The sequence below is a fragment of the Cervus canadensis genome, chromosome 9 (assembly GCF_019320065.1).
Source record: "Cervus canadensis isolate Bull #8, Minnesota chromosome 9, ASM1932006v1, whole genome shotgun sequence".
NCBI lineage: Eukaryota > Metazoa > Chordata > Mammalia > Artiodactyla > Cervidae > Cervus > Cervus canadensis.
Genome location: NC_057394.1, coordinates 48,784,719 through 48,928,897, shown reverse-complemented (window position 1 = coordinate 48,928,897; position 144,179 = coordinate 48,784,719).

The following is a 144,179-nucleotide window of genomic DNA, read 5'->3' as shown; positions in this document are numbered from 1 at the left end:
ACAGAATCATCATCAAGGGACTAATCAAAGAAGATATAAAACATGTAATTATATATGCACCCAATCCCAAGGAAAATTTGGCCTTGGAGTACATGATGAATCAGGGCAAAGGTTAACAGAGTTTTGCCAAGAGAATGCACTAGTCATAGCAAGCACCCTCTTCCAACAACACAAGAGAAGACTACACATGAACGTCATTAGATGGTCAATACTGAAATCAGATTAATCATATTCTCTGCAGCCAAAGATGGAGAAGCTCTACACAGTCAGGAAAAACAAGACTGGGAGCTGACTTTGGCTCAGAACATGATCTCTTTATCGCAAAATGCAAACTTAAATTGAAGAAAATAGGGAAAACCACTAGATCATTCAGGTATGATCTAAATCAAATCCCTTATGATTATATAGTGAAAGTGACAAGGAGGTTCAAGGGATTAGATCTGATAGACAGAGTGCCTGAAGAACAATGGAGGTTCAGGACATTGTACAGGAAGCAGTGATCAAAAACATCCCCAAGAAAAGAAATGTAAAAAGGCAAACTGGAAAAAAAAAAAAAAAGGCAAACTGGTTGTCTGAGGTGGCCTTACAAACAGATGAGAAAAGAAGAGAAGCTAAAGATAAAGGAGAAAAGGAAAGATACACCAATTTGAAGGCAGAGTTCCAAAGAATAGCAAGGAGATATATGAAAGCCTTCCTCAGTGACCCAAAGAAATAGAGGAGAACAAAAGAATGGGAAAAACTAGAGATCTCTTCAAGAAAATTAGAGATACCAAAGGGACATTTCATGCAAAGATAGGCTCAATAAAGGACATAAATGGTATGGACCTAATAGAAGCAGAAGATAAGAAGAGGTGGCAAGAGTACACAGAATTATACAAAAAAGATCTTCATGGCCCAGATTATCATGAAGGTGTTATCACTCACCTAGAGCCAGACATCCTGGAATGCAAAGTCAAGTGGGTCTTAGGAAGCAGCACTACAAACAAAGCTAGTGGAATGATGGAATTTCAGTTGAGCTATTTCAAATCCTGAAAGATGATGCAGTGAGAATGTTGCACTCAATATGCCAGCAAATTTGGAAAACTCAACAGTGGCCACAGGACTTAGAAAGGTCAGTTTTCATTCCAATCCCAAAGAAAGGCAATGTCAAAGAATGCTCAAACTACAGAACAATTGCACTCAACTCACATGCTAGCAAAGTAATGCTCAAAATTCTCCGATCCAAGCATCAACAGCATATGAACTGTGAACTTACAAATGTTCAAGTTCAATTTAGAAAAGGCAGAGGAACCAGAGATCAAACTGCCAACATCCATTGGATCATCAAAAAAAATAAAATAAATAAATAAATAAATAAATAAATTAAAAAAAATTAAAAACAAAACAAAACAAGAGAGATACAGAAAAACATCCACTTCTGCTTTATTGACTATGCCAAAACCTTTGGCTGTGACTGGATCACAACAGACTGTGGAAAATTCTTAAAGTGATGGAAAAACCAGACATCTTGACCTGCCTCCTTAGAAATCTGTATGCAGGTCAAGAAGCAACAGTTAGAATTGGACGTGGAACAATAGACTGGCACGTCTGGTGCACGTCAAAGCTAAATATTGTCACCCTGCTTATTCAGCTTATTCAGCTTATATGCAGAGTACATCACTGGAAATGCTGGGCTGGATGAATAACAAGCTGGAATCAAGGTTTCTGGGAGAAATATCAATCACCTCAGATATGCAGATGACACCACATTTATGGCAGAAAGTGAAGAAGAACTGAAGTGTCTCTTGATGAAAGTGAAAGAGGAGGGTGAAAAAGCTGGCTTAAAACTCAACATTCAAAAAACGAAGATAATGGTATCCGATTCCATCACTTCATGGCAAATAGATGGGGAAACAATGGAAAAAGTGACAGAATTTTTTGGACTCCAATATGACTGCAGATGGAGACTGCAGCCAGGAAATTAAAAGACACTAGCTCCTTGGAAGAAAAACTATGAACAACCTAGACAGTATATTGAAAAGCAGGGACATTACTTTGCCAACAAAAGTCCCTCTAGTCAAAGCTGTGGTTTTTCCAGTAGTCATGTATGTATGTGTGTGTTTGACTATAAAGAAAGTGTAATGCCAAAGAATTGATGCTTTTGATCTGTGGTGTGGGAGAAGACTCTTGAGAGTGCCTTGGACTGCAGGGTAATCAAACCAGCCAATCCTAAAGTAATCAGTCCTTTATATTCATTGGAAAGACTGATACTGAAGCTGAAACTCCAATGCCTTGGCCTCCTGATGTGAGGAACTGACTCATTGGAAAAGACCCTGATGCTTGGAAAGATTGAAGGCAGGAGAAGGGAATTACAGGGGATTAGATGGCAGAATGGCATGACTGACTCGATGGACATGAGTTTGGGCAAGCTCTGGATGTTTGTGATGGACAGCAAAGCCTGGCATGCTGCATTCCATGGGATCACAAAGAGTTAGACTTGACCAAACCACTGAACCAAACTGATGTACCCAATATAGGAGCATCTCAATATATAAGGCAAATGCTGACAGCCATAAGATAGAAACTGACTCTAACACAATAGTGGGGCCTTTAGCACCCCACTTACACCAGTAAACTGATCTTCCAAAAAGAAAGTTAATCTTTTTAGGAAACCCAATCTTAAATTAATCTTTAAAGGAAACCCAATCCTTAAATGACACATTAGACAAGATAGACTTTAATTGATATTTACAGGACATACCATCTGAAAACAATAAAATACACTTTCTTCTCAAGTGTTCAGGTAATATTCTCCCAACAAGATCATATTTTCACTCACAAATCAAGTCTGAATAGACTTAAGAAAACTGAAATCATATCAAACACCTTTTTCTTATAATAATGCTATAAGATTAGGAATCAATTTCAGGGGAAAAAAAAAAAAACTCATGGTAAAAATCACAAAGACACTGAGGCTAAAGAGTATTTTACAAAATAACCAAGATGTCATTTAAGGAATCAAACAGGAAATTTAAAAAAATATCTAGAAACAAATGGTGATTAATTCAAGATAACTGAAATCTATGGGATGCAGCAAAATCTTCCCTTATCAAAGGGAAGTTCATAGTAATACAACTTTACCTCAAGAAAACTCTCAAACACATAGCTTAATGAGATGAGAAAGATAATAGTAGAAATAAATGAAATAGAAATGTAGAGAACAATAGCAAAGATCAATGAACTAAAAGCTAGTTTTTTGGAAAGATTAAAAAAAATTGAATCTTTAGCCAGTGTCATCAGGGAAAAAAGGGAGATGATTCAAATCGGTAAAATTAGAAGTGAAATAAAGGGAAATTATAACTGACACCACAGATATACAAAGGATCATTATCATTTACCACATACAACTATATGCCAATAAAATGCACAACCTAGAAAAAATAGAAAATTCTTAGAAAGTTATAATACAACTTTCTAAGACTGAACCAGGAAGAAATAGAAGATATAAACAGACCCACAGGTATTGAAATTGAAACTCTGATTAAAAATCTTCCAACAAACAAAATCCAGGGCCAGATGGCTTCATAGCTGAATTCTATAGAACATTTAAAGAAGAGTTAATGTCTTATGAAAATTCCAAAATATAGCAGAGGGAGGAATACTCTCAAGCTCATTCTATGAGGCTATCATCACCCTGATACCAAAACAAGATAGAGATATCACAAAAAATAAAATTAGAGGCCAATATCACTTATGCATATGGACACAGAAACCTCAACAAAACACAAGCAAACAGAACACAACAACACATTAAAAAAGTCATGCACTATGATCAAGTGGAATTTATCTCAAGGATGCAAGGATTCTTCAATTTACCCAAATCAAACAATCATATTAACAAATTGAAATAACAACAAATTGAAACAAACCACATGATAATCTCAACAGATGCAGAAAAATCTTTTGATAAAATTTACCACTGATGAGATTGAAAACTTTCTTGAAAGTGGGCATAGAAGGAACCTACCTCAACATAATAAAGGCCATAACAAATCCACAGCAAACATTATTCCCAATGATGGAAAACTAAAAGAATTACTTCTAAGTTCAGGAAGAAGACAAGAGTGCCCACTCATCACTGTTATTCAATATAGTTTTGGAAGTCCTAACATGGTAATCAGATAATAAAAATATATAAAAGGAATACAAATTTGAAAAGAAGAAGAAAATTGTAAATGTTTGCAGATGACATGATATCATACATAGAAAATCTGAAAGAGGCCACTAGAAAGCTCCTAGAGTGTATCAATGAACTTGTTGAAGTGGCAGGATACAAAATCAATACATAGAAATGTCTTTCATTCCTTTAGACTAAAAATGAAAGATTAGAAAGAAAAATTAAGGAAGCAATTCCATTTTCCAGTGAAACAAAAGGAATAAAATACCTAGGAATAAACATACCTTAGGAGATAAAAGACCTGTACTCAGAAAACTATAAGATACTGATGAAAGAAATGAAATATGATAGAAACCAATGGAGAGATATACTGTGTCTTTGGATTAGAAGAATCAATATTGTGAAAATGACTATACTACCCAAAGGAATCAACACATTGTATGCAATCCCTATTAAACTACCAAAGGCAATTTTCACCTAATTAGGAAACAAAAAATCACTTTGTATGGAAACACGAAAGATCTCAAGTAGCCAAAGCAAGCTTTACAAAGAAAAATAGAAATATAAGAATCATGCTCTCTGAAATCTGGTTATACTACAAAGCTATAGGATTTAAAACATTATGGCAATGCCACAAGAAAAGAAATATAGACTAATGAAACAGGATAAAAAGTCCAGACATAAACCCACATAACTATGGTCATATAATCTATGACAAAAGAGGCAAAATTATGCAATGGAGCAAAACACTTTTCAAAACGTGGTACTGGGTAAACTGGATGGCTAAATGTAGAAAAGTGAATTAAAACACTCCATAATGTCATACAGAAAGATAAATTCAAAATTAATTACAGAAAAAAATGTAAGCCTGGGCACTATAAAAGTACTAGAAGAAAATATAGGTAGAAACTTTTTAGCATAAATCACATGAAGATCTTTCCTGTTATCCACCTCCTAGAGTAATGAAATAAAAAGAAAAATAGGCAAAAATGACCTAATAAAATTTAAAACCTTTTGTACAGCAAAGGTAACTATCAACAGAATGAAAAAGAAAGCCCATAGAATGATAGAAAATATTTGAAAATAAAGTGACAAATGATGGATTAATCTCCAAAATATACAAACAGTTCATGTGGTTCAATATAAACAAACAAACAAACAAACACCCAATGAAAAAATGTAGAGAAGATCTAAATATACATTTCTCCAAAGAAGACATACAGATGGTTAAAAAGTACATGAAATGACAATCAACATTGCTAATTATTAGATAAATGCAAATCAGAACTACAATGAGAGCACCACACACAATTCAGAATGGATATCATCAAAAATTTTACAAACAATAAATGCTGGAAAGGGTGTGGAGAAAAAGGAACACTCATCCAATGTTCATGGGAATGTAAATTGGTACAGTCACTGTGGAGAATAATATAGAGTTTCCTTAGAAAATTAAAAATAGAGTTACAATATGAGCTAGCAATCCCACTCTTAGGCATATATCCAGAGAAAATCACAGTTTAAAAAATACATGGCACTTCAGTGTTTATTGTAGTACTATTTGCAGTAGCTGGCCTTCCCACCTGGTGCTAGTGGTAAAAAGTCCATCTGCCAATGCAGGAGGCATAAGAGATGCTGGTTCACTCCCTGGATTGGGAAGATCACCTGGAGGAGGGCACAGCAATCCACTCTAGTATTCTTGCCTGGAGAATTCCATGGACAAAGGAGCCTGAAAATCTACAGTATATGGGGTCTCAATGAGACCAAAAGATTCACACACACACACACACACACACACACACACACACACACCAGTAGCCAGGGAGCAACCTAAATGCCCATCAACAAAGAAATGAATAAAGAAGATGTGGTACATCAATACAATGAAATATTACTCAGCAATAAAAAAGAACAAAATAATTTAATTTGCAACAACATGCATGGACCTACAGATTGTCATACTGAATGAAATACGTCAGAGAAGGTGAAACATCACATGATATCATTTATATGTGGAATCGATAAAAATGACATCATGAATTTATTTACAAAAAGGAGTCACAGATTTAGAAAACAAGCTTACGGTTACCAGCTGATTTGGGGGAGGGTTTAATTGGGAGGTTAGAATTGACATATACACCCTACTATACATAGACTAGATAACTAATAAAAACATAATGTATGGAACAGGAAACTATTCAATACTCTGTAATGGCCAATATGGGAAAAGTATCTAAAAGAGAAGTGGATATATTTCTTTTTGTTGATTCACTGATTCACTTTGTTGTACTAATATATTATACTATATTGTATATTACACATGTATATATGTATATTATACTATGTACATTAACTATATTCCAAGAAAAAAGTTTAAAGAGTGATGACCAATTGTAAGTCCAAGTTTTAGAAATGAAAATAAATAAATGACAGATATTTTCCCCCTCCAAAAGATGTGAGAAGGCTTTCTGCACATCTTCTCTGCAAATCATTTAATAGTATCTAGTTCTTGCTTTTGAAATTTTATAATTAGACTTAAAATATTTTTGAGAAGTTCATTTTTCCTTTTGGGAAACCAGGACCCAGCATATGAAATTCAGTTTCTTTTAGTCAATATCACATAATAATTAAGCTGCTCAACTCACTCTGTTTTAGTTCTCCTAGAAATCTTTGCTTACAAGGGGAGGTTAAGTTTTATAAAGGTTTACTGAAAGGAATACTAAACTGGTATAAAGTTGATTTATTTATTTTTATATAATTTTAAACTTACTACCCTATGCAATCTTTAGGGGTACTGTGTGGTACTGATCTTTGTGTGGAAATAACACCTCATACTGTGAATCCACAAGGCCATAGGAGAATATAATTCTCAATATCTTTTCAAGTGTAATTAACTTCTTCTCTGGTTCAAACTTCTTCAGTTAAAGCAATATTTACATCCATGAAATATAAAACTTTATACCCATTTGTTAAAGTAATCTAATAGCATTATGTTAATATAGCTCACTGGTTATTATGGTGTGTATGTCATGTAAAGAAGACCTTCAGCTTCAACATAATGAGTCTTTGTTCACTTGGTTTTCAAATGTCCTGTCAGTTTTGCTTTGATAACAGAAGAATGCAGAATGCTCATTTTGTCGTTGACAGCTGTTGTTGTTCAGTTGCTCAGTAATGTTCAACTCTCTGTAGTCGCATGGTCTGCAGCATGCCAAACTTCCCTGTCATTCACTATCTCCCTGAGTTTGCACAAATTCATGTTCATTGAGTTGATGATGCCATCCAACCTTCTCATCCTCTGTCGCCCTCTTCTCCTCCATCCCTCAAACTTTCCCAGCACCAGGGTCTTTTCCAAAGACTTGGTTCTTAACATCATGTGGCTAAAGTATTGAAGCTTCATCTTCAGCATCAGTCCTTCCAATGAGTGTTCAGGGTTGATTTCCTTTATGATTGACTGGGTTGATCTCCTTGCTGTCCATTGCACTCTCAGGAGTTTTCTCCAACACTACAGTTCCAAAGTCTCAATTCTTTGGCACTCAATACTCTATATGGTCCAACCCACACTTTCACATCTGTACATGACTACTGGAAAAACCATGCTGAGAAAGGTCCATCTAGTCAAAGCTTCGGTTTTTCTAGTAGTCATGTATGGATGTAAGAGTTGGACTATAAAGAAAGCTGAGAACCAAAGAACTGATGCTTTCTAACTGTGGTGTTGGAGAAGACTCTTGAGAGTCCTTTGGACTGCAAGTCAATCCTAAAGGAAATCAGTCCTGAATATTCATTGGAAGGATTGATGCTGAGGCTGACACTCCAATACTTTGACCACCTGATGCAAAGAGCTAACTCATTGGAAAAGACCCTCATGCTGGGAAAGATTGAAGGCAGGAGGAGAAGGGGACGGAAGAGGATGAGATGGTTGGATGGCATCACCAACTCGATGGACATGAGTTTGAGCAAGCTTTGGGAATTGGTGATGCAGAGGGAAGTCTGGCATGCTGCTGTCCATGTGCTCACAGAGAGTCGGACATAATTGAGCAACTGAACTGAACTGAACTGAACTGGAAAAATCATAGCTTTGACTAGACAGACCCTTCTCAGCAAAGTGATGTCTCTGCTTTTTAATATGCTGTCTAGATTTGTCATAGCTTTTCTTCCAGGGAGCAAGGATCTTTTAATTACATGGTTGCAGTCACCGTCTGCAGTGATTTTGGAGTGCAGGAAAATAAAGTCTGTCACTGTTTCCATTTTCCCCCATATATTTGCCATGCAGTGATGGGACTGGATGCCATGATCTTAGTTTTTTGAACATTGATAGTAGGCTATGGTGGAGTGAAGATCTTTACATTCTATGGAAAAGAAGTCATATACTGTACTGACATAACAAGATCCCATTATACAGAACCTTGTACAAAGAGTGTACATGTTCCTAATATCCTACACAAAAAGTCCTGAGGTTAAAACAGGCATCCTAATGTCTAATAAATGCATAATAAAATTGCCTCAAAGGTAAATTTATTAAGATAACTCTGAGACTTGAAATGCATTCAATATACCTTAAGAAAATATAATTTATTTTCCAGAAAATCAAGAAAGCCTACATATATTAATGGGCTTTCCTGGTGGCTCTGATGGTAACAAATCTGACTGCCATGTGGGAGACCCGGGTTTGATCTCTGGGTTGGGAAGATCCCTTGGAGGAGGGCATGAAAACTCATTCCAATATTATTGCCCGGAGAATTCCCATGGAAAAAGGATCCATGGGTTCACAAAGAGTCAAGCATGACTGAGTGACTAAGCACAACACAGAACATATATTATTAATAATTACTGCCTATGAGAATTAACAGAAATAATAATAGGTTTCTAAGTTTTTAAAAATTTGTGCTATAGGTGCATGTTCATTAAAAATTTGTATTTCTTCAAGCTTAAAATATTTTAAATATGACCCAATTATTCTACACCTTTATCCTACAAAAATATTTGCCATTTTCTCTAGAATTTAGCATTTTAAATCTTTCAGAAAATTGTTGATTAGCTTTATAAGTTAAATTGAACAGTTTTTTAATTAACTAATTTTAATTGAAGGATAATTGCTTTATAGAATTTTGCTGTTTTCTGTCAAACCTCAACATGAATCAGCCATAGATACACATATATCCCCTCTTGAAGCTCCCTCCCATCTCCCTCCTCATCCCATACCTCTAGGTTGATACAGAGCCCCTGTTTGAGTTTCCTGAGCCATACAGCAAATTCCTGTTGGCTATCTATTTTACAAATGGTAATGTAAGTTTCCATGTTACTCTTTGCATGCATCTCACCATCTCCTCCCCTCTCCTCATGTCCATAAGTCTATTCCCTATGCCAGTTTTTCCATTGTTGCCATGTGAATAAATTCTTCAGTATCTTTTCTCTAGATTCTGTATATATGTGTTAGAATATGGTATTTATCTTTCTCTTTCTGACTCACTTCACTCTGTATAGTAGGTTCTAGGTTCATCCACTTCATTAAAACTGACTTAAATATGTTTCTTTTTATGGTGGAGTAATATTCCATTGTGTATCTGTACCACAACTTTATTCATTCATCTGTTTATGGACATGTAAGTTGCTTCCATGTTCTAGCTATTGTAAATAGTGCTGCAATGAACAATGGAGTATATGTGTCTCTTTCAATTTTTATTTCCTCGGGGTATATGCCTATGAGTGGGATTGCTGGGTCACATGGTTGTTTTATTACTAGTTTTTAAAGAAATTTCCATACCATCTTCCATAGTGGCTGTATCAATTTACATTCCCACCAACAGTGCAAGAGTTTTCCCTTTTCTCCACACCCCTTCCAGCATTTATTGTTTGTAGACTTTTTGATGAGGGCCATTCTGACTGGTGTGAGGTGATATCTCATTGTAGCTTTGATTTGTATTTCTCTAATAATGAGCAATGTTGAGCATCCTTACATGTGTTTGTTAGCCATCTGTATGTCTTCTTTGGAGAAATGTCTGTTAAGCTCTTTTCCCCACTTTTTGATTGGGTTGTTTGTTTTTCTGGTATTGAGTTGTATGAGCTGCTTGTATATTTGGAAACTAATCCTTTGTCAGTTTCATTTGCTATTATTTTCTCCCATTCTGAGGGCTGTCTTTTCATCTTGCTTATAGTTTCCTTTGCATGCAAAAGCTTTTAAGTTTAATCAGGTTTCACTTGTTTATTTTTGTTTTTATTTCCATTACTCCAGGAGGTGGGCCATAGAGGCTCTTGCTATGATTTATGGCATCAATTATTCTGCCTATGTTTTCCTCTAAGAGCTTTATAGCTTCTGGTCTTACATTTATGTCTTTAATCCATTTTCAGTTTATTTTTGTGTATGGTGTTAGGATCTGTTCTAATTTCATTATTTTACACGAAGTTGTTCAGTTTTCCCAGCACCATTTATCAAAGAGGCTGTCTTTGCCCCATTGTATATTCTTGCACCCTTTGTCAAAAATAAGGTGCCCATAGGGGCATAGGTTTATTTCTGGGCTTTCTATCTTGTTCCATTGGTCTATATTTCTGTTTTTGTGCCAGTACCATACTGTTTTAATGACTGTGGCTTTGTAGTATAACCTGAAGTCAGGAAGCTTGATTCCTCCAGTTCCATTCTTCTTTCTTAAGACTGCTTTGGCTTTTCAGGGTCTTTTGTGTTTCCATATGAATCATGAATTTTTTTGTTCTAGTTCTGTGAAAAATGCCATTGGTAATTTGATAGGGATTGCATTAAATCTGTAGGTTGCATTTTGTAGGAAAATCACTTTCACAATATTCATTCTTCCTACCCAGGAACATGAATTATCTCTCCACTTGTTTATATAATCTTTGATTTCTTTCATTAGTGTCTTATAATTTTCAGTATGTAGTTCTTTTGTCTCCTTAGGTAAGTTTATTCCTAGATGTTTAATTCTTTTTGTTGCAATGGTGAATGGGATTGAGTCCTTTATTGCTCTTTCTGAATTTTCATTGTTAGTATATAGAAATACAAGTTATTTCTGTGTATTGATTTTGTATCCTGCAACTTTGCTAAATTCACTGATTAGGTCTAATAATTTTCTGATACTATCTTTAGGGCTTTATATGTATGGTATCATGCCATCTGCAAAGATGGGAGCTTTAGTTCTGGTTTTCCAATCTGGATTCTTTTTGTTTCTTTTTCTTCTCTGATTGCTGTAGCTAGGAATTTCAGAACTATGTTGAATAATAGTGATGAAAGTTTACACCCCTGTCTTATTTCTAATCTTAGGGGGAATGCTTTCAGTTTTTCACCATTAAGAATAACGTTTGCTGTAGGCTTATCATATATGGCTTTTGCTATGTTGAGGTAGGTTCCTTCTATGCCCAATTTTTGAAAAGCTTTAATCACAAATAGGTCCTGGATTTTGTCAAAGGCTTTTTCTTTGTCTGTTGAGATGATCATATGGTTTTTATCTTTCAGTGTGTTAATATGATGTATCACATTGATTGTTTTTTGTATATCAAAGAATCCTTGCACACATGGAATAAACCCAACTTGATCATGGTGTATGAGCTTTTTGATGTGTTGCTGAATTGTTTTTGCTAAAATATTGCTGAGGATTTTTGCATCTATGTTCATCAGTGAAATTGGCCTGTAGTGTGTGTGTGTGTGTGTGTGTGTGTGGTCTTTGTCTGATTTTGTTATCAGGGTGATGGTGTCCTCGTGAACGAGTTTGGAAGTGTTCCTTCTTCTGCAATTTTTTGAAAGAGTTTTAGAAGGATAGTCATTAGCTCTTCCCTAAATGTTTGATAGAATTCTCCTGTGAAGCCATCTGGCCCTGGGCTTTTGTTTTTTGGGAGATTTTTGACCACAGCTTCAGTTTCAGTGCTTATAATTGGGTTATTCATACTTTCTATTTCTTACTGGTTCAGTCTTAGAAGATTGAACTTTTCTAAGAATCTGTCCATTTCTTCAGGTTATCTATTCTATTGCCATAGTTGTTCATAATAGTCTTTATAGTCCTTTGCATTTCTGCATTGTCTGTTGTAACCTCTCCTGTTTCATTTCTAATTTTGTTGATTTGATCATTCTCTTTGTTTTTCTTGATGATGCTGGCTAAGGGTTTGTCAATTTTGTTTATCTTCTCAAAGAACCAGCTTTCAGTTTTATTAATCTATACTATTGTTTCTTTCATTTCTTTCCCATTTATTTCTGCTCAGATCTTTATGATTTCTTTTCTTCTACCAATTTTCATGTTTTTTTTTTTCTTCCTCTTTTTCCAGTTGCCTTAGGTATAAAATTAGGTTGTTTATTGGATGTTTTTCTTGTTTCTTGAGGGAGGATTGTTTTGCTATAAACTTCCCTCTTAGAACTGCGTTTGCTGCATCTGGTAGGTTTTGAATTGTTGTGTTTTCATTGTCGTTTGTTTCTATAAATTTTTTGATTTCACTTTTGATTTCTTCAGTAACCTGTTCATTACTTAGAAACACGTTGTTTAATCTCTGTGTGTCTGCGTTTCTTACAGCTTTTTTCTTGTAATTGATATCTAGCCTCATAGCATTGTTGTTGGAAACGATGCTTGATGTACTTTCAATTTTCCCAAATTTACTGAGGTTTGATTTGTGACCCAAGATGTGCTCTATCCTGAAGAATGTTCCATGTCCACTTGAGAAGAAGGTGTGTTCTTCTGTGTTTGGATGGAGTTTCCTGAAGACATCAATGAGATCCATCTCATCTAATGTATCATTTAAGACTTGTGTTTCCTTATTAATTTTCTGTTTTGATGATCTGTCCATTGGTGGTTGGGGTGTTAAAATCTCCTACCATTATTGTGTTACTGTCAGTTTCTCCTTTTATGTCTGTTAGTGTTTGTCTTATGTATTGAGGTTCTCCTATATTGGGTGCATAGATAATCACAATTGTTTTGACTTCTCTGGGATTGATCCCTTGATCATTCTATATTGTCTTTCCTTATCAGTTGTAATTGTCTTTATTTTTAAGGTCTACTTTGTCTGATATGAGGATTGCTACTCCAGTTTTCTTTTGCTTTCCATCTGCATGGAATATATTTTTCCATCCTCTCACTTTCAGTCTAAGTGTGTCTTGAGGTTTGAAGTGGGTTTCTTGTAGACAGCATTTATATGGGTCTTGTTTTTGTATCTATTCAGCCAGTCTGTGTCTTTTGGTTGGAGGATTTAATCCACTTACATTTAAAGTCATTATTGGTATGTATGTTCCTATTGCCATTTTCTTAATTGTTTGGAGTTGATTTTGTAGATCTTTTTTCTTCTGTTGTATTTCTTGACTATATAAGTCCCTTTAACATTTGTTGTAAAGCTGGTTTGGTGGTACTGAATTCTCTTAACTTTTGCTTGTCTGAAAAGCCTTTTATTTCTCCATCAATTTTGAATGAGATCCTTGCTGGGTACAGTAACCTTGGTTGTAGATCCTTTCAGTGCTTTCAATATATCCTCGATTCCCTTTTGGCCTACAGAGTTTCTGCTGAAAGATCAGCTCTTAAGCATATGGGGTTTCCCTTGTATGTTACTTTTTGCTTCACCTTTGCTGCTTTTTAATATTCTTTCTAGAGTATTTTTAATTTCAATAATTGTGTTGTCTCTGTATGCTTATTCTTTAATTATAGGTCTTTGTTAATTGATTCTTTCCCTTTCTCCATTTCATTTTCAAGATTTTTGATCATCTTTATTATCATTATTCTAAATTCTTTTTCAGAATAATTTTCCTATTTCCTCTTCATTTATTTGGACTTTTGTGTTTCTAGTTTTTTTCCTTCATTTGTATAGTATTTCTCTGCCTTTTCATTTTCTTTCTTTTTTTTTTTTTATTTTATTTAAGTAATTTTGTTTGAGGTCTCCTTTTCCAGAAGGTTGAGTTCTTTCTTCTTTTTGATTTCTGCCCTCCTAAGGTTGGTTCAGTGGTTTGTGTGAGCTTCCTATAGGGTGAGATTTATGCTGAGTTTTTGTTCATTTGTTTGTTTTTCCTCTGATGGGTAAAGCTGAGTGATGTGGTACTCCTGTCTGCTGATGACTGGGTTTCTATTTTTGTTTTGTTTGTTGTTTAAATGAGGCATCCTGCACATGATGCTACTGCTGGTTGGGTGATGCTTTGTCTTATATTCAAGTGGTTTTCTTTCTGTGAGTTCTCACTACTTGATACTCCCTAGGGCTAATTCTCTGGAAGCCTAGGGTCTTGGAGTCAGTGCTCCCACTCCAAAAAGTCAGTGTTTGATATCTGGTCAGGAATAAAGATTCCATAATTTTTTTATTATGGCATTAAGTGAGATTAAAAGAAATATCCAAAAATGAGCAATGAAAGATGATCTCCAGACAAATGGCAGTTACAAAATCAGGAAAATAATAATGAAAATAATGGGATACATACATATACATATAAACCCATGAGCAAAGTGAAAGCAGTTCAACAAAAATAAAGTACAGTAGATTGATCTGGTGAACAAATGAAATAAAAAAATTATATTTATCAGTTAAGAACAAAACTAACTTATGCACAAACTGGAAAACAAAACTAAAACAAGGTACCAAGTGGGGAATAAAGTAATGAAAACAAAGCTAACAAATATGTTGAGAGGAAAGGAAAGAAAGAAAAGAAAGAAGGAATAGATGTGCAAAGTTAAATAGAGGTAGATGAAGAAGATTTATATACATTAACAATTAACTGCAAGGGGAAAAAAACAGCAGGAAAGGCAAATAGAGTAATAAATGTAGAAAAAATATAATAGGTTAAAAAATTAAAACTATAAAAAAGAGGAAAGAGAAAAAAATGGAAGAAGAAAGAAAAAAGAAGAAGAAGAAAAAAAAAAGGGAAACTCCACAGAACTGCAAAAGCCCAAGGTAGAGGCAGAGGTTTATGACAACAATAAAAAATGTGACTGACGAAGGAAAAAAAAAAAAAGCAGCTCAAAAAGTTTATTTCTTAGGGCCAATAAGATTGACAACCACAACAGAGGAGGGGAAAAAGGAAAAAAAAAAAAAAAAAAAACAAAATCCAAAAGAATCTACAGAACAAGTCAAAAAATAAGAATAATAAATGTTTTTCTTGAGTCTCTGTTGTCAGAGTCCTTTCCCTCACTGGGAATCACAGTCCAACTTGCCTCCCTAGGATGCCCTCCTACACTGTCCTGATCTCTGGACCTGCTGTGGAGGCTGCTCAGATTCTAATCTGGTCCTACTCCTGTGTGTTCTTGCCTCCAATGTCCACAGCTTTTGCATTTTCCTTTGTGGGAGCTCTCAATGGCTTTTTATATATTCCATTGACACAAAGTCTGCTTAGTTGATTGTGTGGATTTAATCTGCAGATTGTACAGCTAGTGGGAAGGTTTTGGGTCTTCTTCCTTAGCCACACTACCCTTGGGTTTCAATTTTGTTTTTTTTTTTTTCCAATTTTGGTTTTATTTCTACCTCTACATATGGGTTGTCCATTGGGGTTTAGCTCCTGAAGCTGCCCTGGAGGGCTTGGGTTTGCTCCTGTGAAGGCCAGGTGTGGAAGCGGTGCAGCTGCTTGGTTGCAGGGGTTCTGGCAGCACCAGGTACTCAGGGGGCCAGCGGCTAGGGCAGCAGGAAATATAGTGCTCTAGAAGGGTATGGCAACCAGTATTGGCCAATACACTCCAGTATTCTTGCCTGGAGAGCCCCCTCTCTGACGGAGAAGCCTGGCAGGCCATAGTCTACAGGGTCACAAAGAGTTGAACAGGACCGAAGTGATCCTGCACTCATAAACACAAGACTTTTTTTTTTTCTTTTGCCTGTGGCAGCTCTGCCCCAGTGAGAGTTGAGAGTGAGGGTGGTGCAGCTGCTTGGCTTGCAGGGACCTGGTGGCGCAAAAGTGTTCAGGAACAAACTGCCTCCGTGGCTGAAGTTATGGCCCTACCAGGTCTTTTTTCCAGCCTCTTGTAGCTGGCAATCAGAAGGCCTTTTTGGCCAGTCTTTCTCCAAAGCTCAGCCCGTTCAGGCATTTAGAGGGATCCATTGCCTGGGGTCCTTCTCTGTTAGTTAGCACATCAGGTACATAGAAGGGCCCCCCTGACTGGGGTCCTACTCTGTAGATCTGAGCATCAGGCATCCAAAGTGGAACCCTGGGTGGGGTCCTACTCTGTAGTTCAGTGAGTAAAGGGTTTGATAGGCCAGCCTTTCTGTCGTTTAGCTGCTGATGCTGGCGATGCTGGTGTGTGGGGAGAGAGAGGCTATGGTGATGGCTCCACCTGCTATGCATGACTCAGCAATATTGCCTTGCTTCCATGGCTGCCTGGCTTTCCTCCACAAGCATTTCCCACCATTATCTCCTCCCTCACATCCCCTCGATCCATCTCTTCACAGTCAATAGCAATCCTGAACTGGGTTTGCTCCACAATCCCTAAACTCCAGCTCCGAGCCGCTGCCCCTTCCAGGAGACCCGCATCCCTGCCTGACATATGTATGGCTACGGCAAGGACTGTCTGACTCTCATTCCATTTAGGCTGCCACAGATCAGCTGTTTCACTCTCGGCCTTAAATGTTTCTCCTCTGACTCAGACAATTGACCCGCTGTGGAGATTGGACCCCTGCTTCAGTTCCCTCCACCCACTGAGGGCAGGTCCAGTCCTACTAATACTCCTGTTTTTTCCCCCTAGTTCCTTTGTCCTACCAAGTTTTTCATGGTTATATGTATTCTTTCCCACTGGTCAGGTCCTCCTGTCTGCTCTCAGCTGGTTTCTGCATGCACTTCTGTGTCTGAAGATGTATTCTTGATGTATCCGTGGAGAGAAATGTACTCCACACCCACCTACCCCCTGTCATCTTGTTCTCCTCTCAAGTTGAACAGTTTTTTGAAGTTAAATCACATTTTATATCACAGTAAGAAAAAAATAATTTTTGAAACAGTTATGGTGGAGAATTTAGAGTAAAATAATTTTGTTATTTTGTTTCATTTTTCTTTTAAAATATCATTGAGATCAAATATTTTTCTGCTATATTCTTTTAGGCAAGAATACACAGCATCTTGGATCAAGATTGCTGGGAGAAATATCAATAACCTCAGATACACAGATGACGCCACCCTTGAGGCAGAAAACAATGAAGAATTAAAGAGCCTCTTGATGGAAGTGAAAGAGAAGAGTTAAAAGTTGGCTTAAACTCAACATTCAGGAAACTAAGATGATGGCAGCTGGTCCCATCACTTCATGGAGAATAAATGGGGAAACAGTGAAAACAGTGACAGACTTGATTTTGGGGGGGGGTTTCCAAAATCAGTGCATTTGGTGATTGCAGCTGTGAAATTAAAAGATGCTTGCTCCTTGGAATAAAAGCCATGACCAACCTAGATGGCATATCAAAAAGCAGATACATTACTTTGCTGACAAAGATCCGTCTAGCCAAAGCTATGTTTTTTCCAGTAGTCACGTATGGATGTGAGAGTTGAATGATAAAGAAAGCTGTGCGCCAAAGGATTGATGCTTTTGAACTATGGTGTTGGATAAATCCTTGATATTCCCTTGGACTAAAAGGAGATCCAACCAGTCCATCCTAAAGGAAATCATTCCTGAATATTCATTGAAAGGACTGATGCTGAAGCTCTAATGTTTTGGCCACCTGATGCGAAGAACTGACTCATTTGAAAAGATCCTGATACTGGGAAAGATTGAAGGTGGGAGGAAAAGAGGGCAACAGAGAATGAGATGGTTAGATGGCATCACCGACTCAATGGACATTAGTTTGAGCAAGTTTTGGTGATGGACAGGGAAGCCTGGTGTACTACAGTCCATGGGTTGCAGAGTCGGACACGACTGAGAGACCGAACTGAACTGAACTGAACACAACAGCAGTCAAGGCCAACTTAAACTTCACAGAAATATATTAATTTGTAGAACAAAACATAAAATGTATAATTGTTTAATAGGTATTTTAATAAGCACTGCTTTGTTTCTCTTCTGTAAGCATACCCAGAAGGTCTTATCCTATTGTAACTAGAGCTGCAGTGTCTATTTCCAACACAGGCTTAAATAGCTGTTTGATGTTTGTACAAACTGCTTTTCAGGGACATGTTGCTTGTCTTCCTGTCATCTCAGGTACACAAACATACCTGCCACTCATATATGCAGAATTCAAAAGTGAAGAAGACAATGCACAGAGTAAGCTTGGGCTGACTCTTGGCCAATAGTAATGATAAGCTGATAAATAGATCCCCTTTTCCATGCCTCCACCCTGCTCCACTCTTGTGATCTGAAACAACATTGACAAATAGACTATTGCTGCTGCTGCTGCTAAGTTGCTTCAGTCGTGTCCGACTCTGTGTGACCCTATAGATGGCAGACCACCAGGCTCCTCCGTCCATGGGACTTTCCAGGCAAGAGTACTGGAGTGAGTTCCCATTTCCTTCTCCAACAAATAGACTATTTACAGAAAAGCTTATTATAGGTGCTATTTTTGGCGGGAACTCAGGTTAAGGTAATAAATGTGGTGTAAGTGAAAGTTGCTCAGTCATGTCTGACTCTTTGTGACTCCATGGACTACACAGTGCATAGAATTCTCTAGGCCAGAATACTGGAGTGGGCAGCCTTTCCCTTCTCCCGGGGATCTTCCCAACCCAGGGATTGAACCCAGGTCTCCTGCATTGCAGGCGAATTCTTTACCAGTTGAGCCACAAAGGAAGCCTAATAAACATGGTAAATACCTACAAATAACAGACATTTAGAAAGGGGTTGTGGAGCTAAACTACCCCGCAGTCAAACAGCAGTAGCAGTTCTTGAGAGAAGTGATTTCTGGCAGAAAGTAACATGACATAAGTATGCATATATTCACTTGTGGTTGATTTGGAATGTAGGTCTTGTTCAGTCCCTAAGTCTGGTCCAACTATTTGAGACTCTGTGGAGTGCAACATGACAGGTTTTCCTGTCCTTCACCATCACCTGGAGCTTGCTCAAACTCATTTCCATTGAGTCAGTGATGCCATCCAACCATCTCATCCTCTGTCATCCCCTTCTCCTCCTGCCTTCAGTCTTTCCCAGCATCATGGTCTTTTCCAATGAGTTGACTCTTTGCATCAGATGGCCAAAGTATTGGAGTTTCAGATTCAGCATCAATCCTTCCAACGATTAGCCAGGGTTGATATCCTTTAAGATTGACTGATTTGGTCTCCTGGAAGTCCAAGGGACTCTCAACGGTTTTTCCAGCACCACAATGTGAAAGCATCAGTTTTTCAGTTCTCAGCCTTCTTTATGGTCCAACTCTCACATCCATACATGACTACTGGAAAAACCATAGCTTTGGCTATATGGACCTTTTTCAGAAAAATGATGTCCCTACTTTTTTAATAGGCTGTCTCAGTTTGTCATAGTTTTCCTTCCAAGAAACAACCATCTTCATAGCTTCAGTCACCATCAATAGTGAGTTTGGAGCACTCTCCCCCCACCTCCCCACCAAATAAAATGTGTTACTGCTTCTACTTTTTCCCCTCCTGTTTGCTATGAAATGATGGGACCAGATGCTATGATCTTAATTTTTTTCAATGTTGAGTTTTAAACCAGCTTTTTAATTCTCTTCTTTCACACTCATTAAGAGGTTCTTTAGTTCCTCTTCACTTTCTGTCTTTCCCAGGGTGATGATATACATCTCTGGGAGAGTGTCCCATATTGATACACTCTCCAATATCCAACTTTATATTTTGGTTCTCTTGACCCTCCACCCTCTTATTGCATTCCTATATGTGCTCTCTTGGCTTCAGTTGATACATGTTGATTTATTCTGTAGCTTTTTTTTTTTGGCATTTGGTTTCTTTCTTCCTTAGTAGAAGCACTTCTCCAACCATACTGAGATTGTCCTTGGCCAAGAGAGAAAATGGGAATAAATCTAAGGGAAGTTCATGTTTCTTTTTAGGGCAGATGATTCTTCATCATGTTGAAGCAAGGGTCTAGGATGGTTCTGGTCTTTAACAGGAAAGAGTGAGCCATTTTAACACTTTAAGAGGGATCAGAAAAGTCTGAAATTTGATGGTTTTGAATGAAATAATTCCAATTTTTAAGGTCCCATTCATTTGTATTCAGGACTCTGATCTTGTTGTGAAAATACTTGATTGCGATGAGAATTCAAATATCAGTGGAGCACTACTGCTTCCATATTTATGGTCTGAGTTTGATTTCATGTTTTTTAGGCCCTCAGATACAGGAAATTAAATTAACTTTATAAGCTGTCAAGGAATACCATTTATTTTCACACTTCACATTAAGTCAGCCTTTAACTGACTTTTCATTATGCATGGAGGGCATCCAACGATATCATACTGTTTTGTATCCTCAGAGCTATTACTTACCCCCTACCAATCAAATGCATAAAATATTACATCCATTAGTTCTATTCACATGAATCCCATTCAAGTTTAACACAAGGAAAATTTTAACAGTTTCTCTGTTGTACAATTCTGAGGGCTTTCATAATACCACCTACTAATGGTGATTAAGTATTCTACATCAGAAGTCTGGCAAGTCATACAGACTTCTGGATCTCCCATTTAAATTTGCATTCTGCAATCATTCAGGACCAAATGTCTCAAGTTTGTTTCCATGACAACAGATTTGGAGCTGGTTACTTGTATATAGGAAGTTTACTTGGGTTTCCATGGTTGCTTAGATGGTAAAGAATCTGTCTGCAATGCAGGTGACCTGGTTTCATTCCCTAGGTCAGGAAGATCTCCTGGAGAAGGCAATGGCAACCTACTCCAGTATTCTTGCCTGGAGAATTCCACAGACAGAGAAGGATGGTAGGCTACTGTGCATGAGGTTGCAGAGTGGTAGACTTAGGAATCACACTTTTGAGAAAGTGAGTAAAGCAAGGTGAACAGAGGGAAAAGTGAAAAGGGATCTGGTTGCAAGAGTCCTCAGCCTATTCTGTAGGGACATCTGGACTTGGAATTACCCTTCAGAGTTGTCCTGAATTGAGCAAAGGGGATGAAACTTTGATCACCCATAAAAAATGGTCTTTAGATACAGGCTGTTCCTGACAAAAGGGCATAAATTTGGGTAAGAAAACAACACTCAATCAAGAACAATTCCCAAGGTGGAAGTCCACTGTGAGCCTTCAGAAGCCATAACTTTCTACAGCTTAGGAATGTGCAACTTAATGTTGAAGGCAAATTGCAGTATATTTCATAAAGGGAAAGCTAATTAACAAGCACTGTACTTTGGCTAAAAATCTTTCCTTAGGATTCATTCAATTAAAACTAAAAAAAAAAAAAAAAAAAAAATAGTATACTGTCCTACTAAGAGAATGGGTTTTAGAACAAATACCTAATTATTTAACCTTGAACAAAATTAGTTTCTCCAAAAGTTCTCTATTTATAAAACAGTGATAATGAGATTCCATATAAAAAAGAATGGTTTTGAAGATTAATTACATAATGCTAATAAAGTTATAAGGAATGTGCTTACTATATAACTTAGTGTGTAGCAAGTGTGTGATAGTTGTATGTGTGTAACAAGTATGTGATAGTTGCTACACACACTATCAGTATGTGATAGTTACTTTAGGTTTATTATTATTTCTTTATATGTGAGTTGGGATTTTAGCCTTTTTCTGGCTAATTTTTCTAGTGCTTTGAAATGACAAAATATTAAATATAAAAGAGCAAATAGCAAGTACATAAATGAATGAAACTTCCTTAAATACCCTAGCATAAAATGCTACCAAGAACTTTGTATTTCTCCCCTGAGTAGAATTCTTCTCTTTTTCACAAAGAAGTTATAATATCAAACATTAAATTAAAACTTTGAGACATGCATTTAGGCTTTACTTGAACCACTGGTTATAATAACCCAGTTAAAATGACTGGTTGTAATTTGACCAACAGGAAACCCGGTTGGCTTATGAAAGCAGTAGAGCAATGTCCAAGGCATGGTAGAAAAAACAACACAAAAAATGGTCTAGAAAATATAGTGGTAGAAAAGTTAGAAGAGGGAAGACATATATACCTTAAATTTTCAAAAAAGAACACTTCAATGAAGAGGAAGAATAAAATGAAAAAAGGAGGAAGAAAGAGAAGCAGAAAGAGATGAGAGAAGATATGAGAGAAGAGGCAGATAGATGGAAGGAGGGAAGAAGAAAAGAAAGAAGGAAAAGGAAAGCAGAATGTGAGGATATCATTGGTTCAAACTACAAAAGAGGAAGGGTTGTCTGTTTTTCATTTTCTGATGATGCTAAAGCCATTGACTGTGTGGGTCACAACAAAAATGTGGAAAATTCTTAAAGAGATGGGAATACCAGGCCAACTTACATGCTCCTGAGAAACAGTTTGTAGGTCAAAAGTAACATTTAGAGCCCGACATGGAACAACAGACTGGTTTCAAATTGAGGGAGGAATACATTAAGGCTGTATATTGTCACCTGCTTATTTTACTTATATGCAGTGTATGATATGCAAAATGCTGGGTTGGATGACTCATAAGCTGAAATCAAGATTGCCAGGAGAAATATCAACAACCTCAGACATGCAGATGATACCACTTTAATGGCATAAAACAAAGATGAACTAAAGAGTCTCTTGATGAGGGTAAAAGAGAGAGTGCAAAAGCTGGCTTAAAATTCAACATTGAAAAAATTAAGATCATGGCATCCAGTCCCATCACTTCATGGCAAACACATGGGGAAAATATGGAAACAGTGAAAGATATTATTTTCCTGGGCTTCAAAATCACTGAGGATGGTGACTGTGGTCATGAAATTAGAAGATATGTGCTTCTTGGAAGAAAAGCTATGACAAACCTAGACAGCATATTAAAAACAGAGACATCACTTTGCTGACAAAGATTCATCTAGTCAAACTTAGGGTTTTTCCAGTAGTCATGTACAGATGTAAGAGTTGGCCCATAAAGAAGGCTGAGTGCCAAAGAATTGGCATTTGGTGCTGAAGAAGACTCTTGAGACTCCATTGGACAGCCAGGAAATCAAACCAGTCAATCTTAAAGGAAATCAACCCTGAATATTCATTGGAAGGACTAATGCTGAAGATGAACCTGCCATACTTTGGCCACCTGAGGCAAAGAGCCAACTCATTGGAAAAAAACCTTGATGCTGGGTGAGATTGAGGGCAAGAGAAGAAAGGGCTGACAGAAGATGAGATGATTGGATGGCATCACTGATTCAGTGGATATGAATTTGAGCAAACTCTGGGAAACAGTGAAGGACAGGGAAGTCTGGTGTGCTTCAGTTCATGGGTTCACAGAGTTAGACATGACTTAGCTACTGAACAACAACAATTATTAAGTCACAGACTATGTATGATTCTTTATTTTTTGGTCTGAGCATTCCAATTCTTCAAAAAGTTGAGAATATCCTATCTTCTACCTGAAATACTTCTTGTCATAAATTTTAATTTTCTCATTCAATGTTCCTTACTTCATTTGTGTAAGAGAGAGAAGGGTAGAAGGGGAAAGAGAGAGTGAGAGATCCTGAATTCCTAACGTGAAGGTCAAAGATCTTAGAATATTTAGTAAAGATTATCTAATATCTGTTAGAGACACAGACTCACCAGGCACTTTCCACCATTGCTAGTGAATGGCAGTAGGTCTTTAGATCCTTCAGTGAGGAACTCTATTATTGTCATCTTCTTGAGATGACTCTCCTATTTAGTTAATGCTCTGCATGACTGCTACTGAACTTCTATCTCTCACAACTTAATGTAACATCTAAGACAGGCAATTTATAAGGGTAATTTTTCTACTATCTAGTGTACCTATAAATAATAAAGGAAAAGGAGATAACACAGTGGGTGTTTACAGTAAATAAAAGTGGAAGGTTATTAATTGAATACTTCTTATGAGCCAAGAACTCTACATATGCTCCTCTTTTAATTAATGCAAAATTCCTATTGTATAACCGTTAGTTGGTAAAGGAAAATGCACTGAAAAATTACTGAATTTCAACACAGAATTCAAATCTATTTTATTTATAAATTTGACTATTTGGTCATAATTTTTCAAATACTCATGATAGTGTAATTTTAGGGAGATATAACATTTTTTCTTTCTTTTTTTTTTCACTTCCCTCTTTTTCTTTATTTGTGATATCTGTGAACCAAGAATGCTTTTGGAGATGTTAAATTCATTAAATAAGGAGGACATTATACTGAAATGATTCTAATGCCTTGGTAGCCTATGTAAGTCAACTGAAGCCTTACCCAGTCAATTCCTATAAATGCACTTCTATCTGAGAAAAATTTTTTTTCTCCCAATTATTTTTATTAGTTGGAGGCTAATTACTTTACAATATTGTAGTGGTTTTTGCCATATATTGACATGAATCAGCCATGGATTTACATGTGTTCCCCATCCTGAACCCCCTTCCCACCTCCCTCCCCATCCCATCCCTCTGGGTCATCCCAGTGCACCAGCCCCGAGCACTTGTCTCATGCATCCAGCCTGGACTGGTGATCTGTTTCACAGTTGATAATATACATGTTTCGATGCTGTTCTTTCAAATCATCCCACCCTCGCCTTCTTCCATAGAGTCCAAAAGTCTGTTCTATACATCTGTGTCTCTTTTTCTGTCTTGCATATAGGGTTATCATTACCATCTTTCTAAATTCCATATATATGCATTAGTATACTGTATTGGTCTTTATCTTTCTGGCTTACTTCACTTTGTATAATGGGCTCCAGTTTCATCCACCTCATTAGATCTGATTCTTTTTAACGGCTGAATAATATTCCATTGTGTATATGTACCACAGCTTTCTTATCCATTCATCTGCTGATGGGGATCTAGGTTGCTTCCATGTCCTGGCTATTATAAACAGTGCTGTGATGAACATTGGGGTACACGTGTTTCTTTCAGATCTGGTTTCCTCAGTGTGTATGCCCAGGAGTGGGATTGCTGGGTCATACGGCATCTCCTTTCCCCCACAAAATGTCCTTCCCTTCTTCTTGAGTATTAACTATTATCATTCAAGATTCATGAGAAATATTCTATCCTTTTATCTTCTTTTGATCCTGAAACCCCAATATTGCTATTAGTTGTTTGCTGTGTGCCTTATCATCCTAAGTATATCCTTAGAAAAGAACATATTGCATTCTTTTGTATATTTTCACCTCCCTTTGACTAGAATAAATCCTTAGGATCAGTACTGTATCACAGTATTGTTACAATCCTACAACTGTAATGTATAGATTACACAAAATTATTTCAGTTATAATCATGTAAATAAAGGAAATAATTTATTTCCAGCATTTTTAAACACAACTTTGAAAAGCCTTATACTATTAAAAAGTTTTATGTTTTTTATTTGAAGTGAAGTGAAGTGAAAGTTGCTCAGTCATGTCTGACTCTTTGTGACCCCATGGACTGCACAGTCCATGGAATTCTCCAGGCCAGAATACTGGAGTGGGTAGCCTTTCCCTTCTCCAGGGGATCTTCCCAACCCAGAGATTGAACCAAGATCTCTCTCATTGCAGGCAGATTCTTTATGAGCTGAGTCACAAGGGAAGCCCAATATTTTTACTTAAAGCAGTATAATTCTTGGAGAAATAAAATTAAAATATAAGACTATATGTTGCAATTTTTAATGTCTTATGTGAGATATGAGATCTTAGAAAACCTCCTAGAACTAATAAAAAAAAAAAGTTCTGCTCATCATTGGGGATTAGAATGCAAAAATAGGAAGTCAAGAGATACCTGGAGTAACAGGCAAGTTTGGCCTTGGAGAACAAAATGAAGCAGGAAAAACCTAACAATTCTGCCAAGAAAATGCACTGGTCATAGCAAATATTCTTTTTCAACAACACAAGTGAGGACTTTACACATGGAAATCACCAAATGGTCAATACCAATTTCAAATTGATTACATCCTTTGTATGTATTTGTGTCATATACCTAGGATGAAGAAGCTGCATACAATCAAAAAAAAAAAAAAAAAAAGACAGACTTGGAGCTGACTGTGGCTCACATCAACAGCTTCTCATAGCAAAATTCAGTCTTAAACTAAAGAAAGCAGGGAAAGCCATTAGGCCAGTCAGGTATGACTTAAATCAAATATCCTATGAATATTAATATCAATAACTACAGATATGCAGATGACACCACCCTTATGGAAGAAAGTGAAGAAGAACTAAAGAGCCTCTTGATGAAAGTGAAAGAGCAGAGTGAAAAAGCTGGGTTAAAACTCAGCATTTAAAAAACGAAGATCACAGCATCCAGTCCCATCACTTCATGGCAAATAGATGGGGAAACAGTGACAAACTTTATTTTTGGGGACTCCAAAATCACTGCAGATGGTGACTGCAGCCATGAAATTAAAAGATGCTTGCTACTTGGAAGAAAAGATATGACCAACCTAGACAGCATATTAAAATACAGAAACATCACTTTACCAATAAAGGTCCATCTAGTCAAAGCTATGATTTTTCCAGTAGTCATGCATGGATGTGAGAGTTGAACTATAAAGAAAGCTGAATGCCCAAGAATTGATGCTTTTGAACTGTGGTGTTGGAGAAGACTCTTGAGAGTCCCTTGGACTGCAAGGAGATCCAACCAGTCCATCCTAAAGGAAATCAGTCCAGAATGTTCACTGGAAGGACTGATGCTGAGGCTGAAACTCCAATACTTTGGCCACATGATGTGAAGAATGACTTTTTGGAAAAGACCCTCATGCTGGGAAAAATTGAAGGCAGGAAGAAAAGGGGATGACAGAGGATGAAATGGTTGGATGGCATCAGTGACTCGATGGACATTAGTTTGAGCAAGCTTTGGGAGTTGGTGATGGACAGAGAAGCTTGACTTGCTGCATTTCATGGGGTCGCAAAGAGTTGGACACGACTGAGAGACTGATGAGAGACTCATGAATATGCAGTGGAGGTAACACACAGATTCAGGGGATTAGATCTAGTAAACACTGTGCACAAAGAACTATGGACAGAGGTCCATAATATTGTATAGGAGGCAGCAAACAAAATCATCCCAAAGGAAAAAAAAAAGCAAGAATACAAAGTGGCTATCTGAGGAGGCCTTACAAATAGCTAAAGAAAGAAAAGAAGCAAAAAGGGTGAAAGGGAAAGATATATTCAACTAAGCACAAAATTCTGAAGAACAGCATGGAGAGACAGAAGGCCTTTTGCAATGAACCATGTATAAAACTATAAGAAAACAATGGAAGGGGAAAGACTAAAGATCTCTTCAGGAAAATTGTACATATCAAGGGAACACAGATGGCCCACAGATGGTGACAATAAAGGACAGAAACAGTAGAGACCTAGTAGATGCTGAAGAGATCAAGAAGAGATGGAAAGAACCCATGGAAGAACTGTACAAAAAAATATCTTAATTAGCTGGATTACTGTGATGGTGTGGTCAGCCATCCAGAGCCAGACATTCTGGAGAGTGAAGTCAAGTGAACCTTAGGAAGCACAACTGTTAATTAAGCTAGTGGATGCAAAGGAATTAAAGTAGAACTATTAGAAACCATAAAGGATGATGCCATTAAGGTTTTGCATTTAATATGTCAGCAAACCTGGAAGACCCAGCAGTGGCCACAGGACTGGAAAAGGTCAATCCTCATTCCAATTCCCAAGAAGGGTAGCACTAAAGAATGCACTAACCGTTAGATAATTGCACTCATCTCCCATGCTAGTAAGGTCATGCTTAAAATCTTACATGATTGGCTTCATCATTATGTAAACCAAGAGCTTTCAGATGTCCAAGCTGGGTTTAGAAAAGGAGAAGGAACCAGAAATCAAATTGCCAACATCTGCTGGATCAAAGACAAAGTTAGGGAATGCCAGAAAAACAACTATCTCTGTTTCATCAGTTGCACCAAAGCCTAAAAAGAAAAATTGCACCAAAGCCTTTTTGACTGTGTGGATCATAACAAACTGTGGAAAGCTCTTAAAGAGATGGGAATACCAGATCATCTTACCTGTCTCCTGAGAAACCTGTATGCGGGTCAAGAAGCAACAGTTAAAACCCTGTATGGAACAACTGATTGATTCAAGATTGAGGAAGCAGTATGACAGGGATATCTGCTGTCACCCTGTCTGTTTAATCTATACACTGAGCACATCATGAGAAATGCCAGGCTGGATGACTTACAAGCTGGAATCAACATGGGCAAGAAAAACATCAACAACATCAGGTATGCTTATGATACAACTCCAATGCAAAAGAAAAAAGGAACAAATTAGCCTCTTGATGAGGGTCAAGGAAGAGAATGAAAGAGCTGGCCTAAGACTAAATATTAAAAAAAAACCAAAAAACAAAAAACTAACATCATGGCATCTGTCCCCATTACTTCATGGAAAATAAAAGGGGAAAAGGTGGAATTAGTGGAAGATTTCCTCTTCTTGGATATAAAATCACTGAAGATGGTGAATGCAGCCATTAAATCAGCATATGATTGCTTCTTGGCAGGAAAGCTATGACAAACATAGACAGTGTGTTGAAAAGCAGAGACAATACTCAACTGGCAAAGGTCCATAGAGTCAAGGCTACAGTCTTCCCAGTGGTCACGAACAGTTGTGAGAGCTGGATCATAAAGAAGGCAGAATGCCAAAGAATTGATGCCTTTGAACTATGGTGCTGGAGAAGACTCCTGAAAGTTCCTTGGACAGCAAGGGGATCAAACCAGTCAATCTTGTGGAAAATCAACCCTAAGTACTCCTTGGAAGGACTGATGCTGAAGTTTAAGCTCCAATATTGTGGTCATCTGATGTAAACAGCTGACTTATTGGAAAATTCCTGATGCTGGGAAAGATTATGGGCAGCAGAAGAAGTGGGTGTCAGAGAATGAGATGGCTGGATAGCATCACTGATGCAATGGAAATGAACTTGGGCAAACTTTGGGAGATAGTGAGGGACAGGGAGGCCTGGTATGCATCTATGGGGTCACAGAGTGGAACACAACTGGGTGACTGAACCCCATATGACAACAACATATGGGGTATTTCTTGAAATATATAGCTCTTCTTGAAATATATAGCTCTTCTTTTCTGAAAATTATCAACTGATATTTAGCATATTATTATGAATACTTGCATAGGTACCCATCATTGTTAAAATATTTCTAAAAATTTAAATGACTATGAAACAGAAAACCTGCCTTTATGATAATTTCTAAAACACATGTTTTTTCCTGCCATTATATTTGCTTCCTGAAAATTCAAAGTAGACTCTCTGATTATTTTTATATGTATTATTTCATCAGTGAAATGTTTGCAAATGAAGTGCAGCACTGATAAATAACACAAGATACAGGATTTGTGGAACACTGAACTGTAAAACGTAAAACTTGTAAAAATGGTTTTGTGGGGAAAATTGTGTCCATATTCCATCTTACCTGAAGCTCTTTTTAGCAAGACTTTCTTTTATTACCATGCAATTCACCAAGCATGAGTAATTTCCACAACAATTCTTTTATCCAGTGGCAACATAAACACTAACACTTTCTGAAATAAAGGAGTTGGAATACTATAGTTGCTTCATTCAAGCAGCTATCTTTAAGGTTGTCAGCATTTCCATTCTATACCCAGTTTCTTGAAGTTTATAATTTGCAGTAAAACCTAACCCTTGGGTTGAATCTTTACTTACAGAGGTAGTTTGCAGTGCAACTTATGGAGATATAGCTGCAAGACACCCCATTTCTGTTAATAGAAGCCGGGTCATGAATCGCTTCCTGGCACATTGAACAGATTTATCCTGTAACTTACCTATGGGGAGAAAATTATGTTTTATCAAAATGGGAGAAATATTTCAGTTTGATTTTAGTAAAGTTATAAAGTGCAATACCTATTCCATCAGGTATACATTTTTAATAGTTTCTGAACTTACAGAAAAACACTTCTTTTTTTCTCCAAGAGTGACCTTGACAAAAGTTAGTTCTACTCATATATAATTAAATGTAAGCTCACATTTTTCTCTTTCAAGCATACTAAAGTATTTTCTTTCTTGAAAATATCACTTAAAGCTAAAATATTTAATATTTTTGATAGTATTGGTAAAATTAGTAATTGATTGTGAATACATCACAGTTTTTCCTACAGTATTCATGAATTCCATTTATGCCCCATACTTATTTGCTGGTAATTACTTTTTAGTAAATAAATATTAAAAAAAAAAGGACAAAATTACAACATTTATGGAAAGTTTTAAATATCATGAAATAATTACTGTATTAATTAGATAATTTTATGCTATCACTTATATAAGCAAATTTATACAAAACTGAAATTTTAAGGTTATTATTTAGGTCCTCTTTTACGTTTTTAACTCACACAATTTGGTGTCATTACTCAGTCCATTCATTTCAGTCTCTCAGTCGGGTCTGACTCTTTGCGACCCCATGAACCACAGCATATCAGGCCTCCCTGTCCATCACCAACTCCCGGAGTTTATTCACTCCATAAACCTCATAAATTCAATGAGACTCTGTTAGCACATGTTCTGAAAAAATAAAAGAGAGATGCTAAAATCAATTAAATCAATGATCTTTGAATTAAAGATAGGCTATAGAAATAAATTATAATGGACCAACTCTCCATCTGTTCCTACATCTACCATAAACACTCGTAAAATATAGTATAACTGACAAATGAATCATAATACAAATACTAACACTAGATAAGCAGAAAACAGAGTGAATGAAATTGTTTAAGGTTTAAAAAACACATATGCATGTTTAATGTTTAATGGGCTTCCCCAGTAACTCAGACGGTAAAGCGTCTGCCTGCAATGAGGGAGACCTGGGTTCGATCCCTAGGTCGGGAAGATCCCCTGGAGAAGAAAATGGCAACCCACTCCGGTACTCTTGCCTGGAAAAGTCCATGGATGGAAGAGCCTGGTAAGCTACAGTCCATGGGATCGCAAAGAGTCAGACATGACTGAGCAACTTCACTGGTTCACTTGAAATGGTGCTGGGTCTTTCAGCCTTCACCTATTCTATGCATGTTTAATATAAATTTCAGTATTATAAGCAAATAATATTTTGTTTTCAATGAGCAAGTTTAAATGAGCTCTATATAGTGATAATTTTAGTTGTCACCATTAAAGAAACTAAATGCAGTGTATATTGAGAGTTTTGCTTTTGAACGATGTTGGATATTTTTATTTTTATACAAATATCATCTACATATAATTTTTAAAAACATAGATTTAAATGGAAAATTATTTAAATTTAGGTTTTGCATGCTTTGTTATCAATAGGTGAGTAGAGACTTATAGATAAGGAGAGGTTCACTTAATGAGGTTAAGAAATATGGACTATCTTTTGAATTTTAAATTAAAGTTAAGGACAGCATTTACTCATATGTGACCTTTTTTTAACATATCCTTTCTAAATCAATTCAAAATTTTACAATCTTGGAAAAAATAGAGTAATGATTACAAATGCATTGATATTTACTTCAACTCTATGACCAACAAGTTTGCTGACTTTAGGAAGAAGGGAGATAATATTATACTATCAGAAGAGTACATGTTGATATATAGAAAATCAAGAACAAGCACTGGTAGTTTTCTTTGTTTTGCAAATTTCAAATTAATATTTATTCTAACTCCTCACCACGATTTATTTTCTTGGCTTTAGAAAAGTTCTTATGATGAATAATAGATTCAACAAGATGCACTGATAAACAAGAGAAACTTTAAATATGCCAGAAGCCAGAGGAGGCTATTTGAATGTATATTTCAGTCACATGGTTTCTTTTAGATATTCAAACTAAATAAGGAATTGATTTTAGAACTATTTACATAGAATAGGCAGATTACAGTAGAGGGTAGAGAACAGCTTGGAAATATTATTTACTTTTGTCTCGCTCAAAGTTAAATAATGTGATGAGTGACTCTCCTGGCTATTTAAATGTCAGTTAAGTCAACCTGTTCTGAATGTCTTCAAATTGGGTTTGATGCAACTTAATGTCCATAAGAGTGTATCGATATTTGCCTTTAAGTGTTTGCCCATAAAGATAGCTTTCAGAATTATCATTGGCTTTTTACTGTGTTAAATGGGCTAGACTGACATAATTTCTAAGAACACTCTTACAGGTATGTTTCTGGATAGAGGGTGCCAGAGAAATACTATGTATTAGATTTAGAGAACAATAGTGAAATATCAGCTATATTGTTTTTACACTTGAAAGATTGACATATGGTCACCTGAAGCTGTTGCAGGTCACACATATCTCCTGGTTCATATAGCAGTACAACTAAGTCCATAGGTGATCCATTATGCCCTAGAACCTCTTTACCTTTTGTGATTACTGGGCCAGGTCATGTGCTTAGCTTTATGATGAAGGGCTCCAGGTTCCCAAATGGACACTGCATCAGCAAATTTGGAGTCAATGAGAGACTCACAAGTGTGATGTAAGATCATCCTTATGTGTCTTTCTTTATATCTGTCTTCCCTTCTGATTTATCTGCCTTGAGAATTCAAGACTCATCATCAGACACAAAGAGAAGAGTTCTATGTAGAGATGGGTAAGTAAGTGTGTGTGTATTTGTTTATGTGTTTTCTGTGCAGAGGTACACTTTCTCTTACTGAACCCTTATTGATATAAATTCAAACAACAATTACACAAGATATTATCCACTTTACTGAAAGACATCATAAAACCCATTAAAAATGGAAAATAGATTGTGTACCAATAGCTAAAAAAACCTTATTAATCATTAGGGGACTGCAAGTTAAAACCAGAATGACCCATCAGTTCACACCCATTGGAGTATCTAAAATTAAAAAAAAAAATGATAAATATTGTTCAAGGTCAAATATTGTTGCTGAACCACGCAAGATGCCGGGATTTGTGGCCTCTGAAGGAGAAAAATTCAATCCGGGGTCAGAGACAAGGCATGATCGCTTGGAGCTTTTGTGTAATAAAGTTTTATAAAAGCATAAAAGAGATAGAGAAAGCTTCAGACCTAGACATCAGAAGGGGACAGAAGAGTGCCCCCTTGCTAGTGTTAGCAATGGAGTTATATACCTTTTAGTTAGTTATTACAATTAATCAAAAGAATGGAGGTTGTAAAGATCTTACTAGACCCATTCCCATAATTTACATTTTAAGATGACAGGATTAGCCAGAAGGTTTTCAGGATGGAGAAGCTGTCCTCAAGCAGGATACATTGTTGTTGTATAATCCCTAGTACAGAGTTTAAACTGAGCTGTGTAATTGGCTAAAACTAGTGTGATCACTCACCTAGAGCCAGACATCCTGGAATGTGAAGTCAGGTGGGCCTTAGAAAGCATCACTACAAACAAAGCTAGTGAAGGTGATGGAATTCCAGTTGAGCTATTTCAAATCCTGAAAGATGATGCTGTGAAAGTGCTGCACTCAATATGCCAGCAAATTTGAAAAACTCAGCAGTGGCCACAGCACTCGAAAAGGTCAGTTTTCATTCAAATCCCAAAGAAAGGCAATCCAAAAGAATGTTCAAACTACCACACAATTGCACTCATCTCACATGCTAGTAAAGTAATGCTCAAAATTCTCCAAGCCAGGCTTCAGCAATATGTGAACCGTGAACTTTCAGATGTTCAAGCTGGTTTTAGAAAAGGCAGAGGAACCAGAGATCAAATTGCCAACATCCGCTGGATCATCAAAAAAGCAAGAGAGTTCCAGAAAAACACCTATTTCTGCTTTATTGAATATTCCAAAGCCTTTGACTGTGTGGATCACAATAAACTGTTGAAAATTCTGAAAGAGATGGGCATACCAGAACACCTGACCTGCCTCTTGAGAACCTTGTATGCAAGTCAGGAAGCAACAGTTAGAACTGGACAGGGAACAATAGACTGGTTTCAAATAGAAAAAGGAGTACGTCAAGGCTGTATATTGTCACCTTGCTTATTTAACTTATATACAGAGTACATCATGAGAAACTCTGGGCTGGAAAAAGCACAAGCTGGAATCAAGATTGCCGGGAGAAATATCAGTAACCTCAGATATGCAGATGACACCACCCTTATGGCAGAAAGTGAAGAGGAACTAAAGAGCCTGTTGATGAAAGTGAAAGAGGAGAGTGAAAAAGTTGGCTTAAAGCTCAACATTCAGAAAACTAAGATCATGGCATCTGGTCCCATCACCTCATGGGAAATAGATGGGGAAACAGTGGAAACAGTGTCAGACTTTATTTTTTTCGGCTCCAGAATCACTGCAGATGGTGACTGCAGCCATGAAATTAAAAGACGCTTACTCCTTGGAAGGAAAGTTATGATCAACCTAGATAGCATATTAAAAAGCAGAGACATTACTTTGCCAACAAAGGTCCGTCTAGTCAAAGCTATGGTTTTTCCAGTGGTCATGTATGGATGTGAGAGTTGGACTGTGAAGAAAGCTGAGTGCTGAAAAGTTGATGCTTTTGAACTGTGGTATTGGAGAAGACTCTTGAGAATCCCTTGGACTGCAAGGAGATCCAACCAGTCCATCCTAAAGGCGATCAGTCCTGGGTGTTCATTGGAAGGACTGATGCTGAAGCTGAAACTCCAATACTTTGGTCACCTGATGTGAAGAGCTGACTGATTGGAAAAGACCCTGATGCTGGGAGGGATTGGGGGCAGGAGGAGAAGGGGACGAGAGAGTATGAGATGGCTGGATGGCATCACTGACTCGATGGACATGAGTTTGAGTAAACTCCAGGAGTTGGTGATGGACAGGGAGGACTGCCATGCTGAGACTCATGGGGTTGCAGAGTTGGACATGACTGAGCGACTGAACTGAACTGAACTGAAGGAATGTAGACCAAAAAATGTTCATTGTTTCCTCCTCCTTGAGAATTCCAGGCCCCCCTCTCTTTGGCGACCCCTGGACTTCTTATCAAATCCTTCCTAGGAATTGACTTTCTCAAAGTTATATAGAAGTTGGAATCCTCATACATTGTTGATGTGATTGTAAAATGGTGTAATCCTTTTGAAAAACAGTAGCAGTTTCTAGAAGATAATTAAATATAGTTACTATAAGACCCAGAAATTCCACTCTTAGGCATATAATCAGGATAAATAAAATTATAAGCTACTGGAAAACTTGTATAGGAATTCCATAGCACTTTTCATAATAGCTAGAAAGTAGCAATAATCTAAATGTCCATCAGCTGATTAGTGGATGAATAAAATGTGGTATGTTCATATAAGTAATATTATTTGTTAATAAAACAGAAGGGAAATTGTGGTATATACTGTAAGATAAAACAACTGAGAGAAACCAGTCAAAGAAAATGAGATACTTTATGATCACACTTATGTGGAATTTCCACAGTGGGTAAATGCTGAGACAGAAAGTAAGTTAGTGGTTGACTGGAATCAGAGTAGGGTAAAGTAGGGGCAGTGCACATGATGAATGGTTTCTAATATGTATAGTGTTTCTTTTCAGAGTGTTGAAATTATTCTAGTATAGATTTTTGTGATAATTGTACAATTCTGTGAAATAAGAAATACTAATTGTATGCTTTATACAGGGGAGTCCATGAAATATGATATGAATCTCAATAAAGCTCTAAAAAGAGTTCTATGTTTCTTTATCGGTCTCAAGGTAATTATGCTAAGTTAAAAGAAAAATAGCTAGATGAAGATGTCGCCTTCTCCTCATGTGTACTCAGTCTTATCCGACTCTTTGCGACCTCATGGACTATAGCCCACCAGGCTCCTCTGTCCATGGAATTATCCAGGCAATAATACTGAAGTGAGTTGCCATTTCCTATTCCAAGTGATCTTCCCAATCCAGGGATGAAACCCGGATCTCTTCATCTCCTATATTGGCAGAAAGATTACCATTGTGCCACTTGGGAATCCCCAGATAAAGATTACCTAGTTGACAATTCCATTCACACAGAATTCATGAAAATGCATAACTAATCTAGTAACATGAAACAGGTCAGTGGTTTCCTATGGATGAGGAAGAGGCAGTAAGGTGCAGGAGGAATTACAAAGGGCACAAGGAAATTTCGAAGGTGATGGATATACTTATTATTTTGATTGTGTTAAAGGTTTCATAATTTTGTACAAGTTCCAAAATATATGTCAAAATATACACATGTAAACTTTAAATATTTTAATTGTGCAGTTTATTATATGTGTCAATTAGAACACAAAAAATTGCTAAAATTGTATTTTAATTGTAATGTTACACTTGACCACTATACAAAATTATTTTTTCTAGAGATAAAAAGCTTCAAAATACACATAATTTAAGAATGTTGTTTGCATGGAGAAACTATAAATAGGTAAAACTATATCTTGTATGGTTTATCAAATCTTATCTTTTACCATTTTGTCATACTGTACAAATATTATGTATTATGCACATACTGTACATATGCATACACACAGTACAATGCACACATATTATTTGTGTGTGTGTTAATTCTATATTCATTTTGAGTTGTCAATATTCATTGATACGAGTATACAACTCTAGAGAGAACTATACTACCAAATCTCTGTTTAAAAATACTACGGTAATTTGGGCATAAGCAAATTTATTAACGCAACACTCCTTGTCTCTACTTCTGTCTCCACATCCCTGTCTCTACTGTGCATTCTAGATATTTTTGTCATTGGAAGAATCCTCCATACACTAATGCACTTCTCAGACTTCCCCTTCCTGTTTGCTATATTCTCTTCTTTGTGTACTTTGTGACTCAAAGGAATACGATAAATTAACCTGGCTTTGGTACAATTTTGGAATTAATTTAGAACCCAAAAGAGGAAAATACATAGACATCTGCATCATCTGATAAATATAAAACATGATAAACTTGTAGGCAAGTGGATTCAAAACATTGACTCTCAGAATTAGACAGAGAGCACAACTTACTGCAACAGTTCTGAAAAGCTTAAACCAAATGCAATGAAGGACTCAGATTTTTTTTTTTTTTTCCAGGAATATCAGCTCTTAAGAGAAAGGGGAGAGAAAAGTAAAGGGTATGGCAAGCATTTCCTTTCTCTCCTAAATTCACCACTGTTACTTTGGACAGCCTGTGTAAGCACACAGCCAGTGACCAGGAGTGTTTTACTAATAGTTGTCCCTTTACACTGAAGATGGAATTCACTGGGATGCAGTACTGGGGATATGAGATATTTGCTTTTGATTATTTATATGGTCTTGGTGAGAAATTTGAGTTAATTATCTGAGAGGGAGAGGCTAGAGAAGGAAGACACTGTCCTCTTGGGAAACAGGAGAGAAAGTTGTAGGATTTGTTTTCTGTTGCCGCATAACAAATTACTATATAGTTAGTTGTTTAATACCATGAACATTATTTCATAGTTTCCATGACTCAAGAGTTCAGGCACAGTTTAGCAGGATTCTCTGTTCAGTGTTTCATGATGAATTAAAAGTCAGCTCATTAGAGGTCTTAATCATATCAGCAATAAATTCCTCATTTTTCCATATAATATAACATAGTTAGCGAATGAGAACTACGTTATTTACAGATCATACTCATACACAAGGGGGGTGGAATTTATGCAAGATAAGTATGCTAGTAAATGAGAATCTTGGAATCAACCAGAAAATTCTGCCCACCATGTGTGAAATTCTTATTGTGGCTCTTAAAAAACTTTAAACTCACATCTTATCACCATTCCCTCAAGACGTTTTGATCTACTATTCTTTCTGTGTCTCTAACAGGTCAAGTTTAATTTGACCCCTAGTGCCATAGGAATTTCTTTTCTCTACCTAAAAATATTCTTCCTACAACATGCATATCTTTACCTTTTCTTTTACTATTGTAAAAGAAAATCAAAGAAAATCTTCTCAAAAATCATATTTCAAGGGGCTGTTGCTGATTAACTAATTAAAAAAAATTCGGTCACTCCTTCTCTCTCTTTATTATGTGTTATATGTACCATTTCCTGAAACTATATAACATTATGCTACATTATATTGTATTATATCTCATTGCATTATGTTATTCATTAGCTAGGATACTGTATGCCTCCTCTTCTGCAGCATAATCTCCATTAGAGAAAGGACCTTTCTATATTGTTGATAACTATATACTTAGCACAGAATCAGGGGCTTCCCTGTTAGCTCAATTGGTAAAGAATCTACCTGAAATGCAGGAGACTCCAGTTCAGTTCTTGGGTCTGGAAGATCCCTTGAAGAAAGGATAGGCTATCCACTCCATTTCTTGCACTTCACTTGTGGCTCAACTGTTAAAGAATCCGCCTGCAATGCAGGAGACCTGGGATTGATCCCTGGGTTGGGAAGATCCTGTGGAGAAGGGAAAGACTACTGGCCACTCCAGTATTCTGGCCTAGAGAATTCCATGGACTGTATAGTCCATGGGGTCACAAAGAGTTGGATACGATTTCGTGACTTTCACTTTCAATTAGCACAAAATCAGCACTGATAAATATATGCAAAATAAAGAAAGGAAAGAAAGAAGGACAATATGGTAGGAAGAAGGGAAAATTATTTTTAAAGGGATATTTAATCATATGATTCCATAATTACATCATTTTATGGCATGTCATATTGTACAGATTAAACTACAGGAGTATTTATAGCAGTAAAGTTAAAAAAAAATGTTTTTGTCTAACTCCTATGGTTTTTTTCTTACAATTATTTTACCTGTACTCTGAACTAGAGCAGTGAAATGTGTCATAGCACAAACCGCATTCTGTACTGTAAAATGTATCTTTTCCCTAGTTAATGTATTTACCCTATACAGCTCACCTGTAATTCATCATTTAATGAAAGCTGAATTTACTTTAAAACTTATAGCTAAAAACATAATCCTCATATTTATTTATGTAGTAAATTCAACAAAGCCTAATACTTGAGTTAAACATATTTTATCATTTTATCATTCTAAATTGCATACGGACCAAGGTAAATTGGACATGGTCAAGAAGGAGATGGAAAGGCTAAACATTGACATCTTATGAATCAGTGAAGTAAAATGGATAGGAATGGGTAAATTTTATTTCAGTTCAGTTCAGTCACTCAGTCCTCTCTGACTCTTTGCATCCCCATGGACTGCAGCATGCCAGGCTTCCCTGTCTATCACCAATTTCCAAAGCTTGCTCAGACTAATGTCCGTTAAGTCTGTGATGCCATCCAACCATCTCATCCTCTGTCATCCCCTTCTCCTCCTGCCTTCAGTCGTTCCCAGCATCAGGGTCTTTTCCAATGAATCAGTTCTTCACATCAGGTGTCCAAAATATTGGAGCTTCAGTTTTAGCATCAGTCCTTCCAATGAATATTAAGGACTAATTTCCTTTAGGACTGATTGGTTTGAATTCCTTGCAGGCCAAGGAACTCTCAAGAGTCTTCTCCAACACCACAGCTCATAAGCATCAATTCTTCAGTATTCAGCTTTCTTTGCAGTCCAACTCTCACATCCATACATGACTACAGGAAAGACCACAGCTTTGACTAACTAGATGGACCTTTGTCATCAGAGTAATGTCTCTGCTTTTTTTAATATGCTGTCTAAGTTGGTCATAGCTTTTCTTCTAAGGAGCAAGTGTCTTAATTTTATGGCTACCGTCTCTATCTGCAGTGATTTTGGTGCCCAAGAAAAAAAAGTCTGTCACTATTTCTATTGTTTCACCATCTATTTGCCATGGAGTGATGGCAGATGCCATGATCTTAGTTTTTTGAATGTTGGGTTTTAAGCCAGCTTTTTCACTCTCCTCTTTCACTTTCATCAACAGGCTCTTCAATTCCTCTTCACTTTCTGCCATAAGGGTGGTGTCATCTGCATATCTGAGGTTATTGATATTTCTCCCAGCAATCTTGATTCCAGCTTGTGCTTCATCCAGCCTGGCATTGTTCTTGAGGTACTTTGCATATAAGTTAAACAGGAAGAGTGACAATATACGGCCTTGATGTACTCCTTTCCCAATTTGGAACCAGTCCATTGTTCTATGATCAGTTCTAACCGTTGCTTCTTGACCTGCATACAGATTTCTCAGGAGGCAGGTAAGGTTGTCTGGTATTCCAGTCTCTTTAAGAATTTTCCACAATTTGTTTTGATCCACACAGTCAAAGGTTTTGGCATAATCAATAAAGCAGAAGTAAATGTTTTTTCCTGGAACTCTCTTGCTTTTTCTATGATCGAATGGATGTTGGCAATTTCATCTCTGACTCCTCTGCCTTTTCTAAATCTAGCTTGAACAGCTGGAAGTTCACAGTTCATGGACTGTTGACACCTGGCTTGGAGAATTTTGATTTAGACAATTTTTATTGTCTAATTAAAAAGAGATTTTGACATATTTTATTTGTCTAATAAAATTTATCTAATAGAAACATTTTATTTGTCTAATAAAAAAACAAGGTTTAAACAAATTTTATTTAGACAATTATTATATCTACTTCTGTGGCTAAGAATCCCTTACAAGAAATGGAGTAGCCCTGAGAGTCAGCAAAAGAGTCTGAAATACAGTATTTGGGTGCACTGTCAAAAATGTCAGAATGATCTCAGTTTGTTCCAAGAAAAACCATTCAGCATCACAGTAATCCAAGTTAGCAACCCAACCAGTGGTGCTGAAGAAGCCGAAGGTAACTGATTCTATGAAAAAGTCCAAGAACTTCTAGAACTAACACCAAAGAGGTTGGGGGGAAAGATGTCCTTTTAATCATAGGGGATTGGAATGAAAAAGTAGGAAGTCAAGAGATATCCAAAGTAACAGGCTATTTTGGCCTTGGAGTACAAAATGAAGAGGGCAATGGCTAGCAGATTTTTCTCAAGAGAACACACTGGTCTTACCAAACACCCTTTTCCAACAATAAAATAGATAACTTTACACATGGGCACCACAAGATGGTCAATACAAAAGTCAGGTTGATTATGATCTTTGTGTCTGAAGGTGGAGAAACTCTATACAGTCAGTAAAAAAAAAAAAAAAAAAAAAAAGACTTGGAGCTGACTATGGATCAGATCACAAGGTCTTTATTAAAATTCATTTTAGAGTGATTCAAAATCATTCTTTAAGAAAGTAGAGAAAACCACTAAGCCATCCAGGTATGGTCTACAATAGAGGTGACAAGTAGATTTAAAGGATTATATCTGGTAGACAGAGTGACTGAAAAACTGTGAACAGAGATTCCTAACATTGTATAGGAGGTAATGATCAAAAGACTCATGAGGAAAAATAAATACAAGTAGGCAACATGGTTGCCTGAGGAGGCTTTATAAATAGCTGAGAAAAGAAGATAACAAAAAGGCAAGGGAGAAAAGCAAAGATACTGGTCCCTCTGCCACCTTCTCTTTGCCAAGCTCATCCCCACCATCTGAATGCAGAGTTCCAGAAAATAGCGAGGAGAGATAAGAAGGTCTTATTAAATGAACAATGAAAAGAAATAGAAGGAAACAATAGAGCAGGAAAGGCTAGAGATCTCCTAAAGAAAATTGGAGCTATTAAGGCATAATTACATTAAAAGATGGGCATGATAAAGGATATAAATGGTAAAGGCCTAACAGAAGCAGAAGTGCTTACAAAGAGGTAGTTTTGTGCTACCTTGTGTGAGCTTTGTGCTTACAAAGAATACACAGAAGATCTATACAAATAGGTATTAATGATTGGGATAACCATGATGGTATGGTTACTCACCTAGAGCCAGACATCCCGGGGCATGAAGTCAAGTGGGCATTAGTCAGCATTACTATGAACAGAGCTAGTGGAAGTGATGAAATTCCAGCTAAGATATTTAAAATCCTAAAAGGTGATGCTATGAAAGTACTGCACTCCATATGTCAGCAAATTTGGAAAACTCAGCAGTGGACACAAAACTGGAAAAAGACATTTTTCATTCCAGTTTCAAAGATGGGCAATGCCATAAAATGTTCAAACTACCATACAATTACATTCCTTTCACACACTAGTAAGGTTATGCTCAAAATTGTTCAAGCTGGACATCAGCAGTATGTGAACCAAGAACCTCCAGATATACAAGTTGGTTTTCAAAGAGGCAGAGAAATCAGGGATCAAATTCCCAACATTCATTGGATCATGTGGAAAAAAAGAGAGTACTAGAAAAAATGTACTTCTGCTTTATTGACTAGGCTAAAGCATTTGACTATATGGATCACAACAAGCTGTGAAAAATTCTTAAGAGATGGGGGTACCAGAGCACCTTACCTGTCTCCTGAGAAACCTGTATGCAGGTCAAGAAGCAACAGTTAAAACCAGACATGGAAGATATGAGTGGTTTAAAATTGGGAAAGGAGTGCAAACTTTGGGAGATAGTGGAGGACAAAGGAGTCTGGCATGCTACAGTCCATGAGGTCACAAAGAGTGGAACACATCTTACCAATTGATAAACAATAACAAAAAAGCTGCCTATTTAACTTCTATGCAGAGTACATCATGGGAAATTCCAGGCTGGATGAATCACAAGCTGAAATCAAGAATGCCAGGAGAAATATCAACAACCTCAGATAGATGACAGCATTCTAATGGTAGAAATTGAAGAGGAAACGAAGAGTCTCTTCATGAAGGTGAAAAAGGAAATTGAAAAAGTTGGCCTGAAGTTCATCATTAAAAAAAAACACTAAAACACTAAAATCATGGTATCCAGTCCCATCACTTCAACTAGAAGGGGAACTAGAAGGGGAACTAGAAGGGGAAAAAGTGTGAGCAATGACAGATATTATTTTCCTGGGCTCCAAAATCACTGCAGATTGTGATTGTAGCCATGAAATTAAGACACTTGCTTAAGTGTCTTAAGGAGAGCTATGACAAACCTAAACAGCATATTAAAAAGCAGAGACATCACTGCTGACGAAGGTCCGGATAGTCAAAGCTACTGTTTTTCCATTAGTCATGTATGGATGTGAGAGTTGGTCCATAAAGAAGGTTGTGTGCTAAAGAATTGATGCTTTCACATTGTGGTGCTGGAGAAGATTTTTTAGAGTCCCTTGGACTGGAAGGAGATCAAGCCAATCAATTCTCAAAGCAATCAACCATGTATATTCACGAGAAGTTCTGTTTCTGAAGCTGAAGTTCCAAGACTTTGGTCACCTGATGCGAAGAGCTGATTCATTGAAAAAGACTGAGATGCTGGAAAGATTGACAGCTAAAGGAGAAGGGGATGTCAGAAGGTGAGATGGTTAGATAGAATTAGTGACTCAATTGACGTGAATTTGAGCAAACATTGGGAGATAGTGGAGGACAAAGGAGTCTGGCATGCTACAGTCCATGAGGTCACAAGGAGTGGAACACATCTTACCAATTGATAAACGATAACAACAACAAACAAGGTATGAGATTCCCTATTGTACTATCTCCTTGTTAACATTTGGCATTGTCAGGATTATCAGCCATTCTATTTTTGTAGCAATGTATCATTGTGATTTTAACTTGCATTTCTCTAAATTCTAATGATATCTTTAATATGTATATTTACCATCCATATATTATTGGTGAGGAAGCAATGTATTTTCTGAATTAATCTTCCCACCAGGGTTCTTCCCTCATGGCTCAGATGGTAAAGAGTCGGCCTGCAAGGCTGGAGACCTGGGTTTGATCCCTGGGTTGGGAAGATCTGGAGAAGGAAATGGCAACCCACTCCAGTATTCTTGCCTGGAGAATCCCACAGACAGAAAAGTCCCAGTCTTGGTGAGCCCTAGTCTGTGGGGTCATAAAGAGTTGGACATGACTGAGGGACTAATGCTTACTTACTAACTGAATTAATTATAAACATATTGTTTATTTCATTATGAAGTTTTGAGAATATACATTCCTAAAAAAGCCCTTTATCAAATTTGTCACTTGTAAAATTTTCTGTTAGCCATTGTACTGTGTTTTCATCTTCTTCTCAGCATATTAAAAAAATATATTGCAATATTGTTGCTTTACAATGTTATGCTAATTTCTGCTGTACAGCATAGCCAATCAGTTATATATATATACATATGCCCCCTCTATTTTAAGGTTTTCTTCTCATTTCCCATTTTGATCACCACAGAGCACTGAGTAGAGTTCCCTAGGCTATACATTGAGTTCTCAATAGTTGTTATTTTATTCTCAATAGATGTCAGTCTCACATTCATCCTACTCCCTTCCTGCTGGTATCCATGTTTGCTCCCTGTATCTGTATTTCTGTTTCTGCTTTGCAAATAAGTTCATCTGTACCATTTTTCTGGATTCTAACTATTGGTGATATTATGTAATATTTGTTTTCTCTTTCTGACCTACTTCACTCAGAAGGGCAGCCTCTAGGTCTATCCATGTCTCTACAAATGGAATTATTTTGTTCCTTTTTATGGCTTAATGATATTCCATTGTCTATATCTACCATATCTTCATCTCCTCCTCTGTTGATGGGCACTTATGTTGCTTCCAACTCTTGGCTATTGTAAATACTACTGCATTGAAAACTGGGGTGCAGCTATCTTTTTATGTTTTTCCCTGGGTATATATATGCTCAGGAATGGAATTGCTGAGTCATATGGTAGTTCTATTTCTAGCTTTTTGAGGAACATTCACACTGCTCCCCGTGGTGATTTTACCAAGCATTTGGAGAGAGCTAACTTCTATATTTCTCAAACTTTTCCCAAAAAATTGCTAAGGCAGGAACACTCCCAAGATCATTCTATGAGGCCACCATTACACTGATATCAAAACAAGACAAATATATCACACAAAAAAAGAATAGGCCACTACAATATTGTAAAGTAATTAGCCTCCAACTAATTAAAAAAATGAAGAAAAAAACAAAAACAAACAAACAAAAAAGGAATAAACTGATAGTATTTCAAAAAAAAAAAAAAAGAATAGGCCAATATCACTGATGAACATGGATGCAAAATTCTTCAGCAAAATACAGCAAATGAAATCCAACAACCAATGAAAGAATCATACACCTTGATCAAGTGTGTTTTATTTCAAGGATGCAAGGATATTTCAATATATGCAAGCTAGTTAATGTGATACACCATATTAACAAATTGAAACATTAAAAAAAAAACCCATACAATAATCTCAATAGATGCAGAAATAGCTTTAGACAAAATTCAAAGCCTATTTATGTTAAAACTCCCCAGAAAGTGGGCAGAGAAGTAACCTACCTCAGTATAATGGGCTTCACTTGTGGCTCAGTGGTAAAGAATCCACCTGTCAAGCAAGAGATATAGGTTTGACCCTGGGTTGGAAAGATCTCCTGGAGAAGAAAATGGCAACCCATTCCAGTATTCTCGCCTGAGAAATCTGATTTACACAGGAGCCTATTGATCTATAGGTTCATGGAGTCATAAAAGTGTCAGACACAATTGAGTGACTAAACAATAGCAACAACCTCAAAGGTCATATATGACAAATCCGCAGCAAGCATTATTCTCAATGGTGAAAAATTGAAAGCATTACCTCTAAGATCAGGAACAAGACATGGGTGTCCATTCTCACCACTATTATTCAATATGGTTTTAGAAGTCCTAGCCATGGCAGTCAGAGAAGAAAAAGAAAACGAGTATAGATTAAAAAAGAAGTAAAACTTTCAGTGTTTGTAGATGACCTGATACTATAGATAGGAGATCTGAAGAGGCAACCAGAAAACTAGAGTTTATCAATGAATTTGTTTAAGTTACAGGATACAAAATTAAGACACAGAAATCTCTCTCATTCTTATAGAATAAAAATGAAAGATCAGAAAGAGAAATTACAGAAGCAATTACATTTACCATTGCAGCAAAAAGAATAAATCACCTAGGAATAAACCTACCTTAGGAAACAAAAGACTTGTACTAAGGAAACTACGAGATTGATGAAAGAAATCAAAATGACACAAATGGATGGAGATATACACCATGGTTTTGGATTGGAAAAATAAATCTTATGAAAATGACTATACTACTCAAAGCAATCTGCAGATTAAATGCAATGTCTATCAGATTATAATGGCATTTTTAATATGAAAAAATGTATTTATTTGAAATATGTATCAGTTGGTTTTCATAATGAATTTTCTAGCCACAAATATTTAAATCAGATTGAGCTTAAAAGGAAAATAAAAACTATATATATAGTTTTGTATAGTTTTGTATAGAATATATACATTTTATACAGTTTTTATCAACTTTTCCCCAATATATCTTCAAGTAATTCTTTCAAGTTCCCATCAGATTAATTAACATATTTTTCACAGTCGTACTCTGTCACTTCAGGTATACTTTAGCTGATGTAAGACTGTGGTGCACCTGCTTATTCTAAGAAGAAATGAAAAACCAATGCCATTTTTCAGAGTTAGAACAAAAAATTTACATTTTTGTATGGAAATACAAAAGACCCCAAAGGGTCAAAGTAATCTTGAGAAAGAGAAATGGAGCTGGAGCAATCAAGCTCCTTGACTTCAGACTATACTAAAAAGCTACAGTCATCAAGACAGTACAGCACTGACACAAAAACAAAAATATGGGTCTTTGGAATAGTATATTAAAAAGCCCCGAGATTAACCCACCCATCTTTGGTCACGTAATCTATGACAAATGAGTCCGTAATATGCAATGAAGAAAAGACAGTCTCTTCATTAAATAGTACTGGGGAAACTGGAAAATATGTAAAAATACTAGATAGGAACGCTCCCTAACACTATAGTGAAATTGTTAGTCACTGAGTCATGTCCAACTCTTTGTGACCCTATGGACTGTAGCCTGCTAGACTCCTCTGCCCATAGAACTATCCAGGCAAGAATATTGGAGCAGGTAGCCATTCCTTTCTCCAAGGGATCTTGCCAACCTAAGGATCAAAGCCAGGTCTCCTGCATTGCGGGCAGATTATTTACCAGTGGAGCAGCCTACCCTTAACACTGGAGCTGGTAGCCATTCCTCTCTCCAGGGGAACTTCCCAACCCAGGAATAAAACCTCTGTCTCTTCCCTAAAACCATACACAAAGATAAGCTCAAGGTCTTTTGTGTTTCAATCGCACTTTTTAAATTGAAACAAGTATACTATCAAGGGTGAAACAGATCACCAGCCCAGATTGTATACATGAGACAAGTGCTCAGGGCTGGTGCACAGGGAAGACCCAGAGGGATGGGATGGAGAGGGAGGCGGGAGGGAGGATCGAGATGGGGAACACATGTAAATCCATGGCTGATTAATGTCAATGTATGGCAAAAACCACTACAATATTATAAAGTAATTAGCCTCCAACTAATAAAAATAAATGAAAAAAAATTCTTTTTAGGATAAGCAGGTGCACCACGGTCTTGTATCAGCTAAAATATATCTGAAGTGACCAAGTACTAGGCTGTGAAAAATGTGCTAATGAATTTAATGGGTATTTGAAAGAATTACTTGAAGATATATTGGGGAAAAATTTATGATAAAAACTGTATAGAATGTCAGTTTCTTAGTTTCCTTTTAAGCTTAATCTGATTTGAATATTTGTGGTTAAAAAGTTCATTATGAAAACCAACTGATAGTAAAGACCTAGATGCAAGTTCAGAAATTACATAACTCTTAAAGGAAAGCATAGGCAGAACACTCTTTGACATAACTGCAGGATGTTCCTTTTCAACCTACTTCCTATAGTAATGGAAATTAAAAAAAAATTGGGACCTAGGTAAACTTAAATATTTTTTTTTTAATAGCAAAGAAAACTATAAATAAGATGAAAAGACAACCCTCAGAATGGGAGAAAATAACTGCAAATAAAACAGTTGACAAATCATTAATCTCCAAAATATTCAAGTAGCACATGTGGCTTCATATCACAAAAACAAGCAAGCAACCCAATCAAAAAGTGGGAGGAAGACCTAAACATACTGTTCTCCAAGTAACACGTACAGGTGACCAACAAACACGTGAAAAAATGCTCAACAGTTTTCATTATTAGAGAAATGCAAATCAAAACCACAATGAGATATCACCTCACACCAATCAGAATGACCATCACCAAATAGTGTTCAAACAATAAATGCTGGAGAGGATGTAGAGAAAAGGAAATTTGAATGCACTGTTGGTGGGAATGTAAATTTATAGATCACTATGGAGAACAGCATGGAGATTCCTTAAATAAACTGGGAATAAAACTACCATATGACCTAGCAATCCAACTACTAGGCATATACCCTGAGAAAACTATAAATCAAAATTGTAATGCAAGTAAGAATGTAAATAAAATAAAACAATATTTAGGAATTCTGTCTCTAATGAAATACAAAATAATAATATAAACTAGTATTATGTATAATAATAACACTTATTTTGTGTATTATATGTTGTTAATAGACTTTTATTATGAAGAATTTGGAGGCTGAAAAAAAGAATAAAATATACTTAACTTAGTATGATCCACATTGGAAGTATATAGTAATGTGTTAAATGACCATAATTTTTACTATTTGAGAAAAAGGAGCAAATTTTGATCATTCTTTATCTTTACAGTATAATGGCATAAGTCCTGTTGGAGTTCACCTTTACCCCTACCGTAAAGCCTATAGCATTCCTTAGAGGTTGCAAACTCTAGGACTGGGCTCCCTCAGACCAAACTACACAGAGAGAGTACAGCCTCATCCATCAGCAGAAAATTGCATTAAAGATTCACTGAGCATCGCCCTGCCATCAGTGCAACACCCAGTTTTCCTCACAGTCAGTTCTTCCCATCAGGAAGCTTCCACAAGCCTCTTATCTTCATCCACCAGAGGGCAGATGGAATGAAAACCTCATCACAGAATATTACCAAAAATGATTGCATGGATCACAGCCTTGTGTAACTCAATGAGACTATGAGCCAAGCTGTGTAGGGCCACCTGAGATGGATGGGTCATGGTGGAAAACTCTGACAAAATGTGATCCACTGGAGAAGAGACTGGCAAACCACTTCAGCATTCTTGCCTTGATAACCCGGTGAACAGTATGAAAAGGCACAAAGATATGACATGGAAAGATGAAGCCCCCAGGCCTTTAAGTGTCTGATATGCTATGGAGCAAAGTGGAGAAATAACTCCAGATGGAATGAAGAGGTGAATCCAAAGTAGAAACGATGCCCAATTGCAGATGAATCTGATGGTAAAAGTAAAGCCTGATGCTATAAAGAACGGTATTGCATATGAACCTGGAATGTTAGGTCCATTAATCAGGGTAAATTTAAAGTGGTGAAACAGGAGATGGCAAGAGTGAACATTGGCATTGTAGAAATCAGTGAACTAAAATGGATGGGAATGGGTGAATTTAATTCAGGTGACCATTATATCTACTACTGTGGGCAAGAACTGCTTAGAAGAAATGGAGTAGAATCATAGTCATCAAAAGATCCTGAAATGCAGTACTTGGGTGCAACCTCAAAAACAGATTGAACTCGGTCTATTTCTAAGGCAAACCATTCAACACTACAGTAATTTATGTCCCAAACACTAATGCCAAAGAAGATGAAGTTGAATAGTCCTGTGAAGAACTACAAGTCTTTCAAGAACCAACAGCAGTAAAAGATGTTTTTTTCATCACAAGGGAATGGAATGAAAAAGTAGGAAGTCAAGAGATAGCTGGAATAACAAGCATGTTTGGTCTTGGAGTACAAAATGAAGCAGGGCAAAGGCTAAGGGAGAATTTTGCCAAGAGAACACACTGGTCATAGCAATGCCCTCTTCCAGTAACACAAGAAACGATTCTACAAATGGACATAGCTGAAATTTCGGTCAATACCCAAATCGGATTGATTATATTCTTTGTGGCTGGAGATGGAGAAGCTGTATACAATCAGCAAAAAGAAGACTGGGAGCTGATTGTGGCTCACATCATGAGTTCCTTATTGCAAAATTCAGATGTAAATTGAAGGAAATATGGAAAACCACTAGGTATGACTTAAATCAAATCCCTTATGAATATACAGTGGAGGTGACAAATAGATTCAAAGAATTAGATCTTATAGGCAGAGTGTCTGAAGAACTTTCAATGGAAGTTCATAACACTGTACAGGAGGTGGAGACCAAAACCATTCCCAAGAGAAAGAAATGCAAGAAGGCAAAATGTTTGTCTGAGGAGGGCTTACAAACCTGAGAAATGGACAGAAGTGAAAGTCAAAGGAGAAAAGGAACGATGTACCCATCTGAATGCAGACTACCAAAGAGTAGCAAAGAGAGATTAGAAAGCCTTCTTAAGTGAACAATGCAAAAAAATAGATCACAATAGAATGAGAAACAATAGAGATATATTCAGGAAAATTAGAGATACCAAAGGAATATTTCATGCAAAAATGGGTGCAATAAAGGACAAAAATGACAAGGACTTAACATAAGCAGAAGATATTAAGAAGAGGTGACAAGATGATCCAGATAACCACAATGGTGTGATCACTCACCTAGAGTCAGACATCCTGGAATGTGAAGTCAAGTGGGCCTTAAGAGTCATTACTACAAACAAAGCAAGTGGTGGTGATGGAAATCCAGATGGACTATTTCAAATCCTAAAAGATGACACTGTTAAAATACTGCACTCAATATGCCAGCAAATTTGGAAAACTTAACAGTGGACACAGACTGGAAAAGGTCAGTTTTCACCACAATCTCAAAGAAGGTCAATGCCAAAGAATGTTCAAATTACCACACAATTGCACTCATCTCACATGCTAGCAAGGTAATGCTCAAAATCCTTCCTCTAGGCTTCAACAGATCATGAACTGAGAACTTCCATATGTACAAGCTGGATTAAGAAAAAGCAGAGAAATCAGAGACCAATTGCCAACATCTGTTGGATCATAGAAAAAGGAGGAGGATTCCAGAGAAACATCTCTTTCTACTTCATTGACTGTGCTATCTTTTGACTGTGTGGAACACAACAAACTGTGGACAGTTCTTAAAGAGATGGGAATGCCAGACCACCTTACCTACCTCCTAATAAACCTGTATTCATGTGAAGAAGTAACAGTTAATGGCAGACATAGAACAATGGGTTGGTTCAAAATTGGGAAAGGAGTGCATCAAAGTTGTATGCAGTTACCCTGCTTCTTTAGCTTATTTGCAGACTACATCATGAGAAATGCTAGACTGGATGTATTGCAAGATGGAATCAAGATTGCTTGGAGAAATATCTATAGCTTCAGATATGCAGATGATACCACTGTAATGGTAAAAATAAAGAGAAACTAAAGAGCCTCTTGATGAAAGTGAAAGAGGAGAGCGAAAAACCTGGCTTAAAACTCAACATTCAAAAAACTAACATCATGGCATCTGGTCCCACCACTTCAAATATATGGGAAAAAATGGAAACAGTTGTAGAATTTATTTTCTTGGCCTCCAAAATCACTTGGACAGTGACTGCAGCCATGAAATGAACAGGTACTTTTTCCTTGGGAAAAACACTATGGCAAACCTAGACAATATGTTAAAAGGCAGAGCCAATACTTTGCCAAAATAGGTTTATATAGTCAAAGCTGTGGTTTTTCCAGTAGTCATGTACAGATATGATATTTGGACCATAAAAAAGGCCAAGCTACAAGGAATTGATGCTTTCAAACTGTGGTGCTGGGGAAGACTGTTGAGAGTCCCTTGAATAGCAAGGCAATCAAACCAGTCAATCCTAAAGGGAACCAACTCCAAATTCTCATTGGGAGGATTAATGCTGAAGCTGAAGCTCTAATAATCTGACCATCTGATGCAAAGAAATGACTCATTGGAAAAGACCCTGATGATGGGAAAGATTGCAGGCAAAAGGAGAAGAGAGTGGCACAGGGTGAGATGGTTAGATAGCATCACCAACTCAATGGACAAAAATTTTATCAAACTCTGAAGATAGTGAAGGACAGGGGACCCTGGCATGCTGCAGTCTGTGTGGTCACCAAGAGTTGGACATGACTTAGCAACTGAACAACAACAACAAAATGGGGTTACAGATTGATGGGAAAGGGGTACAAAGATCTTTATTGCATGAGGTAAACAGTCTCTGACTTGATGGTTATAATATCTATGTGGGAATATACGTCTGTCAAACTTCAGAACTGAATCCTTAAAATGGGCTATGCTTATTGTTTATAAGTTAAAATTTGATGCAATTATTAGTTTTAAGCCCACTAAATAAACTGAGAAGCTAAGTGAATAATGCTGAGAATTGTATATATTACTATTTAATTGTTATCATTCAGAACAGAAGATGAGAAGGCTAGTAAATATACCCCTCCATCTCTCCTGAATATCTCTTTCAGGAAAACATAGCAGCAGTAGCAGTTGAGCAAGTGTTCAGAGATATTAAGTTGGTTCATAAACTGGCCTCTGTATACTGAAGACAAGGAAAGATTCAAAAAAGAAGCAGAACATACCAGAATGGTAAGTGATAGTTTAAATAAGTATGAGACTTGGAAGGCTTGTCTTGGGTGGCCCCAAAATGAGATTTTCATACCTACTTACCAGAATTTTAAAAGTTTACACATCACCCTCAACTGAGTTCAACCATGTACATGGAAGAAATGTTCCCTTCTCCACTTTACTATCTCAAGATTGTATTCTTGAGGGAGCTTCTGGGATTAGGAAAGGCAAACAGAATGCAAGTTCCAAGGATAAAGAGGAGCACCCAAAAACCTGGGTCTAGTTTGCTATATGTATTTGTTTGTTCTAATTTTTAGAACATGTAAATGATAACATTCTGCATTTGTCTTTCTCTGATTGAAAATCTGTATGAAAGATATGAATTGGGGGGATAATTGGGAATTAAACATTTAGGGAAGTGACCTGGAACATGGTGAAGGTGTTAAGAGAACTCATTCCTGATTGCTTTTATTTTCTATATTCATTATGAAGCAAATTACCTGTTGAAATATGGACAGTAAAGTTAGAGAAACTGACAATAAAGCATTTCACAGCAACCCCTGCACTGAAAGAAGGCTGAGCTGGGACAAGTGATATAATTGATAAGTAGTGTTGAATTTCCCACACATTTGGAGTTTGACTTGATATATGTGTTTTGACACTTTTCCAATAAGGCATGTAATTTTCTCCAAAATGTCCCAAGATTTTATAGGTAGAGCAGAGACTGCAGATTTTTAGATTCTCTCTGTGAAAAATTTCAGCAGGTATGTGTTACCTGAAGGATGAGAAAGCTGAAGAAATTAAGAGTGTTTGAAGTAAAGTTAGGAAGCTACAAAACTAAGAATCAAAGAGGGGAACTCATGTTTTAAAGAAAATATATTTTTGGAGATAGTTATCAACAATAAGTCATCTGAATCTAAAAACTTTTGAAGGTAGAAAAATTCCAGGTAAAATATACCAAAGTAAAGTTTATGGGAAAATTGAAACAAACAAAAAAATCATACTTTATCTGGTGAAAGGTATTGTGTTATGGTGTCAGTTATGAGCAGGAATGAGGACTGAAGATAAGCTAGCAGGTAGCTCTGCCTTCAGTAGGTATGAGGAAAGACATGGAAACCAATATGCTACATACCTTTTCCATTATACTTAATTTACTTTGCATTAAGTTTTGAAATTTTCTGTATTTTTTAAAAATTGTCATGTTTCACAGGTATGATACACATAGTACATATACACTAAGTGTATGCATATCACTAAGAAGTCTCAGAAGGGTAAACTATGGTCATTTCTATATTAATTGATAGAATATAATTTTATGAACTCCAAACACTTGTTGTTTGTTTCTTAAGTAATTTTCTAACATACTGTCTTATGTAATAAATATTCCCAAAGAGTTTATATTTTTAAATTAAATTCAAGCTTTCTATGGCTGATTCATATCAATGTATGGCAAAAACCACTACAATATTATAAAGTAATTAGCCTCCAACTAAAATAAATAAATTAAAAAAAAAATCAAGCTTCCTTCTCTAAGTTTGCAGCTCATATACCTTATGAAGAAGGAAATGGCAAACCATTCCAGGAAAATCTTTCCTGTTCTTGCCAGGAAAATCCCATGGACAGAGGAGCCTGGTGACTAAGTGACTGAGCACACATGCATCCATGCCTTAGTAGTGACCTGTTTTTATGTCCTATACAGCTGATGATTATAGATGGAAGTATTTTATTGTAATCTAAAACTTTTATTTATTACCTCAGTGACTTCCTGAATATTTATACCTGCCCTGCTTGTAATATGAACGTTTACCTAGTTAGTGTCCATTCTTGAGAACTTATCTCACAACATGTGTGTTCAATTTATAAGCCTCATGATGACTTCCATATGTACCTCTTTTATCTTTTCCATGTTGACCCAGTTACATTATTTCAAAGTTGATTCAGTTACATTGTGTGTATGCTCAGTCGCTTCAGTTGTGCCTGACTCTTTGAGATCCTATGGACTGCAGCCCATCAGACTCTGTGCCCATGGAATTCTCCAGGCAAGAATACTGGAATGGGTTGTCATTTCCTTCTCCAGGGGATCTTCCTGACCCAGGAATAGAACCCACATGTCTTGCATTGCAGGCAGGTTCTTTATCCATCTGGGAAGACCTAAGGTCACAAGGAGTTGGACACGACTGAGCAACTTCACTTCATTTTAAGGCTGTATATTATCACCCTGCTTATTTAACTTATATGCAGAGTACATCATGAGAAATGCTGGGCTGGATGAAGCACAAGCTGGAATCAAGATTGCCAGGAGGAATATCAATAACCTCAGATATGCAGATGACACCACCCTTATGGCAGAAAGCGAAGAACTAAAGAGCATCTTGATAAAAGTGAAAGAGGAGAGTGAAAAAGTTGGCCTAAAGCTCAACATTCAGAAAACTAAGATCACGGCATCTAGTCCCATCACTTCATGGCAAATAGATGGGGAAACAGTGGAAACAGTGGCAGACTTTATTTTTTGGGGCTCCAAAATCACTGCAGATGGTGACTACAGCCATGAAATTAAAAGACGCTTACTCCTTGGAAGAAAAGTTATAACCAACCTAGACAGCATATTAAAAAGCAGAGACATTATTTTGCCAACAAAGGTCTATCTAGTCAAGGTTATGGTTTTTCCAGCAGTAGTCATGTATGAATGTGAGAGTTGGAGTATAAAGCTGAGCGCCAAAGAATTGATGCTTTTGAACTGTGGTGTTGGAGAAAACTCTTGAGAGTCCCTTGGACTGCAAGAAGATTCAACCAGTCCATCCTAAAGGAAATCAGCCCTGAATATTCATTGGAAGGACTGATGCTGAGGCTAAAACTCCAATACTTTCGCCACCTGATTGAAGAACTGACTCATTGAAAAAGCCCCTGATGCTGGGAAAGATTGAAGGCGGGAGGAGAAGGGGACGACAGAGGATGAGATGGTTGGATCACATCACCAACTCAAGGGACATGAGTTTGAGTAAACTCTGGGAGTTGGTGATGGACAGGGAAGCTTGGTGTGTTGCAGTCCATGGGGGGCGGGGGGTGGGGCAAACATTCGGACACAACTGAACTGAACTGAATGTATAAGAAGATATCAGGGCAGAGCCCTGAATAAGATAATGGAGGGGGCAATTGTGGATGTCTGTGGGAGGGGCCATCCAGGTGTGATGGTGCAAGGGCCCTGGGGCAGCACCATGCTGTGTGTTGAAGGAACAGCTAGGAGGGGAGGTGACTGAAGCTGAGTGAGTGAAGAGAAGAGAGATAGGTGGTGAGGGTGGGGTTGGGGTGGGGTTTGGGCAGGGCCTTGTGACTTAACAGGGAAGACTTGGGTTTTTACCCTGAGGGAGTTGGGAGCCCTGGAGCACCATGGTCAGAGCAGGGGCAGGACCTGACTCAGGCACTCACCAGTGCCCTCTAGTGGTTTTCCTGTATTGTAGGCAGACACTTTACCGTCTGAGCCACCAGGGAAGCTCAAGTTACATTAAAATTAACCAATTTAAATATTTCCCACATTCCACAAGTTACCTAACCCACAGACTCTCCAGAGCACTTGTCTGGAGGTCCTTGCTCTGTTCCCTACTTGCACTACACACAGCAAAATAAAAGAGGTGAAATTGTTATAAGATCTATAGATATAAAAGCACAATATCTGTGATTGAAACCTCAATCACAGAAAACTAATCAAACTGATCACATGGACCACAGCCTTGTCTAACTCATTAAAACTACGAGCCATGCTTGTAGGGCCACCAAAGATGGATGGGTCATAGTGGAAAGTTCTGACAAAATGTGGTCCATTGGAGAAGGGAATGGCAAACCACTTCAGTATTCTTGCCTTGAGATCCGCATGAACAGTATGAAAAGGCAAAAAGATATGACACTGATAAATGAACTCCCCAGGACAGTAGGTGCCCAATATGCTACTGGAGAAGTGTGGAGAAATAATTCCAGAAAGGATGAAGAAGACCCTGGTGCTGGTAAAGATTGAAGACAGGAGGAGAAGGGGGTGACAGAAGATGAGATAGTTGGATGGCATCACTGACTAGATAGACATGAATCTGAGCAAGCTCCAGGAGTCGATGATTTACAGGAGGCCTGGTGTGCTGCAGTCCATGGGGTCACAAAGAGTTGGATATGACTGAGCGACTGAACTGAACTATAGATACTAAAAGACTAGTAATACAAAACTTCAAATAATGCTACATTCATAAATGCAACAGTTTGAAATGAGCAAATTCCTTTAGACACAAACTTTCAAATCCTACTCAAAAGGATTAAAACCTAAACAATTTTTTATCTTTTAAGATATTTAACTTGCTACCAATGACTTTCCAATAAAGAAATCTCCAGAACAAGATGACTGTACTGGTGAATAATTCTTTTCATTTAAGGAAGATCTAATACTAATCCAACAAAATTTTTAAAAATATGGACTAGGAGGGAACATTTACCAATTAGTTTATGAGGCCAATATTTTACTTAATACCAGAACCAGTATAAGGGGAAATCTATTAAGCAATACACTTTATGAATTAAAAACAATAAATCAATGAAAAAAATCTTAAAAGAATAAAAATTAGCAAAACAATTTATTATTTATTTTTACTATGTAAAATATAAGTAATATTCCAGTAAAAATAGTCATGGAATAAAAATCTGATTCAATATTAGAAAAGCCAACATAATTAATCATATTAACAGAATAAAGGAGAAAATCTTTATCATTTTAGTAGATGCAGAAAACTGACCAAATATAAATATCATTTATGATTTAAAAATTCTGTACACTAGCAATTAGAATGATATGTCTTCATTGTGACATCACATTAATGGTTAAAGATTAATTTTCCTCTATTATTAAGATTAAGGCCATGATATTTATTTTCACAATTCAAATTCACATCCTATACTACCTAGGGCAAAAAAGTCAAGAAATAGAAACAAAAGTCATACAAATTATAAAAGAAGAAATGAAATTACCTCTTTTCCCGCTTTCATGAATCTCTTTATAAAAACACACAAAGAATCTACAAAAATCTTTTAGGACTAAGAAATGGGTTTAGGAAAGGTGTAAGATGTAACACTGGTGTTTGAATCATTATTGTCTTTAATAGCAATTAAGAATTGAAAATTAAAATTTAAAATAGTTTATTAGTGTATAAAGATAAGGGATAGTAAAATGTTCTATGGCTTCCCTGATGACTCAGTAAAGAATCTACCTGCGATGCAGGAGACCCAGGTTCGATCCTTGGGTCAGGAAGTTCCCCTGGAGAAGGGAATGGCCCCCACTACAGTATTCTTGCCTGGAGAATTCCATGGACAGAAAAGCCTGATGGGCTACATTCCATGGAGTCTCAAAGAGTCAGACACAACTGAGAGGCTAACACTTTCACTTTCAAAAAGTCTTATAAGTTTATCTGAGCAAAAATCAAATGAATTTGGCAATGCAAACCAGAAGTAGTTAGCAATGCTTCTCTGCAGGAGCTAGGGGCAAGACATTTACAGAGAAGAAGTGGAAGTAAAGCAAGAGAATTATTTTATTGACTATAGCTTGAGCTGTTACTCTATTTGGGAAACTCAACTTTGTTGTTTATATTTGGCTGTCCTTAGGTTTTCATTTCTTAACCACAAGGCATTTCAGGCTTGAGTTTTGGTTTGCTTATGTAGGTACTAAGGTATTAAAGCCACTTCAGCCCAATGGCCTCCTTATTTCATTGATAAAACTTGCCAAGTTGCTTCAGTTGTGTCTGCCTCTGACCCCATAGATGGTAGCCCACCAGGCCTTTCTGTCCACAGGATTCTCCAGGCAAGAATACTGGAGTGGGTTGCCATTTCCTTCTCCACATTGATATAACAATCACAACCAAAACATAAATATTTAAGTTTAAGACATAAAATACAGGCAGCATCTGTGTTCTAATGGAGAAAAATCCACTAAAATAGAACAAAGGAAGGTCCAAGGACCGGAGTGATAACCTCAGGTGACACAAACAGTCCTCCTGGCTAGTTCAGTTTACATAGGGCAGGCTCAGGGTGAGGAGAAAAAACATCTAAAAAGGAGCCGAAATTGGCCTCTGAATTCTCTTCCTTTGCTTCTTTAGGGTCAGCCCACCCTCACACTTAGAAGATGTATTTTCCTTTGCTTGTCAAATAAAACTGACCTGTAACACTGAGCTGTAACACTGGTCCATCTGGCACTTCAAATTTTTGCTGTGGTGAGACAGAACAGAAGAAATTACACACTCCCCCAACACCTCTGGTGCTGTGACTCAGATTTAACCTGGCTGAAACAGCCTCGGCTTGGCCCCTGCAAGGCAGAGGCCAAACACAGCAGAAACCCAACTAGGCAAAATCTCCCATGGTGGAAGCTGAAAGTGAATAAAATCCAGTGTAGTGGAAGTGGCAAGAAGCCCAGCGTGCTGGAAACCAGGACAGCAAAAACAAACTGGGCAGAAAGCTCACATGGCTCAGTCTCAGATTCCAGAAAACCTCTGGCTAAGGTAGGAGGTGCTCGCTCCTATGGCTGGAAGGACATATGGCTAACAAAATCATAATTCCTTTACAATCTCTCATTTCTTGTTTTTTGAATCCCCTGCGAGCAAGCAAGCAGCAGTAGGTGCAATTGAGGGACTCTGGCAGGGGCTACTTAGTAGTTGTTGCCCAAGTGGGTGGGGGATCTTCTGTCCTTAATCTTCTTGGTGCCAAGGATCAGGCCAATGAAAACTGTGAGTACAGGTCAGGCATTTAGTAGATTTTCTGGTAGGTTATGAAGGGGATTCCTTGGCATGTTTTTCCCACTGCTTTTTCCTCCTTCTCTTCAGCTCCTTTTTCCATCTATGCCACTGCTTACAAAATTTTGGGCAGGTCATCATCTTCCCATTTCTGAGAATTGTGCTTGAAACCTTTTACCTAAGTTTGGGACTCAAACCCACGGGGCAGGGACTCTGTGCTATGCTTAGTGACTCAGTTGTATCTGACTGGGACTTGAGTCCAGCCAAAGTCCACGGTGCCTGGTTTTAGGATCTAATGAAGCTCAGGCTATTGATATCTCATTGCAAAACAAACAAACAAACAAACAAACAACAACAAAAAAACCCCAACAACTCAGTGAGAGACATAGCGATAGGTAAGAGGTTGATTTGTTTGGATTTAGAGAGACGCACACTCCACAGGGTTTGGGCCATTGCAGAGGGTGAGTGTGGTGGCCATGGAATGTGATGTGGTTAGTTTTTGGGAGTTGGGTGATTTCATATGCTAATGAGTGGGGGGATCATTCCAACAATTGGGGAACGACCCACTCCTCCCACCCTATCTTTTGACAGTGCCTTGGAACAGTCTTGGCACCTCTGGGTGTGCCATTTAGCTTGCAGATTGAGGATCAAGGTTTAGTTGAATTTGACTTGTCATCTTGGACCAATTTGATTTTAATTGGCTTATGTTATGCCCTTGGGCTGTGTCATTCTTTCAAAAGTTGTGCCCTGCCCCCTTCCTCCTTCCTTTTTCATGCTCTTTTCCTGAACTCCGTCCGGGCCCACAATGTTGCCATTGCATTCTTCTGGAGGGACAACCAGGAAATAGCTGGCCCTTGGGAGGGACATACTGTATAATAAATATCAAATCCCTCTAGATATTCAGGCCTTCATCTTCCATGTTTCCTACAACAAACATGTGCAACAACAGCATCTCTCAGTGAACATGCTAGGTCAGGTGACAGGCACACAATGCCTGCTGGAAGTCCATCTGTTGGTGGCATCCCTTCAAGGGCAGTTGGGCTTCCAGGGATAATGTTTGCCACTTTGGGAGTTAGCCCTGAAGGCCATCTGGGCCCAAACCCTTACCACCCTTCTCCTAAAGTTACAAACATATCCCCTAGATCAAATCTTCACTCCACTTTTGTTGAACATCTGGTCTGTTGCCTCTAATAATTTTGTCCTTAAGCCACATACTATCTCCTACAACCAGGACCCTGCTCCCTTGTAGGCAACACTGCTTCACTCAGCTTATTATTAAAGTACTCTTAATGTCCCTAACAGGACCAGATAACCCACCACTTTGTCATTATTTTGTCATTACTTCTGTTATTACCTAAAGTGGGTCTATGACCATAAAATGTTTACCATTGGAGACACTCTAAACTGCTCTCATGGAGGACTAGGGGGGGAAATCAGTGACTTACATTCCCTCAGAACAATAAGAGGATAAGGCTTATGGCTGTTTCACCAGGTTCCCAGTCTCAGGGCACAGGCTTGGATTGCTTTACATCATGATATCTATTCCCATCTGCAGTGGACAAACTGGCAATGAGTTAAGATTACAATCCCTTAATCCTACCCTTAATCCTATCCAGCAAGGTCATGCTGGAGACCTTGGGGATGCCCAACTCCAGCCCAGGGGTCCCAGGAGGTCGACCTGCCTAGGGATCTAGTCCTCAGAAGGTTGTCATGCCTCAACCTGCTTGGGGATCTGCCAGTTCAGGGGTCCCAGGAGATCGACATGCCTTGACCTTAGACTCTTATGAGGGACAGGTGATTTTAAAGAACAAATACCTGTGTCAACATGTGCCAGACATAAGGATAAAGTTACAACAGCTACAGTAGCAGGACCCTGCTGCCTCCTTTAAATGAGATGGTCCAGACAGCCACCAATGCCTTTTATAACAGAGAACAGGAGAGGGAGGCCAAGGCTCAGGAAAAGGAGAGAAGGAAAGAGACAAGACATGTCCAGATGCTGGCCACCCTCCAGGGAAGCCCTGTGGCAAACCCTGAGTCCTTGAAAGACAAGGCAAATGCCTAATGTGTAGACAGGTGAGACACTGGGCCAAAGAGTGTCCAAACTATGACCTCTCCTAAAACAGCTTGCTATAAATGCCATCAATTGGGACACTGTGTGACACTCTGCCCTCAGGACACAAGAGCCTCAAGATCAAGCACCAAGCCTTCCCTCATGATGATTCAACAGGACTGAAGCAGCCTGCTCCAGCCATCCCACCTGTCGTAGATAACCGTCATGGGGCTGGAGCCAAGGGTGCAACTGGATGTGGTAGGTAGGTCTGAGAATTTCTTGGTTGATACCAGGGCTACCTATTCTGTCCTGACCTCCTACTCTGGAGACTTCTTCACCCAAACCTGTACCGTTTAGGGTGCTACAGGAAAAAAAAAAAAAAAAACAAAAAGATTCGAGTGAATCTTTGTTTCTTGGATGAATAAGTATTTTCCCAGCAGTTTCTAATGGTCTGTAAGTGTCCTACTCCCTTATTGGGAAGAGATATACTCACTAAACTGGGGACCACCCTTGTGACGGAGAGCTTTTCAACCCCTAGAGCCCTATAGCTTCTGGTTATTACTGAGGAACCCATTATGTCCTCTCCAATAGGGAGAGATCAAAAACTATGGGAGGAAAAAATTAATCCCCAGGTGTGGGACCAGGGGACTCCTAGACGAGCCCATTAGGCTGAACTTGTTGTCATTGTCCTCCGAGATCCCACTCGGTTTCCAAGCCGGAAACAATATGGCCTCAGGAAAGAAGCTCAAGAAGTACAATAGCCTCTAATAGATAAATTCCTTGGCTGTGGGCTATTGGTCCCCACCAATTCACCATGTAACGTCCCAAGCCTCCTTGTAAAGAAAAAGGAGGGGACCTGGCGAATAGTTCAAAATCTTCAGATCATAAATGAAGCTGTAGTCCCCCTCCATTTCACAGTATCCTTGGGAGAAATCCTGACCAGTGTCAAGTGGTTTACAGTCCTGGATCTCAAAGATGCATTCCTTTGCATACCATTGGCTAAAGAATCCCAATATCTTTTTGCCTTTGAATGGGAGGCTCCAAGAGAAAAATACCAACAGATGACTTGGACAGTATTACCTCAGGTGTTCAGAGATGGCCCCCTCCTGTTTCAGTAGGCTTTTAGCCAGATTCTCCTAGATCTGGACCTGGGACCTAATGGGAAAATATTACAATATGTAGATCATCCACTAATCGGTTCTCCAGACGAGAAAAATGCTCAACAACATGGAATTCAGGTTCTTTTTTTTTTTGGCAGAGGGGATATAAAATCTCCCGTGCTAAGGCACAGATGGTGGAGACAAACGTCACTTACCTGGGAGTTCAGATTACACACGGGGCCAGGAGGCTGTCCTCTGATTGAGTACAAGGAATCCTCTAGCTTCCCTCCCGCATGACTCAAAAACAATTGTGAGCTTTCCTGGGGCTAACTGGGAATTGTAGAATCTGGATACTCAATTACTGTCCAATTGCCCAGCCCTTATATGAAAGCTTGAAGGGACAGGATGATTCAATCCCATTGATGGGGGAATGCCTCAAAAGAAGGCAGAGGCTACACTAAAACAAGCCTTAGCTCAAGCACCTGGCTTGAGGTTCCCAGACCCAGAAAAAGCATTCCAAGTTTTTGTCCACGAAAAGGAAGGAATAGCCTTGAGGAAGTTAACTCAAAGATTTGAATCTGAGCCCAAGTCTAGCTTGCTTACCCAAAGACTTGACCCAACTGCCCGAGGCTGGCCTCCCTGCCTTCGAAATCTTGCAGCTATTGCAGTCCTGATAGAAGATGTTTTAAAACTCTCTTTTGGGGGCAAACTAACTATTTTTACCAGCCACCAAGTGAAACAACTCCTGAATGGGAAAGGCCGTTTATGGATGTCTGATCAAAGGATCCTCAGATATCAAGTAGTGCTGATGGAAAATCCAGGCCTAACTATATCCCCATGTTAAGTTCATAACCCAGCTATCCTCCTGCCTACCCCTGAAGGCTCTCTCCCCTTTCACTCTTGCCTAGAAACTTTGGACCATTGGGCAAAACCCCGAGAGGGATTGTCAGCAGATCTTCTGACCAATCCTGAGGAAATCTGGGACACTGATGGAAGCAGCTTTGTCTTGGATGGAAAAAGAAGAGCTGGATATGCAGTAGTCTCCAACTTTGAGACCATAGAGGCTAAACTTTGCCACCAGGTACTTCAGCCCAATTAGCTTAGCTCATAGCCCTGACTCGAGCTTTAGAGCTGGGAAAAGGAAATAGAGTAGCCATTTATACTGACTCCAAGTATGCCTTTCTGGTGCTACATGCACATGCTTCTATTTGGAAAGAGAGAGGTCACTTTGCCACATGAGGGTCCCCAATCAAATATAGCGATCAAATCCTTAGGCTCTTGAAGGCAGTCCATCTGCTCACTAAGGTTTCAGTCTCCTATTGTAAAGGACACCAAAAATGGAGCATGGAAGTGGCATGAGGCAACCAAGCAGCCAATCAGGCAGCAAAGAGAGCAGTACTACAGAACAATGACTTACTAGGAGTTGCTACCTTAGTTCCACAGACTAATTTGCCAGAAACTCCTTCATATTCTGAAGGTGAGGCTCTTAAAGCTAAGAGTGAAAATTTTCGAGAAGATCATATGGGGTGGTTCCAAAAGGAAGGACTCCTATTTCTTCCTGGGAATCTCCAATGGAAGTTGGTTAACTCCTTATATGCCACCACTCATTTAGGGGAGAAGGCCCTCCAGAGATTACTAGAAAGGTCCCTCAGAGGAACAGGCCTCCAAATGACCATAAGGAAGTGGTCTCCTCTTGTCCCAGTTGCCAATTAAACAACCCCCAAGGAGCTTGAAGACCCCAGTTGGCTCAGCCCATCCAATGATGTGGGACTTTCCCAGGAGAGGACTGGTTGATGGACTTCACCCAGATGCCAGTTTCTCAAGGGTATAAATACCTAGGAGTCATGATAGATACATTCACAGGATGGACTTAAGGCTTTCCCATCCAGACTGAGAAGGCTGAGGAGGTGGCAAAAAAAACAAAAACAAAACTGCCCCACGAAATCATTCCAAGATTTGGTCTGCCCAGGTCATTACAAAGCGACAATGGGACATCATTTACTTCTAAGGTCACCCAAGGAGTCTCTAAAGCATTGGGCATTTCTTATTATCTCCATTGAGCCTGGAGGCCTCACTCTTCAGGAAAAAGTAGAAAAAGCCAACCAATTCTTAAAATCAGTGATAAAAAAGATAACCCAGGAGACCTTCCTGAGATGGAAGAAGGCTTTACCTATAGCTCTCTTCTGTACCTGTATTGCCCCTAAGAAACAGGTTGGTCTTAGTCCTTATGAGATGTTATATGGGAGACCTTTTGCTTATGTCAATGATCTCTTCCCAAATCCAGAGGCTCAGACCCTCTGGTCTTATACCATGACATTGGACAATTCCAACAAGATATATGCTTGTGGGGTGTCAACCAGGACCCAAAAGATTCTAAAGAGCCACCACTATATGCTCCAGGGACTCAAGTCCTAACTGAAGTCTGGGAAGATGGGTCCCCAAAGATTCAACTCCAGCCCACATGGAAGGGTCCCTACCCTGTAATACTTTCTATCCCCACAGCAGTCAAGGTACCAGGACATGATTCCTGGATTCACTACTCATGAGTCAAGCCATGGAAGAAAATAGAAGAGTACACTCAATACACCTGTGAGTCTCTGGGAGATCTCAGATACCTATTCAGGGCTACAAATGAATGTCATTCTAATGAACATTGCCAAAATTAAGTTTCTGCAGATACAATTTATCAGGATAGTTCTGAAGACCTGACACAGTTTTTCAGGGTTTGTACTCCAAAATAGACAGGAGATAGATCTCCTGATCCCTGAACAAGGAGGGACTTGAGCCATGTTGAATGAGACATGTTGTTTCTGGGTAAATATTTTCAGCCAAGTTAAAGAACATTTCACAGTCCTCAAGAAAAATATTCAGACACTACAGGATCTCAAAGAACAAGCTGGAGCATTCTCAGAGTGGCTACAATCTCTCTTTGGGGGATCCTTCTCCTGACGATGGGGAATTTGGAGTTGGCTAATGCCCGTACTAATCCCTGTTATCATCATATTGATGCTGTTCATGATTGCTCCATGTATTATCAATTGTCTAACCCATTCTGCCTCTGCCCAGGTCAACAAGCTACAACATGCAGTGCCAGTTCAAAAAGGATATTTAAAACTACACCTGACCATGGAAAATATCACTCACCCTTAGATGGACACCACTATAAGGGCTCTGAAGCTTGAGACTAGCAAGAGGGGGAGGCCCAATGCCCCTCACCATGCCAGTTTAGCAGGAAGTAGCCGGAGAGATCTAATGTCCCTATTTCCAAAGAACTGGGCTTCCCATCTCCCGAGGGGGGAGTGTTAGGTAGTTAGAATAGGAAAAAGGAGTCCAGAATGGTGGTGGCTAAAAAAGACAAAGAAAAGAAAAAGCCCATGAAAATAGAACAAAGGAAGGTCCGAGGATGGGAGTGAGAACCTCAGGTGAAGCAAACAGCCCTCCTGGCTAGCCCAGTTTATATAGGGCAGGCTCAGGGGGAGGAGAAAAAAACCATAAACATAAGAGCCAAAATTGAGCCTCTGGCTTCTCTTCTTTTCACTTCTTTTGGGTTGGCCTGCCCTGACACCTCAGGGATGTCTTATTCTTTTCTTGCCAAATAAAGCTGAGCTGTAACACCAATCTGTAACACTGGTCCATCCGTCTCTTCAAATTTTTGCTGCAGTGAGACAGAACCAAGAAAATCACACACTTTCTCAACACAACACAGGGATCTCTCCTGGGTCTCTTGATTTGGCAGGCAGATCCTTTACCACTGCACCACCTGGGCAGCCAAGGCACAGAGTTCTGCCAAAATTTATAATTCAAAATTACATATAAAAGAATATATTTTCTTTTTCAGATTCTTTTCCATTATGGGTTATTGCAAGTTATTGAATATAGTTCTCTATGTGATACAAAAGGTGCTTGTTGTTTATTTTATAGTAGTTCATAGTAATGTGTTTATAATGTGTAATCTCAAACTCCTAATTTATCCCCCTCCTCAGTTTCTCCTTTGGTAGCCATAAGTTTGTGTTCTATCTGAGAAACACATATTTTTAATGATTTGCTGACATTAGCAAGTAATTCATAAGTTACCTTATATTTATCTGCTTTTTTTATGTAGAAAACTAATTTAAGATTAAGATATATGGATATCTGTTTCCTTATTTGTTTCCATATTTGTTTCCTTCCAATTAGGAAGATACTATATTTTATTATGTGTTTTGCTGAAAGTATTCAGTTTCACCTCAGGTTCAAAGGATTTGTTAACAAAATAAGCCACTCATTATATATGGATAAGTAAGACAAATACTTATTCAAGAATTATAGATTATTCAAGAATTATAAGATTAAGATATATGCATATCTGTTTCCTTATTTGTTTCCATATTTGTTTCCTTCCAATTAGGAAGATACTATATTTTATTATGTGTTTTGCTGAAAGTATTCAGTTTCACCTCAGGTTCAAAGGATTTGTTAACAAAATAAGCCACTCATTATATATGGATAAGTAAGACAAATACTTATTCAAGAATTATAGATTATTCAAGAATTATAAGATTAAGATATATGCATATCTGTTTCCTTATTTGTTTCCATATTTGTTTCCTTCCAATTAGGAAGATACTATATTTTATTATGTGTTTTGCTGAAAGTATTCAGTTTCACCTCAGGTTCAAAGGATTTGTTAACAAAATAAGCCACTCATTATATATGGATAAGTAGTACAAATACTTATTCAAGAATTATAGAGCTTACTTTCAATAGATTAACATTAAAAGAAAAGAGAAATAGAAACAGCAGAATAGAAATCACCAAATCAATAGAAATCACCAAATTGGGTTTTGACCAACATCCAAACTTAAACAGTGCTGGGAAGTCCCATGTAAAACATATCTGGAATCCCAATTGTGAAAAGTCAGAGACAATCTGCTCCATGGGTGAGACTTCAAAGGTGGTAGTTTGGGGTTCCCTTTATAATCCCAGGATAGACACAAATTGATATCATCATCAATCTGTAACCAAATGGCAAGCCTGGTTTCATGATAATGATGTTTTGTCTTGTAAAACTTGGATTGTTGCTAAACCTGGGGTTTGGTTGGCCAGGCCACCTTCAGGGGCTCAACAACCTCAAGATTCGTCCCCCATCTTATCTAAGGTGCTGCAAGTCTGGTACTCACAGTAGGCAGTCATTCCCAGCCATTCCCCTCAGGGCAGTGTCCAGGCAGGTTAGAAGCAAGGGCAGAGACCTGCTCTGCTTTGTCTCTGAAGCCTAAACAAGACTATTTATTTAATTTTCCTAACATTATGATATACATATATATACATACATATATATATATAATTAGTATTCTATTTCATTTTTTCAGATATATTGGTTTATATTTTATCTTTTATTATATTACATTTATTTAATGTAGCTATTATAATGTAACATATACTAATTAAGTCACCTTAGGCAGATTTAATAAATTCTGCAGTTCTCAGATTTTCTACTTACAATGTAAAGCTTTAACTATAGTCTCATATTTTTATTGTGAGAGCTAAGCATTATTATTAAATTTAAGTAGTCTGTGGTAGCATGGTACAAAGAAAGAACTGACAATTTTATCTTCTTGTTTTTATTTACATTACTGCTTTGCATTCCAGTGGAGAAGGAAATAGATTTCACTTATTGTATAGTGATTCAAAAACATTTCTTAAATGTGGGCTACAATTTTTAGGCAGAGTATAAACCAATTCATCATAGGCATTTAGCACTGAGGATAACAGCATGCTATTACTCTCCTAAGAGGTGGGTTATTTTACATGCAGAAAACATATGACTCAGAGCTAAAATAAACTTCTTGGTACATAGACTTTTGGATATGGCTAGTGCTGGGCAAAGCAGGAATGACAAATTTGGAGTGAGAAGGTAGAGCAGAATAGGTTGACTAAGCTTGTAGAAAATCAAAGTTAATGCTAAGGGAAGAATAAAGTCCATTGTTAGGAATAAAATCATAATGAACACTTGAAACTAATTGGTTATATCCAGAAATAAGGATCAACTAAATTGACTCTTATTTACTTTTGAGTCTTGAGCATCACTGCGAATTAAGGCTTTCATTATTTAATCTGAAAATAGTTCAAATTATGTGAAAATTCTGTGGCCTTTTAAGAAATGTACAAGTTGCTGTAGTTTTGATACATGTAACTTGGTTTTAGAAAATGAATGCATACATATGTTAAATGCATAATGTATAATAAATTCCATAAGTCATTCCTTTCACTTTTACAACCAGAAAGTCTTTATTTCACTAGATAGAACCTAAAGTATTTGTTGAGTCTTTACTACAACATTTATGATATTACCCTGATATTACTATTCTGATTAATATCTGATTGGTTGAGCTTGAATATAATTCTCAGAGTTTTGATGTAGTCATCTATGATGAAACAAATGACTGCAAGTAACTGGGGGAAAATTATTATATATACATATATATATGTATATATATATGTGAGACATGTGTCTATTTTTATTTACATTTTGTTTAACTGTAATGTTAACCTACATCAGTTTAACACACTATTTTTTTACCCTTTAGTTTATTGAATCCCTGGGAAATAGACTGAGATAGAAATTGTGTGCAGATTAGTGAGAAGCCCTTGGGAGGAAATTTGGAAATCAGGGATGGGGTACAGAAGTTACACTGCAGAGCAATTTCCCCAGACATGAGGTATCAGCCCATCTCTTAGCCCAAAATCTGAATTTTCCCTTTAGTGAAGTAATGACTTGAGGCTAGGGTACTAGGATTTTGTGTGCCCTAATCTCCTGATCCTTGAATCTGTGTGCATGCTCAGGCACTCAGTCATGTCTGACTCTTTGTGATCCCCATGGACTGTAGTCCATTAGGCTTCTCTGTCCATGGGATTTTCCAGGCAAGAATACTGAAGCCGGTTGCCATTTCCTCTTCCACGATATCTTCCTGACTCATGGATAGAATTCTAGTCTCCTGCATCTCCTGCCTTAGCAGGCATATTCTTTACACCGAGCCACCAGAGATTAGGTTGTCCCCCAAAAGTGTATAACTATGAGTTCTGAAGCTTCCCTCAGTTAAGGGAAATTCCTGCGAAGAGACTCTACTGTGATCTGTGGATAGTCAATCATGATAGCAGTTTTGGGTACCTGATGTATTATGAGAAAAACTGCATCTGCACTTTTATAGGAGTGACATTTGTAGTATCACTGCATGGTGTTCATGATTATTGTTAAAAGCTACATCAAATTGTACCTTAAAGATACGACCAAATTTACTTCTCCATTTTGTTTTTATTTCTGATTTGGACTGTTTTCAATTTCCTCAAAGAAATAGTGTTAGAACTATAATTTTATATTTTTCCTTTCTCCTTTCTTCTTCCCTAACTTCTTTCCTTTTAGTTTTACTTTTAAATAATTTTCCTCAAGTTAAATTCATAAATGTATTATTTGCATAAATTGTGAAAAATGCTAATAGTAGCTATCACCTTCCTTAGATAGCATTGTGTTTTTTAGAGTGAGACATCTTAAAGAAGTGTAAGATCTTGAATGATAATTGAGCTTCCAGGACCATAGAGTCTTGCACTGCAACACTATCAACCATCTAGATATCATCTAACTTTATAAAAAACCAGGTAGAACATTGCAGTACCATTGTGGGCTTAGGAAATGATCCCTAGAACCACTTATATAAATATAATTTCAGTTAAAATATATATATTTTGTACAACATCTTTTTATATACATCCTAAGCATTGGTGACCATTATATCTACTACTATGGGCAAGAATCCCTTAGAAGAAATGGAGTAGCCATCATAGTCAACAAAAGAGTCTAAAATGCAGTACTTGGATGTAATCTCAAAAACGACAGAATGATCTCTGTTCATTTCCAAGGCAAACCATTCAATATCACGGTAATCCAAGCCTATGCCCCAACCAGCAACGCTGAAGAAGCTGAAGTTGAATGGTTCTATGAAGACCTACAAGACCTTTTAGAACTAACACCCAAAAAAGATGTCCCTTTCATTATAGGGGACTGGAATGCAAAAGTAGGAACTCAAGAAACACCTGGAGTAACAGGCAAATTTGGCCTTGGAGTACGGAATGAAGCAGGGCAAAGGCTAGTAGAGTTTTGCCAAGAGAATGCACTGGTCATAGCAAACACCCTCTTTCAACAACACAAGAGAAGACTCTACACATGGACATCACCAGATGGTCAACACTGAAATCAGATTGATTATATCCTTTGCAGCCAAAGATGGAGAAGCTCTATACAGTCAGCAAAAACAAGACCAGGAGCTGACTGTGGCTCAGATCATGAACTCCTTATTGCCAAATTCAGACTTAAACTGAAGAAAGTAGGGATAACCTCTAGACCATTCAGGTATGACCTAAATCAAATCCCTTATGACTATACAGTGGAAGTGAGAAATAGACTTAAGGAACTAGATCTGACAGACAGAGAGCCTGATGAACTATGGATGGAGATTCGTGGCATTGTACAGGAGACAGGGATCAAGACCATCCCCAAGGAAAATAAATGCAAATAGGCAAAATGGTTCTCTGAGGAGGCCTTACAAATAGCTGTGGAAAGAAGAGAAACAAGAAGCAAAGGAGAAAAGGAAAGATATTCCCATTTGAATGCAGAGTTCCAAAGAATAGCCAGAGGAGATAAGAAAGCCTTCCTCAGTGACCAATGCAAAGAAATAGAGGAAAACAACAGAATGGGAAAGTCTAGAGATCTCTTCAAGAAAATTAGAGATCTCAAGGGAACATTTCATGCAAAAATGGGCTCAATAAAGGACAGAAATGGTATGGACCTAACAGAAGCAGAAGATATTAAGAAGAGGTGGCAAGAATACACAGAAGAAGTGCGCAAAAAAGATCTTCATGACCAGATAATCACAATGATATGGTCACTCACCTAGAGCCAGACATCCTGGAATGTGAAGTCAAGTGGGCCTTAGAAAGCATCACTACGAACGCAGCTAGTGGATGTGATGGAATTCCAGTTGAGCTATTTCAAATCCTGAAAGATGATGCTGTGAAAGTGTTGTGCTCAATATGCCAGCAAATTTGGAAAACTCAGCAGTGGCCACAGGACTGGAAAAGGTCAGTTTTCATTCCAATCCCTAAGAAAGGCAATCCCAAAGAATGCTCAAAATACCGCACAATTGCACTCATCTCACAAGCTAGTAAAGTAATGCTCAAAATTCTCCAAGCCAGGCTTCAGCAATACGTGAACCAAAAACTTCCAGATGTTCTAGCTGGTTTTAGAAAAGGCAGAGGAACCAGAGATCAAATTGCCAATATTCGCTGGATCATCAAAAAAGCAAGAGAGTTCCAGAAAAACATCTATTTCTGCTTTATTGACTACTTCAAAGCCTTTGATTGTGTGGATCACAATAAACTGTGGAAAATTCTGAAAGAGATGGGAATACCATACCACCTGACCTGCCTCTTGAGAAGCCTGTATGCAGGTCAGGAAGCAACAGTTAGAATTGGACATGGAACCACAGGCTGGTTCCAAATAGGAAAAGGAGTATGTCAAGGCTGTATATTGTCACCTTGCTTATTTAACTTATATGTAGAGTACATCATGAGAAATGCTGGGCTGGAAGAAGCAAATGCTGGAATCAAGATTGCTGGGAAAATATCAATAACCTCAGATATGCAGATGACACCACGCTTATGGCAGAAAGTGAAGAGGAACTAAAAAGCCTCTTGATGAAAGTGAAAGAGGAGAGTGAAAAAGTTGGTTTAACGCTTACCATTCAGAAAACTAAGATCATGGCATCTGGTCCCATCACCTCATGGGAAATGGATGGGGAGACAGTGGAAACAGTGTCAGACTCTATTTTTTTGGGCTTCAAAATCACTGCAGATGGTGACTGCAGCCATGAAATTAAAAGACGCTTACTCCTTGGAAGGAAAGCTGTGGCCAACCTAGATAGCATATTAAAAAGCAGAGACATTACTTTGCCAACAAAGGTCTGTCTGGTTAAGGCTGTGGTTTTTCCAGTGGTCATGTATGGATGTGAGAGTTGGATTATAAAGAAAGCTGAGCACCGAAAAATTGATGCTTTTGAACTATGGTGTTGGAGAAGACTCTTGAGAGTCCCTTGGACTGTGAGGCGATTCAACCTTGGACTGTGAGGAGATTCAACCAGTCCATCCTAAAGGAGATCAGTCCTGGGTGTTCATTAGAAGGACTAATGCTGAAGCTGAAATTCCAATACTTTGACCGCCTCATGCGAAGAGTTGACTCGTTGGAAAAGACCCTGATGCTGGGAGGGATTGGGGGCAGGAGGAGAAGGGGACGACAGAGGATGAGATGGCTGGATGGCATCACCGACTCTATGGGCATGAGTTTGAGTAAACTCTGAGAATTTGTGATGGACAGGGAGGCCCGGCGTGCTGAGATTCATGGGGTCGCAAAGAGTCGGACACGTCTGAGCGACTGAACTGAACTGAAGCTATAGTATAGTATTTCTGGGGAAGAAATAAAATATTACCTAGAATTCTAGAGTGAAGACTTGTTTATTGTCTGTTGTTGATTACTATACATTGTTTAGTGCTAGGTACTTTATAGGTACAAATTTAATGGCTAATTTTGGGGTGAAAAATCTTCTATGTACTTATTGGGTCCTCTTCTATGTACTTATTGGGCTTTAACTTTTCAGATGGTTTTAAATTTTGAATATATACCTTCATCTCAGACAGAGGGTCCCATCTTAAAATATTAACTAATGGCCAGAATGATTGTTAATTCCAACAACTGATCCTTATTAGTAAGAATGCATTAAAATATTTGAAAAAAATTAACGAACTGTTTCACAAGTACGTTTTGTTGTTTTATATATCACAGATAATTATCATATTTCATCAGAACTTGTGATTATGATATGCTCATTTTATTATAAATTGTCAGGTCTGAGATGATATAATCATTGCCAAATTTTATAACTCCAATGACTATAAAATTAAATCTATTAAGGATTTGATTTACATGTTTTAAATAATGAATGGCTTTTCTTCTGTGAATTATTCCTCCACAGTTCAGTTCAGTTGAGTCCAACACTTTGTGAACCCATGGACTACAGCACGCCAGGCCTCCCTGTCCATCACTGACTCCCAGAGTTTACTCAAACTTATGTCCATTGAGTCAGTTATGCCATCTAACCATCTCATCCTCTATCATCCCCTTCTCCTCCTGCCTTCAATGTCTCCCAGTATCAGGGTCTTTTCCAATGAGTGAGCTCTTCACATCAGGTGGCCAAAGTATTGGAGTTTCAGCTTCAACATCAGTCCTTCCAATGACTGCTCAAGAATGATTTCCTTTAGGATGGACTGGTTGGATTTCCTTGCGGTCCAAAGGACTCTCAAGAGTCTTTTCCAACACCACAGTTCAAAAGCATCAATTTTTCAGTGCTCAGCTTTCTTTATAGTCCAACTCTCACATCCACACATGACCACTGGAAAAACCATAGCCTTGACTAGACGGACCTTTGTTGGCAAAGTAATGTCTCTGCTTTTTAATATGCTGTCTAATTTGGTCATAAATTTCCTTCCAAGAAGTAAGCGTCTTTTAATTTCATGGCTACAGTCATCATCTGCAATTAATTCTTCCACAGTCTTTGCTTTTTTTTTTTGCAGAGAACAATTTCTGTATCATTGAATAATTGTCAGGGGACGTTTGACTTTAAGGAATTCAATAGGTTGCATTTTTTCCTTTGTGTGCCATTTCTCAAGGATTCTCTGTTCCTTATCAGTTCCTATTCTGGGAACGAGTAGAGCTGCATGCAGTTATCAGGACTGAGATCATGGGAAAGGGTATCTTCTTGGATTCCTTTCAGTAACTCCCTTCAGTGACCCTTTTCAGCATCAGCGACCTTGTGTGTATTAGACTACCCATATTGTGGCTATTGATAAAATTTCATTCTGTGTAGTAGCTGAGTAATCATCTTACTAAAGATTTATAAGCCTGCATTTCTGCTAATAAAATACCTTTGCTCCATCAGAGCTTGGGTTCCCGTGTCTTTCTCTCTCTCTCTTCCTCTCTCTGGCTAATTCTCTGGAGCGTAGAAACCCGCCGAGCTCACTCTCCTACCCTGGCTTCCAAGATCCCCTCCAGAGGGCGCCCTGTGCCTTCATGAGTGGCACAAGCCCTTTTCAAGGGTTTTATTGGTTCTCTGCGTAAACCAGGGAACATGAGCTTCTTTCTCTCACTTTCTTATCGTCGACTCCGGACTGCCAGGTTCCGGTACATTAAAGGACTGCAACAAATAATAATAATAAAGAATGGTATAAAATAGAGAGTGCTCTAGGCTCTGATTGAAAAAGTTTCTATCGTTCCCTACCCACCTTCCATTTCTCTGTAGTCTGCATGCAACTAATTGTATTAACTAACATATAGTTTACTCTTATTAAAGGGATTAAATGATCCCAGATTCCTTCTTCCAATTCTAAAACTGAGTAATGCATAATAAGGAAAAACAGTCAACATTAAAAATATACTACTTACTTTCAAAATAATCATACAAGGTGATAATATATAATTTTTACAGATAGATATATTTCTAGGCCCAAATTTTATGGTAGCCTCTTTATCTGCTGACTTGAAATTCAGCACACTTTTTACCAGATTGCACTAATTCCAACATGCTGAACTTGGCAAATGAATATACAGTTACAGACTCCAGTGTATGCAAGTAACATTTTCTATCACAGAAGCACTTTGCCTTCCCATGCATTGCACGGGGGTTTCTTTTTCCTTTTTTAAATATAAAATGTTCATGAATTTCTTTCAAAGATATCTATTTTTGAGTAATTTGTTCTCACAGCACGACACCACTGGATAGTGGGATATTAATCAGTTTCTAATTTATTGCTGAATTCTAGCTGTCAAAATGCTTAATAGTGTATCCCAAGGAACTTTTGTCACTACTTTTTAGTAGTAGAAAACACTTTTTAAAATGAGAACAATTATGCATTTAATTTTTGCAAATTATTTGTAACAATTTTTCTTGATTTACAGATTGTGATCACTGCACAAAATAATTAATTTTCAAAAAACCACATTTATTCAAAGAGAAAGTGATATAAAATTTTTTAACACTATATACACTAGTATAGATATTTGAGACCTGTTTTATTAAGATGAATTTCTATGCAAATTCTTACAAGAATAGACTCTGTTTATAGCTGTAAAAATGAATACATAAAGAAGCAATAATACAGACAGGCTGTCACAGCAGCAGCAGCTACAGTCTGTATAACAGACATGGAAGAGAACCAACAGCCTCTCTGTTTTCTTGCTGCTCTGAGTGGAATGAACTGCTAAGGAGATCCTGGCCTTAGGCCTGTCTAAATGTATGCCACTAAATTGAATAGTAAAATATGTGAATTTTCCTAAATTAATAAAATATTTCAAAATGATAGTCTTAGTGTTGAACATGCTTATTTGCTCCATAATTTACATTTGAAGATGATTTTTAATTAACTGTGTCTGTAAAAATCTCAAAGTAATATATTTAAACATTAATTGAATAAGAAACTGTGGAAAATTCTTAAAGAGGTGGGAATATCAGACCACCTTATCTGCCTGGTGAGAAACTAGTATGCAGATCAAGAAACAACAGTTAGACCCACACATAGAACAATGGACCTGTTCAAAATTGGGAATGGAGTATGTCAAGGCTGTATCCTGTCATCCTGCTTATTTAACTTATACACAGAGCACATCAAGCGAAATGCTGTGCTGGATGAAGCTCAAGCTGAAATCAAGATTGCTGGGAGAAATATCAATAGCTTCATATATATAGATGACACTGCCCTCATGGCAGAAAGTGAAGAGGAACTAAAGAGACTCTTGATGAAGCTGAAGAAAGAGAGTGAAAAACTGGTTTAAAACTCAACATTCAAAAAACTAAGATCACGGCATCTGGTCTCATCATTTCATGGCAAATAGATGGGGAAAAAATGGAAACACTGACAGACTTAATTTTCTTAGAGTCCAAAATCACTGTGGACAGTTACTGCAGCCATGAAATTAAAAGACACTTGCTCCTTGGAAGGAAAGCTCTGACAATCCTAGAGGGTATATTCAAAATCAGAGACATTATTTTGCTGACAAAGGTTCGTATAATCAAAGTTGTAGCCTTTCAAGTAGTCATGCATAGATGTGACAACTGGACCATAAAGAAGGATGACCAATGAAGAATCGATGTTTTCAAACTGTAGTGCTGGAGAAAATTCTTGAGAGTCCCTTGGACCGCAAGGAGATCAAACCAGTCAATCCTAAGGGAAGCCAACACTGAATGTTCACTGGAAGGACTGATGCTGAAGCTGAAACTCCAATAAATACTTTGGCCACCTGATGCAAACAACTGACTCATTGGAAAATACACTGTTGCTGGGAAAGAGTGAAGGCAGGAGGAGAAGGGGGCAACAGAGGATGAGATGTTTGGATAACATCACTGTCTCAACAGACATAAGTTTGAGCAAATTCTGGGAAATAGTGAAGGACAGGGAGGATGGGGTGCTGCATTCCATGTGGTTGCAAAGAGTCAGACACGACTTAGTGACTGTACAACGAAAGCTCTTTATTTGAGGAAGAAGCAAAGAAACATCTATCGTTCTGATTACTTATACTTAATTATTCTGATTAGTTATACATATTGTATGTAAAGGTATCTAGCAAAGTTATTTTAGAGTGAATATTTCAAATATATTTTAAAAAATATAGTATCAAACACCTTAGGTAAATATTTTGTTAGTGAATTATAAAGTTTAAATTAGATTTTATTCTTAAAATTTTGTTTACTATACAGGAGTCTAAAAGAGTCAGACACAACTGAGAGATTGAAATGAACTGAATAAGTATCACACTGAAGGCATCAACACTGATTTATATATATGTCATTATAGTAATTATAAATTTGTGCATCAATTTTATTACAAGGAAAAAGTAAACCAATAACATCAGATATAAATGTGCATTTGGTCCACAGTCTTATTGAGAGTAAAATTATTCATTCTTTCCAAGATTTCTTTACTTGTGTAAGCACATTGAATACATGTTTTCTGTCTCCTGTCCTTGTGATTGTGGTTAGGTGCTAAGTTGTGTCCGATTTTTGTGACCCCATGAACTGTAACCCACCAGGCTCCTCCATCGTTAGGATTTTCCAGGCAAAAATATTGGAGTGGGTTGCCATGTCCTTCTCCAGGGAATCTTCCAGTCTCAGGGGTTAAACTCAGGTCTCCTGTGCTGCAGGCGGTCTCCTGCAATGCAGTGGGATTCTTTACTGACTGAACCACCAGGAAAGTCCCCGTCTCCTATCCTTATCATCATTTATGCCCTTAGCACATATCTTAAAACCTCAAAAATTATTTTTTTGTTATTTTTTCAATAGACCCCATGGACTGTAGCCCATTAGGCTTCTCTGTTCATGGGATTTTCCAGGCAAGGATACTGGAATGGACTGCCATTCTCTTCTCCAGGTAGATCTTCCCTACTCAGGGGTCAAACTTGGTTTCTGGCATTGCAGGCAGATTCGGAGTCATCAGGGAAGACTCCGTCTCCTATCCTTATCATCATTTATTCCCTTAACACATTCCTTAAAACCTCAAAAATTATTTTTGTTATTTCTTCAATCTTTATAGGTGCTAATTTACTCTCAATGGAACAAAACAAATTATTTTTAAGTATCATAATCATTAAATCAAAGTATATTTTTTTCTGAAAGATTTTTCATTAAATTATATTTAGCCTGTGTTTAATACAATAATGTTCCCTTTTTAAGTAGCATCACTATTAATGATAAGGTTAAAAAAAAAAAAAACTTTAAGGGAATATTAGCATAGGAAAATCATTCCTATTTAGTCACTCAATCTCCTCAAAAGAGAAAAGAGAAAATATATTCACAGACCCACAAACAAACATACATATATTCTGCCCATTGCATTTGCTTCATTAGTTTTGGTTTGCAGCCATCCTTTTTAACTTTTTTTCTCTTGGGAATTATGATAACTGCAGTTCATTCCTTTTATAAAATGTCTTAAATTTGGGGAAAAAATCAACTTTTTGCTACATAATGTAAGGATCCTTAATCTGTTTAATTTATTTGTATATAGCCTGCTTTATTCTAGAAAAGAGACAAAGTTAACAATCAATCAATGCATTTCAATACAACGATTGGGTATCTAAAATTTGAAATATGTAAATACCAATGACACATTTAGCATTCTGAATATATTTCAAAATCTTGCTTTTATCTGTACTGTGTTTCCAAAATGTTTGTTATGGAATATATGGTTTTGAAAATTAATAACAAAAATTGCCAATTCTGTAGCATTTAGTGTTTACAGTTATTATATTTTTAATATAATTATCTTTTATATCCAAAAATATTTTTCATAGTGTTTCACCTGTTGACTTTATGCCATATGTAGACCAACTAAATAGTCTTATAAGAGAAACCAAGAAAGGATGCAGGGGAACTGCATGCACTTAAAGTTATCTTCTACACAAATACAAAGGTATTGGAATAATATTTTTAAAATTAAATTACTTAGAACAGGAAAATATTTTCAAAAGTTAGCAGGATCTGACAGTTGTAAATATGCTAAATGAAAAGAGAGACACTCTCTTTCAGGCAAAAGTTGCAAGAGAAATTAAATAACAGGGGCAAAATTTTCATTTGGTAGGAAAGAAGAAAAGTCAGAGCACCCTTCATTTGTGCCTTGCTAGCCTTCAAGTACGATAGGGCTCTGTTACTAAGTTCTTTTTCTCTTTCTCTAATAACTTGAAGCTCAAAAGAGAAAGTTGAGGAGCTTAAAGTCGAGAAGAAAGATAGCAGAACATTTGCGTTTCATTTTGCCTTTTTCACCTCTAATTTGCAATGCTTCAATAGGGAAAAGAGTGGAAGAATCATATATAACACTGGAATTCTGGAACACTGGAATTCTGGTCTTAATGATGGAGATTTAGAATGAAGGAGATTTAGAATACTAAAGCATATCAAAACTATTTTATTATAAATAATTTTATATCAAACTATTTTATATGCTGTATTCATTAAATTTTATTAATGGTCTATGGACCAGTAGACAGAATATGCCACTGCCTATCCCCTGTTATGAATGGAAGTTAAAAAACCTGTTTGGAAGACACAAGACTGATTAAAAATTCATCTATGTCACGTTTAATATATAACTGTTCATTAAAAAAGGCATCTGGAATATCCATTATAAATTTGTTATAGTTTATAAATTTCACGTGGAATAGCTGATATTTCTTAATGCTTAGAATGGGTATAAATTTATTTTTAAAAAGTCAGTTGGGCTTCTCTGGTGGTCTAGTGGTAAGCAATCTGCCTGCCAATGTAGGAGACACTGGTTCAATACCTGGTCCAGGAAGATCCCACATGCCACATGGCGACTAAGCCCATGTGCTACAACTTTTGAGTCCTTGAAGTGCTCTTGAACCCACATGCCACAACTACTGAGCCCACACACCACAGCTATCGAAGTCTGCATGCCTAGAGCCTATGCTCTGCGGCAAGAGAAACCACCACAGTGAGAAGCCCATGCATCGCCACAAAGAGTAGCCCCCACTCTCAGCAACTAGAGAAAGCCTGCACAGCAACGAAGACCCAGCACAACAAATAAATAAAAAGTCTTAAAAAAAAATTCATTTAATGATTGTAGCTACATTAAAATACATTATTATTATTTAAATTCATTTTTAGTGAACTTGCAGAGTATTATTGAGGATACAGGATGTTTTACATAAGAAATGTCAAAACTTTATGTATATCAGCAGAATCTGAAGTTTCAGATTTTATATCTTCATTTGGACCAGGCAGATTTTACTTTCAAAAAGAAGAAAATGGTGAAGGTGACTTAATAGCAAAGCCAGATGGCATATTATAGTAAGAATTACAGTTATCAAAGGAACGTTGATAATGCAATGTCAGTAAATACTCAGGTAAAAAATTGACATACTAATTTTAAATCATTATAATTATTATTTAAGCAGATTATACTCTCAGAGGAAAGACAATTCTGAAAAACTGAAAAAGAATTTGGTATGGAGTGGTTTACACTTTGTTCTGATAACTGATTGAGTGTATATCCCAGTTTTGATGTTACTTGGGGCATAATATAGTGTATCAGAAATTTCCTCACATAGAATTGTCAATATCAATTCAGATATTCATTATTGAATCAATTTTTTTCCACAGAAGAACCAAAGTACATAATTAAAAATGTGCATGTCCCTGATTTGATTTCAAACAGTAATCTCAACTATTACTGTAAAACTCTATTCACTGATTTTCTGTAATGACTTACATTTAAAATTGCAAACATCTAAATAATATGCAATTAATTGTCGAGATTTATTTAGATATTTATATCAAACTGAATTTAAAAAATGAAGGCATTATTGTTTTATATTTCGGATCCTTCATACATTTTGTTTCTTCTGCCTGAAAAATTCCATGCCACTCTTTGCAAAATTGCATTCTTTTTCCCTTTTAGGACTAAACTATAATATCACTTTCTCAGAGGGACCCTCCTGAACCACTCAATTTAAAAAGCAATCAACTCAATTTATTTAACACAGGGCTCACCACGCCAGTCTAGTAAATCCTGTGTACTTAGTTTCTAGTATATGATAGGTACTCAATAATCATTGAAAGATGGATGATAAATCTGGATCTGGATAAAAAATAAACATTTTATTCAAAAAGACCATTGCACTTAGGGAAAACCTTTAGACCGTGTGTGTGTGTGTGTGTGTGTGTGTGTGTTAGTCACTCAGTAGTGTCCAGCTCTTGACCTACAAACATTTCATAGGCTAGACAGAAGAGAATTTTCATTTGCAGGGAAGTGTAAACAAGAGAGTGACTTCCCTGGTGGCTCAGTGGTAAAGAATCTGCCTGTTAACGCAGGAGATGCAGGTTGGATCCCTGGACCAGGAAGATCCCCAGGAAAAAGAAATAGCACCACACTCCAGTATACTTGGTTGAAAAATCCTATAAACTGAGGAGTCTGGCAAGCTACATACAGTTCATGGGGTCACAAAAGAGTCAGACACAATTTAGCCACTAAACAACAACAAGCAAGACAATAAGTACTGAGTACTGGGGAGTCAGTTGAAGGGGACTCAATAGGACAGTTGAGCAGGAGAAATGTTTTTCTTTGAGATTACTAGATTCTTGGAAGGAGTTATTAAGAGCTGGTTGTTCCATATTCAGATATTGGCACAAGCTGATGGTGATTCAGAGGTCTGTATCCTGAGCAAAGGATAAAAAATTAAGTTTTGGTCCAGTCAAATTAGCAGGTATTTTGACCAGGTTGGTCAGTTGATACAAATATCTAATTATTTATGCAACAAAGATGGGAATTCAGAAAGTCTTTAACTGACCTTGCCGTTGGTAAATGAGACAGTCATTTGTGAATCTCATCTGAGTCATATGGGGAATAATGATTCATCACAGTGAACCATTTCCAGAAGCATGAAACTGTGGGGGTGTTTCTTATCTACTGCTGATTAAAGAAACACAAGGCTCATGTGAAGTTTAACATTGCCAAAAGGAGTAATTGAATACATTTTTGTAATAGTATATTTGATGTGATCTATATGACTATATATGGACTTCTCAAGTGGCACTAGTGATAAAGAAGCCCCCTGCCAAGACAGGAGACATACAAGACATGGGTTCGATCCCTTGGTCAAGAAGATCTCCTAGAGGAGGGTATAGCAATCCATTCCAGCATTCTTGCCTGGAGAATTCCATGGATTGAGGAGCCTGGTAAGCTATAGTCCATAAGGTCACAAAGAGTTGGACATGACTGAGGTGACTTAGCACAGTACAGCACAGGATATGACTATATATAAATCTACATATGTACCTATATTTTTATATAGCAATTTTGATATTTACATGGCTATTTATATGTATCTTTCTACATAAATATGAACTTATCAGTGTTTCTTAACATGCTTATGTAAGGCTAATCTATGTATTATAGAATATTTATCATTCTTGATTAATGACCACTAAATGCCAGTGCTACCTTTGATGTTTTATGACAATGAAAAAATACCCTCTACCCCATATTTCCAAATGCCCCTTAGCAGAGCGTTTCTGACTCTAGCTGAGAATCACTGGGCTTCAGATGTTGTGATTGTGTTATAATTCCAAATTTTAATGCTACATTTCAGTAACATTCTGTATTCATTCTTAAACGCATGCATGCTGTTGCTGCTAAGTCACTTCAGTCATGCCTGACTCTAAGCGACCCCATGGACTGCAGCCTACCAGGCTCCTCTGTTCATGGGATTTTCCAGGCAAGAGTACTGGAGTGGGTTGCCATTGCCTTTTCCTCGTAAATGTATATGTGCTGCTAAATTACATTTGTTGAGTATGTAAATACCACAAAATACTTGTTTTAAATTCCATATATATGTGTTAGTATGCTGTAATGTTCTTTATCTTTCTGGCTTACTTCACTCTGTATAAAAAATAAAAAAAAATACTTGTTTTATTCTATATGATCCACCCCAACATAAACAATTCATCTAAACCAATCATGGAACAGAGGTCCTTCTGGGAAATGAGGCCACAGAGAAGTCATCTGAGAAGTTTTTGAAAATAGATTTATTGCACCTGAATAAAAGGCAAATAAATATATGATAACATTGCTATATCTGGACTTTTTCAAAAGTAAATAAATATGTGACCAAACTAGTTCATGAAGAAATCATATGCTATAATTACAAGGAATTATAGAGAAAAGTGTAAGAACTCTGATATATCATTAAGAAACAGTAAAAGGTTAGCCTTTCTTCTGAACCCTTTTCATGCAAGAAAACAAATTTCTTTATTGTCTGAGCAAATCTGAGTTGGGGATTTTGTTACTAGCAGCCAAAGGCATCTTACATAATTTATTTCCATTGAAATACAAATAAATATCAAAGAAATTATCTTTCTACTCTTCCTAAAAACTCATGGGCATATGTAATAAGCTATTTTTCAGTTAAAAATTAAATGTCTTTTAATAATAATACAGATTTGTATTTTAAGAACGAAAGAAAATGTTGAAAGAAAATAAAAGTGTTAGTTGCTCAGTCATGCCTGACTCTTTGCCACCCTATGGACTGAAGTCCTCCAGGCTTCTTTGTCCCTGAAATTCTCCAGGCAAGAATACTGGAGTGGGTAGCCTTTCCCTTCTCTAGGGGATCTTCCTGACCCAGGGATCGAATCTGATTCTCTTGCATTGCAGGCAGATTCTTTACCACTGAGTCACCTTAAAAGTCCACAGTAAAAATATTCTTAATGAGAAATATAAAGACATGTTTACTTATTGATAAGAGTGGACAAGAAGATACTTTTATAGCCAGATTAGTACACTAGGTGTACATTTAAAGAACATATTTTTAAAATATAAACATTAGTCACTCCCTTGTGTTATAACTAAATATGCTCTTATATTACATGTCTATGTGAATGTCTTTCTATTAAATATTTTTCCAAATAAACTTGTACATGCAGAAATGCTAAGACAATGGAGCAAATGACATGTTGTGTTTGAAGAGAAGAAGGAAACAAATTAGGAAATATCAGGAGCTGATGTCACTGGCTGACGTAGACTGCTACCCTGTTAAACTTCCAGATGGGAAAATAAAACCTGAGTCTTGAAAAACTTAATAAATATTAGAGGATTATTTACATGAAATAGAAGATACTGAAAGGGAAAGACTAAACAAGTTATTCAAACAAGAAAATATCCTGAGCACCTAACATGTTCCAGGCACTGTTATGTATCCCTTGGATACAATGATTTTAAATAAAAGAGTTAGATATTACTTATTATTTTATATAATTTACACTCCATGAGCATAAAACACAATGAATGACATATTTTATATGTCATTTAGATTTTTTTAAAATTTAGTTTTAAACTGAAAGAAAGGTGCTTTCCAACATTGTGTTGGTTTCTGCTGTACAAAAACACAAATCAGCCATAATTATACATATATTCTATCATGAACCTCCCCCCCACCTTCCCCCATCCCACCCTTCTAGGTAATTGTAGAACACCAGGCTGGGTTTCCTGTGTTAGACAGCAATTTCTCACTAACTATCTATTTTACACACTAGTATATATGTCAATGCTACTTTCTGTATTCATCCCACTTTCTCCTTCCCCCACTGTGTCATGGTGGAATAGTGACTAGAATAGATACAATGCTTAGGAAGAAAATATTCTGTCAAAGATAACAGTTTTGTTAGTTCTGAAAAACAAATGTAGCCCAGCCATGAAAATTTGTTGGAGAAGCATGATGCAGGCAAAATAAATCATACTTACAAAGAACCTGAGGCTAGACTGAGTTTGCCAAGACAGCCAAAACAAAGCCAAAACATGGCATAGGATATGGTAAGCAAGTGAGATTATGGATCAATAAGGAATTGGAAATAAATTTAGGTGTCTGATTAAGAAGATCCTTATGGTAAGGAGTTTAGGTAGTATTAATTGCAAAAGGAAAGCTATTGGAGAATTATTTTAAGTAGAGTGATATATTTTCAAAAGACCACAGATGTTGTTTAACTGGGAATCAGAAGAAAGAGGTAATAGAAGAACTAAAGTAACCAGTTAAAAGATTATTGCTAAACAAGTGCTATAATAACTTTGACCACAGTATAGAAAATGAACAAATTCAGAGTGTCTTCTGAAAAGAGATCAAAGTATTTTTCAAGGAGTTGAATTTGGAGGAAGAGGAAAAGGGAAGAAACAAGAATGGCTTCTAGATATTTTTCCTGAGCAACTGAATGTATGCAATTGCCATTTATTAAAATAAGGAGAAAAAATCTGGGGTAGTAGGTAAATCTTCACTATTCTCCATTCTAAGTGTATCTATTTTTACATATATAGTATATATATGTTAATTTTTTCCCCCAGAAAGGTGTACAGTGAAGATTGCAGATATTAAAAGGAAAACTTTCACCACGTGACAGTCATTGAGTCCGTGTGCTTAGGTGCTCAGTTGTTTCCAGCTCTTTGAAACCCTATGAACTGTAGCCCACCAGACTCCTGTGTCATGGAATTGTCCCGGCAATATTACTGGAGTGGGTTGCCATTTCCTACTCCCAGGATCTTCTCAACCTAGGGATTGAACCTGCATCTCTTGCATCTTCTGCAATGGCAGGCAGATTTTTTTTTACCACTAGTGCCACTTGGGTAGACCTAACAATCATTATCAATCTACAATTCTCAAAATGAGGAAAATAATTTTAATTATCCCTAACATCCATCAAGTCCTTCTTATTCTTAATAACAGGATTCCCTAGTTTATCTGAACATATTTCCCCCACCCACACAGAAGAGTTTATTATCCTCCCTTACATCAGCATATGAAATATTTGAGTCATCTCGTTAAAGATAAAGTCCTAAATCAAGGACTGGATTTTCCCCCATTCCTGGTGCTTAACAGGTGTCAAAGCTGATGCCTTGAACTTAGGGAAATAAAATTTTGAGGAATTTAGAGCCCCGTTGCTAGGTCTGTTCACTTATAACTTTTTAGAACCAAACTTCTCTAAAATTCAGATCCTCTTTCATCTATGCTAATTATGGGATAAAAGTAAATTTCTCTTGTATAAACCATAACATCTTAAAAAATAGGTCAGTCTAGCTTTTACTCTTATTGATAGGTACATGTTTCCTGGGAAATCATGCTTAATAATAACATTTGTGAAATTATTAATGAGAATGGAAAGATGCACTATTGGATAACAGGTGTGTGTGTGTGGAAATAATAATGGCCAGCCTTATTATTTCTAGAATGAAGAATGGAGTGGAGAAATAATTGTATCAACTTTCCCAAATGAGAAAAATTAATACAGTTTGTCTATATTACTGAGTTGGAAAGATTATGAAACAATGTGTGTATTCCATAAGCATCATTTCTATACAAATGCTATTTACAACAGAACTGGAAAGAGAGAGTGATACTATGTATGCAATGCATTTTAAAGTGTTAATCTAGAGTTGGAAGCAAATGTCACAGTAAATCAATCAGCAGATAAATGATAACTTTGAAAAAAACAATCTCAATAAATTGTTGGCATTTATCATCAATTCATAGAACTCACATACTTTTCTCAGGGCTCTGTTACATAATACTTAACACATACTATGCTTTTAGTGGCATTAGTAAATATAGAAAAGTCTGGGATAACTTCATCCTGAAAGTTGCATATTAACTTAAGTTGCATAATTAAACACTATATGTAATTCTGAAAATTTGCACAGCAGCTAAATAGGAAGTATGCTTGAACAACATCAACAACAACAAAAATTTAAAAATGCATTCACACTGCATACTTTTAAAGAAAATAAATGAGACAGATGTAATATGTTCTCCCTCTGGTTTCAGAAAAATAAATAGCAATCAATACATTTTCATTTCACATATATTAAAAAGGTTAACAAAGGTCACAATTTTCAACTTTATATTCAATGCATATTATTCAATTAGTAAGAGACCAATGAACTATTAACAATCTGACAAAGATGTACTTAATGCAAAGTTCCAAAGAATAGCAAGGACAGATAAAAAACCTTCCTAAGTGATCAATGCAAAAAAATAGAGGAAAACAATAGAATGGGAAAGACTAGAGACATCTTCAAGAAAATTAGAGATACCAAGGGAACATTTATTGCAAAGATGGGAAAAATAAAGCACAGAAATGGTAAGGATCTAATAGAAGCAGAAAAGATTAAGAAGAGGTGGCAAGAATACACAGAAGAACTATACAAAAAAGATTTAAAAAACCCAGGCAACCACGATGGTGTGATCACTCACCTAGAGCCAGACATCCTGGAGTCTGAAGTCAAATGGGCCTTAGGAAGCATCATTATGATCAAAGCTAGTGGAGATGATGGAATTCCAGCTGAGCTAGTTAAAATCCTAAAAGATGATGGTGTTAAAGTGCTGCACTCAACTTGCCAGCATTTGGAAAACTCAGGAGTGGCTGCAAGACTGGAAAAGGTCAGTTTTCATTCCAACCCCAAAGGAAGGCAATGCCAAAGAATGTTCAAATTATAGAACAATTGTACTCATCTCACATGCTAACAAAGAAATGCTTAAAATTCTCCAAGCCAGGCTTCAACAGTACATGAACTGTCAACTTCCAGATGTTCAAGCTAGATTTTAAAAGTCAGAGAAACCAGAGATCAAATTGCCAACACCCTTTGGATCATTAAAAAAGCAAGAGAGTTCCAGAAAGAGTTCCAGAAGAACATCTACTTCTGCTTTATTGACTATGCCAAAGCCTTTGACTGTGTGGATCAAAACAAACTGTGGGAAATTCTTAAAGAGTTGGGAATACCAGACCACCTTATGTACCTCCTGAGAAATCCATATTCAGGTCAAGAAGCAGCAGTTAGAACTGAACATGGAACAATGGACTGGTTCCAAATTGGGGAAGGAGTACGTCAAGGCTGTATATTGTCACCCTGCTTATTTAACTGACATGCAGAGTACATCATGTGAAATGCTGAGCTAGATGAAGCACAAACTGGAATCAGATTGCCAGGAGAAATATCAATAACCTCAGATACACAGATGACTCCACCTTTATGGCTGAAAGTGAAGAGGAACTGAAGAGCCTCTTGATGAAAGTGAAAGAGGAGAGTGAAAAAGCTGGGTTACACCTCAACATTCATAAAACTAAGATAATGGCATCTGGTCCCATGCCTCCATGGCAAATAGATGGGGAAATGATGGATACAGTGAGAGACTTCATTTTCTTGGGCTCCAAAATCACTGCAGATGGTGACTGCTTCCATAAAATTAAAAGACACTTGCTCCTTGGAAGAAAAGCTATGACCAACCAAGATAGCATATTAAAAAGCAGAGATATTACTTTGTCAACAAAGGTCCATCTAGTCAAAACTATGGTTTTTCCAGTAGTCATGTTTGGATGTGAGAGTTGGATGATAAGGAAAGCTGAACACTGAAGAATTGATGGTTTTGAACTGTGGTGTTGAAGTCTCTTAAAAGTCCTTTGGGCTGCAAGGAGATCAACCAATCAATCATAACGGAAATCAGTCCTGAATATTCATTGGAAGGACTGATGTTGAATCTGAAACTCCAATACTTTGGCCACCTGATGTGAAGAACTGACTCATTGGAAAGGACACTGATGCTTGGCAAGATTGAAGGCAGGAGGAGAAGGGAATGACAGAGGATGAGATGGTTGGATGGCATCACCGACTGGATGGACATGAGTTTGAGCAAGCTCTGGGAGTTGGTGATGGACAGAGAAGCCTGACGTGCTGCAGCCCATGGGGTTGCTAAGAGTCAGATACGACTGAGTGACAGAACCAAACTAAATCAAAGAAAATTTGATTTAATTGACGAATGATGAGATGTACAGCTTAAACATTTTACTTGCAGTGTACTTCAGCTGAACCTTAATATATGTATATAATGCACCATTGTTCTTTTTTGAGGTGGAAATAAAAACTGACTGCCAAAGATTTGGGTCTTTGTTCTTTAACAACTTTATAGCTGTCTCTAGAAAGTGGCTATGCAGTCAGTATCTACATTTTCCAAATCTTTTTCAGATATGTAATACTTAGTTATACAGACAAGTGAAGGAGAAGATAAAAAGTGAAGCAAATAGTTTAAATGCTACAAATTAATGAAGACATTTAATTAATAACATTCAAATTTATAGCTGCAAATGGTCATATAAGCTTTTGCCTAGCAGATTCTGATTCCTTGTATACACGTTTTTTTATTTACTTTTTTTTTCATTTATTTTTATTAGTTGGAGGCTAATTACTTTACAATATTGTAGTGGTTTTTGTCATACATTGACATGAATCAGCCATGGATTTACATGTATTCCCCATCCCGATTCCCCCTCCCACCTCCCTCTCCACCTGAGAAGTCTTGTATACACTTTTTAAAGAAATAAGAATAAAGGAGGGGAAAGGAAAGAAGAAAAGAGAGAAGGAAAGAGGAATAAGAAAGAGAATTAAAATTCCCTTTGGAAATGGGAAAGTTAGAAATACCGCATCATCTCCTTGCTACTAAAAGTTAGAATAATCTGAATACATTGCTTCAGGTAGAAACTTAACCAATTCGAATAACTTACCAGTTTGAGCAAGTAGTTTTGCCTTGACTCTTGCAACTGTGGCTTTGAAACAGCAAGCAAGGCTTGAGGAAGAAAAAGACTGGCATAGACTGAAACTGGGATCTAATATTTTCTTGCTACTCTGCCCCCAAACAGCAACACAATTTCTTTATTTGTTCCCCTCTCAGTTTTCAAGGTAATCCATACACCTTTGGTCAGCAGGGTTAAGTGCGGTTTACCACTTTGTTCCTGGGGGAGGGCAAACCAGTGTAAGATTTTTCTCCTCTGTAGCATGGGCAAGAACTTGGAAAGCAGTTTGGAGCACTTCAGTGAAGACCAGCAATACAGCTGATTCTAGATAAGCTGTGGGTTCAGAGATCTGCAAACTCTATAAGCAGAATGAGCCACAAATTACCTTTTTTAAAATTAAAAAAAGTATTTTGATTTGACAGAGTAGGAAACAATCTCAATGAATATAATGTAAGAATAGAAAAAGAGAAGGCCTAAATCCAAATTTTTGTTTCCTTCTGAAGTTCACTGCTGTTTTGTCCACCTCTCCCTTTCTCTATGGCTCTCTTAGTAGAGTTTTAAATTTATAATATTGAAAAACAAGTGATCCATATAAATTATCATTCAAATTCTTGAAGGAAAGATCCAATTAAATCAATAATACAATTTCCCTTTTGACAGGCTGGGAATTCACAGAATTGAAGGTCAGAATAACAAGAAAAAAATTACCCATAAGTGTCCTGGTAGCGTTAATTAGGAGCCAGTTTTACAGCTGTCATGTAGAAAAAAACAAGGACCAATAACAACAACAAAGATGACCTGACATTATATTTTCCTTTTAGGGCACTAAGCGTAGAAAGGAGTAGTCTATACTTACAAACTGCCATATAGTAAACTCTTCTGAAATAAGCTACCTTTAGCATAAAAAACCTGGAAGTATAAAAAACTTGGTATAAGTCTATAGAATTATAGGAGCATTAGCTTTTCATCATCATCCATCTGATCACTTGCTTTATGTCACCAGTAAAATCTAGCTTCAGTGTTTCTTAATTCTGGCTAACATTTCATATTTCTTCCCCTTACTTTGTAATCAATAGCAGTTAGCAAACCCAATCTAAATATTTCCTGTATAAAAATAAAAAAAGAATTTGAATAGGCTTGTGTATAAACCCATTATTATCATTTCTAAAGCAATTATATTAATTATTAGATGTTGCTGTAGATCTTATTAACACCACAGGCTTTTCATATTCCTGTTTTCTTACTTGCAATCAGTAAGTGCAAGTAAATTTGCATTTTCCAGTATCTTAGATAATATTTTTTTAGATACAAATAATATCTACATATGCATAATTTTCCTTTTCTTTCTTTTTTAGCATATGTATTCAACTTTACTTGAAAGTCATGGTTGAAATATAGAATAATTTTTTCAGGATTGATATAATTTATTTCTAATTGTGACCTTAAACTATTTAGAGACTCATTGAATTCAGCAAAAAGCCAAAGACTGACAATTTTAAACCAGAGGTATTTTAAAATATTTTAACTCATCCATGAACATATTTCTCATCACTTATTCTACAATCTGCTGAATGCTATCTTTCTTACTCTCATATTTTGACAGTTTCTGTATACACCCAATGAAACTCAACGAGGTTGAGATTGAAAAAATCTGTTATCATATTAGCCAACAATTTTTCCAAGCAGGAAAAGAGACAGAATTGTGCTTTAAATGTCAAATAGTAATGAAACAAGCTTGTTATGCATATATAAGGTTCAAAAGACAGAGAAAGCATTCTATAATAGTTCAAAAATAAAATAAATCAATGACAAGCAGAGAATAAATTAATCAATTAGTTGCATTAAAAATATTATAAAGCCACCTATGTGCTTTGTAAGATTTTGTAAATCTGATTATACCATTAATTTTATGTGTTATAAATTATTGCACTTGTGATGGCATCCATATATATAAGTAACTCTAATTTAAAGTAGAAAAGAAACAGTAGAAGTATTAGGGGAAAGAAAACAATTTTTGAAATAGTAATTTATTTTCTAGATGAAATATATAAACTTCAACCATATATTTGACATGACTATATATCAAAATCTTTCCTCAAATATGGACTGAAGACTGAGTTGTTATTTGCAGGTCTGATTATTGTGTAAAGGAAACCAAATAAAAATCGTAGCACTATACTTGTAAGCTTTTTCTCTAATAAACATGGATTTTGAAATATTGGTAAAGATTTCAGCTTATAGGTAAGAAATTGAGGCTTCAAATATATTTCAAGTTTTTTTTTTTTTGTGCATGTATGTGAATTTGTTAGCTTTAATAAGTTAGAGTGATTTAATTTGATTGATGAAAGTAGTAATAGCAGTCATTCCCTGTCATTTTATTATTTCACATATTAAACAGTTTAAAATGCGGTAGGAAATGCTTTCATGTGTACTAAAAAAGAATGAACTTTGCCATTTTGGGACATAAAGTTTATTAAAATGAAAGTAATTTATATCACAGAGTATTGTACATGCTTAAGTAAATTCACAAACACCAATCTCTGCTAGTCAGTATATTACTATAATTCATAAAAGAGTTTTTTCCTGATTTTACCTGTTTTTGACACATAACACCCTCAAAAGAAAAGATGACAGAGGATATTAGTTCCAAATGAAACTTCATTATAAATTTCACTGTGAAATTTATGGTGAAATGATTTCTGGACCATATACTTTAAGAGTTACACAAAGCTGTGACCCATGTGATCATTTTGGTTAGTTTTCTGTGATGGTGGTTTTCATTCGGTCTGCCCTCTGATGTATGAGGGAAAGAGGCTTCTGCAAGCTTTCTGATGGGAAGAATTGGCTGTGGGGAAGACTGGGTCTTGCTCTGGTGGGCAAGGCCATGCTCAGTAAATCTTTAATCCAATTTTCTGCTGATGGGTGGGGTTGTGTTTTCTCCTTGTAATTTGGCCTGAGGACAAACTATGGTAGTGGTAATGACAGCCTCCTCCAAAAGGACTTATGCCAGCCAGCTATACCTCTCAGGATTGCTGCTCTCAGTATCCCTGACCCTGCAGCAGGGCCTCTGTTGACCCAGTCCTCTGCTGGAGACTCCCAAACACTCAAAGGCAGAACTGGCTCAGTTTCTTGTGATGGCCACTTTTCCTTTCCCTGGGCTCTGGTGCACACAAGGTTCTGTTTGTGTGCTCCAAGCATCTCTGGCAGGTATGAGGCTTGATTTTAAACCCAACTGTGACCCTCATGCCAGTTTTTCTGTGTCTTCTCCTTTGCTCTTACACATGGGGTATTTTTTTTTTTGGTGGGTTCCAACATTCTCCTGTAAATAGCTGTTCAGCAGCCAGTTGTGATGTTGGTGTTCTTGCAGGAGAAGATGACCATATATCCTTCTACACTTCCATCTTTGAGCCAGCTTTGTGTAACTTAATGAAACTGTGAATGATGCCTTGTAGGGCCACTCAAGATGGGCAGGTCATAGTCGAGAGTTCTGACAAAATGCAGTCCATTGGAGAAGGGAATGGCAAATCACTTCAGCATTCTTGCCTTGAGAACTCCATGAACAGTATGAAAAGGCCAAGAGATATCACACCGAATGATGAAACCCGCCCCCGCCCCAGGTCAGTAAGTGTTCAGTATGCTACTGGAGAAAAGTATAGAAATAGCTATAGAAGGAATGAAGAGGATGAGGCAAAGTGGAAATGATGCTCAGCCTTGGCTGTATCTGGTGAGGAAAGTGAAGTCCAATGCTTTAAAGAACAATATTGCATAGGGGCCTGGAAGTTGTGATTGATAAATCAAGCCAAATTGAAAGTGGTCAGACAGGAAGGGGTAAGACTGAAGACATTTTAGCATTCAGTGAACTAAAATGGATGGGAATGGGTGAATTTATTTTAGATGACTATCATATCTACAACTATGGGCAAGAATCCCTTAGAAGAAATGGAGTAGCCTCATAGTCAACAAACATAGTCCAAAATGCAGTACTTGGGTGCAATCCCAAAAATGACAGAATCATCTCAGTTCATTTCCAAGGCAGACCATTCAGTATCACAGTAATCCAAGTCTATGCCCTAACCATTAATGTCAAAGAAGGTGAGGTTGACTGGTTCTATAAAGACCTACAAGATCTTCTAAAAGTAACAACAAAAAAAAGATGCCCTTTTCATCCTAGGGGATTGGAATGCAAAAGTAGGAAGTCAAGAGATACCTGGAGTAACAGGCAAGCTTAGCCTAGAAGTGCAAAATGAAACAAGGCGAAGGCTAGCAGAGTTTTGTCAAGAGAATGTACTGGACATGGGAAACACGCTCCTCCAACAACAGAAGAGACAGCTCTACACATGGACATCACCAGATCGTCAATAACAAAATCAGATTGATTTTATTCTTTGTAGCCGAGGATGGAGAAAATGAACAGAGTCAGCAAAAACAAGACGAGCAGCTCATTGTGAATTGGATCATGAACTCCTTATTGCAAAATTCAGACTTAAATTGAAGTAGCAAAAACCACTAGGCCATTCAGGTATGACTTAAATTGAATCCATTATGATTATACAGTGGAAGTGTCAAACAGATTCAAAGGATTAGAGCTGATAGGGTGCCAGAAAACTATGGATGGTGGTTCATAACATTGTACAGGAGGGAGTGATCAAAACTGTCTTTAATAAAAAGAAATGCAAAAAGGCAAATTGGTTGTCTGAGAAGGCCTTAAATTTTTGAGAAAAGAAAAGAATTGAAAGATAAAGTAGAAAAGGATAGATATACCCATCTGAATGCAGAGTTCCAAAGAAAAGCAAAGAGAGATAAATAAGCCTTCATAAGTGATAAATACTCGGAAATAGAGGAAAGCAATAGAATGTGAAAGATAAGCGATCTCCTCAGGAAAATTAGAGACACCAAAGGAACATTTCATGTGAAATGGGCATAATCAAGGACAGAAATGGTATGGACCTAACAAAAGCAGAATTTATTAAGAAGAGATGGAAAGAATACACAGAAGAACTATACAAAAAAGTCTAAATGACCTACATAACCATGACGTTGCCATCACTCACCTTAGAGATAACATCCTGTAGCATGAAGTCAAGTGGACCTTTGGAAGTATTACTTCGAACAAAGCTAGTGGAGGTGATGTAATTCCAGCTGTTGTATTTTAAATCCTAAAAGATGATGCCGTTTAAGTACGTTTAAGTCAATATGTCATCAAATTTGGAAAACTCAGCAGTGGGCACAGCCCTGGAAAAGGTCTGTTTTCATCCCAATCCCAAAGAAGGGGAATGCCAAAGAACGCTCAAACTACCGCACAGTTGCACTCATTTTACATGCTAACAAGGTAATGCTCAAATTCCTTCCAGCTAGGCTTCAACAATGTGTGAAATGAGAATTTCCAGATGTACAAGCTGGATTTAGAAAAGGCAGAAGAACCAGAGACCAAACTGCCAACATCAGTTGAATCATAGGGAAAAGCAAGGGGATTCCAGAAAAACATCTACTTCTGCTTCATTGACTTCTCTAAACCCTTTGACTGTGCGGACCACAACAAACTGTGGAGAATTCTTTGAGAGATGGGAATACCAAACCACCTTACCTGCCTCCTGAGAAACCTGTAAGCAGGTCAAGAAGCAACAGTTGGAACCAGACATGGAACAATGGACTGGTTTCAAATTGAGAAAGAAGTACATCAAAGCTGTATATTGTCACCTTGCTTACTTAACTTCTATGCAGAGTACATCATGTGAAATTCTGGGCTTGATGAAGGTCAAGCTGGAATCAAGATTACCAGGAGAAATATCAATAGTCTCAGATATGTAGATGACACCTCCATAATGACAGAAAGCAAAAAGAAACTGAGGAGCCTGTTGATGAAGGTGAAAGAAGAGAGTAAAAAAGCTGGCTTAAAAGTCAACATTCAAAAAATGAAGATCATTGCATCAGGTCCCATCACTTTATGGCAAATGGATGGGGAAAAATGGAACAGTGACAGGCTTTATTTTCTTGGGCTCCAAAATCACTGAGAATAGTGACTGCAGCCATGAAGTAAAAAAATGCTTACTCCTAGGAATAAAAACTATGACTTTTTGTGACCCTGTAGACCGTAGCCTGCCAGGCTAGTTCTGTCCATGAGATTCTCCAGGCAAGAATACTGGAGTGGGTTGCCATGTTCTTCTCCAGGAAACCTTCCCAACTGAGGGACTGAATCCTGGTCTCCTGCATTGCATCCATACTCTTCACTGTCTGAGCCACCAGGGCAGACCCATGACAAACCTAGACAACGTATTAAAAAACAGAGACATCACTTTGCAGACAAAGGTCCATATAGTCAAAGCTATGTTTTTTCTAGTAGCTACGTACAGATGTGATAGTTGGACCATAAAGAAAGCTGAGGACCAAAGAATTGATGCTTTCAAACTGCAGTGCTGGAAAATACTCTTGAGAATGACTTGGACAGCACGAAGATCAAACCAGTCAATCCTCAAGTATATCAACCCTGAATATTCATTGGAAGAACTGATGTTGAAGTTGAAGTTTCAGTATTTTGGCCGTCTAATCAGGACAGCCAAATCATTGGAAAAGACCCTGATGCTGGTAAAGATTGAAGGCAGGAAAAGAAGGTGATGACAGAGGATGAGAGGCTTGGACAGCATCGCTGATTTGGTGGACATGAGTTTGAGCAAACGTTGGGAGATAGTGAAGAACCAGGAAGCCTAGTGTGTTGCAGTTCATGAGGTCGCAAAGTGACAGACACAACTGAGTGACTGAATAACAATATTTTAAGGGGTAAGTATTTTAGTAAGAAATGCCACTATTCCTTTAGGATCTCCAGGAATATCTACTAAATTACAATATTATATGTAGTTTCTAAGTATGAAATGAAAAAAGTTTATATTGCTAATAATTGTTCCAAGAAAAAGTAAAAATAGGGTGGTATTTTTAAATGTAAAAGAGTAAGAAAATAATTTTTACTCATATGTGTCTTAGAAGCAGCAAATATACATTTACTGAGATAAGCATTAATTTATAGTTGAAAATTTAAAAAAAATCTAGTTTAAAGGATTAAAGATATCAGAGTAGACAGTGTAGATTTGAACAGCTTGCTATAATTTTGTAGGCTCTTTTATTCTTGTTTTATTGATGCCTAACTTGACCAAATACTAAATAAAAATATCAAATTATATATGGCTTTAGCATTGCTGGTTCAGAGGCACAAATAATATCATAACATTCAGTAAGTTTAGCCCAACAAAAAGAACAGACTAATATTTCTACAATAGTGGAAAAAAACGTTGTTAATATTCAACTACATAATACTAATCTTGGAGAAATAACAGTTCAGATGTGAAATTAGCTTTCCTAAATGTCAAGAAAAAATTTATGGATGAACACATGCTTGTTCCACATGTAATATTTATAATATATGTTAATAATGGAGGGGTTTTTCCACATTTATGGCAACTGCTTAGGAAACATTTAATGACAAAGAAAAGCATTGAATATAAAGGAAATTAATTTTTATATTTATTTTTTAAATTTAATTAAAAATAATAATAATTAATAATTAAGGGCCAGGAACTATTTGGAGTAAAATATGAATATGATCTGGGATCTGTCCTTAAGAAGAATACCACATCTTTTATGTATCAAACATTTACTTAGTACTGATTAATTGCATTTTCTTCTTCATTCGTCTTAGCTCAGTTCCAGAAGTCACCTCTTTTGGGATGCCTCCTCTGACTTCCCTGGGATGGGTTTGTGGTCCTACAGAGTGATCAAAGAGCAGTACCCTCTGTACATTCTAGAACAGCATCACTTTGGTAATTTTTATTAGCTCTACAACTTGATTCAGTGAGCAACTGAGACATACCATTAATTTCCAGATTAGTAGTATCTTATCATCTTAGCCCACTTTCAGTGCTTCTTGAATTTAATAGACATATAAATTATCCTGGAACCATATAAAATGCAGATTCTGGGGAATTTCCTGGCAGTCCAGTAGTCAGGACTTGGTGCTTTCACTGTCAGGGGCCTTGGTTCGATCCCAGGTTGGAGAACTAAGATTCCCACAAGCCTCTTAGCATGGCCAAAAAAAAAAAAAAAATGCAGGTCCTGATTTAGAATTTCTGTTGTATGAACTGAAATTCCCCATTTTTATTTTGATATTGATGCTGCTGATCTGTGGACCACAAATAAAACATCAAGAGAATTGTTGTTCAGTCGCCAAGTCATGTCCCCATTTGTGACCCCATTAACTGTAGCACACCAGGCTTTCCTGTCCTTTATCTCCCAGAGTTTGCTCAAATTCATGTCCATTGACTCTAAGATGGTGTTGCTATCTAATCATCACATCTTCTGCTTCCCTCTTCTCTTTTTGCCTTCAATCTGTCCCAGCATCAGCATCTGTCATTAGTAAGTTCCAATCATTTAGTGCTTTGCAAAGATGAGAGATAAATAATATTTAGTGGGAATGATTTTAAAGATACTATATATATGAGAAATGATTTAAAAGATACTAGTCAAAGACCAATAGAAAATGGTCACTATGAACTAGCAAATGGTCAGAGAAAATAAAATTTATTTAGGTTGCTGCAACAATGGAAGGTGAGTCCTAAAAGAAATATTTGGAAGGTTTATAGAATTTGAGCAATTACTTTGTAATTCAAAGGAGAATTTGAAGAGGCAAAAGTAAGGTCTGGATGAGGTTCAATAAAAATATAGCTCTGTCCATTTCTTATACTTTGTGTATATGTCCTTACACTGCAGTGGGGAGAATACTAGAACATGTGCAATCTTTCAACATACATTCATTGAACAAATATTTATTAAGGGTTGACTAAATGCCAAGATGGAGTTTGTACGTGTGTCAAACGCCAAGAGATTTCTGCCCTTGTGGGGAAACAATAAATGAAAACAAGTAAATAAATAAGTGAATATGTAATGCAATGTCAGGTAGTAATCAAAATGCTAAATAACTAATACAGCATAAAAACAAAAGAAATTCAGTAGCCATATTAGAAGGCAGATTTTTCCACATAGAGGACAGTGAACAGACATTGGCATGTCATGAAGAACTTTTTTTTTTTTTTTAACAGAGACCTGAAGCATAATTGTTCCATACTGGAGAAAGTGTGCGTACAAAGACCTCGGACGACATGCAAGCTTGATATATTTTAATAGCAACAAGAAAGTCAGTATAGTCATAGCAAAGGTAGTATTAGCAAAGGGAGAGCACAAGCCCGAGAATTTGTAGGGGATTTGTGGGACACAGAAAGGAGTTTGGACATTACTATATAAATAATGGGAATCCTTTGGATAAATTTGAAAAAAAAATGGCATTAATTGCTTTGTGTTGGGGAAAGGTGTTTACTTATCTGACTACAGAATCTGGGAAGAACAGAGGTATATCCCATAAGTAGTCTGAATTAAATGTCAGCAAAATACAGATGCCCAACTAAATCCAGTACTGTTTTAACAAAGCCATGAACTAGGAATCATTTTTATACTTTTAAGTGACTGTCATATAAGTAGAGTTAATTATTTCTCATGGATTCTGTATTTGCAAATTTCACCCCTCACTAAAATGTGTTTGTAATGCCCAAATCAATACTGGAAGCACTTTAACAATCATTAGCAGATGTGCACATGTCCAGAGCAGCAGAAGACTGAGTGGAAGATTATCATGCTACTAGCTAAGGTTAACTGAGGCTGTATTCTGCGCTCTTGTTTTAGCTCTCATATTTTAAACAAGCAATATTTTCTAGGTCTATTTAGTGCTGCATTTTTGTGCATTTTTTGGTGATTTCACTAGGTAAAACTGTCCCAGAAGTAGTGCTAATGTTCTGTTTAGTGTTCCAAATTGCAAGAAGTCTGTGATGCACGTAATGTATTTTAGATAAAGTATATTCTGGCATGAATTATAGCGTTGTTGGCTCTGTGTGCATGACTGCTAAGTCGCTTCAGTCATGTTAAACTCTTTGCAACCCTATGGACTATAGACCGTCAGGACCCTCTGTCCATGGGAGTCTCCAGGCAAGAATACTGAAATGGGTTGCTATACCCTTCTCTAGGCTGTTAGCTCTGAATTCAATGTTAGTATATCAATGATATACAATAAATGTTACCTTTAAAAAAACACAAAAAACAGATTTAAGTGGTGGATGATTGATAAACATGTTGTGATCAGAGGCTTATAGGCACCTAAACTCTTATTTCCTCTGGGAGCAATGTGTCAGTATTTGCTAATTTAGCATTTGTTGAAACTGTACGGAATATAACTACTGCACATCACAAGCTTTTCTGTACCTATATAATGCTCTCAATTTTCCATCCTGACTAGTGAAGCCTAAAATACTATTGCTCCTTCCCAAATAAATTTTGCCAACCTTGTTCCAGGTTATAGAGAACAATAATAAAAAAATAAAAGTGATGCTGGCTTATGCCGGAGTAGAAGATGTGGAGATTTTGAGAAAATTTAAAGATAGAGTCCATAAAATTCTGATTCTGCAGTATAAATATTTATATGGTATATGTAGGTAGAGGTTATATATATATTGACATTACTAGCTTTATTTTTATTCACATTTTATAGTGTATTAGATATTGCTATGATAATTTGTATTATAGTAATTGCATTTCAGTGAGAATATATTTTCTACAAAAGGATCAACCAGAGTATAGGTAAGGAAATGATTTGAGATGGGAGTAATAAGTGATAGATTTCTAAATAATTTACTCGAATTAACGGATATTTATTGCTGATCATAAATTTTTTTATTTGAGAAGTTTGTAAATAAAATGAAGTTTAATATAGTCAGAAATAAGTGAATGGTGAGAAAATAAGACATATTTGTGAAAGAGAAATAAGGGATAAGATAATAAGCAAGTAATTTGGTTAAAAAATGTTTTAACATTTTCTGAGGAAAATAAATAATCTTGTATTTGCCTGTGGGCTACACTACTAAATCATCTCACATGAATGCCTCATTTTTTCATATTGTGTCCCAATCCAATGAGTTAGAAAAATTCACTCATTGATGTATTTGTAAGGTTATCATTGTGTACTCATTCTGTTATAGACACAAGGACCAGAACTAAGGAAATATCACAATTGTAAAGATCTGTAGTCTCTACCTTTGTGGATAATCTGATTCATTCAAAATATTTGCTGCATCCTTAGCTGCTTGTGCCTGAATAATGGAGAATGATGATACTGTACACATACCTTTGTTTCTAATACAACACCTCAGTAATAATATATTAATATTTTATGTTAACTATTTTTCATAATATATTGCTACTAATGATGATTTTGTTTTTGTTTTTTGGTTTAAATCTATTCAGTCAACATATATGAAGTGTTTGATAGCTAAATTAATTTCCTGTCTTTCTAAAATTCAGTTCAAAACACCATTGTGGCAGTATTTAAAGTTCTAAAAAAAAAAAAGGTGATTTTTGTTTTTCCTTAGCATTCACATTCATCTTTAGAATGTTTTGTTACCTTATTCAACAAGTTAATTAAAATGCTTCTCATTGTTTGGTAAAAGATGTAGCATACATCAAAGCCACAAGTAGAACAGATTTGACCAGGGTAATTGACTCTCACCTTTTGTGTTGTCATAGTTTCTTTTGTTCACTTTATATTGTGTCAAATAATCTGAAATCAACCCAATCTTTCTCTCTTTTTTAAAAATTTTTTCATTTATTTTTATTAGTTGGAGGCTAATTACTTTACAATATTGTAGTGTTTTTTGCCATACATTGATATGAATCAGCCATGGATTTACATGTGTTCCCCATCCCAATCCCCCCTCCCGCCTCCCTCTCCATTCCATCCCTCTGGGTCTTCCCAGTGCACCAGCCCTGAGCACTTGTCTCATGCATTTCACCTGGGCTGGTGATCTGTTTCACCCTTGATTGTATATGTGTTTCAATGCTATTCTCTCAGAACATCCCACCCTCGCTTTCTCCAACAGAGTCCCAAAGTTTGTTCTGTACATCTGTGTCTCTTTTTCTGTTTTGCCCAGTCTTTCAAATCCTAACACACACACACACACACACACACACACCCATCCCCAGGAGAAGTGTTGATGAGATAGAATGGACAGATGTGAGTTTCAGCTCAGATTGGGGAAGAAAGCAGGACACGCATCTTTATAGCAACAATATTCTGTTGATCAGTTCTGTCACTCAGTTGTGTCTGACTCTTTGTGACCCCGTGGGCTGCAATATGCCAGGCCTCCCTGTCCATCACCAACTCCCAGAGTTTACCCAAACTCATGTCCTTTGGGTTGGTGATGCCATCCAACCATCTCATCCTCTGTCATCCCCTTCTTCTCCCGCCTTCAATGTTTCCCAGTATCAGGGTCTTTTCAACAACTGAATGACAAATTTTATATGCTCTTCTTGATAAACAAGAAATCTTTCAGTAACTGATTTTTTCCTTGTGATATTTCTAGCTTTGTACTGAAACTTGGATCTGATATCCAGTAATTTCAATAATTACTAAGCATTTAGCAATTCATCACAATGTTCTATGTGTTCCTTCTTAAAGTCACTCATTTTAAGTCTGATTTTCCTTAATTTATTCTGTAACATTCCATTAAAATAAAGTAAATTATTATGTTCTTATTAAAATGAAAAATGTTATTAAGAGATTTATAAAAGAACATTTTCTAATTTCTTCAACAATTTTATTAATATTTTCAAGCTATTTTCTTTAATGCTATTATTTCTACTAGAATTATATATCTGTTTTTCATTACTTTATAATGCCTTATATATAGTAATGAGATATACCAACAACTATATTAAAAGTTTCACTTTCTCTTAACATTTTAATCAGTAAAATTAAAATCTAAAAATTCAAATGGGTCCTTCAGTCAACAGAAAATAATAATACAATCTATTTTTTTTTCTATTGTATTAAACAAACTCTTTTCTGGTTTAATTTTATCTTATGTTTAGTATTAGATTCATACCTTAATTCTTTTGTTGCACACATTCAGGAAACTAGAATTGAGAATAAATATATCTGATATTAAAATTTTAAGGGGTTTAATCACTTCCAAAGTTAAAAAAAAAAAGCATCAATGTGTGTATGTGTGTGTTCATAGGTAACAAAATGTCTGCTATAGAAATACAATCATTTCAGACTGATCATTATAATCTTCTATCATCTCTTCTGCAAAACAAAAAGAAGAAAAGGAGGTAGATTTGGACAATAGTAACAATAGCTAAACCAATGAAAATTAAATCAGAATTAAATGTAAACTTTTTTTAGATATGAAAGAGTAATAACACATATTAGACTTCTATTCCAAGCTCTTAATTAGTTAAGAAGGACAATTTACTGAAGAGAATTTTTAGAGACAATACTCTTTTGTATTAAATTTAATTTCCAATATATTAAAATGATTTTATGTAAGATATTTTAACATACTCTTCAATTTATCTCATTAATGATTTTAGTTTTTAAAGCCTTATTTATATTGTGACTGGATGATGGTGTCATTTGATTATATTAACTATACTCCTTAACATATTTTCATTAAAAACAAATCACTCGATCAGCTCTCAGAATATCTAAGTCTAAATAGTCAAATATTTGCTATGACCATAAATATTTCATAATTCAAGATATGTCCAATTTCAAATCATCCATCCTCAGTTTGCATAATTACTTAATGTATCTGGATGTTTCCCCTTTATGGATAACAATCTTGTCATGGTGAAGGGGCTTACTTAACTCAATGAAGCTATTAGACATGTCATGCAGGGTTACCCAAGATGGACAAGCCATAGTGGGGAATTCTGACCAAACATGGTCCACTGGAGGAGGGAAAGGCAAACCATTCATGTATTCTTGCCTCAAGAACCCCATGAACAGTATGAAACTGTTAACTGCCAGTATGAAACTGGCAAAAAGTATGATACCAGAAGATGAGTCCCCCAGGTAAGAAGGTGTCCAATACACTACTGGGGAAGAGAAAAGGGTAATTACTAATAGATCCAGAAAGAATGAACAAGCTGAGTCAAAGCAGAAATGATGCTCAGTTGTGGATGTGTCCAATGGTGAAAGTAAAGTCTGATGCTTTAAAGAACATTATTGCATAGGAACTTGGTATGTCAGGTCCATGAATCAAAGTAAATTGGATACAGTCAAGCAAGAGATGGCAAGAGTGAACATTGGCATCTTAGGGATCAGTGAACTAAACAGGATGGGAATGGGCAAATTTAATTCAGGTGACAACTATATTTACTACTGAGGTAGAAATTGCTAGGTAGTCAGTGTAGGACTCTGAGACTTCAGTCTTGTTTTCAGTAAACTTCTCTTCCATTAACCTAAAACTTTACCCTTTGTCTGGAATTCCTGGAATGTGTCCTTGGTCTGATCAGCACTCAGATCCAGGGAAGGGCAGTAGTTAACTTCTGTTCCATATGCCTGAGGGAAAAAACAACTGGTGATCATTAATCTTAAACCCATACATCTAATCCATTGTAAAATGGCCAGGGTGTATAAAAAGGATGGCCACTTAATCCAAGAATCAAGAGAAGCCATAAAGATATTGAGTTAAACATCTTGACCTTCAAACTGATTGGTTAAAAATGATGTATTTCAAGGAGAGGAGTCACCAAAATGTACAGATTAAGGATATAAAAACTGCTATAAGTCCCACCTTTGGGGGAACTCTTTAACACTTCTCAGTGTCTATGCTGCTGCTGCTGCTAAGCCGCTTCAGTCCTGTCTGACTCTGTGCGACCCCATAGATGGCAGCCCACTAGGCTCCCCCATCCCTGGGATTCTTCAGGCAAGAACACCGGAGTGGATTGCCATTTCCTTCTCCAAAGCATGAAAGTGAAAAGTGAAAGTGAAGTTGCTCAGTAGTGTCCAATTCTTAGCGACCTCATGGACTGCAGCCTACCAGGCTCCTCCGTTCATGGGATTTTCCAGGCAAGAGTACTGGAGTGGGGTGTCATTGCCTTCTCCTCTCAGTGTCTATACTGAGAGCTTTGTACTTTCCTTCTCTTTAATAAATTCTATTCACTTGCTACCGTGAGTGTTTGTGTGTTCATGAAGTTCAGCTTTGGCTCTGCAAACAAGAACTCAGATTCCCATTTCATTACTGTGGGCAAGAATCCCTTAAAAAAAATGAAGAAAAAAAAAAAAGGAGTAGCCATCATAGTGAGAGGGTAGCAGGCAAGAAGGCTAGGGGTCTCCAAACAGAGAAAATAGGCTGCAAGCGTCAGACATTTGTTATCTCTCTCAAGCGGTAGGAGGAAACAAGCTACAAGTGTCAGTTTTTTCCCCCCCTTCTCTATACAGATTTAAAAGGAGGTTTCTTTTAAAATTCTGTGTTGCCATGATGACACTTGGTTCCACCTGAACTTAACTTTTCTCAAACCTTGAGCTAACCAATGCGCTTTAAAAAAATTTTTTTATAAAATGTTTTTCTTAAGCTATGTTAATGAACTATGTATTTACCCTAGACTCTGTCTTTCGTCAAGTTGGTCCACCTGAGACTCAGAACCAACTTGACAAACCAGTGTTTTACTCAGGCAAATGTTTTCTTAAGCTATGTTAATGAGACTGTGCCTTTGCTTGGAAACCTGCCTTTCTTCAAGATTCATGTCAATCTTTAATGGCCCATGACAACTCACCTTATGCTAATGTTATCCCAAAATGCATGTTGTGGGTGAGGGGCCTGGAGCCAGTCTCTGAATTTTGAGACATATCCTTTCTCTAGTTAGTATTCTGCTAATAGCTATATAACATCTAGCTAAAGACTAGCAGGGGGGCAGTCTTTCTGTCCCTTCTGATGTCTATGTCAGAAGCTTTCTTTATCTGTTTTATACATTAATAAAACTTCATTACACAAAAGCTCTGAGTGATCAAGCCTCCTCACCAGCCCTGGATTGAATTCCTCTCCTCTAGAGGCTAAGAATCCCAGCATCTTTCATGGCTCAGCAATACCTTTTCAATAGTCAACAAGTGAGTCTAAAACACAGCACTTGGATGTAATCTCAAAAGTGACAGAATGCACTCTGTGCATTTCCAAGGCAAATAATTCAACATCACATTAATACAAGTCTATGCCCTAGCCACTAATGCCAAAGAAGCTGAAGTTGACCAGTTCTCTGAAGACCTACAGTATCTTTTAGAACAAACACCAAAAAAAAAAAAAAAAAGACCATTTTATCATAGGACATAGGAATACAAAAGAAGGTAGTCAAGAGATACCTGAATTAACAGGCAAGTTTGACCCTGGAGTACAAAATGAAGCAGGGCACAGGCTAACAGAGTTTTGTTAAGAGAACACACTGGTCATAGCAAACACCCTCTTTCAAGACAACAAAAGATGACCCTACATACAGACATAACCAATGGTCAATACTGAATTCAGATTAAGCATGTTCTTTTTAGTCAAAGATGAAGAAGGTCTATACAGTCAGCAAAAACAAGATCTGGAGCTGACTATGCCTCAGATCATGTGCTCCTTATTGCAAAATTCAGGCTTAAATTGAAGCAAGTAGGGAAAACACTAGGCCATTCAGTATGATCTAAATAAAATCTCTTACAATTATACAGTGGAAGTGACGAAGAGATTCAAGGGATTAGATCTGATAGACAGGGTGCCTGAAGAGCTCTGGACAGAGGTCTGTAACATGGTACAGGAGGCAGTTGTCAAAATTATCTTCCCACCGCCCCCCCGCCCCCCAAAAAAATAAATGTAAGAAGGCAAAGGGATTATCTGAGAAGGCCTTACAAATAGCTGAGAAAGAAGAGAAGTGTAAGGCAAGAGTGAAAGGGAAAAAGTGAAGAAGTGAAGTCACTCAGTCATGTCCGACTCTCTGCAACACCATGGGCTGTAGCCTACCAGGCTCCTCAGTCCATGGAATTTTCCAGGCAAGAGTGCTGGAGTGGGTTGCCATTTCCTTCTCCAGGGGATCTTTCTGACCCAGGAATTGAACCTGGGTCTCCCGCATTGCAGGCAGACCATCTGAGCCACCAGGGAAGCCCAATATATCCAACTAAGTGAGAATTTCAGAGAATAGCAAGGAGAAATAAGAAAGCCTTCTTAAGTGAACAGTGTAAAGAAATAGAAGAAAACAACAGAGTGGAAAAGACATAGATTTCTTGCAGGAAAAATTGGAGATATCAAAGGAACATTTCATGCAAGGATAGGCATGATAAAGGACAGAAATGGTAAAGATCTAACAAAAACAGAGATTAAGAAGAGATGGCACAAATACACAGGAGAACTAAACTATTGGGCATCCCTTGGACTGCAAGGAGATCAAATCAGTCAGTCCTAAAGGAAATCAACCCTGAATATTCACTGGAACAACTGATGGTGAAGCTTCAATGCTTTTGTTGCAGGAAGGGGGACTCCTTCCAGGGCCTGAAACTCGGCTCTTGTCTAACACTCAGAAGTGAATTGTCTGAAGAGACACATGTGCTGACAAAGCAAGAGATTTTATCGGGAAAGGGCACCTGGGTGGAGAGCAGTAGGGTAAGGGAACCCAGGAGAACTGCTCTGTCACATGGCTTGCAGTCTCAGTTTTATGGTGATGGGATTAGTTTCCAGGTTGTCTGTAGCCAATCATTCTGACTCAGAGTCCTTCCTGGTGGTGCATGCCTTGTTCAGCCAAGATGGATGCCAGAGAGGATACTGGGAGGTGGTCGGACAGATGGTGTCTCCTTTTGACCTTTCCTGAACTCTTCTGGTTGGTGGAGGCTTATTAGTTCCCTGTTCCTTACCAGGACTTCCTGTCATAAAACAACTCATGCAAATGGTTACTATGGTGCCTGGCCAGGGTGGGCGGTTTCATCAGCGTGCTTCCCCTAACACTTTGGTCACCTGATATTAAGAGCCAACTCTTTGGAAAAGACCCCGAAGCTGGGAAAGACTGAAGGCAGGAAGAGAAAAGGGCAACAGAGGATGAAATGGTTGATAGTATCATTGACTCTATGAACATAAATCTGAATAAACTCCAGGACATAGTGAAGGACCTGTTATCCTGGAGTGCTGCAGTCCACAGGACTGCATAGTCGGATAAAACTTAGGCATTGAACAACAACAACATTTGGGTGTCTGATAGCATTATCATAGACTAGGTTACTAGACAAACTTCATATTTTTCTGACAGATTTATAGCTTCAATATGCATTTGTCACTGGCAATAGGTAATAGTGTAAATTTCACATGCTACACTGATTAATGTTCTTTAACTATTGTTAGCAAGTTACTCTTCATACCATCTATTCAAAACTTGGAAATGCTGTTTCAAATGAGTCACTTCTAGTTCAGAATTTTATCTGTTTTTGAGTAAGTGATTGGTCAATTCTATATTCAAATTCAATTGCTCTAACATTAAACTTCTTTTCTGAAATGTTCTTTCTCCCCCCTCTCCTATACTTTTGCTTATGTCTGTAGGCAGTCTAAATTTAAACATGTCAACTTGATGCTATGATATTGAAAAAAAGATGTATCTGGCTTTTTTTTTTTGGTCAACTTTACTAACTCCTGATCTAAATAGTATCTCTAAAATACCTTGCTCTCAGGTTTCTGTCATTTTTTTTTATTGTACTTTATTGTAAGCCCCCCAACCCTCTCCTTTTGCTTTCAATTTTACTGACTTTATAAATTCTCATGTTACATAGTGTTTTCAGACATTCCTGAAAAAATACTATTCTTATTTAAAAATGTTTGATGATAACAGCAATTAAGTGCTATCTATTTCAATTATTTCACTTTTCATTATGAAAGTCAGTCTAACAGTTTATAGGAATGAAGTGGAAAAATAAGATATGCATCGAGGCACATATAGTAGTTTCCTAGAACTACTATAACAAAATACCACTGACCGAGTGGTTTTTTCCTTAAAATTAATTTTTTTTGGAGTATAGTTACCTTACAACATCATTATTTTTTACTGTAAAGCAAAATGAATCATATATATATATACATATATATGTATATATATATATTACCCCCCTATTGTTCTTTGTTTTCCCTCCCATTAACTGGTTGGCTTAAAGAACAGCTAGAAGTCCAAGATCATTATGTTGGTATGGCTGGTTCCTTCTGAGGACTATGAAAGATAATATGTTCCTTGCCTCTTGCTTAGTTTCTGGTAGCTTAAAGCCAAACTGCGTATATTTGCATTTCTTGGTGACACTATACAAGCATCAACTGAACATTGTCTTCTTCTTCACATGGTTTCCTCTCAGTATACATGTTTCTTTGTCCTAATTTCCCCATTTTATGACAGTAGACATATTGGATTTAGGCCCACTTCTGTGAACTTATCCTAACTAATCACATCTTCATAAGCCATATTTAGAAATGTCACATTTTGAAGTATTGGTTTTGGAACTTCAACATATGTATTTTGAGTGATGGGTGCAAAATTCAAGCCACAATACAATGACTGTCTATTAGTTGTAGCAACTAGAGAAGGGAAAGGAAGCTGAAGTTATGTGCAAAGGAATTATAAAATCCTTGGGCCATGGATTTCCATTAGAATAGGGAAATACATGAAAATGGATGCAATGAAAAGCATAAAATCAAGTTACTAGTGACATTGCTTGGTTAGCTGAACTGACAATACAGCCAATCTCATTTGCTATTATCTATTGTTCATTTGATGTTCAATATCTTCTAAACTTACTGCTTCTTACATTCATTCCAAATTTTTGTTGTTCAGATAAGAGGGTAAATTCAGCCCTCTAATTCTATTTTAACAAAAGAAAGAATTCTTACTTTATAAAATTCTTAAATACCTTTAAATTTTTTAGGAATTTGAGGTTACAAAGTGTTCAACACCACTAATTATTAGAGGAATGCAAACCAAACTACAATGAAGTATCATTCAACCCAGTCAGAATGGCTATCATTAAATATATATATAATATATATATATATCATAAATAAATATAGATCATTAAGTATATATCATTGTATATATAGATATATATACAAACCATAAGTGCTGAAGAGGGTATGGAGAAAATGGAATCTTCTTGCACTCTTGGTGGGAATATAAATTGATAGAGCCTCTATGGAAAACAGTATGGCATTTCCTTAAAAAACTAAAAATAGAATTGACATATGACCCATCAATCCCACTGCTGTACAAATACCCAGAGAAAACCATATTTGAAAAAGATACATGTACCTCAATGTTCATTGTACCACCATTTACAATAGCCAAGGCATGGAAGCAACTTGAATGTCCATCAGTGGAGGAATGGATAAAGAAGATGTGGCACATAGATACAATGGAACATTACTCAGTCATAAAAATAAATGAAATTGTGTCATTATGAGAGACATAGGTAGACCTAGACTCTGCCATACAGAGTGAAGTAAGTGAAACAGAAGAAACAAACAAACAAAAAAACGTATTTCAAACTGGGTGGAATCTAGAAGAAATGTATAGACCTTATATGAAAACAGAAATAGAGACACAGATGTAGAGAATAACCATGTGGAAACCAAGGGTGGTGGGCTGGGATGATTTGGGAGATTGGGATTGACTTATATACACTATTAACTGTGTATCATATCCGTCAGTTCAGTCTAATTCTGTCACTCTGTCATGTCGGACTCTTTGCAACCCAATGGACTGCAGCAGTAATGCTGAAGAAGCTGAAGTTAAATGGTTCTATGAAGATCTACATGACCTTCTAGAACTAACACCTGAAAAAGATGTCCTTTTCATTATAGGGGACTTGAATGCAAAAGTAGGAAGTCAAGCGATACCTGGAGTAACAGGCAAATTTGGCTTTGGGGTACAGAATTAAGCAGGGCAAAGGCTAATAGAGTTTTGCCAAGAAAAAGCACTGGTCATAGCAAACATCATCTTCCAGCAGAACACCAGAAGACTCTACACATGAACATCACCAGATGGTCAATACCAAATTAGATTGATGATATTCTTTGCAGCCAAAGATAGAGAAGCTCTACACAGTCAGCAAAAACAAGACTGGGAGCTGACTGTGGCTCAGATCATGAACTTCTTAGTGCCAAATTCAGATTGAAATTGAAGAAAGTAGGGAAAACTACTAGACCATTCAGGTATGACCTAAATCAAATCCCTAATGATTATACAGTGGAAGTGAGAAATAGATTCAAGGGATTAGATCTGAGAGACAAGGTGCCTGAAGAACTATGGACAGAGGTTTGTGATATTGTAAAGAAGACAGGGATCAAGACCATCCCCAAGAAAAAGAAATGGAAAAAAGCAAAATGGCTGTCTGAGGAGCCCTTACAAATCACTGTGAAAAGAAAAGAAGTGAAAAGCAAAGGAGAAAAGGGGAGATATACCCATTGGAATGCAGGCTTCCAAAGAGAAGCAAGGAGAGACAAGAAAGCCTTCTTCAGTGATCAGTGCAGATAAACAGAAGAAAGAATAGAATGGGAAAGACTAGAGATCTCTTCAAGAAAATTAGAGAAACAAGGGAACATTTCATGCAAAGATGGGCTCAGTAAAGGACAGAAATGGTATGGACCTAACAGAAGCAGAAGATATTAAGAAGAGGTGGCAAGAATACACAGAACTATACAAAAAAGATCTTCATGACCCAGATAATCACGATGGGGTGATCACTCACCTAGAACCAGACATTCTGGAATGCAAAGTCAAGTGGACCTTAGGAAGCATCACTATGAACAAAGGTAGTGGAGGTGATGAATTCCAATTGAGCTATTTCAAATCCTAAAAGATGATGCTGTGAAAGTGCTTCACTCAATATGGCAGCAAATTTGGAACTCTGCAGAGGCCACAGGACTGGAAAAGGTCAGTTTTCATTCCAATCCCAAAGAAAGGCAATGGCAAAGAATGCTCAAACTACTACACAATTGCACTCATCTCACACGCTAGTAGGTTAATGCTCAAAATTCTCTAAGCCAGGCTTCAACAGTAGCGAACCATGAACTTCCAGATGTTCAAGCTGGATTTAGAAAAGGCAGAGGAACCATAGATCAAATTGCCAACATCGATTGGATCATCAAAAAAAAAAAAAAAAAACCAGGAGAATTCCAGAAAGAACATCTGTTTCTTCTTTATTGAGTATATCAAAGACTTTGACTGTGTGGATCACAACAAACTGTGGATAATTCTTAAACAACTAAGAATACTAGACCACCTGACCTGTCTCCTGCGAAATCTATACGCGTGTTGGTAAGCAATTAACTGGCCATGGAAAAACAGACTGGTTACAAATCAGGAAAGGAATACAACAAAGCTGTGTATTGTCACCCTGCTTATTTAACGTATATGCAGAGTACGTTATGAGAAACGCTGGGCTGTATGAAGTACAAGCTGGAGTCAAGATGTGGGAAAAATATCAGTCACCTCAGATATGCAGATGACTCCACCTTTATGGCAGAAAGTGAATAAGACCTAAAGAGCCTCCTGATGAAAGTGAAGGAGGAGAGTGAAAAAGTTGGCTTAAAACTCAACATTCAGCAAACTAAGATCATGGCATCTGGTCCCATGACTTCATAGCAAATATGGGGAAACAGTGGAAATAGTGACAGGTTTTTTTTGGGGGGGGCTCCAAAATCACGGTAGATGGTGACTGCAGCCATGAAATTAAAAGACGCTTACTCCTTGGAAGAAAAGTTATGACCAACCTAGACAGTATATTAAAAAGCAGAGACATTACTTTGCCAACAATGGCCTGTCTAGTCAAAACTATGGTTTTTCCAGTAGTCATGTATGGATGTGAGAGTTGGAATATAAAGGAAGTTGAGCACCAAAGAATTGATGCTTTTGAGCTGTGGTGTTGGAGAAGACTCTTGAGAGTCCCTTGAACAGCAAAGAGATAAAACCAGTCCATCCTAAAGGAAATCAGTCCTGAATATTCATTGGAACGACTGATGCTAAAGCTGAAACTCCAACACTTTGGCCACCTGATGCGAAGAGCTGACTCCTTTGAAAAGACCCTGATGCTGGGCAAGATTGAAGGCAGGAGGAGAAGGGGATGAGATAGGATGAGATGGTTGGATGGCATCACCGACTCAATGGACATGAGTTTGAGTAAACTCTGGGGGTTGGTGTTGGACAGGAAGGCCTGGTGTGCTGCAGTCCATGGGGTCGTAGAGTCAGACATGACTGAGTAACTGAATTGACTGACTGACTGATCATGGTGTATGAGCTTTTTATTGTGTTGCTGAATTCTGTTTGCAAAAATTTTGTTGAGGATTTTTGCGTATATGTTCATTAGTGATATTGGTCTGTAGTTTTATCTTTTTGTGTTGTGTTTCTCTGATTTTGGTATCAGGGTGATGGAGGCCTCATAAAATGAGTTTGGAAGAGTTCCTTCCTCTGCAACTTTTGGAAAGACTTTTAGAAGGATAGGCATTAGCTCTTCTCTAAATGTTTGATAGAATACTCCTGTGAAGCCATCTGGTCCTCAGCTTTTGTTTTTTGGGAGGTTTTTTTATTCACAGCTCCATTTTCAGTGCTTATAATTGGGTTGTTCATAATTTCTCTTTCTTCCTGCTTTAGTTTTTGATGATTAAACATTTCTAAAAATCTTTCCATTTATTCCAGGTTATCTATTTTATTGCCATATAGTTGTTCATAATAGTCTCTTATAATCCTTTGTATTTCTGCATTGTCTTTTGTAACCTCTCCTTTTTCATTTCTAATTTGTTGGTTTGATTCTTCTCTCTTTTTTCTTGATAAGACTGGTTTAAAGTTTGTTGGTTTTGCTTATCTTCTCAAAGAACCAACTTTCTGTTTTATTAATCTTTATATTGTTTCTTTCATTTCTTTTCATATATGCTCAGATCTTTATGATTTCTTTCCTTCTACTTATTTTTTATTGTTGTTGTGGTTCTTTATCCAGATGTTTTAGGTGTAAAGTTAGGTTGTTTTTTTGATGTTTTTCTGAGGTAGGATTACATTGTTATAAACTTCCTTCTTGGGACTGCTTTTGCTGCCTCCTATAGGTTTTGAGTTGTCTTGTTTTCATTGTCATTTGTTTCTAGAAATTTTTTCATTTCCCTTTTGATTTCTTCAGTAACCTGTTGGTTATTTAAAAACAATTTGTTTACTCTCCACGTGCTTCCATTTCTTACATTGTTTTTTCTTTTAATTGATATCTAGCTTCATAGCATTGTGGTCAGAGAAGATGCTTGATACAATTTCAATTTTATTAAATTTACTGAGGTTTGATTTGTGACCAAGATATAATCTACCCTACAGTCTCAGTCACACAGAGCATTGTGTAACAAAGTTTATTCAAGTGGAAAGGGTAGAGAACACCTCCAGCAAAAGGCACTGGAAGAGGGTAGGAGAGTACCCGCATTACTAGTTTAAGTAAGGCATTATGTACTTCTCAACTGGCCACTGAAAATAGATAAAAAGAATACCTCAAGTTTGTAAGAGTTCCACCAAACCAAGGCATATATCCTGAGACAACTCTGGCATGAGATTAACCAGGGAGACCAGGTTCTGGGCAAAGTGCCTCTGGGTGAGATATATTGTTGCTGAGAAACAAGTTCCCAGGTAAGATTTGTTACAATTATAATCATTAACATAGAGCCTAAGAAAGCATAATGTGATCTATGAAAAACATTTTCCATGAGTAAGATATATTACTGCTGTATATTCATTAGTTCCAGACCTAAAGAAAGGCCAGTCCTTGGGCAAGATTCATGTTGCAGAAAAGGCAAGCATGAGTGAGAATGTTCACCTTCTCCTTAAAAGGCCTTGGACTGCCTGCCTAAGCTTCAACTCTCTCAGTGGTTTTGGTCACTGTTTCCTGTATAATGTTATGAACCTTTGCCCACAGTTCTTCAGGCATCTGTCAGATCTAATCCCCTGAATCTATTTGTCACTTCCATGGTGTAATTATAAGAAATTTGATTAAGGTCGTACCTGAATGGCCTACTTGTTTTCCCTATCTTCAATTTAAGTCTGATTTTGCAATAAGGTGTTCATGATCTGAGCTACAGTCAGTTCCAGGTATAGTTTTTTTAAGATAGTATAGCGCTTCTCAATCTTCGACTGCAAAGATTTTGGTATTGACCATTTTGTGATGTCCTTGTGTAGTGTCATCTTTTGTGTTGCTGCAAGTGGGTGTTTGTTACACCAATACATTCTCTTGGCAAAACTCTGTTAGCCTTTGCCCTGCTTCATTTTGCATTCCTAGGCCAAACTTGCCTGTTACTCCAGATATCTCTTGATTTCTTACTTTGTATTGACAATTCTCTTATACTATAGAAATAAATAAGAAGACATCATTTCTGAAATTAATGTACAGCACTTAGAATTTATTGAATACAGGAGGAAAATTATTTTAATGATAGTTGATCTCAAAGTGATGTGAGGATACAGAAGAAACCTATAAAAATCATGGAATTCTCCACAAAAGGCTTGCAAATGAGATGAAATTTAAACCAAGTTTAAAAGAACCACAGGAATTCTCCATGAGAGAGAAAATCATTATATTAATGGGACAGATGAATACTAAATGCTGAATTAACATAAGGATTTCACATGTTCAAATATTACTTGCAATATTTTGTTATAGTGGTGCCCAGAATGCAATCTGCAGGTCATAATAAAGAGGAGACTGGAAATCTTGAAATGGGCCACGTCTGAAATAATTAATTATATAATTCAGAAGAACTTGGATTTTATCTCATCACGCATAGGAGTCATTAAGTTTTTTTAGGCCATGAGATTACATGGAAGTTTTTGCATTTCAAAAATATAACTTTAATATTGGGATACACAACATGAGAGAATTGAGGGCCAGGGAGAACACTAAAGAAGCTATCACAAGGAGACTAGTGAGAGAATTGTCGGTGAAATCTAACACACAGAGGTGAGAGACAAAAAGTGTGGAGGCATTAGGGAAAGTTGAGAAGTAGAGTCACCATCTTTCTAGTGTTCTTAAAACATTTCTGAAAATTATAGACTAATTTTATTACTAAAAGGCAAAAGTATACTAAAATGGTATATAGAAATTATATTATAAATTCCATTATCTATAGTGTACAAATTATACGCTATAAATGGAGATGAGACTATGATTGGAAAGTATAGAGGACTGGGAGAAGACAATGTTAACATTATGCAGATCCTGAGCCCCTGGAATACAGTAGTGGTAAAGTGACTTTTCTAAAGTCCTCCACATTTTAGTATTCTGAAAAATGGCTTAATGCAAAGAATCATCATCTTTCCTATGGTCTAGATAGGATTAGTGAATGTTTCTGTCCTGCTGCTTAATTAATTATGACAGTGTCAGACATCGTCCTCCAAATTCCCATTCTTTGCTTATATATTATTAACTGAACAGTTTGTACTCACTGATCCATCAGGAAAAGCGTTCACCATTGTTATTTTACCAAACTTTAGTCAGACTTTTCTAGTTCTTTGAACTCTAGTCCATGCTCAGTCTGAGTAAGCACTGAACATGGGACACCCTTCCTCTTATTGCCTTTCCCTAAAATTAGCAGACAAAAAGAAAGACATGTCCTGATCATTTGTCTGTGTCTGATTCTTTCTAGCCTTGTTTACTGCTCCCTGTAAAAGAAAACTTCTCTCCTAACTGACATCTGTGATAATTGCAGATCTCATGGTCAAAGGTTTTTCCTATTGCCATAATCTCTCTTCGACTATTGAAATAGCTTTCCTTTCTTTTTTGAAATGATATTTTCTAAGAAAGCCTCTCCTTATGAAAGTTTGGGTTTTTTTTTAAATTTGTATAGATAAAACAGTGTATTGGAGAATTTACAGCTATACATTAACTTTACACACAAGCTCTTACCCATTAGGAACATTATTCTTAGCAATTTAGGTTAACATTATGGGGATAAGGAAAGAAAAGAAAAAATTTGTCTCTAAATATGTTTTGAATTAATTGCACTATATTAAATGCAAAATATGGATATTCATTTTATTATTTTACTTTTTTTAATCTTTTTTTTTTTTTTTTTCCGGAGGACAGAGGCACTCATTTTAAATGCCAACATTAGCAAATATAATCAAGTAAGACATTTCTTGGATGTTTTCAGGTACCCTTTATTAGTTCCCTGATTCAGATTCAGATTCAAACAGGAGGAACAGTTTCAAAGGGTGATAACTTTCTTTTCTTTTTGGGGACAAAATCTGGCTTGACTATCGAACCAGGTGTGAATCCTCACTGAGGTGCAAATACATTTCTGTACAATAGAATGGCTACTGGCTCACCCTTGGGCAAATAACAACTGATCAAGACTGAACTATTTGAATTCAGTTTTTAAAACACATATTATTAAAAAAATAAAAAAAAATAAAAGCAAACAAGAAAGCATTTCTGGGTTAGCCTGCAGATTATGATTCCTTTAGAATATGCATGCCTTATTCCGACTTAACCTAGAAGTAGGTCTGGCCATGCAATATAGAGATATTTGAAGATTTTGTTCTATCAGATCTATGTTCCTCAATTACAATTAAATCACATATACATACATATATCAGTTGAAGCAGCTTCACTCCTTTATTAGCATTTGCCCTTTAAATGGATAACTTCCTAGTGATTACTTTTACATGAAATGATTGAAAGAAAGTGTGAAAAATAAATAAATAAATAAAAGCCACCTGCAAAAATGAAAGAAAAAAACATAAAAAAGAGAAATATTTCATTACTGAATAATATCTATCTATCTATCTCTATACACTTCAAGTGGTTTTTTACTGGCTTCTAAGAGGGATACTGCCATAAAAATCTGTCTTGTTCAGAGTGATAAGCATCTGTGAACTCCATATCATTGTTTGTTATACTACTTTATTGCTCATAATTGTCAACATATGACAAAGTAGCTTAGGAAGTATAGAGGTCCATTATTTTCATTGTGTAGTACCAGAATATGGCAGCTATAATATAGATACAGGTCACTAGTATCCTTTAAAAGGAATACATCAAATGGAAAATTATATTAAATAATTTTAATAATTTAATAATTTAATAATAGGATTTATAGAAAATTTTGTTTAACGTATCTGACAACTGGAAATGAAAGCATTAAACTTGTTTAAATAAGTCATGCTGTCAATAACTGTGGGTTCTAAAACATTTTTATGATTAAGTAAAAATTATTTCCTTACAAAAATAAATTCTAACTTTCATCTGAACTCATAATAATGAAATGACTTTGAGATTATCATCTACTAAAAGGTTAGTTAGAAAAATGTCTAAAATTTGGGATATATTGTTTCTTTTAGATTAAGAAATATAAGAAGAAAGATTTGCCAACATTTATATAGTCATGAGTTTTTTACCTTCTCATTCAGCATGTAATTATTAGCTTTTAAAAACTTTATCAATTCTCATCATGAGAATCATGCAATTGGTGATTGAATTATAATTAATTATTTTGAAATTATGTGTATTAGGCAATGTGCTACATATCTGTGTAAGAAATAATTTCAGCAGATATTATCTCCAGTTTTTGTGGAAATAAAGCAGTTACAACCTAAAAGTTTGATCTACTGGGAATGCATATTAAAAAGATAAAATGATGAAATAATAGCAGAAGGAGTAGAAACAACATTCTAATTCCAACCCCCAGGGTCTAATAGGCTTATTCTGGCTTAAATGGTCACAGATGTTCATTTTTTTGGTACTCAAGTTAGTGTTAACAGGAAAATGCTTGCGATAAATACAGAGGTTATATTTAAATATGGAACCACAGTTAATAAAATATTAATGATAATTCTATAATAAATGATATTAACAAAAGCATGAAATGTTAAGGCAAGCCTTCTAACCAGTCAGTTCAGTTCAGTTCAGTTCAGTTGCTCAGTCATGTCCGACTCTTTGTGACCCCATGAACTGCAACATGCCAGGCGTCCCTGTCCATCACCAACTCCTGGAATTCAACTAAACTCATGTCCATTGTGTCGGTGATGCCATCTAACCATCTCATCCTCTGTCATCCCCTTCTCCTCCTGCCCCCAATCTTTCACAGCATTAGGGTCTTTTCAAATGAGTTGGCTCTTCTCATCAAGTGGCCAAAGTATTGGAGTTTCAGCTTCAACATCAGTCCTTCCAATGAACACCCAAGACTGATCTCCTTTAGGATGGACTGGTTGGATCTCCTTGCAGTCCAAGGGAATCTCAAGAGTCTTCTCCAATACCACAGTTCAAAAGCATCAATTCTTCGGCGCTCAGCTTTCTTCACAGTCCAACTCTCACGTCCATATATGACCACTGGGAAAACCATAGCCTTGACTAGATGGACCTTTGTTGGCAAAGTAATGTCTCTGCTTTTTAATATGCTGTCTAGGTTGGTCATAACTTTCCTTCCAAGGTGTCAGCGTCTTTTAATTTAATGGCTGCAATCACCATCTGCAGTGATTTTGCAGCCCAAAAAACAAAGTCAGCCACTGTTTCCCCATCTATTGGCAACAAAGTGATGGGACCAGATGCCATGATCTTAGTTTTCTGAATGTTGAGCTTTAAGCCAACTTTTTCACTCTCCTCTTTCACTTTCATCAAGAGGCTCTTTAGTTCTTCTTCACTTTCTGCCATAAGGGTGGTGTCATCTGCTTATCTGAGGTTATTGATGTTTCTCCCAGCAATCTTGATTCCAGCTTTTGCTTCTTCCAGCCCAGCGTCTCTCATGATGTACTCTGCATATAAGTTAAATAAGCAGGGTGACAATATACAGCCTTGACGTACTCCTTTTCCTATTTGGAATCAATCGGTTGCTCCATGTCTAGTTCTAACTGTTGCTTCCTGACCTGCATACAGGTTTCTCAAGAGGCAGGTCAGGAGGTCTGGTATTCCCATCATTTTCGGATTTTTCGACAGTTTATTGTGATCCACAAGGTCAAAGGCTTTGGCATAGTCAATAAAGCAGAAATAGATGTTTTTCTGGAACTCTCCTGCTTTTTTGATGATCCAGTGGATGTTGGCAATTTGATCTCTGGTTCTTTTGCCTTTTCTAAAACCAGCTTGAACATCTGAAAGTTCACGGTTCACATACTGTTGAAGCCTGGCTTGAAAATTTTGAGCTTTACTTTCTAAGCGTGTGAGATGAGTGCAAATGAGTGGTACTTTGAGCATTCTTTGACATTGTCTTTCTTTGGTATTGGAAGGAAAACTGACCTTTTCCAGTCCTGTGGCCAGTGCTGAGTTTTCAAAATTTGCTGGCATATTGACTGAAGCACTTTCACAGCATCACTTTTAGGATTTGAAATAGCTCAACTGTAATTCCATCACCTCCACTAGTTTTGTTCATAGTGATGCTTCCTATGGCCCACTTGACTTCACATTTCAGGATGTCTGGTTCTAGGTGAGTGATCACACCATCATGATTATCTGGGTCATGAAAATCTTTTTTGTACAGTTCTGTGTATTCTTGCCACTTCTTCTTAATATCGTCTGCTTCTGTTAAGTCCATACCATTTCTGTCCTTTATTGAGACCATCTTTGCATGAAATGTTCCCTTGGTATCTCTAATTTTCTTGAAGAGATCTCTAGTCTCTCCCATTCTATTGTTTTCCTCTATTTCTTTGCATTGATTGCTGAGAAGGCTTTTTTATCTCTCCTTGTTATTCTTTGGAACTCTGCATTCAGATGCTTATATCTTTCCTTTCTCCTTTGCTTTTCACTTCTTTTCTTGTCACAGTGATTTGTAAGGCCTCCCCAGATAGCCATTTTGTCTTTTTGCATTTCTTTTGCTTGGAGATGATCTTGATTCCTGTCTCCTGTACAATGTCACAAACCTCCATCCATAATTCATCAGACACTCTATCAGATCTAGTCCCTTACATCTATTTCTCACTTCCACTGTATAATCATAAGGGATTTGATTTAGGTTATACCTCAATGGTTTAGTGGTTTTCCCCACTTTCCTCAATTTAGGTCTGAATTTGGCATTAATGAGTTCATGATCTGAGCCACAGTCAGCTCCCAGTCTTGTTAGCAATACAGGAATAATCTTATTTAATTCTCAAAGAACCACAGGTGATAAAGTGATATTTTCTGCATTTTTCAGATCAAGCAGCGAAGGCTAAAATAGCTTAAGCAAATGTCCAAGATATTTAGTTAATAATTATGAGAGCCAAGTTTGACCAGAGTCTTCAAGACTTCCAGACATTATACTGTGGCTTTTTTGCTAGAAGGCAGAGATCCAAGGCCCAGGCAACCCCCCAACATCATGTCTTTACTTCCAAAGATATCTTTGCTGTTCATGAAAACTTGATGGAACTTGGGAGCAACCAGGATATCCTTCAGTAGATGATTAGATAAAGAGTTTTGGATAAATTTAGGCAACAGAATATTTTAATACCAAAAAGGAATGAGTTACCAAATTAGGAAAAGATGTGAAGAAGACAACCTTATAACATTAAATGAAAGAAGCTAATCTGAAGAGGATTAGTATGAAATGAGTTCAACTCTGTTATCCTCTGGTAAAGGCAAAACTATAGACACAGTAAAATCAGTTGCAAGGGGTTGGGTTCAGGGGCAGGAATGTATAAGCAAAGGGCAGAGGATATTTTGGGCAGTGAACATATTCTGTATGGTACCATAATGATGAATAGATGCTATCATTCAGATGTCAAAACTTAAAAAAAAATATACAACACTCAGAAAAGGAATGAACTCTAGAGTAAGCTATGGTCTTTAGGTGATTAAGATATATCAATGTAGGTTCATCAATTGCAACAAATGTACCAGTTTGGTGAGGAATGTTGATAATGGGAGATAGATCTATGCATGTTTGAAGGCAGGGAAAATATGTGAAATCTCTGTACTTTCCTCTCAATTTTGTTGTGAACATAAAATTGCTCCCAAAAGAATAGCCGTTTAAAAAATGATGGCATTGGTGATAGATATCATTTCCTGATGGCAGGTATAAATACTCTATAACTCATCCTACAAAAGTCTTAATTTGGAGTGCTCATCATGTGGAATATTACCAATCACTACGGGAGACATTATGTTTAATATAAAAGACTGATAATAGTAAGAATATAAATTATATTTTATTTTGAAAAAGATTAAAACAAAAAAATACTTTGAATCTTTTTTCCCCTCAAACCGATGCCTTGGAAGAGTAAATTCAGAATATTAAATTTCAATATTACAAAGGAAATAAAGATTGTAGTGATAATTCTATCTTTCTATTTTGTTATTTTATAAAGACAGTTTTAAGTTAAAGATTGTGAAATTCAGTTAAAAAATAGAAAATCTCTAGTGAATTAAAAAATTTAATGGCCATATTTCTTATGGTGTCATCCAAAGATCACCTGTCTCAATAAACTTTTACCATTTAAACATGCATATTAATGAGCCCTGATGATGGTGACTGCACTATTGAAATTAAAAGATGCTAGCTCCTTGGAAGGAAAGCTGTGCCAAATCTAGACAGTGTATTAAAAATCAAAGACATTATTTTGCCAACAAAGTTCTGTATAGTCAAACTATGTTTATTTCAGTAACCATGTACGAATGTGAGAGTTTGACCATAAAGAATTCTGAGCATCGAAGAATTGATGCCTTGGAATTGTAATGCTGGAGAAGGCTTGAGAGTCTCTTGGACTGAAAAGAGATCAAGCCAGTCAATCTTAAAGAAAATAAGCCCTGAATATTCATTGGAAGGACTCATGCTGAAGTCCTTACGGTAAAATGACTGGAAAAATTATACATGAGAAATAAGACTTTATTTTTTGCTGTTATTGTTGCCAAATTATAACTTAGCCCTCCATGATTGATATTGAATTATGTATATGATTCTCTCTTCTGTCTGAATGACTGCAGAAGATATTTGGAATTTTTTGACTTTCCATCAATCAAATCCTGAATCCCTTTCTCTACTACCCCTTATTCCATTTACGTAGGATGATATTTTTAGGAGAGCATTGTCTTGAACCTCAGAAACACATGAGGATGGTTACACCTCTCCCTGCTGTGGCTCAGCCGGGGAGGAGCTCAAGTGTTTGCGTCTAAGGCAATTGGAAATGATTCAGAAAATTTTGGTTTTTGAGTGATAGTGGATTAAGCTGTTACAGAGGCAGCCCTTATAATAACAACTCTTTATAAAACTTTTCAGAATTACTTTTTCCCAGCATGTTTTCCAGGTTGTCAACAGCCAGAAGGTAGTTAGAATTAAAATAATTATATATGTATTTTGTTATCATTATTATTTGAAACTTACAGATTAAGTGTGAATCTTGCAATCAGGAACTTTGATGGAGACCACTTATTTTAAAAATTCTTATTTGAGGAATACCTTAAAATGAGTTTGTTGTTGCTGTTTAGTTGTGAAGTGGTGTCCAACACTTTAGCCACCCCATGGACTGGAGCCTGTAAGCCCCAGCAAGAATACTGGAATGGATTGCCATTTCATTCTCCAGGTAGAATGAGTTAGTCTATTTTATACATTCATTTTTCTCTCAATTTTCTTACAAAGAAAAAAGCTTTTGGAAATTTTTTAAAGTGCCTTGTTATTTAGAAAATCAGTCAATTCATATCTTCTTGGACTAGGCAGTGTATTTTAAGTTATGTATATAAGTTATGTAAGCGCCTACTTGGACTGTAGCCTACCAGGCTTCTCTCTCCACGGGATTCTCCAGGCAAGAATACTGAAGTGGGTAAGCGCCTGCTGTAGCCTACCAGGCTTCTCCTCCTCTCCAGGGGAAGTCTTCCCGGGGATCTTCCCGACCCAGGGATTGAACCCTGGTCTCCTGCATTGCAGGCAGATGCTTTAACCTCTGAGCCACCAGGGAAGCCCTTTTATATCCCATGTATCATCATACTTGAGTTATCGTCAATATACTTTCAAATATCAAACTTTTTCCTTGACACTATTTAATTTACAACCATATCTTGTTTTTAGCCATTGTGTTCTTCTTTCTTAATGTTTAAATATGAAAAAGGAAATGTTTGGATCATACTCTTGTAACTCCAATGTTGTTGGAATCTGATGTTGAACAGCTTTAGAAGTCATATCTACATTCTGTTGGCAGTTTAAACAGTTAAATGTTTGGAATATGTTCTAAGATGTAACCAAGAGTGAAAATTTTTATTATTGTCATTTTCCTTTATTGTGCTAAATAAATTTTTCATGATGCCATTTTTTGTTGTAGTTTTTGTTTGTTTAATTAATACTTTTTTTTTGAGGGGGTGGAAATATGGTGCTTTTTCTCATTCTCCTAAATAAATCCTCTGTCTTTTTTTAATGTCTCTTCCTGATCTCTATAAATAATGGTTATCTCTTGGGCTATGTTTGCTTATATTCTGTATTTAATGCCACTGCTTGTGAAATACAAGAATGCAATGGCTTTAAATAAATTTGCTACTGAATTTCGAATCATATATCCGGTGGCCTACTCACCATCTTAAACTTCTCTTTGTTGTTCAGCTACTCAGTGGTGTCAAACATTTTGTGACCTCATACACAGCAGCACACCAGGCTTCCCTGCCCTTCACTAAACACTGAGTAAGTGAGTGAAAGTCTCTCGCTCAGTCATGTCCCACTCTTTGTGACCCCTTGGACTGTAGCCTGCAGGCTCCTCTGTCTATGGAATTCTCCAACCAAGAATACTGGATTGGGTTGTCATTTCCTCCTCCAGGGGATCTTCCCAGCCCAGGGATCAGACTCAGTTCTCCTGTTTTTTTTTTTTTTTTTTCAGTTCTCCTGTTTTATCTTCTTTTAGCTTTGCTTCCTTTTGTCCTTTACCCTACTGGGGTCTTTGGGAACTGTGTGTATGTGTAACAGCATCTACCATACGTCTTCATTTTGGCTTAGGCTGGATTTGAAGAGCCAAAACAGGAAAACACTTAAGGAGCCCTGAGACCCTCAAAGAGAAATAAATTAGAGTGGCTGTTTCTTTTAGCTTCGCTTTCCTGTTCTTTATTTTTATTTTTTTAAAATAAAATCTTTCCTTTTATCGACCTTCATCATTTCATGCGATAAGCAAGTAAAATCGCTAAAGGCAAATAACCTTATGAATCTGCTGAGTGTGAAGAGAAAAGACCATGGTATAGATTAATAGATTAGGAGGGAGACACCTAGCTCCAGGGATTTACAGTTGATAAAAACTCAGGCTTTGTTGTACAATAAGTATGATTATATCTTATGCAATTACTGGGTACTGATTGTTTGCAGTGATACTAGCACCAGCAATCCTTCAAAATCTAGTATAAATATAGCAAGAAACAAAGCAATATGGAAAAATTCAGAAATGTTCATATATTACTATTTCTTGGGTGAAACTCTACTGATCAGTAGTTAGGTTCTCCAAGAAATGTGAGAACAAAAGAACTTTAGAAAGCAACAATTTTAAAGAAACAAAAGCTATGGAAAATTCATTGCAGTCCTTCATTATATAGTTCACAAATTCGAAAAGAGAAATCTATGCTGTTAATTAATTCATAATTCTGGAAAATAGTTTTCCATACCATGAACCTTTAACAGTAAATGTTACACTGTCTCTCTCCCTTGCTCTCCCTGGATAGTCTTGGTGTCACCATTTGCTTCCAGTTGTTTCACAAGCCATTCTTAACCCACGCCTGGAAACTATGTATAAAAGCATTTAATGTGTGCTAATGAAATGAGCATTTACACAAAATTCGTGTCCATTGAATCATCTCTCTCATCATCTGTTGCTCCCTTCTCCTGTTGCCCTCAGTCTTTCCCAGCATCAGGGTCTCTATATTTTGCACACTTTATAGTATATTATTTTGTCCTTATTCCCCAAATATATTTCTAGATTTTAAATCATTTATTTAGATGTTTGAAACCAGAATTCTAGATCTTGGCTCAGCCAGTCCTTCTTTCAATCACACCTGATACCTAAATCAAATCCCTTATGATGATAAAGTAGAAGTGACAAACAGATTCAAGGATTAGATCTGATATGTGAAGAACTATGGATGGAGGCTTGTGACATTGTACAGGAGGCAGTGATCAAGACCATCCCCAAGAAAAATAAATGCAAAAAGGCAAAAGGTTGTCTGAGGAGGCCTTACAAATACCTGAGAAAAGAAGAGAAGCTAAAGGCAAAGGAGAAAAGGAAAGATATACCCATTTGAATGCAGAGTTCCAAAGAATATCAAGGAGAGAAAAGAAAGTCTTCCTCAGTAAGCAGTGCAAAGAAATAGAGGAAAACAAAAGAATGGGAATGACTAGAGATCTCTTCAAGAAAATTGAAGATACCAAGGGAATATTTCGTGCAAAGATGGGCACAATAAAGGACAGAAATAGTTTGGATCTAACAGAAAAAGAAGATATTAAGAAGAGGTGACAAGAATACACAGAGGGACTATACAAGAAATATCTTCATGACCCAGATAATCACGATGGTGTGATCACTCATCTAGAGCCAGACATCCTGGAATGTGAAGTCAAGTGGGCCTTAGAAAGCATCATTATGAACAAGACTAATGGAGGTGATGGAATTACAGTTGAGCTATTTCAAATGCTAAAAGATGGTGCTGTGAAAGTGCTTCAGTCAATATGCCAGCAAATTTGGAAACCTCAGCAGTGGCCACGGGACTGGAAAAGGTCAGTTTTCATTCCAATCCCAAAGAAGAGCAATGCCAAAGAATGTTCAAACTACCGCTCAATTGTACTCATCTCACATGCTAGGAAAACAATGCTCAAAATTTTCATGCCAGGCTTCAACAGTATGTGAACCATGAACTTCCAGATATTCAAGTTGGATTTAGAAGAGGCAGAGGAACCAGAGATCAAATGGCCAACATCTCCTGGATCATTGAAAAAGTGAGAGAGTTCCAGAAAAACATCTATTTCTGCTTTATTGACTATGCCAAAGCCTTTGACTGTGTGGATCACAACAAACTATGGAAAATTCTTTAAGAGTTGGGAATACCAATCTTACCTTAGACAAGCTTACCTGCCTCCTGAGAAATCTGTATGCAGCCCACAAAGCAACAGCTAGAACTGGACATGGAACAACAGTCTGGTTCCAAATTGGGAAAGGAGTACGTCAAGGCTGTATATTGTCACCCTGCTTATTAAACGTATATGCAGAGTTCAGTTCAGTTCAGTCACTCATTCGTGTCCAACATACTCAAACTCATGTCCATCGAGTCAGTGATACCATCCAGCCATCTCATCCTTTGTTGTCCCCTTCTCCTCCCACCTTCAATCTTTCCTAGCATCAGAGTCTTTTCAAATGAGTCAGTTCTTTGCATCAGGTATTGGAGTATTGCCAAAGTATTGGAGTTTCAGCTTCAGCATCAGTCCTTCCAATGAATATTCAGGACTGATTTTCTTTACGATTGACTGGTTTGATCTCCTTGCAGTCCCAGGGACTCACAAGAGTTTTCTCTAACACCATAGTTCGAAAGCATCAATTCTTGGGTGTTCAGCTTTCTTCATGTTCCAACTCTCACATTCATACATGATGACTAGAAAAAACAAGGCTTTGAGTGTATGGACTATTGTTGGCAAGTGATGTCTCTACTTTTTAATATGCTGTCTAGTTTTTGTCATAACTTTTCTTCCAAGGAGCAAGTGTATTTTAATTTCATGGCTGCAGTCCCAGTCCTCAGTGATTTTTGGAGCCCAGGTAAATAAAATATGCCATTGTTTTCATTTTTCCCCCATTTATTTTCCATGAAGTGATGGGACTGGATGTCAGGATGTTCGTTTTTTGAATGTTTAATTTTAGACAAGGTTTTTCACTCTCCCCTTTCATCCTCATCAAGAGGCTATTTTTGTGGTCCACACAATCAAAGGCTTTAGTGTAGTCAATGAAACTGAAGTAGATATGCTATTTGGAATTACCTTGCTTTCTGTATGATCCAATGATAGCTGGCAATTTGATTTCTAGTTTCTCTACCTTTTCTAAATCCAGCTTGTACATCTGGAAATTCTTGGTTCTTGTACTGCAGAGCCTATCTTGAAGGATTTTTGAGCATTATCTTTCTAGCATGTGAAATAAGCACAGTTGTGCTATAGTTTCAACATTCTTTTGCATTGCCTTTCTTTTGGATTGGAATAAAAACTGACTTTTTCCAGTCCCTGGCCCTTGCTGAGTTTTCCAAATTAGCTGGCATATTGAGTGTAGCCCTTAACAGCATTATCTTTTAGAATTTGAAATAACTCAGCTGGAATTCCATCAGCTCCACTAGCTTTGAATATAGTAATGCTTCCTAAGATCCACTTGATTTCACACTCCAAGGTGTTTGGCTCTAAATGACTGATCACACCCATCGTGGTTAAAAGTATCATTAAGATCTTTGTACATTTTTTCTGTGTATTCTTGCCAGCTCTTCTTAGTATTTTCTTCTTCTGTTAGGTCCTTGTCATTTCTGTCCTTTATTGTGCCCATCTTCATATGAAATGTGCTCTTGCTATCTCGTGTTCTCAAAGAGATCTCTAGTCTTTCCCATTCTATTGTTTCCTTTTATTTCTTTGCAGTGTTCAGGTAAGAAAGCCTTCTTATATCACTTTGCTATTGTCTGGAACTCTGCATTCATTTGGGTATATTTTCCCCTTTCTCTTTCACTTTTCACTTCTCTTCTTTTCTTAGCTATTTATAAGATATCCTCAGACAACCATTTAGCCTTGTTGCATTTCTTTTTCTTTAGGATGGTTTTGGTCACCACATCCTGTACAAAATTAAGATCCTCTGTCCATAGTTCTTCAGGCACTCTGCCTATTAAATCTAATCCCTGTAATTTGTCACTTCCACTGTATAATCATAAAGGATTTTACTTAGGTCATATCTGAGAGGCCTAGTGGTTTTCCTTACATTCTTCAGTTTAAGTCTGAATTTTACAATGAGGAGTTCATGATCTGAGCCACAATCGCTTCCATGTCTTGTTTCTGCTAACTGTATAGAGCTTTTCCATCTTTGGCTGCCAAGAATATAATCAATCTGATTTCGGTGTTGGCCATCTTGTGATGTCCATGTGTAGAACCGTCTTTTGTGTTGTTGGAAGTGTGTGTTTGCTACAACCATGTATTCTCTTGATCAGACTCTGTTTGCCCTGCTTCCTTTTCCCTTATTCCTTTTGTACTCCAAGGCCCAACTTGCCTGTCACTCCAGGTATCTAACTTCCTACTTTTGCATTTCTATCCCCTATAATAAAAAGGACATGCTTTTTTGGTGTTAGTTCTAGAAAGTCTTAGAAGTCTTCATAGAACTGTACAATTTCAGCTTCTTCAGCATTAGTGGTTGGGGCATTGACTTGGATTACTGTTATGTTGAATGGGTTTGCCTTGGAAAGGGACTGTGTTCATCCTTTCTTTTTTGAGATTGTCACCAAGTACTGTATTTTGGCCTTTTTTTGTTGGTTATTAGGGATACTCCAATTCTTCTAAAAGATTCTTACCCACAGTAGTAGATATAATGGTCATCTGAAATAAATTAGCCCATTTTCACCCATTTTAGTTCATTGATTTCTAAGATATCAATGTTTACTCTTGCTATCTGCTGCTTGAACACATCCAGTTTACCTTGATTCATGGACCGGACATTTCAGGATCCTATGCAATAGTGTTCTTTACAGCACTTTATTTTTACCATCATATACATCCACAACTGGCTGTCATTTCCACTTTGGCCCAGTCTCTTCATTCTTCCTGGAGCTATTTCTCCCCTCTACCCCAGTAGCATATTAGACATCTATGGACTGGAGGGCTCATCTTCCGGTATCATAATTTTTTTTTTTGCCTTTTCATACCATTCATGGGGTCCTCAAGGCAACAATACTGAAGTGGTTTGCCATTCCCTTCTTGCTTCTGAGAAAATGGCAAACACTTTGTCAGCACTCTCCACCATGACCTGTCTGTCTTAGGTGTCTCTGCATGCCATTTCCCAGAGCTGTGTTTAAGTTAGGAGTTTCCAAAAGAGAATTTTCAATTTGACAAGATAGTAAATAGTTCTTGAACTGGTATACCATAGAGAAGGTTTTTATGGTTTCTGATAAGTTTATTATAAAGTTTGATAGGCAAAATATTTTTCTTTAAATAAACAAACTGATGAGGACTTCCCTATAAGATGAGAGCCATTAAGGATAACACAGGCAAGTAATATACTGTGGGATTAGTTTATACTGGAAATGGGTCCTTGGATAGGTCAAAGGAGTCCTGTAAGATCTTAGAAAGGACCCATATATAGTCAAAATATTTGGAAGGACTTTTGTCAGTATGTAACAAAAATTAATGATGTGCATCATTTGATATTATGACTACCCTTCAGAAATTCACAGGAAGGCAAGGAAATAAATATAACCACATACAAACTGCAATATTTGTGAATTGAAAGTTTCTTGGTCTCTTCTGACTCTTTGCAATCCTGTAGACTGTACAGTCCATGGAATTCTCCAGGCCAGAATACTGGAGTGGGTAGCCATTCCCTTCTCCAGGGGATCTTCCAGACACAGTGATTGAACCCAGGTCTCCCAAATTTCAGGCAGATTCTTTACCAGTTGAACCATAAGGGAAGCCCAAGAATACCAGTGTGGGTAGCCTATCCGTTCTCCAGTGGATCTTCCTGACCCAGGAGTAGAACCAGGGTCTCCTGCATTGCAGGCAGATTCTTTACCAACTGAGTTCTCAGGGAATATTTGTAATAGGGATAAAATAGGTTTTAAATATCTGTCAGCTGAGGGATTTTTGATCATAATAATCCTAGACAAGTGAGTAATCTGAAATATTTATCAAACACAAGGTTTTATATATTCCAAAAAAGAAAACTAATGATCATGATATATTTCAAGTGGGAGGATAACGTACAGTATTCAGTGTAGTCTGTTCTAATTACCTTTGTTCATGTTTACTTCAAACCCATTGCTAAATGTCTGAAAAGGGCGCTGAACTATCAACACTGCTTGTTTCTGGGCCCTGGGGTAGAATATAAGGGGAGAGAAGCCTTTACTTAAACACAACATGGATTTTATTTTTTACAAATCTGCATTATTTTGAAATAAAATAAAAGCTATAATATTTTTCTGTATCTTGTACTCAACTTTTTCTAAATGATGGAGACCATATTTTTTCCTTTTGTGTTTAGCATCCACAGAATAATTCGCATGTCACTGGGAAAGTAAAGAATTCCAAATCAATGTTCTTTAAACTGTATAGCAATAATGACAATGTTCTTTAAACTGTTTAGCAATGATGACCTTGCTATGCTATATGACAGGTGCATGCTGTATGATGTATGACATTTTACAGTGATACTATTTTATCACCATTTACTCACTGTTGTTTTATTAAATAATAGACAGCTATGGGACTATTTGTTGTTGCAGGATTCAACAATTATAGTACTTTATATAGTTAATTCTTTTTATATTTCTTAAAACTTCTATCTCTTCAATAAGTTGTAATTATGCCCTGCAGTGCATAAATTTTTATGTTTTATTGATTAATAAATTTAATTATTAATAAAATTAATTAATTTCCACAAATCACTTAAATATTAATTAATTATTAACTAACAAAATTGGCTATATTTAGCTATGACTATATAACTGATAGGCAATTAATAAGCATAATTAGTAAACATGCTTCTATAACAATATGTAAAATCAATGTCATTACTTTATAGCCATACCTCTTAAAGTACAAAGTGGAGCTTTTTAAATATAGCATCTATTTGTACTTTTTAAAATATAAATTGCATAATTATTTGTATAATTAATGATAGTATTAAATGTCATCACCTTATAGACAAATAGCATTTGTCCTGTTGCAGTATGGACTTTCAACATGTGTAATAGAATTTTTTCAGTTTATCATAATATAAAAGGATTGAAATAAAAAAAATGTGCTAACATTCAATAAGCCTTAAGAACAGACCTATGTATCATAATCCTGGGATGATTACTAATGATTCTTCAGTTTGTAAATAGTTATTCTTACTTCAAATTTACAGAATATGGGAACAATACATTCTGCTGGTTTGAGGAAAACTTCGTCTTATATTCAGAAGGTGTTCCATGTACCATCATTTGTACCTTTGAAGTTAATTTTCAGAGAGAAATAGAATCAGAGATAAACAGAGGTCATGCATACATACCTATCCATTTAAGTTAGAGAATGCTGTTATTATTAACAAACCCAAAATTATAGTGGTTTAACATACTAAAAATGTATTTCTCCATCAAGCCAGTTCTTAGATGAATTATATATCCCTCATCTATCTTGAATCTATACCATCTGGAACCAATGCCATTCAAGTTTTCAGTCATGAAAGAGACATAACAGAGGCAAATAAAGTATTAAGGCCTCTGACAAGAAGTTGAAATGTATCATTAGGCTCATAGATGATTAACCAATGCTAGTCATATGATCTCAAGCTCATCCCAAGAAAGTCTAACAAATAGAGGAAAGCACAGGTATTTGTTTAGCTTTAATTGTGTTTGCCATACCATGGATCTAAATCAGGGAAAGTGTGATAAAGAACATTAACATATAAATTATAAGAAAAGGCTGCCAAATATTTGCATACATTACTGGTGGCAGAAGCAGAACATAGCTCCTATGCTGGTAGAAACTATAATTCTGTGGGCCAGACAGATAATTAGTCAAGTAAATGCAGTAAATGTGGGATGTAGAAAAACAAGACTATAGAATCTCTGTTCCCATTTCCATTGCTCATCTAGCTTCTTGTGTTTCTGTGACTCCATCTAGAATCACAAAGGAAAGGGTTCTCTTTCCTTTTGCCTGAAAAAAAAAGTATATTTTAATTATTTCTAATATATTTGATAAATATATCAGTTTTACTTTATTTTGAAAATATTTTTAATATTAACTTTAGTTTTGTAAATTTTTATTGGATAGAGAATTCTATGGTATAAGTTTTCATTTCATATCTTTAACTAGTTCTTTAAATAAGTCATTATATCATCTTCTAGATTTCCTAGATCATTTGAAATGTTATTATTCATTTGAAGATAATGTATGCTTTCTTCCTGACTACTTTTAGATTTTTTGCTTTCGGCAGTTTTACTATAGTATGCCAAAATGCAGCATTTCTTTCTTCCCTCCTTCTCTCCCTCACTTCCTTCCTTCCTTCTTTTTTCAAATTTTATTACTTGTGTTATGTGGAATCGCAAGGCTCCTTAAGTCTACATGTTGGTATCTTTCATCATGGAAAATTCTCAGCAATCATCTTCTGAAGCACTACTTCTGCATCATTTCTCACTTCTCCTTTAAGAATTCAAATTACATATACATACTCCTTATATTCTTTTCTTTATTTTAAATTTTCTTTTATTTCCTTTAGTCTACATATTTTCTATATAAATGTATTTAACTTAGCTATTTATTTTTTTTTCAATGCATAAGTTGCTGTTAAACCCAAAATTGGGTTATCACATTTGGCTTTTGTATATTTTAGTCTTAGAATATCCATTTCATTCTTTTTATACATTATTCTCTTAAAGAAATCTTCACCTTTGAATTTATTATCTTTATCTTTTATTTTTATTTTATTGATCATCTTAATTTATTCTTTAAATTCCTCCTGATGCTAGCTAAGTGCTTGATTTTCAAGCACTTAATTGTATCTCTTCGTATTACTAGTAATTTTTTTTAAATTTTACTATGTAAAACTTAAAATCTTAGAAGACTCTGATTTCCTAATCCTCCATAAAGGATTCCCCCTTTTTTTTTTTTTTTCCCCCACCTATGTAGTTGAGGGGCAGACAATCACCTTGATTCAATCAGAGTCTGCACTAAGTAGTATTTTGACAGTTCTGGTATCAGTTTGCCATTTCTCCCAGGGTTCAGCTCTTACTTATATTTGTAAGTGAAAGCCTGGTCAGAACTTTATTCTGGTCTTCTTAGCATGTGAAAAATAAGCAGAACCTTTGAGTTTAGATTTTCTGCCTTCTGTGCTAGAAGAATCTGGAAGATGTGTAGAGAGGAAAATAGGTACTGTCGATTTATTCTGGCCCCTTTTCTCACTCATTTCTCACCAAGACTTTGATATTCATACTATCTATCTACCTCTGTCTATCTATCTATCCCTCTACCTGTCATCTCACTGTCTATCTATCCATCTATCATCTTCTTATCATTTTAGCTCTGTGCAGCTCCCAAAAGTTTACCTTGTTTCTCTGCAAGGATTGGTATCTGACACTTCACTTAATTCTTCATATTTTTGCCCCTTACATACAATCAACAAATGTACTAAGGAAAAACACACACACACACACACACATACAACTCACAGAAGGATGTTGTTTGCTCATGACTCTCAGTGCACTCCTCTCAGTTGTTGTTTTTTCTTTTTTGAACACCAGTTGCCTCAACAACTTACTTTTTCTTTTAAAAAAATCTGTTTTTAAATTCTCCCTGCTTACTTTTTAATGAATTTTCAAATTTACAATTGTTTACATTTTACAAAAAACTTGATAACATAGTACAGATTTCCCCATATACCTAATATTCAAATTTCTCCTATTGTTTTTCCAGTTTATTGAGATATAATTGACATTATGTAAGTGTAAAGTGTACAGCATGTTGATATGATACATTTACATATTGCACCATGATTAGTTTAGATAACACCTTCACATCAGATAATTACAATTTGTTTTTTATAGTCAGAACATTTATTATTTACTCTCTTAACAACTACTATCTACCATCAACTGTCTACTCTCTTTCCCAACACTTGTTATCTCTTGTCTTTATAATAATAGTCACTCATAAATATGAGGTGATATCTCATGGCTTTGAATGTATTTCCCTATCAATTAGTGATTTTGAGTATTTTTCCATGTACTTGTTTGCCATTTGGAAGTCATTTTAGAAAAATGTCTATTAAGTTACTTTTTTAAATTGGATGTTCTTTTTTGTTATTTAGTTGTATGAGTTCTTTGTATGTTTTGGATATTAGTCTTATAAGATAAATGGTTTGCAAATATTTTCTCCCACTCTTTAGGTTGTCTTTAATTGTTTTGAATGCTTCTTTTGATGTACAAAAGATTGTTAGCTTGATGCAATCCCACTATTTTCATTTGCCTTTCTTGCCTGTGCTTTTGTTGTTATATAAAAAAGAGAAGATCATTGCCAAGAACAATGTCAGTAAGCATTTCCCCTAAGTTTCCTTTTAGAAATTTTACAGTTACAGATCATTTTCACCTATTATTAACACCCTAAATTATTATATACAGTCATCTTATATTCTTAGGCTTATCTTGACTATGGAATTTCCTGAGCATCTTTTAAATTTCTCCAGACATATTTTTGTACTTTGTCAAGCTTTTATAATTGTTCTTGGTAGCAGTAATTATCTGCTTAATGATAATTTATCATATACAGGATTGTACACATATTAGAGCACTGATTTTCAGGATTGTTTTTAGAAAGCACAGTAAGAAATAACTCATATAGCATAATAACACTTATTGTGTGTTGTGGGATATGCTTAGTTGCTCAGTTGTGTCTGACTCTTTGCGACCCCATGGACTACAGCCCACAGGGCTCTTCTGTCCATGGGGATTCTCCAGGCAAGAATACTGGAGTGGGTTGCCCTCCTCCAGAGGATCTTCCCAACCCAGGGATTGAATCCAGGTCTCCCACTTTGCAGGTAGATACTTTACTATCTGAGCCACTGGAGAAGCCCAAGAATTCTCCAGGGGACCTTCAACACCAAGGAATCAAACTAGGGTCTCCTGCATTGCAGGTGGATTCTATACCAGCTGAGCTACCAGGGAATCCTCTATCATGTGTTAGATAATATAATTTTTTTTTTGATACACTTAAAGCTCAAAGATAAACCATGAGTGTTTTTTCAATTATCATCACATTTTGTAGTGGAAAGCAGGCTTCAAATTTTCAACTAATAAAAGGTAGAACCTGGGTCAGAATCTAGGAATCATGTCTCTAGAATCAGACTGGTATAACTGATGAAAATCTTTCAGTGAGTAACTCCATAATACATATCAAAATTTAAATGCTCATGTATTCCCCAGGCGAGAATACTGGAGTGGGTCACCATGCTCACCTCCAGGGGATCTTTCTGACCCCGAAATTAAACTCATGTCTGCCTGCATCTCCTGCATTCAGGTGGATTCTTTATCCAATGAACCACCTGGGAAGCCCACATACTAGTATAATTAATAATTGACACTAATAAAATATACATAATAGTCAATACACTGTGATATTTATTACACTCAGACATTCCCTAGAAATGTTTGCTTTGTGATATGGATATAATTATCACTTGTTGTTGTTGTTCAATCACTCAGTTGTGTCTGACTCCATGGACTGCAGCACCCCAGGCCTCCCTGTCCTTCACCATCTCTCAGAGTTTGCCCAAACTCACATTCATTGAGTCAGTGATGCCATCCCACCATCTCATTCTCTGAGACAGTGGTGACATAATTATCATAGGTTGAAGATTTTTTTTAAAATTTTTTTTATTTATTTATTTTTCTTTTATTAGTTGGAGGCTAATTACTTCACAACATTTCGGTGGATTTTGTCATACAAGGTTGAGGATTTTTTAAAATCTATTTTTAATTGGAGGATAATTACTTTATAATGTTGTGTTGGGTTCTGCCATATAACAATATGAATCAGCCATAAGTATACATTTCTCCTCCCCCTTTTGAAACTCTCTCCTTCCCCATACCACGTCTCAATCCTCTACACTGTCACAGGGTACCTGGTTGAGCTCCCTGTGTTATGCAGTAATTTCCCATTAGCTATCTATTTTCCACATGGCGATGTATATGTTTCAATGCTACTATCTCAATTTGTGCCACCTTCTCTTTCCCACTGCTGTATCTATAAGTCTGTTTTTTATGTCTGCATCTCTATTTCTGCCCAGCAAATAGTTTTATTAGTACCATTGCCTAGATTCCATAAACATATGTGTTAATATATAATATTTATTTTTCATTCATTTTTTTGGCTAAGCAATATTCTGCTACACACACACACACACACACACACACACATCACAACTTCTTTATCCATTCATTCATCAGTAGACATCTCTATTGCTTCCATGTCCTGAGTGTTGTAAATAATGCTGCAATGAACACTAAGTTACATGTGCAAGATCCTCTTTGACCCATTTCCTAGCATAATGGAAGTAAGAGCAAAGGTAAACAAGTGGGACTTAATTAAACTTAAAAGCTTTTGCACACGGGAAACAATAAATAAGATTAAGCAACAGCCCATCAGAATGGGAGAAAATAATTGCAAATGAAACTACTGATAAAGGATTAATCTCCAAAATATACAAGCAGCTCATAATCAAAACATGGGCAAAAGACCTAAACAGACTTTTCTCCAAAAAAGACATACAGATGGTCAGCAAACACATGAAAATATATTCAGCATTGCTCATCATTAGAGAAATCCAAATCAAAACTACAGTGAGGTATCATCTCACATCAGCCAGAATGGCCATCATAAAAAACTCTATAACCAATAAATGCTGGAGAAGGTAAGGAGAAAAAAGAACCCTCTTGCAAGTGTTGGTAGGAATGTAACTTAATCCTGTCATTATGGAGAACAGTATGGTTTCCTTAAAAAACTAGAAACAAAACTGCCACATGACCCAGCATTCTCACTATGGGCATATACCCTGAGGGCATTTTAGGTTTACTTTATTTAAATTATAATCAATAAAGTGCATAACTCTCAAAACTGTAAGAGGAATGTTACAGACAGCTTAGTCAGTTCCAAAGTGGATTGCTAAAGAAAGTGAAAAAGACTTACATGAAAAAAAATATTTTAAACACTATTTGATTTCAAATTTTTTAAAAGAATAAGTCTCACTATTAAACTTAGAAATTAAGAAATTCAATGCTGGTGGACTGATGTAATTATAAGGTTATAGCCCTTTTAAAAATAGAATTCATGGTAAATGTATGTTCTATCCAGTTGATGAGCTTCAAAAAAGACTAAATAACCATGTTGCACGGATGTTATAAAACCCACATGCACTGACTCTCCAGAGCTAATTGTGCACCTCTTCCCAAATCATATGATATTGATGGCAGCTTAAAATCCACTATGGTGGAAGCATTTACACAATAATTAGGAAATTCTAGATGCCATAGGGCTTCAATTTGCTCCTTGAAAAGTTTGTTAAACATTAACCTACTCACAACTGACTGTAACTGTGATGGAATTTAGAATTTGGAGTCATTCTCCATAGGTTTGTCTTCAAGTTCTGCCACTTAGAAGCTGGGCTACCTTTGCCACTTTACCTGACACCTCAAGGTCTACTTTTCCTTAAAAGGAAAAGAATATAACACACTTAACACTCAGGGCTGTTGGAAGGATTCAGTAAGTTACATATATAATGTGCTTAGAGATAGCATGTACCGCATAGTTAAGTTCTGAATAAAAATTTATTATTTTACTCTGACATTCTCCTCTCTCACATTTAATCTGGCTATCTTATTGTTTTTCTTTTATAGTAATGAACAGAAACAATGTGGACTTCCCTCGTGGCTCAGAAGGTAAAGAATCCTCCTGCAATGCGGGAGACCTTGGTTTGATCCCTCAGTTGGGAAACCACCTGCAGGAGAGCATGGGAACCCACTCTAGTATTATTGCCTTGAGAATCACCATGGAAGGAGGAGACTGGCGGGCTACAGCCCACAGGGTCGCAAAGAGTTGCACACGACTGAATGATAAGCACACATGGGAACAATGTAGACAAACATTACTAATACTCACAATTAAGTGCTGAAAAAATGCCACCTTATACATGAACCAAATTAATTTACTTCCTTGCAGATAATCATTGCTAGGAGGGGAAAGAAAATATGTTTCTTTAGATTCCTGTTAGCATACTTGTCCATTTTATGTCCCGACAGTTGTAAGTTGCAGTAATTACAAATTAGTTGCTCCCATGTAAATTTTTAACATAAGAAATAATCACTAATGAAAATGTATTTATTCTCACCCCCCCTCTGGTATCTGCCTGAAGAGAGATTTGTCATCATGACTCTATCAGTGATAGGGAACATTAAATCCAAGAAAAGTGACATTATAAGACATGGTGGGATTTGAGAAAATAATTGAGTACAAAGAAAGAGATTATGATATTAGTCAAAAATATGTATATTTGCCACTTATACTACCCATGTTAACTGTTGTTTTATAAATGTATTAATAACTTACACTGTAAAATTTAACCTAAAAGGAAAGAAAATATATTTATTTATTTATTTTGTAGAAAATACTTCAAGTTCTTAACTATGGTGGTCTTTTTAAAAACTTCCTTGATGTTAGGAAGCTGGTGGCAATTAAAATATCTCTGACTACATTATAAAGATGTAAGAAATGCATACTTTATTTGTTTATATGTTCTCTTTAAATCAGAGTTTTGCCTTTAATATGGAAGTCCTTAATTATGAAATACTTCTATTCCTTATTGTGTTAGTCACTCAGTCATGTCTGACTCTTTGCAACCCCATGGACTGTAGCCCACAAGGTTCCTCTGTCCATTGAGCTCTCCAGGTAAGAATATTGGAGAGGGTAGCCGTTCGTTTCTCCAGGGGATCTTCTCAACCCAGAGATTGAACCTGGGTCTCCTGCACTCCTGCCGACATATTCTTTAGCCCTTCTGAGCCATCAGGGAAGTGAGAATACTGGAATGGGTAGTCATGCCTTTCTCCAGGAGGTCCATGGGATTACCTTCTCCAATGCGCTTCCCCTATGGCTCAGATGGTACAATTATCTACATACAATGCAGGAGACCTGGGTTTGATCTCTGGGTTGGGACAAACCCCTGGAGAAGGGAATTGCTACCCAATCCAGTATTCTTAACTAGAGAACTCTATGGACAAAGGAGCCTGGTGGGTTACAGTCCATGGGGTCTCAAAGAGCTGGATGTTTTTTCAATCTATTCTTCATTATTTAATAAAATAGAAAATAAAATCACTAAAATCTGGAAGTACACTTACCAAAAACAATTAATGTAACTCATATTCTTTGCCCATACTTCCTTCTCCTTTATGTCCCACCACAGGGCCAGCTGCTGATCCACAAGAAGAAGATGTTTGATAGATAAATAACACAGATGGTAATGTCTGGACTACAACTTTTAGCATTAACATCTGTGTCTGTGCAAAGCTCTTAGCTGCTTTCTATTTTGATGCTTGGCTGGGACTGTTTGGTCTGATGACCTAACTGCTGAATGTGCTCATATATGAGTATCAGACTCCAATGACCTGCTGAGTAAGTCAGCTATTGATAAACTAGTCAAAATTTCTTGATCCTGGGAACGTGTCATCTTTGCTCCCTTGATATTCTATATTCATAGGAACTTGACCCTGATAGCTTACAGTGAACAATGTCAGATTCATGATCTCCGAAGAAGAAGATTTAGCTTTGGGACCAGGGACCAGGCTTGATCACTCAAGAGCTTTTGTGTAGCAGAGTTTTATTAAAGTAAGAAAAGGGACAGAGAAAGCTTCTGACATAGACATCAGAAGGGGGATGGAGAATGCCCCCCTAACTAGTCTTATCAAGGTCTTATATACTTTTTTCAGACCCACTCCCACAACAAACACCTTAAATTAACAAGATTAGAATGAACAACAGAAAGAACTTACCAGACCCACTCCTATAATATACATGTTAAGATGACAGAATTAGTCAAAAGGTTCCTGTTAAGGAGAAACATGTCCTTGAGTAAGACACACTGTTATGTTGACTGAGACAAAGCAATGTAGAAAAGAATGTTTGTCCTTTTCTCCTTGAGAGCCCCAGACCCTTTTCTCCTTCTCAAGGGCTCCAGACCCCTTTCTCCTCCTTGGGAACCCTGGACTTCTTATCAACCTATCTAGGAATTGACTCTCTCAACCCCAATTAGTGAAAGTACCCTAAATGAAAACCATCTATAATTATCATGTATAAAGAAAAATAAAGCACACTAAGAATTAACACAAGTTAATTCAATAGTCTTTGGATGCTCATTTTCAGAAGACTCCAAAAATAAATTGCTATAAACCACATTTTTTCAGTACTATGAAATTAATTAATTTGTAATCAAATGTCAGGCAACTATATTCTGAAAGGATGTACTTTCCCTATTATTAGAAAATTATATATATATATGTATATATGTATATATATATATATATAACTTTTGGAGATACAGAAGTTATATTACAAAATTTGCAACAAATTTCAAACATTGACTCAACTCACTTTATCATATTTTATTAAATTCAACTAAAAAATATGTTGACATGCATTTATAAAAATAAGTACAGAGAATTTTCATCTAAAGTTTTACTAGAATATCTTAATTTAGTAAATATTTTTAGGAAAACCAAATTAATATTTCTTTAAAATTAGGAATTCCAAAAGCATATATGATATAAAAATATTTATCAAAAGACCTCAACATTGAACAAATGAGAAATTAAGTGTCAATATTACTAGTAATATAACTAGTAACAGTTCAGAAAAAATAACTTAGTCTTAAATATTAACTGTTCCCTGGTTTTGTATTCAACATAAATAAAAACCTCACTTAATGTTTCTGCTCAGGCCCATATTTTCCTTTGTGCTTTGCATTTCTCTTGTGTTTTCCAGTTTCTTACTTTAAAATACAGTAAACTGATTTTATCACTGATTTTATCAAGTTTTTGGAATAAAGATCTTTAAATAAAAACAGTGAAAAATATAAAACAGATACTCAGTCTTGTCTGAATCAATTCCCTAGACAAGCTATCCCTCTGATTTGGTTTTTGTCATACCCTACAAGACTAATGGGTTTAAGAAGTAGTTTTATGTACTTCGAAGACTGGTATTAAGACAAACTTGGTTCCTCTGAACCAGTTGTATTATCTGATTCTAGGGAATCACTTCTCTACCATAATTTCATTTAAAGCACATGTAAAAAGTTATTTGCTATTTTTCAAAACTAAACTTAAAAATACAGCACAGTAATTAAAGTACATTTTTTTTTACACCTTAATCTATTCCTCAAAGACTAATTACATTTTAGCTTTAGTGCTATTCAACTGGGCCATTGTGTGCTTAGGTTGTTTGAAAATACTGTCTTCCAAAGTGTGGAGGAATCATTTGGATGGTACTGTAAGCTCCTGATGCCAAGTTGGGAACTTTTCTTCCAAGCACAGCATCTGTTTTTTTGGCAAATCTCTTGGTGGTTTTTTTCTGTACTTCTAGGTCTGTTAAATGGCTGGCTGCTTTTGAGAACCATTTTCTAGTTTACTGAAGTCAAGGTCTATATAAATCAGTGAAACATTTTTTAATGTTGATTTAGGTAGTAGTTTAGAAACTAAGCCTTCATATATAAGACAAGCATAATATTATTGATGCCTGTATGCTAATATATTCCTTGTTTCTGTTTCTGCAAATGTCTGGAACTGCTAAATATGTGAAATTAATAAGCATATTACATGTTCAATAGAAAAAAATATTTGAAAGTCATTGATATTGTTTGAAAATTTATTCTTTACACATTCAGAAGATAATTAATTGAGAATTACCAAACAGAAGAGAGTTGTTCAGGATCTGCTATTTCTTCTGATAAAGCTATTGACAAAGCTTGTGATGTGAGATAAAACTAGCATTCTAGCATTTTAACATATTTCTATATTTTCAAAAAATAATTTATGTGAATAATGATTCTTTAGAATACAGAATTCATAATCAGCAGAGCAGTTACATGGTAAAATTGTTTGCTTGATGCAATTTTAAGGAATGTAATTTAATAGCTTCTGACATGATAAAATGATGTGCAAAATGATGGTTAATTTATTGTATGCATCCCCATTATTTTTGGTAGTTGATTCTGTAAGTGGAAAGTGAAAGTGTTAGTCACTCAGTCATGTCCAACTGTTTTCAACCCCATGTATGCAACCCACCAGGTTTCTTTGTCCATGGAATTCTCCAGGTAATAATTCTGGAGTGAGTAGCCATTCCCTTTTCCAGGGGATCTTTCCAACCCAGGGACTGAACCAAGTTCTCCCTAATTTCATGCAGATTCTTTACCATCTGAGCCACCAGGGAAGCCCCAGTTAACTCTGGCCAAGTACAAAATGAGATAAAAACTCCTCTGATTCCATTAACTCATTTTGACCTCAAGGTAAAGAAACTTGTACTTTACAAAATTAATAAGGAACTTAGGAAAAGAAGGAACTTCCAGAGAAATGCAAATAGAAGTTGAAGGATAAGATAGTAAGCAAAAATATATGATTTAACTGTTATAGAATCACAGATGATCAACTTATTCTTCCTTGACAAAATAAGGGAAAGTTTTAGTGAAGCAATGTTAATAGATCTGAGGTTTTCATAACAGAGGTTTTCAAGAAATAAAAATTATTGATAGAATATTCCAGAAAGTTAGAAAGTCAAGTAATAATGAAAGTTTATGGTGTTCTAGGGAAACTCAGGATAGATAGATAATAGATAGATAGAAATACATATAGAGATATAGATATATATAGATGCCCCACCCCCACCAGCATTGAAATATCAGTGGTTTCCAGCAGAAAATACTGACAAAAACTTGAATTTAACAGAGAAAATCAGAAAGCAAAAGCTCACCAGCTGTCAACATCAAAAAGAATTTGTAATTTAGGTGGCACTATTGGTTAAAAAAAAAAAAAAAAAAAAAATCAACCTGCCAATGCAGGAGAGGCAGGAGACCTGGGTTCAATCCCTGGGTTAGGAAGATCCCCTGGAGCAGGAGATGGTAACTCGTTTCAGTATTCTTGCCTGGAAAATTCCATGGACAGAAGAACCTGGTGGGATACAGCCCATGGGGCCACAAAGAGTTGGACATAGCTGAGAAAAACAACAAGTATTGAATGCTCTATAGGAAACTATTGTATCTCACTCAATTTCCCTGTTATCACTTGCTGTTTACCAGTTTATAAAATTATGTATCTATAGTTACATACATTTTCCTTGGAAAGGGTCACTTTTCTAAGGAGCTAAAAGGCACATATTCTAAGGTCAAAGGCAAATTGTTAGTAACAATGTGATCTTGGCTATAGCCCTATCTGGGCTATAGCTTTTTCTCACTTTGAAAATCAGTAAATTCACGGGGGATATTATGAGAATTAAATCAGTAGGTATGTGTCAGAAGACTTTTAACATAGTATGTGTCTAATATTGGGCTTCCCAGGTGGCACTAGTGGTAAAGAACCTTCCCACAAATGCAGGAAACATGAGATGTGGGTTTGATCCCTCGGTCAGGAAGATACTCTGGAGGTGGATGTATCAACCTACTCTAGCATTCTTGCCTAGAAAATCCCAAGGAGAGAGGAGCCTGGTAAGTTACAGTCCGTAGGGCCTCTAAGAGTCAGACATGATTGAATCGACTTAGCACACTTGCATGCATATCTAATAACATTGTATATCATTTTTACTATTATCTAAAATCTATGTCAGAATTTCTAATCATATCAAATGCCAAATATTGGATTAAGTTTCTTCTGTTTCCATGTGTGTTCTACTGTGATGATTCAGTTTGCCATCCTGGAATTTCTCAACATGGATTTTGTTCTGAATCAAAACAAAGTAATTTTGTACAGAGGCTAGTAGTCCTTACCTTTCTAATCTATCACCCAGGCTACTTTCAACCCAGTAGAAGTTCCCACATTAGCCATTCCAATGATTTGATTATTCAGTATTAAGAAATGATACTTCTAAAACATAACAGTCATTTATAATAGTAAACAAAGTTTTTTAAAACAAAAGAATTATATTAACATATAATAAGAGGGAATACAGTTTTGTTAGTAACAATAAGAAAAAAGGAACTTAAAATGTGTTGTATCTGTGTGAAGAATATTACAGAAATTACAAAGAGAAAAAATAAAGATGTCTTAAATAGGCATTTAAA